Consider the following 120778-nt stretch of genomic DNA (forward strand, 5'->3'; position numbering starts at 1 on the left):
CAATAACTATGTCATATTTAATCATGTAATTGTCTTTACTACTATTCTGAGGTAGCAAATCATGTTAAGAAACTAGCCACACTAGTGGCCACTAGTAGGCGTAATGCTAGTAGCAACAGCCTACACAGGGTTTGCCACTCATGGGGCTTCTCACTGTCAAGGAAGGTAAGCAGCAGCTAAGCATCCCTCAGATGGACATGACACATAATCATCCTATGCACCACCTCGTTCTCTCATGAATACTTGTAGGTCCCATTTGGCTGCTTCTTTTGAAAATACTAAGATGTTCCCACAAGTAGCCAGTCTCCAGTGCTCTTCAGGGACCTAACAACGAGGTCTGCCTCTATTCATGCAGCTCTGAAAACATTAGAAAAATATATTTAAAAACAATAGTACTTTAACTGCTCAGTAAAGCATGTAGAGCACACAATAAATAGTAACAGCTACATTACATCAAAGTCAAAAACACATTATAATGTGTACCAAAGACATCAGAACATAGTTTTCTAGGGACTTTAAACTCTGCATAATTACAAACTCAGATGCAAAAGAAGTGTTAACTTTTCTATACAGAAAAACATTCCTGCTTTTACCACTTTCTGTCATATTTTCCTAGGTCACATCTTATCCTAGTAATCCACAGCCGTGCATAGCCACTGCAGTGAGAGTTTGAGCAGGGATCAAGGTCTGGCAGGTACCTCCAGAGGAAGGCTGCAAAAACACTGTGAAAAATATTGGTTCAAGTTGTGAAATCAGCAGGGAATACACCACTCATTTTGCACTTTTGTTCTTTTACTTGGAAGGAAAATAGATGTGTGCATCTTTCCAGATTTCTTGGAGAAAGATCTAAACACAAAGACAACCAGGAAAGGAAAGGCTGAGAAGTTGACAAGTGTAAGGAAAGGTTGAGAAGCTGACAAGTGTAAAAGCAACAGTAACCTGAAGGGAAAAAGCAAAAATTGGGGAAAAAAAACCCCACAAACAAACAAAAACATAGAGGGAAATAGATTTTGTATCATACCTAATCTACTTGAAAAAAATCTACTAAAATGAAAGATACAGTGAAACTGAGAATTTAACAGTAAAATCTTCCATGGAAACACCCCTGGCATTTGCCAGGACTCTTTTCTGGAGGTTTTCAAGGCCCATGTGGAAGCGTTCCTGAGTGATCTGATCTAGGTGAACCTGCTTCTGCAGGGGGGTTGGACTAGATGATCTTTTAAGGTCCCTTCCAACCCCTACCATTCTATGATTCTATGATTCTCTCCTGTTTACATATAAAACTATGGAAATCTACCTAAAGTTCCACAAACGTCTCTTTTCTGTAGCCTACTTGTAGCTTACACTCCTCAGAATCCTTCACTAAGTATGCACAAAGGTGTACTTTAAGAGTAAGCACACCAAATCCAAAATGGCCCATAGAAACTGTGAATTGCTGCTGTTCTCCCTCTAGGCACAATCACATAAACACTCGAGGTCTCTTAAGTACCAGACAGCAAAAGCTGTTTCAATAAAATCAGCAATTTTTGGCAGGCAATGCAGAAACAATAGCAGATGGTGCAAATAACCTGTGCAGCAAGGAGAAGAAGAGCCATTCTGTCACTGCACATCTTTACTTCTTTAACTCTAATGTAAAATGTGGAGTCAAAATGATCATGAGCTGTAGGCTGGATTAAACTTCATTAAGATAGGCTGGAATAACACTAGCCTTTCACTCAAGATAATTTCATAGTCATTAAAGCTGCTTCATAGAGGCAAACAGACAAAACATTACACATGCTTTCACGTGAAGCAAAACTCCATGAGGCCACCTCCAAACCTCAGCTACATAGATAGAGGTGGTTTTTTTGGATATTTTTCAGAAGAACTGTGTATATGTACATCTGAAATGAGAAGGCAAAACAGCACAGACAAGAGAGGAAAACCAAAGTCAGGCAGGAAGTCAGAGCAGAATCATGCACATAAGTTTTGCTGGAAGGAAATAACTTTATACTGACCACTACCAAGAAATTCTTGGAATTGTACTCACAGTCTTTTAGATCTTTTAATTTTTTTTTTACCTTTTTTTTCAACATTTGGAAAAACAAAGTTTTGTACCTTCCTTATAAGCAAGTAAGATTTTATTTAAGAGCTTCTTTACGTTGTCATCAATTTCCTCTTACTGGAAATTCCCTGCAAGGCTCCTCATTTTGACTATTTCTGCTAGAGAAGAATAACATTCTTGCAGCCTGTTGCTAGCACTTTCTCACTAGTTTTTCTAGCAACAGCACTGCAGTATCAAAGCAACAAGAATGACGTCTGGAAAAAATTCAGCCTCTAAAGAGGTTAAAAAAGCAAAAAAGTCCAAACACAAAAATAAAAATCTGTTGCTCAGTCATCAATGCCTACAGAACTTTGAAACTCAGGAGAGAAGATTAAAAAAAGGAAACAAAAACAGGAAAAAATGTCACAAACTGAAAAAAAGAAGAAAAAATTAAAAAGGCAAAAAGCAGGAGTTAGAGATTTCACAAAAGGAAATAAAGCATTACTTAGAGTGTTTCCAGAAGAGATGTCTGGACAATGAGTTGCATGGAAAAATAAAGCATAGTTCATTCAGTTTTATGCTTGTATGATACAATGCATGCTAAAAGACCTGTTGTCTTTACAATGCTCTTTGCTGCTCTGAAGCTAAACCCAGAAAAGTTGAAGTGTGTCCAAAAGAGATCATCTAACTTTGATATACCATCAGCAAGACAGCAATTACAAGTGAAAAACTCCTTCAACAATGCATTGAACAAACCACTTCCATTGGCACTCCCAGACATGCAACTCTGTACATTGCTGCTTTAACTACAGCTTTATCCATGGGTATGGCAATACTATAAGCTCACTATTCATCTGGAAGATTTAAGATTTTCAAGACTGAAAAAGGCCCCTGTGACTGTTCCTTTCTTGGCACACCCATGCTTCAAAGCCATTCAGACTGGACCCAGAATGATGCTACTTACAGATTGATGGTGGTGTCAGGACAAAATCATAGAATCACAGAATGGTAGGAAGGGACCTACAGAAATCTAGTCCAAACAGCTGCATAAGCAGGTCCACCTAGATCAAGTCGCACAGCAACGCATCCAGGCGGGTCTTGAAGACCTCCAAAGAAGGAGACTCCACAACCCCTCTGGGCAGCTGTGCCAGGGCTCCCTCACTCTCACAGTAAAATAGTTTTTTCTTATGTTTAAATGGAACCTTTTGTGTTTCAGCTTCATCCCATTACCCCTTGCCCTGTTGCTAAATAGAATCATAGAATCACAAAAGGGTAGGGTTTGGAAGGGACCTTTAGAGATCATCCAGTCCAATCCCCCTGCAGAAGCAGGTTCACCTAGATCAGGTCATACGGGAACGTGTCCAGACCAGTCTTGAAGACCTCCAAGGAAGGAGACTCCACAACCCCTCTGGGCAACCTGTGCCAGGGCTCCATCATCCTCACAGTGAAACAGTTTTTTCTTATATTTAAGTGGAACTTTTTGTGTTCCAGCTTCATCCCATTACCCCTTGGCCTGTTGCTAGATACCATTGAAAAAAGGGATGTCCCAACCTCCTGACACCCACCCTTTAGATATTTATAAATATTAATAAGATCTCCCCTCAGTCTCCTCTTCTCTAGACTAAACAGCCCCAGTTCCCGCAGCCTTTCCTCATAAGGAAGATGTTCCAATCCCCTGATCATCTTGGTGGCCCTGCGCTGGACTCTCTCCAGCAGTTCCCTGTCCCTCTTGAGCTGAGGAGCCCAGAACTGGACACAGGACTCCAGATGAGGCCTCACCACGGCAGAGTAGGGAGGGAGAAGAACCTCCCTTGACCTGCTGGCCACACTCTTCTTGATGCATCCCAGGAAGCCATTGGCCTTCTTGGCCACGAGGGCACATTGCTGGCTCGTGGTTAGTTTATTATCAACCAGGACTCCCAGGTCTCTCTCTGCAGAGTGGCTCTCCAGCAGGTCAATCCCCAGCCTGGCCTGGTTAATGGGGCTGTTCCTTCTGAGATACAGGACTCTGCACTTGTCCTTGTTGAACCTCATGAGGTTCCTCTCTGCCCAACTCTCAAGCCGGCTGAGATCCCGCTGAATGGCAGCACAGCCTCTGGGGAATCAGCCAGTCCTCCCAGTTTGGTGTCATCAGGGAACTTGCTGAGGGTACGCTCTGTCCCCTCATCCAGGTCACTGATGAAGATGTTGAGCAAGACTGGCCCCAGAACCCATCCCTGTGGAACCCCTCTGGCCACAGACCTCCAACTCAATTCTATGCCATTGATCATCACCCTCTGGGTTCTGTCATTCAGCCAGCTCTCGATTCACCTCACTGTTCACTCATCCAACCCACACTGCCTGAGCTTTCTGATGAGGACATTATGGGAGACTGTCAAAAGTTTTGCTGAAGTCAAGGAACATGATATCCGCTGCTCTCCCCTCATATAGCCACCTGGTTATGCACTCATAGAAGGCTATCAGGTTGGTCAAACAGGATTTCCCTTTGGTGAATCCATCTTCACTCCCCCTGATAACCATCTTTTCCTCCAGATGGTTAGTGACAACATTCAGGATGAGTTGTTCCATCACCTTTCCAGGGATGGACGTGAGGCTGACCGGCCTGTAGTTTCCTGTGTTGTCCTTCCTGCCCTTTTTGAAGACTGGAGCGACATTGGCCTTTCCCCAGTCCTCAGGCACCTTACTTGTCCTCTCTGTTCAAAAATTATGGAGAGAGGCTTAGCAATCACATCAGCCAGCTTCCTCAGCACTGTAGGATGCATCCCATCAGGATCCATTAACCTATGAGCCTTAAGCTTGGCCAACAAGTCTTTAACCTCTTCCTCATCCACCCAGGGCAAGTCCTCTGCTGTCCTGGACATCCTACGCTCCTTGCTGCACTAGGAATCCTAAGGGCTGGCCTTGGCCATAAAGACTGAAGCAAAGAAAGCATTCAGTAGTTCAGCCTTCTCTGCGTCCTCTGTCACCAGGGACACTGTCACTCTGTGCTCAGCAGTAGGCCCACATTCCCCCTCATCTTCCTTTTGCTGCCGATGTACCTGAAAAACATCTTCTTATTTTCCTTTACTTTCCTGGCCAAGTTTAATTCTAGAAGGGCTTTAGCCTTCATCGTTGCATCCCTGCAGTCTCTGGCAATGTTCCTATACTCTTCCCATGAAATCAGGCCTTGTTTCCACCTCTCATAGGTGGCTGCTTTCTCCCTGAGTTATCCCAACAGATATCCCAATTCATCCATGGAGGCCTCCTGCCTTGTTTTCCTGCTTTCCTACACGTGGGGACACACTGATCCTGGGCTTGGAGGAAGTGGCACTTGAAGATTCACCAGCTCTCTGGTCAATCATTTTAAGTAATCATGAAGCATTTGAAGTAATGGACATCAAGTGCTGATGTCCTTACTCCACAAAACCAGAATGGTACCTCACCCAGAAAGAACCTAAGGAAACAGTTGAATACTAGTTTCACTGATATGAACAACTTCCCAAGTGTCAAAAAAATATCACTGTGCTGTGATTTCAGTATCTCTGAGGCTTGGCCACAAATTCGGTAACCAGGATGCAAAATGGTCATATTAGCATAGGCAACCTGTCCACGCATGGTCATTTATACTTGTGGGAAACGTGTTATCCTCTGATGTGTTGCAGGGCTCTGGAGAACTACACTGAAGGTAGATGCAATCCCTCTGACAACATGGGGGCTGCATTTGCTCCCAGGTCACTTCACATGCAGGTGACTACATCTATACTTCTCAGTCCTTTGCAGCATTTTGACTTCTCTCCAGCTCTTGATATCTGTCATTTCTAGCCACAAAGGAACTTCAGCACTTAGCTAAGATCTAAACTGCCAGTGCCACTGCAAGGAATTTTAGTGTAAGGAAACACATGATGCATTAGCAGTTTTTCTCTTCCCCCTGCTCTCCCCATCAATACCTAGACTTCCATTCTATTCTGTTGCTGAATCACTAGAGGTAACTTACTTGGTTCACAGAGGTCTTAAGTTTCTGCAGCTCTTGTTCCAGTCAGTGTAAAATGTTTGGACTATCAGCAAATTGAGCAATTAACTTCCTTCTGCTTCAGTTCCCACATCCATAAAATGGGAGCAATTATTGCTTCTTTCCTACACGAAAACTGCTGAAAACCTCCTTTTTCCTATAGACCACAGTACTCTGTCATTATCCTAGGTCCGTTTTATCCAGTGTTACCACTGCTCTTCTGTTTCATTAAGCAATCAGATCAGTGAGCTGTAAGTCCTCAGAACTCTTCCTACTCACCCACCTTCCCACACAGCTGTTTATGCCACAAGCTGAGGACACCTGTTCTGCTGCAGCAGAAGAGAGGTAAGACAGTGAAAAAGGAAACTCTGAAGAGAGCTTATTCAGGAGTAATAGGGATGTAAAAACTATCTTAACCAGCATGATAATTACAAGGAAATAGCAGGAAGATCTACACCACGATTAGGTAGGAGGTGGCCCTGCCAGTAAATATGATAGTCCAAACAGGCTCTGCTCAGCAGCTCTTTTGCTGTAAAAATATTATTGCACTGAAGTGAAATTTTTTGGCCTCACTCCAGTGACAACTGAGGCAGGCTGTTGTTGCTTGGGAAAAAAATTTTCCTCAATGCAATGGAAGCAGCTACTTCCTACTGGAGAGAAAATTCAGCAGAAGTATCTCTTTGTTCTTGTAGTCTGGAGTGAACCTTGATTTCTCTCCCTGCTGTCAAAAAAAGGAACACTCTGCAAATGAGATCTTAGCAGCAGACAGTGGTTTGACTATATGCTGCTTTGGTCTGGCATACTGCTTATGAAACAGTAGACCTTTTCTTACAGCTATAAGACCTTCTGGCTTTACTCTGAGTCAGATAAGTTCACCTAAAACAACTAGTCAGAGTGTATAGATTTTATTGCTAGAATCTACTGGGCATCTCAGAAATCCTGACACTACAGGCTAAGAGTACAAGATGAAAATCAATAATGAAAACATTTTGATAATTAGACTGCCAAGCAGAAATCCTAACAGAACATATGTAGATATTCAAATATACTTTTGATGTGTAATGCATCAGCCCTTTGGCACCCAATATACTGGAAAGAAAACATCTATAGTTTGCAGAAACAGAATACAGACTAGCCTTAGGCAGATAGTGCTCCAACTGCTAGACTCTTCCTGCCTTGTCGCTGACACTGTTACCTTATAAAGCAACACTGGGCAGCAATCAAGTAGGGCTGTTATTCACCACTAATTCAGCAAAGGAAAAGAAATGAATGAGCTTTCCCAGGTTGCAGTACTTCCAGATTGTCTCTCAAAGGGCTGCATCAATTACTGTCACTTATTTGTCAGCAGTATGCCATGATTAATTGGTGAGATCCACATTTTTGCGTGCCTTACGTCACACATGGCTCTGCTCCCCCATCTGTTTTTATTGGTGTTATAGACCAAAACGTTCCACACCATGTACCTTGTCAAAGATATATTGATGTCTCACAATGGGCCCAAGCTAAAACAACTTCAAACCCTACAGATTACCTAAATGTGCTGAAAATAAAGACATCGAGAAGTGACTGAAAGATTTAGTAGGGCTGAAAGTTGAGACGCAAAAAAGAGCAACAGACTTAAAGCTTTCTTAAGCAAAACGAGAATGTTATGTTGGCAGAATAAGGGAATTTGTTGTCATTACTAAAGTATGTGGCAAATTCAGAAGTAGCTCTTTACAAAAAAACCCTAAACATTTACAAAGTGAAGTGTTACTTAGTAAGAACAAGTATGTCAAAAACAGACTTAAGTTTCAGTTCCCGACATCCTTACTTTCCTGTTTCGGATGGTGTTTGATTGCCTTTTCCTTATTTTCTAAAAAACATATGCATCTCGTGGATTTTCACAAGTCCAACATACATTTAAATGTTTCCTTGGAGAATGTATGTACATACCCATGCATCTGTTAGGTAGTGAGTAAAAAACCATATATATAAATGTACTAAAGAGCAGCACAGTAGGATCACATATGCCAACACACAAACTTATGGTTATGACTATAATAAAGGCTTAATCATCAAAACAGCATTCAATATTTATGTGGTTGTTTTTATTTGTAGAGATGAACGTGCTTTAAAAAAGAAGTAATTAAACAAATATTATTTCCATTCTTGCCTTGACAGACATCAGGACTTTTTATACATCTTGTGATCCCTGTCATCTCTCTGAGAGCTGCTACTTAGAAATCATGACATTTTCAGATTCCGAGTTTTGATCTTTTAAAATATATTTTCTCTCTCCTGGCTGAAGAAAAAGGTAAAATATCCAAAATCTTCATGTTCAGCCTGTGGAATCCACACATTTTTAGAATTAATTTCCTTAGAGACACAAGATCCATTTCAGAAGATACTGTGAGGGACTCTGTTGCACTATTCCCACTGGGAGAGCTATTACTGGGATCAATAAATTATAACAATTACCCTCTCAACATGTAAGTGCTTTTATAGAAACAGAGCCTTCTGATAAGCTTTTTCTCCTTCAGCTCAGAATTCTGGTGTTAAACAGAGAAGAAATAAAAGCACAGAAAAGAGAACCACCAGCCTTACTTGTCAAAACCAAGTTTTCAGTTCCAAGAGATGTAAATGAACTGTCAAATACAAATAGTACTAAATAAAACTAATGAAATTTTACTGCCATTTCCATACATGTCACAGTATGATAACAGCATCTTGCTGGGTCCAGCAGTTGTGGTCTATGTGATCTCTGCCAAAGAATTAGCATAAGCTTACTTCAATGCCTCTGTCTTTCAGTTTATATCTGTTGTTTTGCTACTCGTAATAGCAAGGTACTAAAGTGATCTCTGAAGCCTCTGCCATAATACTGCAGGTGTGAAAATAACAACAGACACCATGAAAAGAAAAAAAAAAAAAGCAACAAAACCAAATATTGATCTGAGAAATAACTAAGATTAGGAACCAGGTCTACTGGAGGCAGCAACACCACACAATAAAAGCTTAGATAGCAACAACAAATGAATTTTCATAGTCTTTGAATATTTTTGCTACTTTCTCAAACATAAACAGAAAAATTCTTCACTGACTTCACACAAATAATGCAAACAAACACAGAGGAATAAGATTAAGAAGATGGCCATGCTTTTGCGATGGCTATACACCATGACTGCATAGAGGTTATCACAATATTGACACTGTCTATACTCATCCTGTGCTGCTCTGCAGAACAGAACAATGCCTGTCTCCGAGAGATCTGTGCTTCACCTAAAGGTCTACTGGTCCCAGCAGGCAGGTCCCAAGTCTTGCGGCGTAGAGGTTGCCATCTCGCAGGTGCCATCAGCACCTTGGACAGTGAGAACCTGAGCCGAATACATGGCACATGCCATTGCGTAGCCTCAGGTACCTCTGTCTGCCATGCTTGTTGAGCTCTTGACAGCAGCAGTGGTAGAAAAGTGAAGTAGGGCACATCCAGACTTTTGTCTTTACCTCCATTTTGTTATGAAGCCCTTCAGTCTGCTCCTCCAGAGTGCCTCCTCCTCCTTGGAAACCTGCAACCTCCAAGAATTCACTTTTCACACTCATTTTTTAATTTCCAACTTTGACCCCATGCTATTTATTCCACCTTTATTGTCCTTTGACTATTATAATTTACAAGACAAAAGAGGTGATCTAAATTATTTTGCATTGACCACTATATTGCCACAACAATACAGTCTGACAGGTCATTTTACATTAGCTGAGCTTTTCTGACTCCAGCTGCACACTATGAACTAACGCACATTTTCCTCTTAACTCTAGAGCAAAACTGAAAAATGCATTGGCTTAAATAGTAGAAACACAACGAAAGTGAAGTAGAACTTGAATGACTCAGAAAACCACAAAGTGTATACATAATGCTTTTAATATCTGGGCCCTGGATTTCATTTTTAATGCATTATACTACCTTGCAGGCTTACGCATACTAATCCTCCTGGATGCATTCAGCACAGGTAGTGATCCCTGGCCTCCAGCTTTGAAGCAATCTACTACTACTGCATGCCCCGCAATATTTTAGACAGAAATCACAGGTCATATTGGCAAAGTGTTATGCTGTAGAAGGCTCTGATGTGTTCGCCTTACGACCTTAGTAAAAGTTCCCAAAGCTTTGAATAAATCAGTAGCATTTCATATGCCTTGTCATTATCTTTCAATTCATGGTTTCCTGAGACAATCAAATTTGGAGAGCAATTGCGTGGCAGTAGGGATATGAGAAATGAGAACAACATGTAGAAGCTGTTAGTTATGGCTGTTTGACAAATATGGTATTAAAACAGTGCAAAAGAACTACCCAAACCATAAGGTAGGTAGAACAATTCTTAGTCAAACACCACACTCAGAAGAAATGCAGCAGAATCCCCGAACATGTACTCCCATGTGCTTTTTTTCTAGATAATGCAAATTATTTGTAAGATCATTTGAAAGACTTGTACTCTTAAAACCCTGATGAATCTACAGTATTTACCACATTTAAAATCCACAAGAGGGCAGAAGCATGGGTAAACTGGTGAATGTAAAAGGAGACACACATATAGACAGTAGAGAAAAAGACGCACACATATGTGTGTTTTAATTTTTAAGTTTTAAGGTAGAGGAAACTAGATTTGTAGTTGCATTTAGATTCCTGACTGCATTAACTTAAACAAATAACCTTGCGATACCGTGAAAATATGAACCCTATTGACCAGGTTCAGGCAATTACTTATTTGTTCTGAATTCAGCCTGCTTTGGTTCCACAGATAGTCAAAATTACTACAATTTAGTAATTCATATTTGTTCACTGATTTCAGCTGGAAAGACATTAATCGCTGCCAATGACATAATGGCTTAAAAATACACAGAGGAAGTCTGCATCCCCAGCTTGGCAGAGCTACAATCGGTTTGTACAACAGCTAACTTAACTCAGATAGAGTTGCAACTGGAGAGTTGGGTTTCTCACATACAGTATCTCATGCCGTTTGCTGACAGGACAAAATCATCCTGACTGACTTGGAAGTCTAAAACTAATCTTCGGAAGACATTCATGTATTTCGGGTTACAGCCATAATTAGACTTACTCCCAGACATTCTTTCACCCAACAGAACTTACAGTCTCACTGTAGATGCCAAGATCCATCTTGTAAAACATATGGCAAGTGTAGAAAAACAAAGTGCAAGGAGGCAGTTGACTCACGTAATCAGTATAAAGTCAGAAGAATGATTAGGCACTTCATTTCAAAGCAGGTAAGCACCTACCTGATTAGGTATTCTCTAAATCCTGTTCTCTGTGGTCCCCAAGTAAGGACACAATTAGCCATGAGAGAAACCTCCCAACTGCAGTTTCTCTATTAATGTAATCATTATCTAGAAGATGAAAAAATTGTTTCCAGTTTTCACTCTTTTCTATTAAAGTAAGCACTGTAATGTTGCTATTTTGGGAATTCAAGTCACAGGGCCAATATGTGTTAGACATATAACTCACACTTTGGATAAGTATTTTCATAGACAGGCATGCTTCTGTTAGCCTGCAGACATGGAAGCATGTGTTGTTCAATGAACCTCATCAAGGAAAGCCATTCTTAAGACTGTCAGGTTTTCCTCATAGATGCAAGACAGAGACAAACTCTTTTCAGACTAACATGCAGAGCAGGTTTTCATCCTTTCCAATATAAAGGTGGAGCTGATTTGTCTTGTTCAGTCATTATGTAAAACTCATCATATTCATAACATCTCTTTCCTACTGTGTATGGACACGCATGCATATATATGTGAACAATTTAACTTAAATATATTGCCTGTGTCTACTGCAAACAGTGAACTGCACAACCACACACTTGCATGGGTATTGACTAGAGTAATTATTTTTTCTTACATCAATATAAGCGAATTTCCCAAAGCAAAATTAAAGAAGTATGAGAAGAACAAAACATTTTCCTTTTTTTTTTTTTCAGGCTACATATTGACAAAATCTACAGCAGCTGTGGATTTACCTAAGGTAAATCCAAAACGGACACAGACCCAAGGACTCATCTGTGATCTATTTTGCTCAGTTTCTAGAAAATGTTTTTCTTTATGTCTCAGTTTTCTCAAAGCATGGTATGAGGGATATCAACTAGAAAAAAAGAGATAGTAAAAACAGTCACTTTATCCAACAGACACCTGCTTTTAGAAAAAGCAAAGGCAAATGCCACAGTTACTTTGAGTGCACAGCAAATATGTAGCTCTAATTTCATTTCGAATAAGTGACTTTTTAAGTTGTTTTTAACAACTTTTTCTGAAAATATCTTTTGAAGCAAAACACTGAAGTATTTATCCCCTATTGATACAGAGATGAACTACAGATAAAATGAACAACAGTCTTGTGGATGTGACAGTAGCCCATATCTTGCTGGACTCTAATTTAAGAAACAGCAGAGTCAATCACAGGAAACTTACAATCACAGAATTAACTGCTGCGTGGGCTTTCATATACATAATGGAAGCTACCAGCATTTTTGAAAGAAGTCTGCTAGGAAACACACATACATTAAGTCTTCTTTGGTCTAATAAATTTATTCACCTTACCAATAACTTGATACAATGATTAGTACTATGCTCAGCAATAACAATTCACAATCATGACTGATTCGGGAATCTGACTATTAATTTCCTATTTCTGGAAAAATCTTGCCTTGTAAAATTTAACTGGAAACTGGTTGTTTTACTGGCTAAGAACTGTATTTCTGCCTATTAATGGCATTTTAATTTTGATGAATGGGACACGATTGAATGGGAGAACACTGTCTCCTACTGTCAGTCTTTTAAAAAGAAATTAGATCAAGAGTTAATCCTAAAAAATAAAGATATACCAGTATATACATAATAAAGTCCTTATGCTAATATGACTCAAAAATCGCACCCTATCCACTATTCATACTGAGCAATCACATGGCTTGCAGCTGACAGAATGAAATCTAAGTAGGATGACTCTTTGTAAGACTTGTTGATTTAGAAAGCTTCAGCTGAAAGGGCTAATACTTTATATTGTCACCAAAATATACAGCAGAAATGTACCTCTCTGGTACAAAGCAAAGGCACGAAGTTATACCAGTGAAAACAGTAAAGGCACTAAGTTATACCAGAGGAAATCAACAGGCAGCACCTCTGCCATGTCTCCAGTGATTAGCTGTGTAATGTTCAGTTTTGGGGTATCATGGAAGGCCTGCTTTCTACACACTGATTTTTAGAATCGGGATTAAAAAAAGTCCAAATCTTTAATTTCATAGCTTTTTTCCCATTCCAATCCTCATTTGAATTCTGAAGTCACATCGAAACCTTACTTATCTTACTATAATTGCTAAGCTAAGGAAAAGTAACAAAGCAATGAGAAATCACCACTTCCAGCCATCCTTGCTGCACTGTAAAGAAGTGGACAGAAGAATTTATAGAAGGTTTGTTTTGTAGGTCAGTACAGCTGGCCTCATTCAGAGATCTAATATAGGGCTTGTTGATTTTACAGTCCTTTTCTATATTGAAGAGCTCAGTCTAGCCTTGTCACCCCACATAAACGTTTTGAACATGAGCAAGGAAATAGTTTAGAAAGAGATAACCTCACCTGCCTAGCTAACCAGTAACTACCCTTAAGGAAGAAGAAATTTTCCATAGCACTCATTTAAGCAAGAGTCTTAGGCCAGATCACTAAAAACTGTAGGACTTTTCTCTGAGACACACAGAGCGAGTTTAGAAAACAAAAGTATAGGAAAAAAATTAATGGAAGGTGTTCTTACGCGATTCGAGGCTGTTAAAATCACAAGAAAGGATATGAAAGCTCAGGCCTCGGCAGCTTTTGCCCAGAATAACTAAGTAATTCAATAACTTTTCTTTCTGTAAATGCAAAACAGTAGAAAATGTCCACTACATAAGCTGTCAGTGTCATCTGACAAGATTTAGTTAGCATAAACTAAATACTGTTGTTAGAGCCTGATGGAAAGACAGCAACTAACCCTAGTTAGAAAGAGCAAGCTCCACTAAACAAACACAAAAAAGGTGCATCTTGTTTATTTGTAAAGATTAGAATAGTTTTAATTAAATAAGTTTTCAGTAATTTAGTTCTAAGCAATAAGGGAAGAAACCAAAGCAAAAGTGAGATCTGTAATCACAAACCTTTTCTTCTGCGGGCAAAGGGCTTTTATTATTTCATCTCACCAGTTTCCATCCCCAGTCTTCCAACTATGAAACTGAACGAATTGTATACAGATGTAGAAGACAATGTACAGAAGATTCCTTCTGTTTTTTCTCACAGCATAAATGACCTATATTAAGAAAGTCGGCATATACTAGACAAATGGACTTCCATAGAATCATACTTCCATGTTTCAAAACATTTAGAAAAAAAGATAGCATTTTGTGAAATAACTGTCATGTTTCTGAACTTGCAAAGTAGATTTATGACCTACCTCGAATTTGGCAGAAAAGTTTGTTAAAGAACATTTTAAAGTCTGAGGTATGACACAGAAAATGACCAAAATATTCATACCAAAGAGTTAAACTGGATAATACTGCAGTGAAAGTCTCTTATCCAGGAGCAACATTACCTGTTGTAAGCACTTCCAGGTTTGTTTGAACAGCTGTTAAACTGGACATGAACTTACTGATTTAAGGGTTTACAGTCTTTTCCTTGTAGAATTATAACCAAAAAAACAGTCATCCTGCAAACACAAACCAACTTTTATTAATGGTTCCTTCTTGCTGAATGCCCGTCTTGAAAAAGAACCCAGCAATGAAAACAATCACTCTTCAATACTGTTCAGTGAACAACATGTTGCTTCCCTGAGCAACAGCAAATGGAACAAGAAGATTGTGGACCTGTTATTCACAGTTTATTACTTGTTAGATTTACCTGATGCTAGCTGTTGTACAAACATACTGGGAGACAGTTTCATTACTTCAGTGATTTTATAGCTAAAGGGTATGAACATATGATCAATGATATTTAAGTAAAGCTGTTTAAGTTAACACCAGAGCTAGCCATGTATTTGCTTGTGAAGCAAGATATGTATGTCTCAAGAAACTGACACAATGTAATAATAAAAGGCTACAGTTTTGTCCAATTGTTCTATTTTTCTTTAAAATACAAGAAATATCTAATTCCAACTGGGACATTTTCTGGTTATTCGTAGCCACATTAAATTCACAGGCTTCAAATACTGGTTTCCTCATCAGGTCTTACTACTCTCTAAGTAATTATCAAGCAATGCTCCTATTATTATTACTACATTCAAAACAATAGCTAAGCAATGGTAAGTGCAAGTGGCTATATAAGCAGAAGAGAGATATTTTGTCTTGAAGAGCTCAGAGGATAATGAGGGGAGAAACAGTGATGCAAGGGAAAGAGGAAAACAGTGGTGTAGCAGTTTGTACAAGAGGCAGTCAGTCAACAAGCAGATCCCAGAATACAGTATTTGCATGCTTCAGAGTTCCTGAGACATCTTCTATCCTGGGCCTCACTCTTGTTCCGAAGAACGAAAATGTTAATAGAGATGTGGCTTCTAAGACGACTCTCAGCTAAACATAACTTGTTTTATTTTTAAAGATGAAGGTTGCAATTCTCTTCTCAATTGCACTCAATTGACTCTATTGACTCAAATAGCAACTGTTTTCCATCTGTGCTAAGATCTGTACAGAACTGAGTTACCAGGACTCCTTACCACTACATTGTTCAGAAAAATCTTAGGAATGTAATCAAATTTCCAAATTTACTCAAATTCCACTGGTTTCCAGGAGCAAACAGAATCAGACTTAAAAGCTCTACAAAGTGTGATCTCACCTTTTCAGGCTAGGCTGTCTTTTATATATCTGACCTACATAACACATTATGCATATGCATGCATACCTCTCTGTGAAATGCTTTCAGATCACATAATTTCAAAAACCTAGGTGGCAACTCTTACTAACTTTCTCTTTCTTAAATTGAAGAATATTGCATTACTGTAGACTTTCTTCAGGTTAGTTGCTGGATGGACCTCACAGTCTTACAGATTAAGACCAAGATGTTTTGTTTTCTTTCTTTGGAAACATCCTATCTGAGATTTCAGCTTTATATAGTAGAAAGGTGGTAGGTATCTACATTATTTACTTGAATTAAACAGCTTCAGTTTGTATGTACAATGCACCTCAAATACTTTTCAAAAATGCACTGTTTAAATAATTTCTCAAAATTCTATTCTACTCAATGTCACAAAGAGACTGAGCAGTGAGAATCCTCTTAGGACTTGACTCCAGTTACAACCAATCATTGTAAGTGCACAATGACTGTGTTAACCAAAATTACAGTAAGAGCGGTGAAAAGTTCCACTTGAAAATGAACACAGGTCTCAATAACACATTTCTTGCCCACTCCTGCTTCACACTCAAATCAAAGGGGTGTTGGTTTTGTTTAACCTACAAAGCACTTACCACCACTTTCAAGGTGGACATCAAAACACATTACCACATACATTCCTACCACTATCTTACTATCCTTACATCTTACTATCTAGATTTTTCTGAGGTGAAAATCTAGATTTTTCTGAGGCCTGGGACATACCCAGTGATGGAGATGCAAGAGTATTTTCTCATCTACCTCAGTTGAAGCCCACAGAGACTAACAGACTATCAAGCCTCTCCTCCACTTGTGACATAGGTGATTGTTTCCCCTGGTTTCTCCTTTTGTAACATGAGAGGTAGCTGAGGTTAGCAAACTCAGAGAAACATGCTACTTGAACATAACAAATAATAGGGCTCATGAAGTGACAGCATAGCAGCAAATGCTTTGCACACACTGAGTTAGTCGGTATACTGTCTGCGCTTGTTCATAGGATATTATGGGTTCAGCACCAGCTTACAAGGGAACAAGGATGGGAGACAAAACAGACTAAAAAAATAGATAGTATTAGAAAAGAATTAGGACTAGCAGTCCTAGGTTGACATGTTCAACGAATCATCTTTCAGGTCAAGGAAACTGTTTATCAGTGACAACTTTTCAGCTGTTATTGCACATCCCTAAACTGCTCCATATTCTTCATGTGCCACAGTAACTGCTCTCATATTTTGAGCTAGCACTAGCCTAAAAACCCAGATAGGGAGATTTAAAATCTCACTGTGAATGGAATCCCCATACTGTGTGAAGAGTATTTATGTAACTGAACTCAAAACATTGTATTACACTCTGGTCATACGTCAACAATAACATACTGAGCTCCTCCACCTCTAGAAGTGATCCTTCAGAGGGATTATTATGCTAAGTCTTTTAAACTGAAAAATTAAAATAAACTACAGTCAGAGGTCTTTGAAGAATAATGGTATTGGTACATATTGACACAAATGCAGAGCATTAAAGGTTCCAATTTAAAACATAGACTAGAAACATCTCCTCATAACAACATCACAAATGAGATAACAGAACATACTAATTGCTTTGACTACAGTATGTCTGGACATTCAAATATAACGATAGAAAAAATGTCTGGCATATATGTTAACTTACACTGTATCCTCCTTTGTCTGACTTCTAATTATAACTTGCTAACTTAAACTAAAGAATGCATCAAATTCTTACCCAATCATATAAGACTAACCAGAATTATAAATATTCTTTTCACTTTTTAATGTTGTCAAATTAATTATTTGCATCAGCTTTTGGCCATACATCTGTTCTGAATGGAATGTAAAAGAACAAGCGAGTTTGCTGCTGTTCCTAACATCAGAGATGGAGTTCTCACCAAGAGGATTTAACTGTAACGGAAAAAGAAACAGAACAAACTGAATGCTATGACCTGCAGAAAATTATACAGCATAGAGGGGGAAAAAATAGCAACCTTCTGAAGTTTCAGTGACTACATATTATTTCAAGAGTATCTCTAGCTTTTCATGTAGTGCTGCATGGCACAACATTCCATGGAAAAGTCAGTATTTTAACCAGTGATGAATTTTTCCAGTCTGTCACAGTAGACATTAAAACAAAAAAAACCCATACAAACACACACAAAGACCTTTAAACTAACAGGTTTTGATTCCTTATTTCTCATAATCAGATGAAGGGGAATTTCTCTATCTTTTCCAATGTCAAACCAATTGGAAAATTGACAGTGGAAATTTTTACTCAAAGAAGAAGCCTTTGCCAGTTTAGGCTTTTTTTCATTGGTTTAGGTTTTTTGCAGGGGAGTTATTAAAAAAGTTATTACCAAATAGAAACATATTGCATAATGGTAAATCTGTATAGTATATAAACTCAATTATACAGTTCATCAACATGAATTCAGTAATCTGAATCATATTACCTCCAACTGTAAGAAACTCAAGCACCTTGTGGAACAAGCAGGCTAGTTCCTTGCTTGTTCCCTGTGCTGTTGAAACACCTGCAGCTGCTGAGCCAGGTGCGGGCTCTGCTAGGAACTCAAGCAAATCTGCAGCAGCTTTCACCCACAAGGAAAGTTCCAGGAGGACAATATCCAACAGTCATCACCTGGAGTTGGGCTTCAACCTCCTGCACCTACTTCTTGTGTTTCCCATCAAAATCTTTTACTTGCATATTGACCCTGTCTATCCCTTGTTCTACAAAAGCCACTAACAAGATCAAAGCTTCAGTTAGTTAACTGTTGCTACTGTTTACATACAGCATGATTGGTCTTAATATGCAACTGTAATTTATCCAGAAATAATTATAGAATCATAGAATTGTTACGGTTGAAAAAGACCTTTAAGATCAAAAAAGTGCATCTTCCTCTTCATGTACTGACCTTCCACAATTAGCTATTTTTCTGGAATATAGTTATTAATCCTAATCATGTAACATAACTTAACAGCAAAGTTCTCTGGCAAAAATCCTATGTAAGATATGTAAAATGTATTAAATTTTCCTTTGAGTTTTTTCCCCCCAAAATGATTTTCTGCTCTGTGTTTTAATAGTATTATCCTTTAAAGACTGCTTAGAAAATTTGAACTCTATTCTTTTTGGGGGGAGGTCTTTCTGCTGTTCTCTGTGCCTTAGTTTGATTTGACCAAATGAAAGAAGGAAAAATACAAAGGAAAATACATTAAGAATTGCAATATCAATTTTGCTAGGACTAAATTCTTTGGCTTTATTCATGTAAAAAAGGCAAGCAAAAAAACCTTTGCGATGTTTCCCAGACACGAAAAGTCACCAACCTAATTCTCTTTGCAGATAATTAATAACATATAGTTAAAATGCCATCAGATACCTCAGTATATGTTACTGCTTGATTTTGCTATTAATTTTTATAATAGCTGTAGCAATAAGTTAAAATTCTCTGGACCTAGAAATTTACTAGTCTGATAAACTCTCTAAAAAAAAATCTCTCACTGGAAATGTGACAGTTCCTGTTTGTCCCTGACCAACTTTGATAAGATTGCTAGCAGTAATTGATCTGGTTTCATTAAGAATAGGAATCTGTAAACTTGAGTGTACAACTTCCTTGTAAATGAGAACATTTCTAAACTTCTTAATTTGTTGTCACAAAGCATTACAGGCTTCCAGAAGAAAAGAAAGTTGGAAGACGATCTCATACCAAAACCAAGATCCTCTGATATAGACCCTGCAATTTTCATTACCCATAATTAGTGGCAAGTCTTCTTCAGCTTCTGAGAAAAACATGGTGTCTTCTGCTTATTTTCTGGAGAAAAGTAATAGCTTAGGGAAAGATTACAATTGGGATCCAGTGTTGGGTCTTAGAACTGAACATGTAATGTACAGATGTCCATGCAGAAGAACAGGATCCAAACTACCAGCAGAGAAAGGAGATATTAATGACTAAATGTCTCAGTGTCTCCTATTGCACCTCTTTCATTTGCTAGAAATAATACTGTGGCTATTTCTTTTTTTACTCTTCTGAGTAGAAAATCTACTGTGTGACAAACAGAATTGAATAGAGACTACCATGAGATAAAGAATTGTGCTGTTCATTTCAGTATAATTGTCCCCATTGCAGTTTAGAATAAAGGTGAATTCTTTTCCCCTGAGAACTAGAAGCAAGATCTCCCAAGATAAGTTAATTTTACAAAACATTGACAAGTTCAAAACGAATATTAACAGTTTATTAATAAAAGAGCCTTAATATTAACTTCTGATAAGTCAGGAATTTCACATGCAATCACCCTCTGAAGTTACAGTTTTACTGTCTCTGCAGAGAAAAATTTCTTTGTTATCTAGCTGTGGTACAAGAAGGCCTGTGGGAGCTCTGCTGGAGTTTTACTGCAGTGAACAACTCTGATAATGTCAAGAATTTGTTATGTAGTTGTAACACAGGGGTTTTTTTTCCAGTACTCATTCACAAAACTAAAAAAAACCATAAGTAGTTAAGTGAAATGAAGAAATCCAGGGCATCTGATTCAGCAGGAAGAAACATTCTGGGAAACAGTTGTTCATCAGGCAATCAAACACATGTTAACTTGGCAGCTGTAGCTTCTGAAGCCACTGTTAAGGTGTCTTTCCTTTTACCTTGCCAGTCACAGTGATCAGTATGAATACAGTACTTAAACTACATTGCACAAAGTTCTCACTTCAGTCTTGTTTCATGTAACCTGAAGAAATACATTCTCCTCAATCCTCACTTAGAAACAATGTGACAGATTTCCACAGTTTCTATATCCATACATTTTGGCATCTCAAGAACCACCTAGCAATTTCACCTAGCAATGAGAAAGCTATAAAATGAGACAAAATTATGTTGCAACAAAATGTAGAATTAAGATCAGAATATGCCTGAATGCAATTAGCAGTAAATTAGAATGACAAATTCTGCATGCTTTGAAATTAAAGAACTTTAATGGAGTCTTGAAGCTTAGATACGGAAAAATGGTTGCAGACAGCCAAGGGTTCAGCTTCAAACGTCCAGGACTTCCAGGTGACACTACCAATATCTAATTAAGAAGGTACATTTGCTTAAAGCTTTTTTTTTCCCCACTTTTCTGGTGGTTTTTTTTAAATGAAGATAAAATTTTCCCAATAAAATTTTCAATTTTCTCTTTTCAAGCTATGTTTTACTTCAGATGAATGTCTGTCTTAGGTTTTTATCTTACTAGCATATTTTTAAAAAGCAGGAAAAATAACATGTGAACACATTACAGTTTTCTCTCCTGACTACTCTTACTAATCAGGTGAGAAGTCTGGAGTCTGTACACGTACAAATGGAGCACTTTGGACCTTGAGATCCATTCCTCTCACACACTCTATAATTAGCTGTCAGTTTCACCATGGACATTTTCCATGTGCACTTTGAGGTAGTCATTTCTTGTAAACTTCTTGTGGCAAAGCTGGCATTCTGCCATCGGTCGATTGGGGTTGTGAGTCAGCTTGTGCCGGATCAGCATTTTCTTCAGGCTGAAGGACAAATCACAAACCTAAAGACACGAGGACAAGACAAAGACAGAAGAAGTCTTAAAACTTCAAGCATGCATAATGCTTCTTATGTTACAACACTGAGGTCACAGCCACACATACCTGCAATACTTTATAAATGAGGCAGTCTTTGAAAGAGTAAGTCCTTCAGAGAGCACTTTAAAGACTATTATTCTGTCTGGTATCTTTAAATGTCATACATTAACAGTTGTACCACATGGAAAAAAGAGACAGTCTTTGAAATATCACTGAGGTGATATCAGTTACATTGTAGGTTTTTTTTAAAACTCATTACTCTATCTGGGATACAGCAAAAACTATGACAAAACGTCACAAGCCTCTGTCAGTTCAACCTCAAATGAAATATTTGGTTTTTGACCTCCACAATGACATGTGTAGGTTCCTAAAAATCTCAGTTCTAATTGCTAAGTTAAAATGAGGGAGGAGTGAGAAGTGAGAAAAAAGATGCTCTGAAGACTGCAAGCAAGGTTAATAATCAATATAGAAAGGAAAACTCATTGTTCTAGTCTTCTGCCTGGCCAAGAAAACAGAAGACACCCTGTGAATGAAGGTGTAATTACTTCACTACATTATCTGGTGTGCTGCTTCCCTTCTTCTACTGTACTCCAAGCAGTTCATTTCATTCTGTCCTTTGAACAAGTGAATAGAAGGATGAGGGACTCTGCCATGATAAAACCATCACTTAAACAAAATTCAAAATGAAAGGCTAACAACAAGTTCAGCCATGAGAAGTTAGAATGAAAAGTTACATCTATAAGCAAGATATCAAGTAAACTGAAATCATGCAGTTATATTGTCACATTCACCTTCCATCTAGATACATATTGTAGGCATGACTGAAGACAAAAAACCCGGTAAGTTAGAAAGCATGCTCCTGATTTAACAAATAAAACAGGCAAGAGTCATGTTATAAAATAAGAACGAACACCCAACAGGCTTACAATCTTGGAATTCCAGGCTCATTCCAGAAAAAATGTCTTCCATGCAGATGAAACTAAGAGAACCCAGCACAATTCCTCTTCAGGAAAATTCAGTTTAAAATGCATATTACTGTCAAACTAGTAATGAAAATGCTGAATGTCCACTGATCGCCTTTGAAACCAAGTCAGATAAATAAAGTAGACTATCCAAGTAGATAATCTTGACCTGCAGTATATGTCTTTTACACCAATTAAGGCAAAACCATACAATGACCATCAAAAGGGCAATTGTTAAGATGCAAGTTTGTATCCAAAATTTTTCCCAGTCAAGAACACTGTATGTGCTGTTGCAATGAAACACTTTTGGATTTATGACATGACGTAATACCGAGGACTTTTATACAGCAGTTCTAACTCTCCAACTTTTTTTTCCCTCAATGTATAATTACCTCTTTCAGACCAAGCAACAGTCACCCTTTTGTTATGTGGCAGTGAACGGCACTTACAGTATCTGCTGGTCAGGTCATAGTGGTAGTTTTGCCACATACCATTTTCTATCCCTCTTCCACAGAACACACAAAGTAAACTCATTACATTTACCTAATCATAACCATCATTCTTGCTCACAACGTTAAAAGTATCATATACCTGTGAATATATTTCCTGGAAACCAGGAAGCTGTCCAAGGTTATACACACATACAAGATACGTATGTGTTCCGTATGTCCTACATATGCCTCTTCCATTTTTAAAGTAAATAGTTCATAATACAGTCTCCTTCAAGGCTCTAATATTTTCTACTACTCAAGTTGTTCAAAAACAACATGAAATGCATAGGACCATTAAAGATACGATACATCTTATGCTGTGCTTATCCATAAAAGGTTCTGGGGTATTTTACTTTAACACTTTGCTTGATATTTTAATTTTATAAGCAAGACTGACATTTTATAGATTTACAGACATGTTTGCAAATGTGCACTTGAACTCCAATCAATCTTTTCAACATGATCAAAGTTTTGACTGAGTAGGGAGGATGGAAGAGACTGACATTTGAAAGTAAGTGTAGGGTCAACTGAAGGCAGAGTGGAGAGAAATACTGTACTGGAAAGAAACCAGGACAGGCAGTACCTGACCCTTCTGCCCCCAAAGAATAATCTGTTGTCTCTGAGGCAACTGAAGTTCAATTGGCCTCCCAGCAAAAACACAGGCTGGTTTTCAGAAGGCAGAAATATAACACACTAAGAAAAAATAATTTCTGAAAAAGCTTTTGGGTACAGATAAAACACAAAAAAAGACACAAAAACTGTAGCACTTTGATCAAACAGAGTCCGAGAAGTACTTTTACGTGTAGTACAATCCTATACTGTAATGTCTGTTCCCTATTTCTGAGAGAGGAGAGCAAGAGAGGACAAGAAGATATGGCTTTTATTTCTGATTCGGGAAGAAAAATATAATTAAAGCAAAAAGGCAGTGTAAAAAAAATGTAATTGTTTATGTTGTGTGGGGTGAGGTGCATTGTTAAGTGCAGCCTGTTCTTAAGCCTATTTTTTTTTTCCCCCACAGCCAAAAGGTTTCTTCCTTCAGTTGTCACTGAAGGCAATTCCTGTTTGTAAATGCTAATGGTACTAAGAAACAAAGAAAATTCTGTCAGCAAATATTAATGCTATTTGCATGAAACAGCTGAATTGTTACTATGAGTGCTTCTAACGACAGGTAGGAAACAAGACCTTCAATCCTTTTAAGACATTTAGCAATATGCTAATCATTGAAAACTAAGCCTGTTTTTCACCTTTAAAGGATTCTTAGTAAGGTCTGGGAATTAGACTTACAGACTTTTCCAATTACTTTCACGAGTAAGGGTATGTCAGTAGTATGCCTTTGCCCCTTAAAACATGCAAAGAAAATGGGGAAAAAAGATCCAGAAAATAGTAACAAAAATTATTATGAACACGGGAAATTGTCATGCAAAGTGTTGGAAAGAGAAACAACTTCAGAGGAGTTGACTAAGAAGGAACATGGCATACGTACAGAAAACGATGAATGGAATAACTATTAACCCTTTCTGTTAACCAAAGAACTAAAAGACAGTTATTGAAATTCCATTGCAGTAACCTGACACCTCTCACCTCTGCAAAGTCCCTTTTCACAGTTAAGAATTTGTGGAAGCTGTTGCCATAAATTACCACTCAAGTCATTGTAAGAAAAATAATGAGAACATCTACAGCTATCTTTAGTGGGATAAAAAAAATGTAGGTGAGAATATTTGAGTGTAAAAAGCAATCTTTAGTATTGGACAGACAACAATAAATGTCTCCCATGGGTACATTTTTCTGTAACCATCCACTACTCGTTTTCCTGTAACTTCTGCTGAAACACCTGGTAACATGTAACATGCAAGACAGCTCTAGAGGAATGGTCTGCTTTAGGTGACATTTAACTGTGTCTCCAGCATCTGTAGCTCAGATGAAATAAGGACTCACTGTTCAAAACAAAACTTTCAACACTCTCCAAGTGCATTAAGCAGCAGATTGTGGTAGGCACCTCGGCAACTGAAGTGTATGAATGAATAGTAAAGTGCTGTTTATGTCCAAACCCCAAAACACCAGCAATCTCTGCAATGTGAAGCTGGCAAAAGACTAGCGCTGAAGAATAATCTGATGGAACATGGCAGTAATTTAAAGTATAAAAAAAATCTGCAGTAAATGAAGGTATGTTAAAAATTCTCAAAGAACAAAGACCACAAACAAATTACAGCTGTTTCTAGAAATACTATGATTTGGGAAAATATAGTTCTAATTAACGAGGAACGCTGAAGAAATAGTTGACACAGAAAAATATGTTTTCATATAGTCCCCATTTTCTATTAAAGAAAAAAAAAATAATGAAATATAACCACCACCCCAAACTGGGGTGAAAAAGGCACACTGTGAATTCAAGACCAGTTAATCTCGGATCCACAATGTGGGAAAGCTTGCATTTACAATGCAAGGCAGCCAACAGCTGATAACCAGTACAGCAATCTGAAAGCTTAAAGGCTATTGATGACGATTTGAAATTAGAGAGATCCTCATGGCACAATCTAGAGCCAGGCTGAGATGATCCCAAAAGAATAAATCAAATAACCTGACTTGAAGACATCATCAAAACATTGTAGCTGAAATTTTTCATTAAATTAATAAATTCTATTCTCACTGAAGTCACCAGTTTATTTGTTATAAGACAGATGAAATAACAGACCCTTGTGAACTTTTGTGCGAAGTGGTTATTCTAATTTTGCATCTAATTTAAAAATTTGTGAACAAATTCACAACTGTTCAGACTGATTCATCTAGGATATAAGTGAAACTGGGTGGTTCCCTTGTAACAAGTTAACTAAGAGTTGGTACGACAAAACAAAGCACTTTTGTGATATACATATACTAGTATATATAAAACATACTAATTCTACACCCTATTCTGATGCCTTTCTCTAAATTCTCAAGCAACAACATAAATTCTGGCATTTTATAATTCTGAAAGATAGTCCTTTCCAATAGTTTCTGCCCACTCAGCCTCCCTATCTACCTTTCAAAAGCTTTGAGATACGTTGTATACAGGATGGGGTATACTGAATGAAAGATACCTGACAGTGACCTCTGAACTGTGATTTAATACGCTGCATTTCAGCACTGCAAGCATACACAGCATCCACAGCTACCTCATTGAGCAATAAAAACCCCCCATCTATGAGCAGATGAAAATATCTGACCAGATTTCACTAAACAGAAATTGGAAACTGTGAGTTTATATTTTCGTCACACAGCAACATCATGAGAATACAGATTCCATGTAATAAATTAAATACCTTTTCCTCTATAAGCTAATCTCCAACTACTAACTTGTCATACGATTTATACAGGAATCCAACCAACATGAATTTGTAACTTGTAACATCCAAATTGCATTAATAATGGTGAAAATAACTCTTACGGGATCCAAACCCATAAAATAAAAGGGTGTGCAATGTTCTTGGCAACTGAAGAGGGTACATAACATTCCCTTACTGGTCTTTCATTAGTTAGGCAATCAAAGACCATATGAAGTGTAACTTTATGCTACAGCCAAAAGGCACATGGCTGTAGTCTCACTGCACTGAAGACCTGCTGCTGCACTGAAGTCAAGAGAAAGGGACAGATCAACTCACATCACACTGAAACGGCTTCTCTCCGGTGTGGGTTCTCATGTGCTCATCCAGGCCTCGCTTTTGACTGAAGGCCTTGTTACACTCTGAACATTGGTATGGCTTTTCCTGTATGAAGTGACAACAGTAAGTAAAAGTGAGTGAAAGTGAGTCAACACAGAGCCCAAGTCATTAAAGGAGTAGAATTCCATGCTGCATGGTGCAAGTTTTACATTTTCTCTAAGGGATTAAATTCAGTGAAAACAACAGAAAACGACTTTCAAATGATTAAGTGAAAGCTGGGAAAGCTGTGGCCTGACAGTTTCCACTTCAACACCCACTTACGAATTAATTATCTGTTCCAGTCTTTCAAATCCAGCCATTTTGGAAGTCTGTTTTTTGTAATGTGAAAGGTACATAAACATAAAATTCCAATGTACTTTCTTTTATCCTCCACAAAAGCTTCAAGCATAAAGACAAGCAAGATGTCCATAAAAAACCTCAGGGTTTTTAGCAGGTTTCCAAGCATGGAAAGAGGTGAGGAGAGAAAGAGTTGGGTACAACAAAAGCTTGTGGTAGAGAAAAAACTTATATTGAAAAGTGGTGACAGAAGGTTAATCACGTATTCATTGCAGAATCTCAAAAGAAATGCAGATTGTAAACAAGCCATCTGTATTTTCATTAGAACTATTGGTTAGCAGCTACTGTAACACACAATGTTCTAAAAGTTGCAAGCTTGCTGACTTCAAACTAATTATTAGAGATGCATATGGAAGACCACTTACATAAAGATTTTCTTCTGTGAAATTCTTCCTTAATAGAGAAACTTATATATAAGGTGTAATTCTTCCTTTAGTCCACTAAAGTTACAAAAGAACCACGTGGAAAACAACATTTAAATAAAACAATTAAATGCAAAAGTTAGTATTATGGCACTGCACACTGCCTCATTAAAATGTTGGTGCTTTATTTTTTAATCAAACGATTACACATCTTTTGCTCTCATTCTACTTTTCTGTGGTCCCTAATTCTGCATTGCTTAAGGTCTAAAGATGGGTATTTTAGGCAAGAAAGTAAACATTTTTTACTAAATTAAATTGAAAACAAAGAGTGTAAATCAGTAGGCAATAAAAATGCTAAGTTTATGAATTAACAAACAATTGTCAGTAATCTTAGTAGCCTTTTGGGAGATAATGTGAGATCCAAGGATAAATGAGAAGGAACAATACAGCTTAGGTGTTGAAGCTACAAAGTGAAGAAATTTTCTAGCTTTTGTATTCCTGTTCCCAGCATGCAGGGGACAACTGGGTCTCCACAGATTGCTAAATCCTGTCAAGTAGTCAGTATAAACCATAAACATAATACAATGGACTGTAAGTTAGTGTCATTATATGTATGTCCCAAGCTCTTGCTTTTCAGGTCCAGAGATCTCAGTGGAGGTGAAGACTGAGTTCTTCATTTTGGAGTACCTTTCCATGAAGGTACCTTTCCTAGAAAAGGCAGTGTCACAGTCAGAAACGTCTCAACTTGTAGTGGCAAGAATCCTCTAGGACACCAAAACGGGTCATAAATTGTATATGTAGGGAAAAACATCTCTCTGGCAATTTCAAGTTCAGATATGAGGATATCATGAGATAAATAAAGGGCATTTCAGTATGATGCAGGACAAATCTTTCTACTGATAAGGCGGAGTACACAGTGCCCAGTTGCATCTAATCAACGGGCCTAAAGGAAAGCCACTACTGAGCTTTTCTGTGCAAGGTTCTCCTTACACATTTATCATCTTTGTGTGTTTCACCATTATCCTAATTTTCTAATTTCCATGATTCTTCAGTATAGAGTAAAATATAAATTACCTAAAAAGAATCTGAGTTGATCTTAAAAAATAATCACCCAGACCAAAAGCTTCATGTCACAGAGAATTTTGCTAGACTTGACTAAGACTTTGTGAAACAAGTCTGTCATTTTTAAGGAACTATACAAATAAGCCACATGAAAAGCAGGTCTCCACGACACCCTCTTAATTGGTTTTGCATTGTGGTTAACGTAAACCACATCTTCCACAAGTTCTCTGAAAACAACCTTTCTCTGTTTAAGTTATTCCACACAAACTGCAAAGTATATGATATGTACATCTTAAACACCTAAGAAAACAAACATTATTTCAAACTGTACCAGGTGGACTTGCTCCAATTTTATCATCTTGTTCTTCAGGTATCTGAAGAGCTACCTCGATTATGATTAACATTTCAGAGATACATGGACTTCGGGATTCCATTTTGGAGAAAGAGCCATTATAAAGTCTGGGAAGTTGAAGTCACAAGCCTGGGCTGTAATATCTTCCCCGAGGTTATGTTTGTCTCTTTGTATTATTTTCTATGGGAAAAAAAAAGGATCTATCTAACCATCCCTTTGGCATTTATATTCGAATTCACATATGTAGTGCATGAAACACATTCAAAGCTGTCTTTGATCTAATTTTAGATTCCTTACATCTGTATATTCCAGTGACTTCAGCAGACAATTGTTATTCACACAAAGCCCCTCTCCCCTAAGCTAAGCCACCCTTCATTCACATCTGTGTTCGTTTCAGTAAAATCGTTAGTGTTGTCCAGAACAAAACTTGGTCCTAAGTATCTCTCTGAAGAAAACAGACTTTTTTGACAGTTTCGAAGAAGACATCATTCTCAGAGACTAATTTATTCAAAACAAAACATTCTATGCTTTTCTTTTTCTCTCTCCTCCTTCTTCCCTTCATGTCAGACTTCCACAGCACAATACTTGGAGAAGGCAATATTTCTAACATGGAAAAGATGATACTGACTTGGCATAACCATCACTGCTCTAAAGATGAACTGAAAAAAACTCCCATAAAAACCACAGCGTAAGTTTGAGAGAAAGATAATGCCACCACAAAAGGATAACAGGGATCAATGATGAGATAAGAAATAAGTTGGAGAAATTCAAAACATCAAGCAAAGGGAAAAACCTGCTATCAACAAACCAGGACATCATTGGGAAGTCTGCCTTCAGAGAAGCTAGCAACTGCTAGTACTATAAATCTACCCTCTGTTCAAAAAGCATCTGCCAAGCCATGGCTATAGCACCAGCAAACCTAAAGGATTACATGTGTTTTCTTTTATTGATGATACAAATGAAGAAGAGAGCAGGGAGAGTGAGTGACACCCGATGTAGGTGGTATTGCAGTGATTTAATATTACAATTTTAAGTATACTAGGTATAAACAGAAATATGGATATCGAGATTTAGAATCTTCCTGCCTCTAAACAAAGAAAGGTCAAGGAGAGGACTTAGTATTCTGGAAGGTGTTTCACTGTAAGACTGATATGCTAACTTAGAAGCTCTTGTCCCAGACAATTTTCACATCACTACATTAAAACTGAGAGTAATTCAACATTTTAACAACTATGAAAAATAAAACAGTGTCTGCAATACACACATCATCTGTCTGTGGATAGCTGAATCATAAATGACTACCTTGGATTCTGTGCAAATTGTGCTTTGCATTAGAAAGACATCAAAACACAACAATCTCTCAAGGTCCTTTGACACCACCTTGAATGGATTGATAGAACATGTGTACAGAATATCCTGCAACCACGGCAGATGGAAATACTTAAATGTAGACTATTTGAACTGCTAACTGATGTATTTCCCTTAAGAAATATAAATACATTATGTATATTAGCTTAGCACTAGTGCATGTGGTTGTTTCTGTAAACCTGGTAAAACTGATTACACACATAAAACATGAATGACTTCAGTAAGAGTACCTCCAAATAACTTTATAAATTTAGAACTATGTCATGAGCTCAACAGCAACAGCAAGAAAAACATATTCTGGACATTACTACACCCAAATAAATCACAGCTCAAGATTCAAATAAATGAGAATTAAGAACCATTCTAGTAACTCTTTTGAAGGTGGCAGGAGCAAGTTAAAACTGAGCTGAACCCACACATAGAAGACCTTATTCTTTACTTTTTTGGTTAAATTAATTTACTACAGTGACTGCAGATTTACATTACTCGGAAAGTGAACTTGATGACTACACAAATGTTACTCAAGAATCCTTTTTAACAGTTTACTAGTTAGGCTTGGAGCTACAAGAAGTTGACCTTTGAAACAGAATCCTAGAAATCCTTTAGCTTTGTCAACCTGAAAATCAGAAAAGGCAGTGTGGTGTTACCTGCATGCAAATCAGGACAGTGACAATTACAGAGTTCAGGAAGCACTGTCTAAAGGGTAACTTATGCATTGAGGGAATGAGGTGAAGCTTGAATCATCTGCATATTTCACGTAAAACCTTTGCTTTGTGTGTTTTAAACCTTTTCATAATAGCAGTAACACTTTGTTTTAATTATTATTAATGTTCATGGGTCACTCAAACCACCCTCAGGAGCTCTTCAGCCAGATGTACACAGCACATACCAAAGATAGTGAGCCAGGACAGGTTCTCATCCTTTCAAAAAACACACCTGAACAGGGAAGGTTTGTAGCTACAACAGCCTGAAAAGCATGATCTCAAGGGCCTGAAAAAGACTCCAACCAGATGCAGCCCAACACAGTGTTCGCGATGCATACTTATAGGCAACCTGTAACCTACCTTGCAGCCTCACTAACAGCAAACTTCTACCCAAAGTTAAGCAAAATAGTGATGAATGAGTAACAGAAGCCCTAGAAAATCAGATGGATCTTTCTGCTTGGTCTAGAAATTCTCCAAAGTGTCAGAACATGCTGAGCACCAGGCCAAGCAAGTCATTCTTCACAAGGAAACCTGTTAGCAGCTGTGGTAACAGACCTTTGAGCCTCAGCAAATACCAGTGTCAAGGCACAGGTTTCTTCTACATTTAAGAAGAGTGATGGGTAGTTTCACTATCAATGAAGTGGTGACATGCAGTGTATTACTCAAGCCCAGCTTTCATCTTAACTAAAAGGCTGGGAATTGAGGTGTAGTACAGTAGAAAAGACAGTAAAATGCCTACTGAAACAGGAGTGGCTATGTAGCTGATGCTTAGTTACATTTCAGCCCTAAAAAAAAAAAAAAAAAGACTAAGCTGATTAATGTTAGGAAAAAACATCAGGGATACTTTCTGCTAGGTCATCACCACTAGCAATACATCCCCTGTTGAGAAGAGAGGCTAAGTGACTTCAGATCACAGATGGTGTAAGTTAATGGAGCCCAGTTTGGTATTTAAGTGTGAAAAATGTGGAAGAACTAAAAAAATGATCTTGTAGTAATTGGAAGGGTTTTGGAAGTTATACCAAGTGGTATAACTGTCTGCCCACAGACAGAGATCTACTTAAACTATCAGACTTATATTAAATTACTAATTTTGACACAGGAAGACAAAGGCTGATAAGAATTTACAACTCTACAGAACTGACAGGGATTTGAATCTTATAATGATCAAAATTCATTAAAAAAAAATCACTTTACAAGTACATATTTCCTCAGTTGAGGAGTAAAATCCTTTAAAAAAACACTTCCATTAACTTGCTCGGGCACTGAAAGTTTCTTGTTGAAACAACGATGAAAGGATTTTGACAAATTGAAAAGTCACTTTTATTAAAAGAGAGTGATGTTTTTGTCTAAAAAGTTCTCAATGCATTGTTTTAAGGGGTTTTTTTTTTCAAAACTTGAAAAAAAAAAATCTGAAATTCTTGTAATAAAATTTGTAATGAAAATAAAATCACGCATCTTCACAGAAATGTCTGCTGGAAGAAAAAAAAAAGATATATTTCTCCAAAAGCTCTGGTATACGCAATTAGTTGAACTTTGCTATACCATTAACTTCCCTTTTTTCCACAGTGGTTCTGCCTATTTGCTATCTACAATCTGTAAATTTTTGTTTCTTTGGGTTTTTTAAACCATTAAAGTAATTTCTGCCTCTAAGATTTAGTGAAGGAGGCTTTATTTAATTAGCCATGATGAAAGTTCAATAGATGTTGATCTTGGAAAAAGAACAGTATCAATACCAAAAAACCCAAACACCTTCACTCTTTGAGGAAATGATGACCCTCAGTCAACATTACATAAAAAATGAGTGTGACAATATAGGTATGTTGGGATTCAAACCTTCTATGTTCTGTTTACAAACACAGATTCCACAAGCAAGGAAACTACAGCACTGGCAAAGTCATCATACTTAGATGGATGTTTGGGAACTCAATCATGTCTTACCAATAGGGAAATATAGAGAAAATCTAATATTGAAGGAACAAAAAAATCTGAATTCGATCAACACCTCATATTATTTCATTACAAATTGTCATGTATATAGACAATGATATTTAGTACCCAATGTAATTTTTTCTTTTGAGCAATAGCGCCGTATGGTGTTTCTAGAACACATGACATTTAAAAAAAAATTCTTAAGCCCACATATTTCCTGGGAAATACAGAACAGGTGAAATTATGTCACAATTGTCCATATTGTTCTTGTATTTAATTTTTTAATAATTATTCTCTAATTTTCTTCTGGGTTAAAAAAAAAAATAGAGAAGCTGGCATAAAGTTCCAAATGAGTGCCTTGGAAAGACTGTTTAACTCAGGACCTGGATGAAGACAGCAGCAAGCTGAAGCACTGATTTGAAGAACTTTGACAGGAGACTGCCTAGCTTCCATATTTCCATGACTTAAACCTATTCCTATGAAATTCATAAATAAAACTCAAAATTAACTCCAGGTTGGCTAACTCACATATACCATGTCAGGCTTTGTCTTTAACTTCTAAGAATATCTTCACACTGAAGTCATTTATGTGACTGCAGCCCATGCACTCATATTCATAAAAGCTTCAGACTAAATACACTCAATCACCAATAACAAATCAACTGTGTGATTAAGGAGTTCAAGCGTTGACTTCAAAACGTATCTAATAGGCCAGTTAATCACACCAGTCCTTGTGATTTTGAGGCTGCACTGCTAACAGAATCAAGTTGCCCAGCTTCAAATGAACAAAAAAGGAGACAAAGCTTCCTAAACTATTGTGAGTACTAATAGATTGTGTCTAGAAGCTACATAACATCAAATGCAATCTATCTACCAGTTCCATGCAACAGATATATATACATATATATATATAAATACACACACTAGCCGAGCATTTCAAGTGTGGAGAAATTAGTTGAGAAGTTACAAAAGAATGCTTATCACTTTATTTGCTTTAAACTTTACAGTATAATCTCTAAACATTAGGTGCTTTTTTGAACATACTTAAAAATCTGTGCATTTGTAAATAGAAGGCACTTATGCATGAAACAGAGGAATGTTCCTACTAATATGCTGTAATTTCTCTAATTTTTAAATATTACCTCAGAAACATACCATCTGAGCATTAAAGCCAGCAGCCTTCCAACCACCAGAAAGCAGATTTCTAAACAAGCTATAAAAATTACACCTATCTTTTATACTTTCAAAGTATATATATGAAATATTCAAACCAAGTGTTGAAAAATCATTTGCAAATGGCTTCTACTGTGTTCTATCAACCTGTATTTAACTGAAACAAATTGTAATAAAACTACCATTTTCAGAAGTAACAAAAACCTCAATTTGATATGACAATAACGCTGGGCACCTACCAATAATCATATTTCCAAACATTAACTATTACTTTGCAGTAACATACAATGATTTCTCTACATATTTAATGTCAAACTATGTAATATTATTTCAAACACTGAACAAAGCCTTAGGAAAGAACTGAAGTTTACTGCACTGTATGCAAGTATTTCCTCAAAGCTGATATGGTCTGTAAATTCATTTCATCAAGACATGGAGTGAGTTCCTCACTTATGTTTTCTTAGGCTGTTATACATCTTAAAAAAAAAAAAAAAACACACACCAAAAACCCAAACCATAAACCAAATACATCAACTTTCATAGAAATAAATCAATACTCACGCGACATTTTAATATTAGGTGGTTGGTATTTTCTTCTCCATGCATTGTCAGTGGGGGTTTTGGCTTACCTTCTCTGTTTACTCCAGAGTTTGAGCTGACACCTGTGGCCACCCAGGTTGTACTCAGTTTAGCAGCTGCCAGACCTTAATCAACTTTCTACAATGATTTTTCCAGCAGCCTTCCCTGACCTGCAGGATCAGGTTTGGCATTTATTCCCACTAGTAAAATACATCTAGCTTTAATCTCTACAATGACATTTTCCTTGTTGAATGTCATATTATTACTTTTAAGCTACTTTCTGGCCAAAAGATCAGCTTCTTTTTCCAAGATATTTACAAGAATAGCCCTAGAGTAAGGCTGCTGTGATTTTATTCATTTGCACACTGATATCTAATATAAAAATACTTTCTGGATTTATACATCTTGTTACTTATTCTTTGAATAATTATTTTGCTTGAAAGAATAAACCTCAAAACAAAACGTATGTGCGGGAAAGGGTAAGAACAACAATATCCAGCATCCTTACAATCTTTTGAAAAGTCAACATGTCAGATGCCTGAAGAGAGAAATTTCAAGTGTGACGTCCTAGTTTTTCTTTTTCTTACAAAAATAAATACTGTCAAACACACCACTTTTTTATTTCCTAATCTTTAGTTTTATCTTCGGTTAAATTGCCCAGGATAGATTCATACCGTGCTGAGGAGTTTCAAGTAATCTCTGCACATGTACAACCTTTCTTCACTAGAAAAGATCTTATATAATACAGTTAGAATACATCACTTTTCTGAAGTACACTTCCCAAATGTTCTCTGTTATTGTGCTTTGGTTCAAGCTTCCAAAATGTTTTAGTTTGCACAACTTGGATTCCTTTTGGAAAAAAGTTAGACCAGGATGTTTAATTCATTCCAGGAAGTGCTATTGAGCAGTGAGTCCATAGGACCAGACTACACATAATCTGCAGTAAGATCCTTGAAAAAACATGCAAGATAAACACCAGGACCTCAGCACCAATTGTTTCACTTTACATACCTACTATCGCATTGTACTACTTGTTAACACACACATAGTCTCCAATTTCCATGATGAAGAATTGAAGCAAGGCTATCCTGAGCACAAAATCACTTCAAAAAAGACTTAAGTGAATAATTCAGAAATTTCAGTTCAGCTTATGTTGTTCTTGGTTAAAGACTTGAAATGCTCAAAGTTGGAAATTCAGCTATCAGTACTACATACAAAAATGTCAGGCTATCAACCTCATAAACCATCTTAATATCCATAACTCAATCACCTCTACAAAACAGAGTAAAGAGAAAATTTCACCAAAGGAGCAAGACTACTGGAGAACTCCCACCTTTTTCTCCAGCAAGTAGAATGTACTAGCTTGAGAACATTAGGAACAAGAAACAGAGAGAAAATCTCAGACAGTAAAGACAGACACGCCTGGTGTTAATACATCGGGCAGAAACTGACATGAGACTGTGCACAGAAGTCATCCCTGTGTTTGGAGCAACATCTGCCTCAAGGCAGGTGATCTTGACATTACAGAACTATTCCATAACCTGCATACTGAACAGTTGTTTACTAAAAGAGGAAGTTTTGTTTGTTACCTGGATATTATTTTTCTAAGGTTTTTTTCTTCCAACACACTAAAGTCAAAAATCACACATAGACAACATACAAGTATCAATTAGTTCAGCTTCCCCATGTCTCTTAATGAGATCCTGAATGTCAACCACTATGTTCCTGACAGGCATCAACCTACTAAAAAACATTAAATAAGTCTTCCTATTCTTGCTAAGCACACAAGTACTCTTATAAATAATGGCCTCCATTAAATAGAATTCTATTTTCTCTTTCTCTCTCTTCCTTCTTATTTCTTCCAAATACCCAAACTCCCTTTGGCACTCTATACTCTTTCACTTATGCCTGAATCAGCAACACGTAAAATATATGTTCATTCTCCAATACCTGTAGTAATATTTACTAATCTGAACAATTAAACTACAGCTGATTTCCTTACAGTACTGTATTAATAATGCTCTGCAAAGAACAGACTCAGTATTATCACTCCTTCTGACTTTAAAATCTGTGAAAGTTCATAACAAGCTTTGCTTTCTGTTCTACTGTATTTATTAGACCTATTAATAGTCCTATTCTTATTCTCTTTTTTCCTCTATTTTTTTTTTCTACAGAGGCTGGTTGGTTTGTTTGCATTCAAGCTGTATGACAAATCAGGAAAAAATTAAAATTGGCACTATTTCAGACCTGGTCCTGTTTACCACTCCTCCCATTCACTGCCACAGTAGAACATATATGGTAATAAAATTTCTCTTGGTACAAAACCAACAATATGCGAGAGTAACAACAGAAAAGACTTTATAGCACTTTTTAAAGTGATTTAACAGCTGGAAAAGAGAAACAATTAACATCGGACTAACCTGCTCCCTGTAAGTCCCTCCGAACCATTGCACAAACTACACATAACTTCTTAAGTTTGTCAAACACAAGCTTAACCTCCGGTTAATACCCTCAAGATCTAGGTAGAGTGGTAGAAAACTAAGGTTTTTTACCTTATCTTTACCTATTTAGAAAGCTATTCAGTGTGCAGATTTGCATATGGAGACTACTAATTTAACTATTACTCTCTTTTCCTAATAAAAAACTTTCTTTCTTTGACCTCAAGGCTGCCTCAACTTCTCTAAACAGTAACAGCTCCCAAGGGATTACTACTAACTGCTACAGTTTACTTCTAACTTTTTATTTGTTTTCTTATGGTAGATGGGAAGGACAGACTTAGGTAGTATATGGAATGCTAGACCAGTTTAACTTCACCTGGAGATCTTCTTTACAAAGTAAATTCACATCTGTCTATCTGAATACAGCTCTTCATCTCTTTGCCAACTGAGTGGAGTCAAGATTTGCCTTCTTCCTCTAGTAAATATATATATATTATTTTTCCCTAAAATGGAGAACCTTTGTGCTGAGACTGAAGATTCAAAGTTAATCTTGGAGATATTTGCAATTTCTCTTTTACTTTGCCTTCAGATACATAAAAGTTAAATAAGAATATTAATCTGCTGAACAATTATCATCAGTACAGTCTCTACAAAAGTCCACAGTGACTGAATTTTTAAGGAGACAGAAAAAAATCAAAGCACTGGATATTGGAGTCTCAAGAAAAGTGAAGTCTACAGAATTGTTTACTCAATAAACAATCATAAACATTTAAATATATATATAACTAACCATGGGTTAAAAGAAGTCAGTACTGCTATTATTTCAACATAAAAGAAATTGAGCGTAGAAAAACAGAAGGTCAGTAAGGGAGTTCTTAGTAGAATTTAACAGTTAATGACTTAAATCATTGTCTCTTATTTTGATAAGTATAAAACACCTTAGTTGGTATAGTCTAATCTCTACACAAACTCATAATTTACTCTTCTCCATATGTGATTCATACACATTTCTCAAGTAACCATAAGAACTAGGCTACACTTACCCTTGTGTGGGTGCGAATATGCATCTTCAGTCCATCATTCTTGCTGAAAGCTTTGTCACAGTAAGGACACTGGTAAGGACGTTCACCTGAAAACAAGAAAAGCACTAGAATCCATAAATATGGTCTCAGCATATGAAGGTTTTGCAGCACAGTGATCTATCAAACAGAAGGGCTTTTTTTTTCCCGGTCTTTTCCCCACATTGAGATAAAACAAAAGATCTAAAGCATCAGGAAAATTACAAATAAAGGTACATCTAAGCAGGATGCCGGGCTAAATAAAAATATTTGCTGCTTTTTTTTGTTCCAGCAGTATATCACATAGACAATTTGGGGGGGGGGGGGGGGGGGGGAGGAGGAAGAAGGGAAAAAAAAAAAAAGAAAACACCTACTGCCCTTGCTCAAACCACATTCTACAGTAACTTGCACATGGTCACTTCCATGGTTACGCATTAACTGCTCCCAAACATTTCTTCTGTTTCACACTTGGTCATTTTTAGAGCCCTCTAGATGTCAGAATCCCAGTGAAATATAAAATCTACTCTTTAAAGCTGTATCTGAACTAACTGTCAGAAGATAGTTAATCAAAGATTTCTGTAATGTTTGTGTTGAAATTTATGATTGAAATGAAGCAAAAGGATCTTAGCATCTCCCATGCAGTATCCCATATCTTAAAGTCATGTAGTTTAATGTTCCATTAAAATGACATAATTTAACAAACAAACAAACAATTAAAACAACATCCAAAACCACTGATTTTCCCAAACTCACAACTCACACTAGTGTAACATGGATACCAAGCTATTTGAAATCAAAGAGTGAAGAGTTTCTAAGCTAGCTCCCTAATTTGGAAGAAACAATAAAGCTTTATCATTCCCAAGGGCATTTTAAACTAAACTCTTCAGGTAATGTACTGGAATCTGGGTGGATTGCCTTCTCTTTCTGTACAGAACCCTTTATGAGCAAATAATCAGTTTTTTTCTATTACAAAAAGCACAGTTCAAAAACACAGAGCAAATTAAGATACAATAACTATTTTTCTATTAACAAAATCTAATTTTTTGTACACAGTCATAATGTTGAAAATGTAACAAATCTTTACTTGAAAAGCAATGCCTATTCTGAGTCAATGCATGGCTTGCTTTCCACTCATGAATCAATCTTTGGATGTATACAGAGATATAACATGGTCCAAATGTCAAATACTTACTAATATTCATGCTGAATCCAGGAAAATAGGTAAGCTTAGCTATATTTTACAGTTTAAAAAGAAAAAAAAAATATCAGACCTATTTCACCAATATGCCAAACAGTAGTGTAAGACAGTGGCAAGAACACGGACGAGCATTTAAAGCTCTACGATCCCTGATAATGGAGATACTCATTTTGACTTGGAGAAAGAAAGCCTCAACCTTCTTCTCATCTGCACATTAAGTGTTCCTCCATGACTGCTCAGAGGGAAGATACTGAATGTTTTCTTTCTTGGCAACAGGATGCCTAAGGACCACAAAAAATATATAATGGAGACAACTTATAGAAACAGCTCTTCAGAAGGACTGTGACTGCAGTACAGCTGATCAACTGATAGTCACTGTTGTATATAAAATCTCCAGATAGAGAAAGGTTGTGTAGAGATTTGAGGGCAGTTGAGATTAGATGACTATTTAAGTAAGGGGATTAAAAGATCTGCTATTTATTAGACAGACTGTTCTGTTCTTTTCTGTCTTTTCTTACTGTTTAGATAACTGTGTTAATTACAGCAGCAAAAAAATGCATAGCAAAGTACTTGAGAAATACAAATATTTTTCTCTCTTGTATTCTGCCATCTCTCAGAAAAGGTAATTGTGGAAATTTGGCTTTTTTTTTTTTTTTTTTTTAGGATGACTACAATAACTGTGCTATAGCTGTGTTTTCGCTGAGCAATTTGAAATATGATACTCTCTCTCATGACCCTCAATGTCTTTAATTCATGCCTTCGAAATTCAAACACTCCAACAGTTGTCAGTACTCAAATATTTAATTAATTCAGATGACATTTTTATGTTCTAGGGCTTTTGAATGTAGAAGTTAAAGCTTTCAACAGTTTGTAAGCAGATGAGCGTTGACAGGTAGGAGTTGTACCCCTCCTCCCTCTCTTCCTCCATCCCCCAGTCTCTTTAAAAGGAAAGGAGGACTTTTGCTTTCCAAGGATGTTTTGAGTTTGTCAGAAGGATTAACAGTGTCCTTTAGAAATTAACCATGGAGACCACAGTACCCAATGTGTAAGACCTTAAGAGCTTTCAGTAGATGCCAGTAGAGGGTAATAGTATGACTTTACGTCAACATGTTACGCTAAAAAAGACTGACTTTGAGCAGCTGTTATGTACTCTAAGCTTTCAAAGCCCTCTGCTGTTCGAAAATTTGAGTTTGCTATGTAACACAGACCACAAGCTTTGACTTGACATTGATGCTTGGTGATGTCGTATTTTTCTAAATTATACACGCAACTTCTCATGCATTTGTGTCACTAGTAATTGTCAAGAAAAAAAAATCTTAAGAGATGAACCCAAGTAATTTTACTGTTGCTCTCACTCTTTATGTTTTTTCTTTTGCCTGATTTTTGTAGCTTGCATGCTCAAAATATACATGTGCCTTTGAGCTTATATAAGCAACTCTTTCCACTATGTATACACATTTTAAAAGTGCAACTTACTTTCTACCTCAAAGATTTTGGGGATTTTGCAAAGCTAACTGTGAGTCACTTAAAATAAATCTGCATTTGGAACAGCCAAGTTTCTTAGAATAAATGTCTTAGTCCCTCTGTAACCAGTCCAAAGATGAGTTTGTGCCACCATGTAAAAAATATGTGGATATTTGTAATTGTTCCGAGTAAAAAATAATTTGTACTTTAAAATTATTTGATTTGTGAACAAGAGAAAGATTCCCCTCATTTGTCATCAGCTATGTGAAACTATGTCTAAGTTTATCTATTTGCTCTGAATTCCAGTGAAATTAAAGATAAAAGTTAGGACGAACTACTCTCTGGAAAGGGCCTAACAGTTCTGATCTTGCCCATCAGAACTGAATTAATTGCCCTTGGTTAATGCATCTTTTTTATCTCTTTACTGTATCAAGAGCCTAGGCAAGTAAATATGTCTGAATTTACAGACAGCAGATTTTGGCAAGATTATTACAATGCTGCTTGCTAGCTTCTTTATCTCTGGTATAAATTAACTTCCCTCTTTGCTTCATAACTAGACTAGACAAACACAATTCATGTTACCAGTCAGTTTCTCATAAGACTTACTTCAATACCAGATTTGTCAACGAATATTTGGGAAATAAGTGTTCCTCAAGTCTTACATAGTCTATTCTACTTTAAGTTCTGTGAAATAAATGGGAATAATGGATCTTTTCTCCAATACTGTGTGATGTAAATGGCATAAGTTGAAAACAGAGAATCAACAGGTCTGAAATTACTAATGCTAAATGTACATATCCCACACACGGAGGTTGTGATAAAAGCTCCTGGGAAGATGATATTATCTATCAGAGCTTTCACATTTGTCTGCAATCAAGCAAAGATCACCAAAAAATCAATTATAAGCCTTGGAATGTTAAATTTCTCATCAACTCATGCACAATAAATACTCGAAAATTTCCAGACATAAAACTTGTCATGAGTAAAGAAATGGATCTGTTACAAGGAGATTAAAAGTAAGAATAATTAAGAAATTAAATGCTGTTGCAAGTCATATATTTCTATCTGAAAGAAAAGTATTTCTCTTCTAACAAATCACAATTTCTTCTTGCATTTACTGCTAGAAGCAAGCTTATAATATAGGGAGTCAATAAGGAGTCAATGTGTGATAACATGATAACAAGAGAGGGCACACATTAGGTAAAGTTGTTGATGTCGATTAAACAGCTATGCCATTTGCACTCTGCATTTTTATATAAATACAGACAGAAATATCTTGTTTGGAGACAATGACACCAGGGGTAACATACTTAAGTAAATCGGTGCACTGTTTTTTTAATATAGTGCCTTTTCATTGCAGTCACTAGTAGAGTAAGTTTCTGAACATATTATTTCCCAAAGTGAGGGTTAATTTGTTTGGGATTTTTTTTAATGATTTATATTTAAAAATATGGATAATACAAAGGGAAAAAAATCCTGTAATTTCCAAATACACTATGAAGCTTCAAGCCTAACACTTTGCATTTGGAAAATATCTGAAAAAAGGTCTGACCTTCCACGTTATTGTTTGCAACTCTCACTACACCGTAACTGAGACTAGGATCTGTACTTTTTACTTAAACATTTCACCCAGCTTTCTCCTTTAGCATAGTATCAAAATCCAGTAGACATGTTAAATACATTTTAATTCAACAGCTTGTCCAGTCAATATGCCCAGAAGTAATGCTGTGAATGCAAAAATAACTTAAGAACAACGGCTATCGTTAAAAAAGCAAAACATTCAATGCAAATGTAATTAATGCTATGTTTACCCTCAAGTTACAGCTGGCTGCCACATCCCTGCTGTCCAAGAAGAAACTGATCAACACATTAATGGCACTTTTGTACAAATAACCCCAAATAAATAATCCTTGGATAAATTGCAATGGATTTAATATAATTCAAAGTCTAGACATTCTACTTCCAGATTTTATATGAGCAAAAGCAAAGCTTTTAACATAATAAAAATAAATTTAACCCCAATACAAGGATTACAAAAAACAATTCCATGATTGAAAACCATATGGGATTTTGATCTGACAACATACTATAATAGAATTGGTATCTTTTTTTTTCCTCAAGTATGAACATCTCTAGCTTGAAATTACAATACCTACTGGACCTTAATGTAGCATAAACAGTTAAACACCAGGTTCAACTCAGGATGGAGTTTCCTATGAGACATTTGCAATCAAAGGTCTTGTAAGTTACTATTTACAGCAAGTTTAGCACTCAGATCTCCCAAATCCATATATCCCTGGCAGCAAAAAAACTAACAAACAAAACCAAATACATATTAGTTCTTCAAGGTTTTGGTGGCTACATCTAGACATTTAATAAAGACTTTGAAACACATTGAAATTAGCCATTTGTATTTCTAGTTGCACACTGTATTTTGCATTTCCTGTAGTGTCTTTAGCTATAAAAAGAGCTAATTACAAAATAAGGTTGAAACCTGATATAAACAACAATGTTAGTGATTACCTTGAAACAATGACCTCAAGTAACACCAATCAAATATGCATTTTAAAGGTGAGAAATATATTTCAATCAAATGAGACAAATGAAACATGCAACAGACAAACAGTCATAATCTGAAAAGACACTATGGAGTATCTGAAGACACCAGCAAATCAAAAAAAAAAGAGGCACAGAGAAGATGGTCAACAGTATGCTCAAGTATGCATTTGATGAACTACTACCCTTAGTTTTGGAAGGAGTCTCAGAGCTCTCTCAAACTATATATGAGTATTACTACCAATTATTTCTGTTAAATTTGCAATCATATTTATTGCCCTCATTCCCATGTAGCTTGTTTAGTCACATGCATAGAATTATCAGGTATGTATGTTTGCCTTCATATACAAATTCCCTGGCTTTACAGCTTAATTGGAATTCAAGTGCTGTATTAAGGAATGAAGAACTTGAATTATGCAGCAAAATTATCAAGGTGGGTTTTAATACTCTTTAATATGTCCATGCTTGGTCAGTTGGGGGTATTGAGCACCAGTGGTCTAGATCAACACTCACATCAGAAGAGGACAGTACAGATGGCACTGAACACCTCACATCATGTGTATGTATGTAAATTACAAGGAATTGTTTTCTTTGGTTTTCTTCAAAAATTAACAAATATAGCAATGTGTTCCCTCATAATCTTCTACTGACTATTTATCATCTTCTAAATACAGCTTCTTGTCAGGTGCTGAACTACTTATAAATAAGGAATAGATTATTTCTTTTTAAAAAATAAATAAATAAATATACAAGCGTATTATTTCAAACTGTCAATTTTGAGAACAGTTCTGGTGAAGTATATTCCTTTTAAAAGGCCAAAATTAAGACTGGGGCAAGGTATCATCCAACTGTGGTGGAAAGAAGGCAGCTCACCTGAGGAGGAATTTGGAGGCAAGGGGCCATCTGGATCACACATGCAACATTCTACACCAGATAACCAACAGGACAGCCCAGAATGGGAATTGCAAGAAAGCTTTTTAGTCGAGAGATAATCTGGGGTGATTACAGCATTCAACAGCATGTAAAGATGGGCAAAAGGTTAACGGATATAACAAAATTATAATCTGTGACATATGCTTTAGAACATTATCTGTTCATATAGAACACTTCATAGCTTTACACATATATCCTCAGCTGCTGCTGCTCTGCACACGGTGTTCCCACTCTGTACAGAATTTAGTTTATGCACTATACAAATATGAATACACAAACACACCATAGATACACAGAACTGAATTTCTTCCACGTGCAAAGAACTTCATTGGGAATTAAAATAGAAGTTAAATAGGAACTCAAAGAATAAAGTGATTTCAACAGAAATTAAACTAGAAAATGCTATAAAGCCAAGTATTGAATGAAGATCAAATAGTCACACTTTAAGAAAAAATTCAGTAAATTTCACAACCTCAGTGTTCTACAGCATGTCAAATGGCCCTTGAGAAGACAAACATTTCTTTGAAATATGAAATTTCCTCTTGTGTAGAAACAGTAGTTTTCTAGATATCAAGTAGCATTTTCAAAAGCATTTAGAACCATAGGTGTCTTAAATATTTTTATAATTTTGACTAGAGATTCTAGGAAGGGAAAATAAAGAGAGAGTAACGAAGAAGCTTGGCCAACTGTAGCAGCTAGCTTCTCTCTTTACGACACCTGGACTAGTCTTAATCTGGATCAGACAATAAAAACAGTTATCTGGCCCATATAAAATTCTGGCCTGCCTAATCTTCAACCATGAAACACTCAAAATGTAGCACTTTAGAAAGTATAGAAGTACCCACACCAAGAACCAAACAATTTTGTGATGTGAAAGATAAAATACTTGTGGACATCAGGTGAGACAAGATTCAGAAACATCAAATACACATGTATTTCTACACTCATAGTCAGGTAGATAAAGAAAGGTATAGCTCTTTGACTGCTCTGAGGAGAATAGTCCTGTTGCTTGAGAGAAATGGAAAAACAGTACTCAGGTATGGGTCAGTTAGAGATGTTTCTTCCTTGAACTTGCCAGACTCTGAAGACAAGAGATTAAACATTTCTGCTTTTTTTTTCTTCACTGCCGATAAACAACATTAAGCTTGTGTTGCTGTGTAGGCTTTCTAACCAAGCTCCAATATCTGTGTATTTTCCAGGCACAAGGGAAAATTAGAATTGCTTTTGTGTAAGACAAGGAAATGCATTTCCCTTTCACTAAAAATGGTCACATATTTAAGAAAAAAAACAAACATTGAATGCTTTTCTTTTCAAAGTCAGAGTAAACCAGATTGCTTTAACCACATTTTTCTATTAATACTCTTTCTTGTAAGCACTTAGCCATCTCTTCAAGGTATAGTTGTTTTCATTGCTGAGACAGTTTGTTGTCTGAAAATTTTGGACTTTATTCAGAAAATTTAGATTACTGATAATTAAAGCCAATACTCAAAATGATTGGCCTATCTGTTTGATAAAAAAAATCGTGATATAATTAAAGTTTTAGCTATTTGTAATGAAATTAACTACAAGGACTAGCAAAGGGCACTACAAAATAAGACAGCTATCTGAATCTGTAAAGCATTAAAAAAAACTACTGTTATTACTTACTTAAGAGACTCATATTAGTCCTGCAGTGGTATTAAGAATTTAGTCACAGAAAAAAACAACCCTAACATACTTACTCTAAAGAATAAACCAGTTCAGTGGAAGTAAGCAATTTGGTTTCCCTATGAATGGAGCATTAACATCTATGACTTCAGTGAACCCAATGGTTGACCTAATCTTTTAAAGCATATACATTAATCAATAATTCATTCGATCTAAAGAAGTCACTAGCATTCAAATAATCTCTCTTATAAGAACATTTCTCCATTCATGCAAGCAAACAAGAAGAAGCTGACAGCTGCATGAAACTTTACAGGTACTTTTAAAGATTGAACTGTTGTCTGAAGATAAATAGGACAATGATATATAAACTGAAAGGTTTAGAAATGCAGAATCCTTACCTTTGAGGCCTTCTGCAAGCTCCTTTGTAAATTCAGTAGATAAAAGAGAGATCATTTAAAAGTTATTGAACAGAAACAACCTATCTTTAGACATTTGCAAGCTGTTCACTGACTAGATACAGAGACATTTTTTCACATACTCCATTGTGATGAGAGGAAGCTCCTTCAAGCTTCCTTCCCTTTTATCCTCTTTTTCTAGTGTAAGAAAATATAAACTATTTATAAGCTAATTTGCTAGAATAAGGATCCTGACTGTATGTTATTTTCTAGTATACTCGAATAAACAGTTGCCTGTTTTAAGAACTTTGGAGATGTTTTTACATTATAATAAATAAGTTATACTGTCATTCAACTAATTGCTTCCTTCAGCTACTTTGAAGACTTTTATGTCACTAGATGACTGAATTACTGCTAATAAGCAATGATTTTTATTGTAATGACCACTAAAATTTTGTTTGGTTGCTCAGGAATTTTTACATGAAAATTTGCAAAATTTGCACCTAGATTTTTATACAGTTGGACCTTAAATATCATTTTAAAGAGCCTCAAATGCCTAGTTAACAAAATTGTAGAAATGTGACTACAATGCCAAAATTAGGATCATAATGACAAGCTTTCAATGCGGAGGATGACAGGTACCTTAATAAGGCAATCGGCACCTAAGCTATAGAGGACAAGTGTGATGAAATGTATTCACAAACTTACAAAACAATTTTTCATTATGAATATAGAAATTGAAAAGGTAACCTTGTGTTGACACAAAGGATTTGGAAGTCCACAGTCTGAATGTTTTTTTACTGTTTTAATGTAATCTCTAGGTATTATTTCTTATTCATGTATATGGATGCAAATTTACAAAGAACCTTCTCAACTCGTGCTTACAAAATAAAGCCACTTTTTCCCCATAGCAGAGAATGTAAGGATGACACATTAAGTCATGGCTTTTAAATGGTATAGAATAGACACATGACTCTTCAGAAAACACTTCAGGCAGATGTAAATTCATAGATATCTTACTGGCTTTTTATCAAGTTTCTAACTAAATGTGTTGGAAAATGTAAAACAAGGTTACATTTTAACCCACATTTGCACATGCAAGCATTTTGTGGAATAAATGTATGGTACTAGAGATACTAGAAAGGACATAATTATAGTTAAAACATTCAATTATCTTAACTTAAAAATAAATTAACCTGCAAATAAATACCCTCCACCGATGGAAAGGATTGAGATGTAAGTAGTTAGGAAAGCAACATTATCAATACCAGACAGATAACATGCTTACATACATTACATAGACACAGACAAATCCATACACATGACACAGCAATTAGCATATTTACATATCTATCTATAAGGCAACTGCGAAGCTGCATAAACCACAGTCAGTAACTGTTAACACTGAAAGTTGCTTCAAAACTTTAGGGAAGTAATTAACCTCCTGGCCTCCAGTTTTCAAGCACAAGGAGCAGACCATAGAATTTCTTTTACGATTTATGAACAAGCCAAGGAATTTATACCACAGTCAGAGGATTCTTTTGCTGAATTAACCCAAGTTCCCTCTGACCCTAAGAAGTCATAAACCCACAGGATACAGCAGAGGGAGAATGTACTATAGTGTTTCAGCTGACCTACAGAGAGCTGTCTCTGTCATGCCAAGGCTGGAATCCCAGATGATGAATTACAGAGCAATATGCTAAGTTCAGATGCAAACATCAACCCCTTCCCTCTATACAAGCACATGCAGACATGTTCACTCACCCTAAGCAGCTCAGTTTCTGCAAAAGGCCAAGTACTGTTATGGCTCATTTATAGAGTCTTACTCCAAGATAAAAGAGGGAAAAACCCTGCTTATCAAAGAAGCATGCATACATTTGTGAGTAACAAAATTTAAGAACACATGCTGCATGTTAAATTAAATCCAAAACCCCATTGAGCTTCTCTATTTGTATATGGAGTATTAACCATATCAAAAATACAATTCCAAAGTAGAATCAGGAGGTTACACAAGAACCACAACTGTTATGAAGAACAGCTTTATGAATAAAAAAAGGATAAAAAATTGATACACAACTAATCTTTAAAAAAACTCTGCCTGGCTTTACTTTGTAAATAGAGAACCAAGTCTCTTATACAAAGTAGCTAAGAAAACAAAGTCTAGTTAGCCACCTCCACAGAAAACAGGATAACACAAACCTCTGCACCGATACCACAAACCTAATCAGCTGTAACCACTAAGACATAAAGGTCTTGGCAATATTTACAGTTCCAATGTACTGCTTAGTTGCACCAAAAGCTTAGCCTCAGCTGAAGGCTTATTCACAAAGATGAATCATCAGACAGTGGCTGCTTGGTTCACTTCTAGTTGAGAAAGAAAAGTGATACTTTGAAGTTTGACCAGAAAAAAAAAAAAGGCATAGTTTTGAATTGATTAGTTCAAAACCACAGAATTTAACAGATACCAAGAGCATGAAGTATTCAACACTGCATCATTTAGAAACAAAACATCCACCACTGAATTAAGTAAGCTTGTGGCTCCACTCTTTGATTAAGTGAAAATTTCTTACTACTTGGAAAATCCTTGAAAAACTGCCAAGGGTTTTCACAATGCAGTGAACTTTATTAATAAAAGCCACCAAATGAGTCCTCAATTTCCCAGACCCACTGAATATTGGACTAAAATTCCCTCTGGTGATTAGTTTGCTTATATTATGATCTTGAACAACTTGGCTGAAGTCTTCAGGTCCAGCACAGGTCAAAGCCACCTCTCCAGAAGTAAGTGAATCTAAACATTGCATTTTCACACTGAACACTGCATAAGGCATTTTGCCATATAACTTCCAGATTTTTTTTTTCTTAACCACTAGTCATATTTTAGAAGCAATTCCCCTCCCCATCTTTTCTTTTTTTTCTCCAAATTTATCAGGATAATAAAAAAAATGGTCAGGAATCACAATAGAATGTCAAAAACAACCACAAAAATGTATTTCAGTTGATTCTCACAGGGATGGATGTGAATCCCCAAATTCTCCACCAAAAATGTGACTGACATCACAATAGCAGCTAGATTAGAAGAGAAAGGATAGGAGATTATCATGGGTCATTATGAATGAATTCAGCAAGTCTGAATTAGTAACTCCCTTTAAAATGAGAGCTTCTATCTGTTCAGGTCAAGAAAGAGGCCTTGAAGGTTTCCATCCTTCTGTAATGTTCTTCTTTCATGAATTGCTTTCACACTGTGTATTCTAACCTGTATCATCTCCTGGCAAGGCAGTATTTAATTTAAAAGTGTACAAGTGTTTACAAGTGTACTTTCTACATTAAGTAAGTTCAAAATGTCACAGTTTACTGCTTCTCATATAATAGTGGCAACAAACTTTGCAAGGCTCTGTGGTTAAGGCTAGAGGTCTCTGGTGTGCGGTTTCATCAAATTCACCTTAGCCTAAATTTAGGAAAGCCTGCTTGAGGGAGCTGAAAACTTAAATGTAACTGGTAGCAGCATACGTGTGAAAAGTATTTTCACTCATATATCTATAAAGCACTTTCCAAAAAACTATCTACACTACCAACTTGAAAATCTAGGGCTTTTTTCCTCTGTGCAATATGATGTGCAACATAGATAGTACACAGAAAACATACATAAAAGTTTAAGAAAAGGTCCTGTGAAATAAGAAGAAACGAAAACATCAAACTAGTAAAAACAATAAAGTAGATTTGCCTGCAAAAAGCACTGGAATGTGAAACCAGATATTTTAATAAGAATTGAAGTAACATTTTGATATTCATTTAAGCATTGGAAAAAAATTTCTAGAAGTCCTAATTTTCATTAAAGTCTAGAATGACAAAATATCAGAAAATTAAAGGATAATATAGTTCCTCACGGGATGGTAAGCTGAAGGTAAAGAAATATCCATAATTAAAACTGCAAAATAACTTCATGAAAAAAAGTTACTGCAGATTATAAATGCAAAGAGTAATTTTCATAGAATCCTAGACTGATGTGCTGAGTGACTAGTAATACTACTGAATTGCTTCCTTTCACTCCTCTCTACCTGAAGAAGTATAGTTCAGATGGGTAAATTGTTGACCCCTCAAAAAGGCACAGTCCCCAAGGGCTCTCTAAATCCTTATACTATATGCTCCATGAGTGTTGGGAGGATTTTTTTTCTTCCTCTTCTCTGCATCTTCAGTGTCTTCTGTGTCTATGATCATACAGTATACACAAACTACTTAAGCTGAATGCATATACAAAAGCTTATATGTGTATGTTTTTATACAGCTGCTATGAAGGATAAACGTTCCAAGCATGGAATTAAGTAAAGAATAAGAGCATAAGATAAAAGTAGTTCTAGCCTTTTAACCTAACTGCAGGACCAGGCTAAAAATTTGCTAGTGTCTATAGCAGTCACATTCAAAAACCACAATATATCAAAAACCAGTAAAACCTATAACATTAAGAGGTTGTCTTGATAGACTGAAGTGATTAAGACTTTCCAAAACATAGTAGAAAGCCAAATGATTAAAAACACCAATTCTGTCATCTCTCTGCAAACCAAATTTGCTTATGTGAAGTGAATGGAATGTCACAGGAAGGCTATTTGTTAACTGATGCTTTGACTGCCAAAGGCAAATCTGTACCACTTTATGTCAGAAACAAAGAAACCTCTTTTAGTTGCCTACTCACAAAAGAAACCTATCAACATGACAATATGATTAATGTATTTTCAGTGTGTTTACAGAAGCATATACACAACAGATAGGGGAAACGGTAACACAATGAGTGGCACTATAAAATAAGTTGCAGAACTCAGACCCAGGAACAGCAGGAGACCAGCAGAATGAGTCAGATGCTGCAACAGAAAATAAATTTTGAGTTGAACCACAGCCAAGGTAGAATTTTCTCATTTGGATAACACATAGGTTGTGACAAGGTCAAAACACCTTAGCAACCACAGAGGTGAATGAACTCATATGTATACAGATATATTCTTATTGACATATATAGATATTCATTTAGCATTACAGTTGAGAATAGAATCTGGTTTTGGACATTAATCATAGACTCATATAATCGTAGAATGGTAGGGGTTGGAAGGGACCTTTAGAGATCATCTAGTCCAACCCCCCTGCAGAAGCAGGTTCACCTAGATCAGGTTGCAGTATGTAAAATGTCTGAAAAAGATGCTGTGTTAGGTCTACCTGTAAATCTGCATTTATGCTTGTAGACAGATAAATTGTGGACATTATTCATGTCTTGTTCATTACAACAAATGCCACAGTACCTGTATGGCTTCGAATATGAACTCTCAGTGTTCCATTACTTGCGAACTTCTGTCCACAGTATGGGCATATCTTCTCTTTTTCTCCTGTGTGAGTCTACATGGGGTGGGAAAGACAAGAATGAAAGCTTCAGCACAGCTATACAAGAACAGAAATACAAGGCAGAATTTATTCACTATGAGAGTGATGGAGCACCACAACAGGCTGCCCAGAGGGGTTGTTGACTCTCCTTCACTGGAGATGTACAAAACCCACCTGGAGGAGTTCTTGTGTAACCTACTCTAGATGGTCCTGCTCTGGCAGGGGAGTTGGACTAGAAGATCTTTTGAGGTTCCTTCCAGCTCTTGAGATTCTGTGATTTTGTGTAATTTTTAACTGTACTCACATTGAACACTGTTATCTCCATTATATATTTTCTACCGCCACATCAGGCAGAGATTCAAAGGAATTAGCTATAGGTGTTCTTTCAAAGTTTCTAAACTTTTGTCTTTTAAAGTTTATAAACAAATCTTATTATTAATAGTAAAATATTAAGATTTTAAGTTTCTAAGTTTACTGTTTCCTAAGTAGCTACTATTTAAAATGGCCAGCTCACCTGTGTGTAATTTCATGATTCAAGAACAAGACACCTACTTTTCAGTTTGATATCTGTGATCATAGTTTCTAAACAAGCAAACAATAATTTGGCTAGCATTAAATTACCCTTATAAACAGCAGCTGTTTTCCATTTCAAAGTTAAATATTAAGCCATAGTTAATTTTTTAGAAAGGAAACTGAGAAAAAGTTTACAAAATAATGCAGAGCCCATCAATCAATCCAGGTAATATTTTTTATTTTTGGATCTTAAGATCCATCTTAGCAAGATCCTTCACAAAAAGTTAATTTGAAATCAATGTATCAGTATGATAGGCTAGATCTGTTACTCGAGTGATTAAAACAAGTAAGTACGGATGAAAAGGATTGTGTGTCTGAAGAATAGTCTTTTTCCCAAACAACGGTTTGTCTAATGAAAGACACTATGCCTTTGTAAAGTCTTGCTCCCCAAGAACATAATCAGAAACAAAACACAGGTTTATTTTATATACTCTTTATTTTTTTAGTTCCTTAGATCAATATACTCAGGCTTGAAAAACAAATTTGCTTTAATAGTCGTTAGTCTAAAAGTAAAATATGAGAGGATGGCTATCCTATAATATATGGTTCTCTCTCTATTACAGCAAAACTCAGCTGAATTCGCAGGCTGAACAACAACTGATGAACCAGGTTTGCTGAATCTCAGTCATCTTATAGTACATGTACTGATCTACAAACAAGGCAACTACATGTCACTCTACTTCTGAAATCACAAGTGAAAATTTCCCACTAAGTGTATCTGGGAGAAATACATCTTAGTTACCGTTTATGTCACTCAATCACAATACACTTCACTTTACACTTGACACTGGAGTACTTAGACTGCATTTATACATATGCACCCACTGCAGACTGCACACCAACAATCTTACTATCACAGCAAGCATTTTAGGATATTAAGCGCTGTGCCAGCTTTGAACTAAAAAGCCAGAAATGCAGAAGCATCTGGGGATTTTATGTTTAGTCACAATGTTAAAGCCACAGAAGGAATTAATATGACAGAACTGATTCTACTCACTTTTTTATGACTCTTCAAGACTGAGGGTGTCACAAAAGCTTTGTCACAGAGATCACACTTGTATTTCTTATGTCCATCATGTACTACTTGAATATGAACATTTAATGTGTCCTTTCTTTTGAAAGTCGCATCACAGTGATCACACTTGAAAGTCCTCTCACCTTATAAAGATAAATAAAAGGTTTAGAGACATCAGATTTGTGTGCAGATGCATTAATGCTTATTGTTTCAGAAAAATTAATAGGAGTAGCAAAGACAAATGAAAACTGTGTCCTGAGAACAGAAAGAAAAGGAACATCACACCAGATACAAACCTCACTGAGAAATTAAGAAAGTAGTCACAACAAGAACGTAGCCAGAAATGTGAGATTAAACTCAATAGCCAAAGTGAAATAGTAACTAGTGGAAATGGCTTCCAGTGAAATAGAGCACAGGTTCTATCAGTACCTCCAGTGACAGATTCTTCTTATGGTAACACAAGTAAAACATGAAATAGACTCCATCTTTTGAAACTTGAATGGTAAGAGACAAGTTCCTAAATTTAAAAGAATTCCCAAACACTAAATACCTGCTTTGAGTAATCTCTCTTATTCACATCAGCAGAGGCAAACTCATATGAGAAAGATGAAATAACTTTTGTTATAGCAGTATTACTATTCCAACGGTGGCAATGTCATTGAAGGTTATGGCAGAAGCCAGATTAATATTGCCAATAGTTTTTAAATTTAATCAATTACCTAAGAGATGGGAAGAGACATTGTATTCTGAAAATCTGCATACATCTTTTGAGAGAGGAAAAGACACATGACTCTTCAGAGAAATCATTACCATGAACCTTCTCTTTAACATTGCTGTGTATGCAGAAGAGAATATTATCTTCTATTTGTTAATTTCCTAATTAAAATTACAACTTAAACATCTGCAACATGGCATTCATTCTGAAACGCACATTCTAAAGCGCCAATCAGGTGCCCAAAAATATTTTCCAGGCAGTTACATCACAAAGAAAGATCACCTCAATCTAAGGACTACTCTCTACTTCTGATTTTTCACAACAGAGGTCTGATCTGCAGCCTCCACATCCATATGAATAAGATACAGACTTGTGTAATCATAAGCTATTTTTTCCAGTAGCAATGATGCACACGTATATATATGAGGTATACTGACTTCCCCCCTACGTCTCACTAAAGGATAAAATAATCCCAGTGTAAAAGGCAGTATGAATGGAAATTTATTTCAGAATGCTGCATAAAAAAAGCATATTTGATACTCTATGGTGAAGCATCAAAATCTTTTTTATTATATATTACGCATGTAACACATAAAAGTGAAGCTTATCAATACAGTGTTGCCTCAAATACCTACAGACGTTCCAAAGCCAAGATAATCTGTTTCTCTCCCCCACCAATCAACAACAAATGTTCCCCACACAGCTCCCAAAACTCTCATTCTTTGTTGGTTTGGAAACAGAAGAGATTTTGTTTTGGATTACACAAGAAGAATATGCTACAAGATTTTAGAGTCTAAGTCATCTTATCCTAAAATACTGTCAGTGCAGATACTCAGAAAAACTTTCAAGGTCAAGCAGGACGCAACTTAATATGCTGTTATGTGAAGATTTGACACTGATCCTGGATCTAACTGTTCAGTCCATCCCTTTAGTACTCATCTTGGGAACATGAAATTACCCTGCTAAGAAAGTGAAGACATTGCTATTTTTAATAAGATAACGTGAATATTGTTCCTTTGTTGAAGCAGTAAAAATTTCAAGTAACTTATTTTAAAAGTAACTTCTTACATGAACTTCTAGGCTTTGGGCATTTAAATTTTTTTTTTACATAGTCAAGGAAGTTGGGGCATCCCTTTTTTCAATGGTATCTAGCAACAGGACAAGGGGTAATGGGATGAAGCTGGAACACAAAAAGTTCCATTTAAACATAAGAAAAAACTCTTTCACTGTAAGGGTGAGGGAGCCCTGGCACAGGCTGCCCAGGGAGGGTCTGGAGTCTCCTTCCTTGGAGGTGTAGAAGACCTATCTGGACATGTTTCTATGCAACCTGATCTAGGTGGAACTGCTTCTGGAGGGGGGTTGGACTAGACGATTTCTAAGGTCCCTTCCAATCCCTACCATTCCATGATTCTATGATCTGTTTCTTTCCATCTCTTAACAACTTAACTCCAAGTCTAAAAATATATTGAAAAGGATGGAGCAATATTAAATGAAGAAATATTCTATATTTCTATATTTTCCATAATTTTACGTGACATCATGACAGTTTAAGACACAATTTGACATTTGTTGTCAGGAGGACTTATTCCTTTTATCCTTAAGTTTTGTTTGCAATCATTTCTACAATTTTCAGTACTGCACTTCTATTATGACTAACAACAAGGTAGTAAAAGATTAACTAGGTTTCACACAAAAGACCTACCAAGTCAGGAAATTTCAGAACTAACATACCGTTCAATCGTATATCTTCTGTGTGTACAAATTACAATAATTGCAATGCCAAGTATGTATTTAGCCAAGTCCTGGCTTCAATTTAGCAACAATTTTCAACAGTCAAAGTAATGGGAAGCCTAGACTTGGATACTTTTTCAAATGTTATCCTCGGTGAAGGCAAATAGTTGGTGTTTCTTCTCAGCATCCTTATTCAGCAGAAACCCTATATCTCACTACAGAATAGCCATCAGCACTCACAGCTGCCTCATTGAACAGTTGCCACTTCTGTTTTTTTTTTTTTTTTTTTTTTTAAGCCATAGACAAAGATACATTAAAACTTCTTTGAAAAAAATAGCAATAGGCAACTATGGAAGGAGTTTCAGAAGTTTCCTCAACTGGCATAAAGCAGAAGTGTAAACCACTTGCAGCAAAATATGAGCACAAAAACTCCATGAGCAGCTCTGGAAATCCTCATGTAGAAGACTGAAATAAAAAACAGAGCTATGCAACCTATTTCATGATACCTCATTGTTGTAATAAAGAATAGATTTCATATGGTAAATAAAGGAACATATCTCTTGCATAAGAACTATCACTGCCAAAAAGCAAACTCTTTCCACGGTCTTTGGCAGAGTAATATTAAAATTACCAAATAAATTTCTCATACAAATGTATAAGAAATAAAAATATAATTTCCATTATGTATTTTCAGTCAAAAGTTTGCACTGTGCTAGATTAAGAGGTTTGCTACAAGATAAAATAGCTTAGATAAAATAGCTGTACATGGATTCTCTTCAGGCCTAGGCACTCTGGAGAATGGAAGCAAACAAGAAAGTTTATCAATGGCTTTAGCTCTTGAAACCATTGAAGGAGAGAAACTTTTTTAGAGTACTTGACATGAAACTACAATATCAATATCCATATCAATATGCCTCCAAAGACGGAAACAGCACTGACGTAATATATCCTATGATGCTTTCTCCCAGAAACACACAACATCATGTGTCTTTCCTGGAACTGGCTATCTACTCCACTCTCCCTATGATCAAAGAAGATAATGAAAATCAGGGCTTCTTGTTCTTTACTTAAAACGAGCAAACCTCAAATGCTCACTTCTGTTGACCCCTGTAGAAAGAGATAATTAGCATTCTTCTTATTAACAAACATTATGCATATAGATTTTTACTCTGGAAAGCAAATATATAAAAAGGACTAGGCCCTTCTCAACAAATCCAGTCCTGTTCATGCCATGTCTCCATAACCCTAGACAACTGACTGACCCAAGCAAAAATGCTCTGGGTTACTCATTCTTGTTAGCCAGGTCTCTTCAGGCCTCGTGAGCTAATATTAGCCAAATATAAGCTACCATAGACTTACCATGTATCATTTATCCTTCCTAAACACTACAGCTCATAATAAAGGGTTAGCCCCATTATTGCCAACAACATACTGAGAAACCAGTTCCTAAAAGTATTATCAACAGTATGCCTAAGAGAAAAAGCATCTGACTCTCAGAAGACAAGTTACATTTACACAGCTAGAACTTAGGAGAAAAAATAGAGTTTGGTTTTTTTTTTTTTATTTATTTTGGAGGAGTTTTTTTCAATTATTTGTTAGACATATTCAATCTTAACATTTATATCCATGACATCTTTTCCAATTTCAAGACAAATACCTGAAAAGTGAGTTTATTAAATATTTTTTCCAGTACTTTAAGGATGTAAAATAAAATTTAAATTGCTCCACGTCAACCTGAAAAGTGCCTGCTTCTGAAAAATGATAATACCAAACTTTAAAAAATACATATTATGTAGGCTAAACTTAGTGTTCTAAAAGTTTCAAGATTCGCAAACTATTTTTTTTCTTTCCCACAGCACAGATCAGTAAAGACAACTAAAGATTTTGGTTTATTTCTCTCCTTTCTTTATAGAACAGGTATATTTCTGCTATGAGAGGGACTAACATTAAGCTATAGGAGTTATTTCGAATATAAGAAACTCATCATGGCAGCATAACTTGTCAGTCTTGGAGTTAGGTCATGACAGGAAGAGTTATACATTTCTTCACTGGGAACACAAAGTCTTCTCAGACAACAGCAGATAATCTTTTCTTAATCACAGCCTTGCACTGACAACTGTTTATTCTTCTAGTTCATCCTAGTAATGACTTTCACTTTGCTACTGGTCTGTCAACACTTCTTTTATAGGATTCTACAGACAAGAGAGATGCAGTATGACTACAAAAACTTTGCTTATATTCTGCTGTTTTAAGGCATTCTTGTTAAATTAGTGTTGGTTTTTTTATTTTCCAAAGTAAGGAAAAAAGGTTTAAAAAATCTTCCCTCAGATTAACAAGAAACACAAAGTATTATTGGTCTAAGGCTTTGACTCATTTTGGAGACAGTTTTAGCTAAGACAGCAGAAGTTACCCCCTTCAAACACCTACTCTGTCCTTCAGCAAGACATGTCTCCTTTTGCATCAAGAAAGACTAGACAATGTCTGTGGCATTGCAGTTCACAGCCTGATATATTTCATATTTGCTTAAATAGCAATGATCCAGGAACAGCTAAACACCACAAATCCCAACTCCAGCTCAAAGACCTCAAATTTCCTGAGCTCCCATCTTCTTGTAAAAAAAAATAACAAAGTGTATTTTTAGAAAGTCCTTTACCAAGGCCAACCATTCTGCATATTGTGAACTGGGTTTTATTTATATTCTGCAAATTCCTGGTTCATTAGAATACATATCATTGAACAAGTTTTTTAATTTTCCTCCCCATCCTTTTTAAGATTTAGTATCAGAAAAAAATTTAAAATGCCATGCTTTATGAAATTGCAGAAGCTTTGAGAAATTGAAAAAGAACAAACAATATGCCAGTCAAGCAATTTATCTAACAGAAATAGTGTTATATCGGATTAATAAAAGAAAGGTATACCAATGTAAATATTTCCCACATCAAAGTACTGTCTTCTAAGCTACATATATTTTAGTACTGTAAATGTTTTCTAAAATCTAAATTGCTGACATTGATGGGGTTGAATGGTCTCCATAGTCTAGGGCTCTGTAAATATTGAAAACAGAAAATTCCACCAAAAATAAATCTTTACACAGTCAGTTAAAAACCAGTACAGAATGCCAAGAACAAGTCAGTCATGAGCAAAAATGGCCACAAGGTTTCTCTGGGCTAATAGTTCTATAGCAGAGGCAGGAAACATTAGCCTGGGCTGGCAAGGGAGAGAAAAAAATCACAGAATGGCAGGAGTTGGAAGGGCCTTCCAGAGATCATCTAGTCCAATCCCCCTGCTAAAGCAGGTTCACCTAGATCAGATTACACATCTCAGTTTCAAGATCTAAACTAGATCATCTAAAAAAGCTGCGTAAGCCACTAAGTTACTTCTGTTTCTGTTTCTCCTTTCTTAAAATGGAGGTTAACACTATCACATGTTATGTAGAAAAAAATCTCTTGTCATCAGACTTCAAATCATTGCTAGATTTTCTACAGCATACTTGGATTTGCATTTCAGTGCATTTAAAAACAAGGTTTGAATTTGGCTCTGAATTTTCTAACTCCCTGGGGTTAGAGATGAATCTTAATACTAATTCAATACAGCAAGTTGCATATTGAAGAAAGGTGCCATATGTCTGTTTTTCTCAGCCCAATGTGAGAACTGAGGAAGTTCTTTTTCCTCTCTGACTTAGCACTTACTGTTATGGATTAACAGATGTCTTTGTAGAGAGAATGGAGTTCGGAACAAAGCTTTGCATTCCTCACACTGGAATGGTCTCTCTTCAGAATGTGTCTGCAGATGAAAGACAACATGTCAGAGGAAAGGCTCAGGGAAATCAGTTAGCTACCATTACAGCAGTCGCAGTTAAGTTTCTAGACTGCATTCAAGAGGGGATATCATAGCAATCTGAAACATCAGTGTATGAAGACATTAAAAAAGTCATTCTGCCATTAACCACAAAACCAGTACAGCAGCTACCAAATAAGTGTACCTTCCCAGTCCTCAGAAGTGTTACATGAGCAGTGTACGTACACCAACCAGGAAAAGAACCTCTAAGCTCAGTTGCATTGCTTCATTAGTACTAACATTGGCCAAAACAACTAATATGAATAAATGCTTTAAATTTATACACATGTACACAACACTTTTTTTTTTTTCTGATCTAAGTTCAAAGGTAAAACTGGTTTGATTGTCTCAAGATAGTATCTCAAATTTGGCAAAGAAAATTTAACAAACCATGACACTAGTCTTACACATCCTTGTTTCAGTCTCTTGTATTAAAAGAAAAAGAAACAAAATAGAAGCATCAGTACAGAGATTTTTGTTTCATAGAATCATACAACGGTAGGGGTTGGGAGTGACCTTTAAAGATCATCTGATCCAACCCCCCTGCTCAAGCAGGTCCACCTAGATCAGGTCACACAGGAACATTTACAGGTAAGTTTTGAAGAAGGAGACTCCACACCCTCCCTGGACAGCCTGTGCCAAGGCTCCCTCACCCTCACAGTAAAATCGGTTTTTCTTATGTTTATGTAGAAACATTATGTTTCTTACGCTTGCTGGAGAAAAATTCGGCATATCTGAGAAACAGTCTCAAAGCCATAAAGAAAAGAAAATAAAAGGATCGCTGAAACTGCAGACTTGCTGAAGCAGATTTCTTTTCTAAAGCTTGGGATACTTCTCATTCTACTTTTGTACATTTAAAAGCACTTTCCCTGTTTTCTAGTGTTAAGCACTATCCTGCTATAGGCAGTAAATTAATCAGTAGAATTTATTATCTACCCAATTTCCTACTGTTTTCACAAAGGAAAGCAAGTTTTTAAAGCATGTGTCTAAACACTCTATTAGCTCACAAGGACTTTAAGTTGAAGCTGCAGTGCCAAGAGAAAAAGAGGCTGTACAGGAAGTGTTTTACAGTAAGCATAAAATTAGTTAAGTGAGTTAATTTTGTAGAATAAGGTTAAATATTAGCACAGTACATGCTTACATAATCTACTTCTGCTATTCATAATGTCATATAACATTTATAGCTGCCCCTTAAAGTATACAGAAGAAAGGGACTATAGGGGGTCAACATAATTATTTAGATGTAGACTGAGGGCCTTGAACCTAGATCGATTTTAACATAAATGTCCTCTTACATACAAAACAGTAACAAAACAGGCTTCAGATTCAAAGTCAACTCCTTGACCTCAGCCTACGTCACTTAAAGCTAAAAAGGCAACTGAAGCACCATCAAATGTGTGGAATATATCACGTTACATAAAATCTGGTGAATGTTTCAGTCCAGCTTCTACAGGTTTACATCATAGTGTGCATGAGTAGACACCCTGCTTTGCAGTCTCAGCCGTCAGGCCAAGGATTGACAGGACATGAAGAGACTGAACTACCTTCTCACCTCAATAGGTGGTTCCTCCAGAACAGGGCTGAGACATATTGACGAGACACTGTGGGGAAGCTCGCAGTGCTGCTGTCTGTGCTGTACCTGTTCTGTGGATAAATAGAAGGGTTCAGTCTCTAGGGCTGTCAATCTGGCACCTTTCACGAGCGCAAAATTCATGTTGTTTATTTTTTAAAATGCCCTGTTTTAGAATACCCATCACTTGAGTGATAGTTCCGAAAGGCACAGCGATTTGTACAGAATTTCTACTTAATATCTCCTTGTCAGTTCTCCTAGGATTTAATTGAAATGAGTATTCTTCTGCACATCTTCACTATAAAGTAAAGCATCTAACTAGGCATATCCACATGCAAGGGTATACAGACCATTTGCCTCTTCTGTGAATGGTCTGGAAAGAAGCTAGGTCTATTACAAAAAGCCATGCAAATATTAATGAGGAGAGGTATTCCCCCAAATAACCATATTAGTTCTAACGCTACATTTTTTGTTGTTTTACTAATAGGTTCCAGATCAGAAATGCCTTCCATTCAGAGTAGGGGACAGTCATATGATCAAAGCAACTGAATATGGACTCTTATGGAGTATTTGATGTCAACCTTTCCTACCATAGCATTTCAGAGGCTTATATCCAGCCTAAGGGTACTTAGTCCCAATAGAGAAACTGAGGTTTCAATTCATGATGCTCCTCAGGACCAGATAACCCTGGATTAACCATAAAACCTTTAAAATCCTGTGTCTGATGACCTATTTCTGCTCACTGTCATATCCTCGTAATTTATTCTCTGAATTCATTCTCTGTGCACAGCAACAAATGTTTAGATGAAACAAAAACTTTGCTTTCTCCCTTCACTATATGCCACAGAACATATACCTTCATCCATTCTAACCTGGATGGAAGGTGACTATTTTTACCTGTAGTACAATCCAATACTGCATTTGCCTCTTATTTTCAGATGCTGTTCTCTTTCCCCGACACAAAAATGGAACCATATTCTTCATATAATCACCCAGTCCTTTTGTCTGAGCTTTTTCAAGACATCTGAGCTAGTTCTATATTGCATTATACTTCCCAATGTTGACTTCTCCAAGCAAGTGACAAAGCAAGCCTGCACATGCACCTGCACAGAGCGGTGTAGTGTTTGTAGGCAGAAGCAGCACATCAGAGACATACCACAGGAAGACTAACAGTTTCTGATTCTCAGATCTGTAGCTATAAGATGTAATGACTGCTAAGTTAGGGTTCACATTCCAATGCTGCACTGAAAAGAGCAACTCCACTGTCTATATCCCAGTGAAATCCTGTGAAATATGAGAAACCGATCTCCCTCTGCACCTTTGAAATGACCCAACATTCACCCACAACTGAAAGTTGTTTAAAAGCACATTTGTGCAAGACATTTTTATTCTGATACTCCCAACACAAAATCAGATTCAATAACTTCCATAAAGCAATCACAGAAACAATAGTAACAAGTTCCCATCTAAAACACAAAACAAGAATTCAAAAGGTGCAAAATACATCTATATCCTATTTCTTATTATAAATAAAATGTACATAGTTGTGCTGTAAAATCTAAAGTGTTTTTTCAAGCATGCCATCCTCAAACTTAAAAGCATATTTCCTGTTAAATGCTGTTGATCAAAGCGTTTTTAACTACCGCAAGTTTCTAAGCTCCCTGCCACTAGCACAGTAACTGTACCCTGAACACTTAACACTGTGAAACTAGTCACTCAAACTTTTCTTCTTCTAATAGAAAATGAAATCTAGGAGGACATCTTAAAGAAATACACACCTAAAGAACCATTAAAAATCCAAGCTTAAGAAACTCGTAAAAGATGACACACAATAATGAATTCCACTGTTACTGGATTGACATTCCTGTGAACGTGCAAAAGGATTATTGTCCTTTTCTTCTAGCAGTAGTGCAGTCCTCTTAAAACCATGGCATTCAAAACTATTCTGGCATCCCAAACTACCACACTCTTGATTTACATCTTACAATTGGTTTTGTGTATACACATCTATACTCCCCTCTGTTATCTACCATCTCTCCTTGTTTACATTGTTTACTCAATGGAGAGAGGCTTGTCTAAAAAAGCAATTCAGAACATCTATGTCAGTCTCCTGTGTCTCACACTCATCTCTTCATTTAGCAAGTGAAATTAGAGACCTAAATGTGAATGGGTGAATATGCACAGATGTTTTGGTAAACTTTATGCAAACATATACGTAAGTTTCTTTCATTACAGGACAGCATTGATTTACAGCCAGTACTATGTGCAAACAGGTTCAGGAAATAAGTATTCCAACGTGTTTTAAGGAATTCTGTAAAAATTAGGTACTCTCTAAATCTGTCTAAATGTTAGTATTATTCCCATTAAGTGAGGCCTCTAATCCTTGCCTATGCTAGTGGTGCTGCTGTTTTAAACATAGAATTGGGTCAAAGTGTTTACTCATTCATACTTAATCCTGAAGTCTGTTTTCGGTCCAAACTCCCTACCAGTCATCAACTGCAAATTAACATAAGGAAATATGTGAAAAGTATTCATTTAAGATACACAAGTATCTTTCCAGATGGTATTTTATACATTTTTCCTTACAATATACCCAATTTGTGAGATTCTGTCCCATTTTCTTAATAAAATCTAAACTAAAAAATGCAATCACAGCATATACAGGAACTAATCTTGTCCTTCAGCAGGCTTCTGCATGCTTTCTGTTTTAGACAGTCAACGCCATTTCATCCTGCAAGAGGCATTATTATTTCTCTTACATGATTTATGGCTGAAAATGCAAAAGATGGTGCAAAGATCCTGTGCCAAATTCCCAGATGGCATATATCATGAGCCAAACCACAAAAGACTTGTAAGTATGAGTATATTAGTTTCATCAAAAGGCAGAAAAAAAGGGGTAGTATTTAAAAAATGTAAAGGAAAAAAAAAATAGCAAAGGGTTCCAAACCCTGCGCACAAAACCAGACAGGTTTTTTTGGTTAAGGTTGGTTTTTTTTTTTTTCCTTTCCTTTTTACAGACTTGTAGTTCTGAAACAAGAGTCATGGATGTAGCCTTGCCATTAAAAATGCAATCCCGGGTTAAAAATAATGACAGGCATTATAGAAATTAGGCCAAGCAGATTGGAGCTTAAATAAACAGTAGCAGACCATCCCTTCATAAATCTATTTTGCAGCTAATGTTTCTTCTGATGCTGTTTTAACGTGTAAGCACTACCCAGCACAAACCTAGTGTGAAAGGATCTGCTGTTAAGTCTAACAAGAACTGCAACAGGACTATACTTATTTTTATTAAAATATGGTATTTTTTACAAAAACTCTGAAGACATTTTAGACCTATTACATTTTTTAACTTTATAACCTAATACTAAAAAACTACAATAAAACCAAAACTACAGAAAAGTCAAAACATGGATTTATTTGATACTTTTAACCAAACAACTGTGATTTCCTTCTGCTTATTTCATTCCTTTTTGTTTGTTTGTTTTACTAGAATTCATTTAGTATTTTGAGATGTTGGATATAACAAAGAATACTAAAAAAAAAAAATACATTCTCAAATATTTGAATCCCATGTTTAAAGCACGTCAGAGCTTAATGATGAATCATTTAAAAGAAATTTTTTAAAAAATCTGAAAATCTGAGGCTGGCAGACCTGTAAACAACAATGGCAGAGTGCTTTACCTTCTTGTGATTCTTGTAAACATTTCTGTGGGCAAATCCCTTTCCACAAAGCTTGCATTTATAAGGTTTATCTTCACTGTGTATTATTTTGTGTGCAGTCACTTGATCAAGTCGTTTGAAGGACTTATTGCAAACCTCGCAGGTGTAGGGGCGTTTTTCTGCAGAAAATGAGTGGGGGACATTTAATCTCCTGTTTATACAGGGGGAGAAGATGAAAGGCAGAGACAGTCATCTCCTCAGAGAGATTTTTGCCATTAAGTCAACCCAATTAAGATTAAACCAATTAGAAAGACATCTAATGCCCTTTATGTTAGACAGTTAAAGTCATTTCACAAAAGATGAGCCATGGTGTATCTCAAGAAATTGGCACATTCTTTGCAATAATCATTTCTAAAACTAAATTCTGACTAATTAGCTTAAATCAAAAGAGAATGACTTCAAAGAGGAAAACTCTGTTTCCAGATTACAAATGTGAAAGAGGGCATGACAGTTTAAATGTTTTAAAACTTAATTAACAATATATATATTAGCTTCCAAAACCAAAAGTTCCTATGCAAAAAACCTTTATGCTTCAACTGGTGACTGCAACTTAACTACATTGACGCTCATTCAAAAGTGTCAAAAGAAAGCTAGGAGCCTCAGAGATATAGATTATGTCACAAGAAATGAGCTTTCGGTGTGGACTGATACAAAAAAAATAGTTCAATTATAAGTCTGTGCAGCTGTAAAAATCTGCATTTTGTAAAATGCTAATATATTTGACAGAACAATGTTCGTATTCTCATTGTGTTGGCTAATGTTTCTAATCACTGGTGAAAGACACAGAAATGCTAGATTGCAGTGATCAGAAATCCTGGCTGAGCCAATTGTCACATCAACAAAACCAGGGACAGGCCACTCCCTGCTCACATAGACCTGCTCTGGCAGAGGACAGGCACAAATGAAACATCCCTGTGTAGTCTATGAAATGGTGTGGAGTGTGAGATGCTTTCCTCTGACTGGAAACTATGGACACGTGAGTCTACTAATGAATATATTAAACAATCCTTCCCTTTTTCATCACAGATCTCTGACAACATACCTCAGCTTCCATCCTGTTCAACAAGAAATTTCAACCACCAGCTCTTCACCTCCTCTATAAGCCAAGCAGCAATCTTTTGCTTCATTCTAGCTAACCGACATCATATACCCCAGCTAACATGAAAAAACTGCTTGACAAAGCAGCAATAGGAACACAACTGCAGCACTACACTTGATTTTTGAAAGGTTTAGAAAGGATAGGTTAGACTTATTGGAACCTGAGATTTGTTTGAACAGCTCAGGACAACACAGTATTCAATAAGCCTTCTATCAGAAACGAATTCAGGTAAAATTCATTACATGCTAAGTACATATATGCATATACAGGTTTGTGTTGTTTTTGCACATTACCTGAATGTGTTATCATATGGCGTTTTAGCTGGTTAGCCGAAATAAATTTCTTGTCACATTCCTGACATTCAAAGATCTCATGGACCTGCAAAATGAATGTTTAATGACAGTTAAATGTGTTTCAAACAAGATCACACATCTTACACGTATAGACATTCTCCAACAACTATAACTGTTTCTTAGCCAGTAGCTATTCTCATGAATATTCTGATATTTCTCCCTTGCTAGTCCCTTGGTGAACAACAGTTATCTATGCAAAAATAAATGTTCAGACTTGCAAACAAGAAATTAACACTAAAACTATATTTAGAAACACAGTCTATGCGAATCTGCAATACCGGATCCATTTAAAATACCATTACTATAAAAGCATTAAGAAAACACATGCGGAATACCTTTTCAGAAAATTTGCTTCTAGTCAGTAAGACATAAGTAAAAATCATACAGCAACTACTTCATAATAGATGTAAGATTTTTTTTAAAGAAAGTACTATCCAACTCTTTCAGGACTGTTTCTCTTAAAAGCTTTTAGAGGGAAGACAGCGGAGAGGTAGCAGTGTCTCAGTGTCTAGTGCAGCAAGCATTAGCAGGATTTTTAACATCACAGCACATATCATCAAGGACTAAATGTCGGAAAAATGGAAGCAGAGGTTGAGAGCTGCAACTTTTGATAATTAATAAAAAACATTCACCTTCTGCTCTATATTACATTTGCCATCAGCAGCCTCTCCTCAACTTAATTACAGTGCAACTGAACATACATCTCAGGTTTTTGAAACTGCAGTGATCACATTTCATAAAGTTTTTTTGGCAAATTCTATAGAACTTCTGTAGGAGAATCTAGTAGCTAAAAATAACAATTATCAAAGGTTCAACACAATACTCTAATGAAAAATATTTTCAGACAGCAGCATAAAGAAGCTTAACAAAGACATCCGCTTTAACAAAAAAAACATGAAGAGATTCTCCATAAGTATTCTGCCTCACCATGTTTTTATACTGCTACTCACAAACTAACTTTACAGCAAATCAAACATTTTAATAAACTAAAAAGTAGTTGTGCCATTTCCTACAGTCTCTGCAAGCTTGGACACATTGGACACTCATGCTTAACAAAACACTCAAAAATAATCAGGTGGTAAGCACAAACGAAGATCATTCATTCTAAATATTCTGTTTACCCAGACACATTTCAAACAGGAATACAAAATCTATCAATCCACCCTTTCCCAAAAGATCTAAATTTTTAATTAGATTGTCGAATGAAGTTTAAATACATAAATCTGCAACCAAGTGCTATCAGAATCCTGTCAACACAATTATTTGAACTAACTCATAAGGTATCATTACACATATTTAATACATCAGAACCCAGATTGCGCTCTAATATTGCACAAGACTGCTCCAATGTTATACAAGTTTCTGATTTCAACTTATGAACATTAATAAACAGTCTCATTGAACACATTTGCATCAAAACAGAGACTTCAATGTGTGTGCATTAAAAAGCTACAGCTATCAAATATGCATTCTATAGCTGACACTCTTTAATCAACTCTTTATAAAAGAATCAGACACAGGCTTGGGTGCATGTGTTTTAAATAGCTGTAGCTATCAGTTCTTTAAAACGTAGCAAATAATTTTATGGATAGTGATATCCAAACAGATTTTCATTGTAATAAAACTTGTCAAGCAATATGGTCTGTGAGTACATAGGCTGTAATACCACAGACAAGTGCTCTTGCAAGCATTTGTTTGTATAATAAAATCAGCCTCATTAGGAGACAGTAACAGCTATCAACATAAACCTCTGTTAACATTAAGGTCAGAACATAGTTAAAATTGTTTCACAGCCACTTGAAGAGCTATGCCTTCAGATAACACTTGCTAAGTGCTATACAAAACACACTCCAAATAAAGCACCAAAACACTCAACATTTAGAAAGGAGAAATTAAATGCACAAATGCAACATGATGACCAACAGTTTATGTAACACCACTACAGAAAACATTAATGAATTCCAAACAAAATACGAATAACAAGATTGATGCTGCCATTAGAAATCACTGTCACACATCTATGAATAGATACATTTTCTGTATTAATAAACTCAGGGTGATCATTCCACTACTTGGCATTACCAAAGGCTCAACTAAGTATCACTGCTCTTCTTCTTGGGGTAGCTGACTTCAAGAAGTATATAGGAGAAAAAACAGAGTCCATATGAAGTGAATGCTTACTACAGGAAAAAGCAGTTCAGAAAAACAGGTGCCAGAAGAAAGATTGAGATAATTGTCTTTGTACAGTGTAGGAATTGCAAATGGAGTTCATAACAACTTTGCAATATGCTAATTGTTATCAAGAAGACAATGGTGAATTCTTCTTGGCATTCAGACAAGGCAAAGAGCAATTGACTCAATATGTTCAATCTAAAGAAGAAGATCTAAGTAGGACATCAGAAAAAACACGTGCTGGACTAATGAACACATTCAAAAAGGTTGACAGCATCGAGATGAAAATCAGCATATTATGAGACATCTACGGAGATGGTATAATTTTGTTTCCTGGAACTTTTCAGAAGATTCAGATAGTGCATATATAGGATAATTTAGGTACACACTTACTACCCTCTGCAAAATAGTTTAGGCTAGAAAATCTCCTGAGGTCTCTTCCAGCCCTACATTTCCTTGAATTTATTGAAATAAATTGAGAAAAAAAAGAAGAAAGAAAAAAACCAAAAAACATGCCACCAAAAAAGTCTCATAGTACAAGCAAGAGCCTGGAAAACAAGAAGGTAGAACTAAGGGATGGAAGATGATGACAAGAAGGTTTAATTCTGTGAATTAAAGAAGAAAGTGCTTATCTATAGATGTTTGAGGCACAAACAATTAATACAACATACAAAGCTAAAAATGGATTTAAATCAAGATGACATGAAACCTAAAGATCTGAATAAGCATGTCCGCAGAGAGTAAACAGACCTCCATCTCCTCTACAGTCATTTCTTTCACTTCTCTGTGCTTGTCAGATTTTTCTTCCTGTTGTCTTCATTTTTTTCATCTCCCATACTTTTATATTATCTATTTCTTATCATTGACAGGAAATGGGTGGGGGAAAAAAAATCTTTTCCTCCCTGTTTCACTTAGTATTTTCTTTACTGCTTTTATTGCCTGTCTAAATATTTTTGGTAATGTTGGTGATAGATCCCATTACGCTTCCTATGAAGACAAGTAATTCAAGCAAACAAGGCACAAGTCCTACATGCAATCTCCTTCACTATCTGGTGTAGGCATATGAATCTAGAGCAGTATCTATTTTCTGGGTATATTAGAAAAAGAATCAATCAAGAAGAGGAAATGAATTTTTATGCACAAAATCTTCATAGTCATTCTTAAGACGAATAAGTGCTCAACTGACCTACCATCAACGCTATTTGAAACGCTTGTTAGTGTATGTCATGGTGTCTGCACAGAATTACAACTACTGAAAGAAAACAAACATTTTCATGAAATGGATATACTGACAACAATATTTTCTGTTTTCAGGACCAACATAAGATCTGTAAAAATTCTAATTACATGTGGCGAGGAATATAATCATTTTGTTTGAGAAGTAACAAAGTATAGCCTTGTTTGACAAGAAATGCAGGGCATATTAATACAAGGAAGGAGAAAAACAAATAAAAAAGGAGGGGCCTCACCATTTCCTTTGCAACAACATATTTTAATTGATATAATCTATATCCTCATTGGATTCAGGTTATAGCCAGGGCATTATTAAAGACTTACAGTTAATCTGATAAACAGTACAATGTAGCATTTTGTAAAAATAGAATCTCCTGGGTTTTACTGATTTACCAAATTAATCTTGCAGAGACTTCCCTTGGGTATAATGGATCCAGAATCTCACATTTATAGCCCATTTGTATTTCTATATGAATCACTTTATTTGCAATAGGTGCTTTTCAAACTGTTAACCCCCCTCCTGTTGTGGTTATAGATCACGTGCACAAAGAAAAAGATATTAAAAATTTGGTTTTGAGTAAGAAATTTTTTACTGTTGCATTACTAAATTACAAGTAACACTCTTACTGACACGTCATAAAGTAATAAGAAAGACTTCTTGTATCTTGTACAAAAAAAACAAAGGCTCGTTAATCTATTTTATGGTTCAGATGTATCCTATCATTATATAACATGCTTTTACATTTAGCTTAGTGTTTAAGAAAGCTAAAGAGAAGCAGACAACTTTGACTTAATGCTGGAATACATAAACAAAATTAGCACAAACTTATTTGCATTTGGTTAAAGATGCATTAAAACTTTGGGAAGATTTCTGTTTTATCAGTTGTGATTACAAAAATAAATATCCACAATAAAATACATTGGGTTTGTAACCATTAAAAAGATTACCCAAAGGTTTGCATTACAGCAGCTTTCAAGAGATCTAAGTACCACAGTTTCAAATCTTAGTGAAGTCAAAGCCTGCTGTGAGTTAGCCTTCATCTTACTGACCTTTCGATGATCTTGAAGATTTGTTGCTGAGGAACATTTCTTATTGCACACTGAACACATCAGCCTCTTCCTAGAATTTCCTGAAACAGAAACAAAATACCACCAACATCTTAAAAAGGAAGTGCTAGGAAAGAATCAAAATATTTCCACTGAGTCTGTGACTTTTCACAGATCATTTGACTGACATAAGATTTTTACATTTGTATCCCATCTTCAAAGTGTTCCATATCAAGAGTTCTCTGTGGGTGTTCAAAAAACCAGTTACTGATGGAATGTAAATCAAGATAACTAGAACAATAAAGAAGAAAACCCTTCAGATAGACGTTATCACACATCACCAAGCCATTATGAAGAGCACAATTCACAAGAATAATTCACTTTATAACTCAACAGTTGATTTCTTCCAGAAGTCAATATAGGAGTTAGGGCAGCAATGACAAAAAAGATCACAAAGTGAAGTCAAAACCACTATTTTCCATTTTTCTTTATTCAGAAAGTATTTAGCATTCTACTATATAAAATAACATATCATTAATGGTCTTTAACCAAACAAGACAGGAAAATTTTATTTGTACCAGATTGTGAATACAAATCTCATCCAAAGTGTAAATCACAAAACAAGCTACAGGTCAGTTACTAAATGTATTTTCCTCCCATTTTCACAGTTGCTTTAAAAAGTGACAGAGCATTTTATTTGGTTTATGGATTATTTACCTTTTGAAATTCATTTCAATAACTCACAAAGCTATTTTATTACAAGGCAAAGCCACCACAAACCTAATTCTTTGTTTATAATTACATGCCCATGCAAGATATTTCCTAGCTTATGTGAAAAATGCTGATATTACATTTAACAGTTAAATAAAAAGACAAAATATGATGCAGAGGTAAGTACTACTTAATCAAACACAGAGAAAGTATGTCTCATAAATTAACTCATTTGATAGCTTCCAGCTCATCCGGTATCTTTCCTGATCCTGCTGTCCTAAAGAATTCGTATTATGTTGATCCTTACTACAGTGTACTCTGTCACTCAACTGGTTCAATACTTGAATTTGTACTGTAAAAAAAGTACATATCACATATGCATTTGCTGTTATAAAACTTAAAAGTATTTATACATACTGATAAACACATAAAAACAGGACTACACTTAGTACTTCAACTTACAAGAACATTAATGATACTTTTCCAGAAGAGAATATCATGATAGTGAATATGTGTCTATATCATTGCATAATGGGCATGACATACTACAATCCTTTCTACTTTATCTTGCCTCCAGGTAGCAAGGCAGTAGAATTCTAGAAGTGTCTTTCAACAGTAGTAGGTTATTTTCCTTCCTGCACTGACACCAGTGATTTCTGACTCCCAAGTGATAAAATAGAAGCTTTGCTCATTGTGCAGGTAGAAAATATCCTCCAGGTGTCTGCTCTCAGTCTTGTCTAGAGCAATCATTGAATAGAATTGTGGCGTTTCTATCCCCCTACCTAACTGACCAAAGCTAAGCCTAAACATAACAATGCTCAAGGATTAAAAAAATTCTTACTGAAAAAAGGAGATAAGGGATCTTTTCTAAGACTGATTATGGAAGGGTTTCTGAACTCCCTAACAGTTTGTCAGAAAAAAAAAAATTCCATGTAATGAAAAGGTCTTATAAAGCATCTCAGTGCTGTCATCAACTAAAGACTGTTTTCTTCACACTCCCGTATTCTGCTGTCCCCACACGTACTGATCTTCCATTGACATTGAGAGGACATGCAGAGAGAGCAGAATGCCAGAACTGAGATCTGTATTGTGGACTTGAGAGCAGTATTTTGCCCTTTCATGAAAACAGAATGAAGTTTGATTGAAAACTATTGATTCATGGTGCATAGATATAAAAACGTCAGGGTCTGACTGGACTAGTGGATTGTCTGGTCTGGCTTCCTGCACAACAGAGGCTATAGAATTTTATGCAACATCCTCATCAAGCCTAATCATTTGTGAAGCAGTTATTCTTGCAAGTAGTTACTCCTTAATTTTCCTTTTGCTACAAATGAATCAATTAAAAAAGAAACTGAGGACAATGTTTACTCTGATTTGCAAATTTAAAGCTAGGAACATATTAGAGGGTTTTTTTTCCCAAAGAAACATTAGACTTTTTCTTACCGTTGTGGACATTTTCCTTGTGTTTTTTCAGGGCATCCTTACTCTTAAACCTCTTCCCGCAGCTATCTGCCTTGCATATGAATCTGGCATCTCCTCTGCATGCCTCCTTGTGCTGCTCATAACTATATAGGATAACCAGTAAAATAAAAACAAACAAACAAACAAAAAAGCAACACATAAAGCAGTATTTACAGAAACCAGACACATAGTAAGTACTCTGAGCTTAACGCATGCGGCACTGCAGAGTTCCAAGGCCACTTCATGCATTACTTACAGCAAGTAGAAATGAAAGCATTTGACTTCTTTCACTGTTAGGATTCACATAAACTAAAAAGCTTCAAAGCTAACATGCAAAGGGAGGCCAGCAATGATATGACAGCGGTCCAGTAACTCAGACACAAAACCTCGATTCTGAGCTGAAGGAAGTATTGCAAACAGAGCACTGAAAACTTCTTGAAGAGTCTCCTGGGCTGATATTCTCTGTGCACTGAAGTACACTAAAGAAACGAAAAAAAAAAAAAAGAACCCACAAAATAAAAACAAAATAAGAGGAACATTCTACAACTTACATAGGCCAAAAATACATATACAGTTCTACAAATCTTTATGTAGGTGACTAATCTATTTTATATGTAAAGTCTCCAGAAATTTAGTGGGACTAACCAAACACCTAAACAGCAAGAGTCAGGATCATACTGCTATATCCTCACAGATTCATCTTACTTTGTATAATGTAAAAATTTACTTAATTACTTATGTATTATCACAAACACAACTTCCAATTTAGATTAGAAGGAAAAAAAACTAAGCTCAAGAGAAAATGTTTCATGTCCTCCAGAAAATATTTCTCTGCTACATAATTATTTCTTTTTTATTTATTTCCAAGAAGAAAACACAGAGCTCATGTAGAGCTGCCAGCTCTAGGAATGTTCACACGTAAGAAAGATCAATTTATTACAAAATCAAGGGAATGCTATGCAATATGAGTCTGCTTCTTTCCATTACGAAAGTTCAATTAAATGTAATTAAATGTATAAATATATAATAAAAAGATGTAGATTAAATTGCAAGAAAAATATCAACAAGACAAAAATCTCATGATTTTATAGAATCATGGACTCATAGAATGGTAGGGGTTAGAAGGGTTCTACAGAGATTACCTAGTTCAATCCCCCTGCAGAAGCAGGTTCACCTAGATAAGGTTGCATAGGAACGTGTCCAGGCTGGTCTTGAAGACCTCCAAGGAAGGAGACACCACATCCTCCCTGGGCAGCCTGTGCCAGGGCTCCCTCATCTGCACAGTAAAATAGTTTTTTCCGATGTATAATTGTAAGGTATGTGAGTTTAGTGAAAAATCTGTGTATTTACACTATGAAGGACACTAAAGATGTGCTCTTAAATCTCAGGTCTTTCATCACCTAAATATTTAATTAAGGAAACGTGAAGCACTGGCTTTTTTTTCTTTTTTTATTTTTGTACATCTAGATCACCATTTACCTTCTTTTAAATCTTACTTCAATCCTTTAATGATATCCACAGCTAAAAATCACATCTCCTAAACTACTAAATAGTTGACTCATGGAGACCGATAGTTTTGCACCAAAAAGCACCTCTGATCTGGTCTACAGTGTATGATTTTAAAACAATTCAAATTGAAGTCTCCAACAAATATAAGAAATTAACATATTAAAAGACTAATGTAAAAGACAAGGATACAAATATATAAGCATAAAAACTAAAGCTTAAGTTATAATTAAGCCAAGAAAAATAAATGATTGAAAAAAAATTATTCAAGTGATCCCTGAAAAACTCTCATGTTTGTACTCACTGTCTTTGCAGAGCTTGTTTAACGGGGAATTTCTTTCCACAATTTCGGCACTTAAATTCCTTTTCCTCACTGGGCTTTTGGTGCAAAGTTTGAAGATGTTCAGCTAGAATCTCCTGACTGGCAAAACTAGATTCACAGTTTGGGCATGCATGGTCCTCTTTACAGATGAGGGGATCTGTTGGCAGCAAAATCAGTGAAGGAATAGTTTACAGGGAATATTTTGGTTACATTAAAAGAGACTATCTGCCAGAAACAGATTATGCAAAATGGCATCACAAAATTCACAAAAGACATCATCTCTGAATGGATTATGATCAGCATTATTGAAAATAAAGGCAAAGTATTATGTTAGGTGTGACTTAGGCTGTTATCCTAAATGAATCATCCAGCTTGTCTGTACTTTGATGACGACACTGAGAATTCACCATACAGTTCAGGACACTTAACCTTTTCTTAAACATCTTAACTTAGGAAAAGGTTTCTTTCTCTCCCACCTAAGGAAGAGGGAAACTACACTCCTTAGAGAAAAAACTATCTCTCGTAAAACTGTCAGGTGAAATCAACCCTATTTTAGTTCAAACATTAACAGTAATTTCTCATGACATTTAGGTTCATTCATTTGCTCAGTAATTCACAGGACTGGCTGCCTTTTACTAGGCAAAGAAAAGAACCTGAACTCAAATCAAAATGATGAGATAAAAATCATACAAGAGCACAAACTAAACCTGGGGAATCTTCCAGCCTCCAAGTCCTACACACTTAGTGTTCTCTTTCTTACTACTTTTAAGGTCTCCAAAGTTACCTTATTTTTACCTATTGCTCACCTGCAATTTTTTCACCAACTGGTTGCACTTCCTTATTGTTGCCACTATCTTCATCTTCCTGGATAACAGTTACTTCTTCTTCCTCCTCCTCTTCTTCCATATCACTGTCCAAGTACCCAATCAGAAGTTCTGTGTCTGTTTCAATATCTTCCACAGCCAGATAGAAAATATTTTCCCCTTCCTATTGCAAACAGTAAGTAGGAGCAATGAGTAGTTATGTCAGAAAAAGTAAAATCTGGAGACATGTATAAGACCATGAACTAATTTTAGGTATGGAACTAGGGAAAGGCTGGCTCCATTCCTCAGAGAGTACAACACTGGAACGGCCTTTCTAAGATTTCTTTCCCAGGGTAGCTACATGGATAGAGTGCCCTGGTATTCTGCAATATTCCACGTGAAGGTGGTACTAAAGTCCACCTCGCCTGCCACATTCTACCTGACAAGGACTTCAGAGTTTGAAGATTAAACATTTGAGTATCATAAAAATAACAAAATTTAAATATCCAACACAGCATTAGCTCAGGTTCCTGTTGGCTGCATTAACTACAAACCACCATGTTTAGACAATGTAGCATGTTTAGATAATTATATTCTCTCTCTCTTCCCCCTTAAGATTCCAGGCCTCCTCAGTGAACAGCTTTTCAATCCTGCTCAGTCACTTGCAGTACCAAGTTAGCAGGCACATCTGTAAAAGGCACTTTAAACCACTAGATCAAAACCCATCCTGGTTTAAATCAGTATAGATGAGCAGATAAACAGAAGGCCAAAGATCCAGCCCAGATTCTGTATGAGAGGACACATTACACAACAACAGGCTCCAAAATCTCTACAATAAATAAACAATTCTCCAAATAGATAAATAAGCTAACAACTTTGGTCCTTGACAATATTTAATTAAACTGAGGCTGGCACAGGTGACAGTGAGGTAGAAAACTACAGCAAAACCAGCTGTCTCCTAAAGTGATAGAGTTGCCTTTTTTTTTCTTTTGCCACATATCAACCAATCACTTTAGATATTACGCAAAGCACCAAAGGAGACTCATTTTTATGCAATGAAGACTTAAAAGTTCTATCATAAATCTTAAAGCTTAGTTAATTGAAAGTTATCCAGAAAAGTTAATTGAAGCTTCTTTACACTACAGCTAGTCATGTATCTTGAAACAAGCTTCCTAGCACAAGGACAAGATAATGATTTTTAATTCTTTTAATATACTAAGATTAATTTAAACTGTCAACAGGGATGTAGTATTCCTCAAGCTTTAGAAGGTCTGTTATATATTACACAATATAATTACACAAGAGCAAAACCTATTTAATTCAATAGACCCGATATAGCCACTGCTTTCAAGGACGCACAACTTTCCTGTCCTTATCTCAACAACAGCATTTGAAAACAAAACAAATTATGCATTCTTTTTTTGCAAGACATAATCTGCAGTCCAGATATTTATCAGTATGAGAGCCTAACCTTTGCATATATCTAGAAGTTGTGCTTTTTTCATTTGCCTCTCTCAAGTTGCAGAGATCTTTAATTTACTACAGTCTAAACTCAAAACAAATCATGCACTGAGACACTTGACATGAAGGAAAGTAGAAGGTCTTTTTACACTCAGTCTCCAGTTAGGATAAAAACACTGGGATAAACCTCCAATAAAACACTCTTTAGGATAATCTTGTTCTAAAAGCAAGGCAATCTTACAAATAGAAACGCATACCTATAACTGGCTTGCCAAAAAAAAAAACTTTAAAAAAAATAAGGAAAAGCTGTGTGTCCCAGGCAAAAACAAAGTTTCAAACTCACTAATGAAAAAACAAAGAGTAAACCTTTCAATTAGATCACATGACACTTCTTACACCACACAGTAAATCTGGAAGAACAACAACCAGAACTAATTATTCAGGTTAGCTATAATATATAACCTAGACCAAGTACATTAATCTCAGCAACCAAGCTGTTATCAATACTGCTGCATCTTCTCCATCTCTTCACTTCCTTTATGTACATCTGGGGATTAATTTATAGCTCTGTATCTAAAACCATCCTTATTCTTTCCCATTTGTGTACTTTTGGTTAGTATAAAGGTTCACAGAAGTACTAAGGACTCTCAATGATTCAGTGCTCTTGGTTGCATTTGTATTGAAAATAAATTAGCTTGGGTAACAGCCCAAACTCATTTCTCCTCCAAGGCTAATTTTCTTGGCTTTTCCAGCCAAACAAATGTTAACAGTCAGGTATTCAGAGTGCTAATTAATCCAGATATACCCACACCATGGTAGCTCCTCCAGGCAGCATTTTCAGTGAAACCAATGGAAGTTATCCAGAAACCACAAAGTACTTTAAGTATCTCTCTCCACTGACAGCACCTGCATGAAGCACGTTTATCTACATGCATGCAGACACAGACACAGTGAATGTAGTAAGAAAACTTTTGTCTCATTTTAATATTCCTCGCGTTTCTAAGAATATATCTGCAGTTGTTCTACCTGCTCATCATCTTAGGCTATGCTGGCTGTTTTGCAAAAAACCTCACCTGCAGGCCACAATGATCTTTGAGAGAAAACTGCATGTGATGGTCTTGATGGCATCACAATCTCCTTTCACATTCTTCCTGGCTTATTATTCCACTTAGCTTCTTTCATCCCTTGCCTTGACTGTCCTCTTTTAAGCTATGAGCCACACTGACCTGCCCAGCAAATAGTTTTCTTTTGCTCCACTACAGTCACCTCTCCCACTCAGATTTTTGGCTTTCTATAGTTACACACCTTCACGCATGCATAAGGGGAGGCCGAGAGGGAAGAAGCACTGAGATCCCTTACACTCAAAAATCTAAGTCAGATACATCATCCCTCCTGAAAGCTGAGAACACAGGAGACGATAGTCTTGTGTTATGTGAGAGAGAGAGAGTACAGCTTTCCCAGCTTTGTATTATGAGGTTTCTATGGCAAAATTAAACAATGTAACAGATATAGTTTAAGGAATCTCATGGAGACAAAACACTTTTTTCACTCTTCAGAAACTTCTCATTTTGAATTCTTCAATATCAGAATTCCTGAAGACCACTACTATGTATTCAACACAATTGTATATGACACATGAACAAAAAATTCTTCTTTTTCCTAAAAAAAAAAAAAAATCAAGAATCAAGCAGATTTCTAGTTCTCCCCTTCGGACAAGCAGGAAACCCAAAACTATGTTCGCATTCCTTCTTGCATTGCATAACAAATTAACATTTTCTTTGCAATACTCAAGCCACCAGTAAGTTTCAGGTAGTCCTAAAATCTGTCCTATAATATGTATATTTATTAAGCAGCCTAACATGGTTTGGACTTGATTTCCTTGTGTTTTGTCCTCTTGCTTTCGAGATAGTCCAATTTTACTACACTTCTTGTAGCAATGTCTCTCATATACCAATCTTCCTCCAAAGTCATTTACTGCTACTGCAAAGGGGCATTCTATCTTAAAATCAATCAGGATTATGTCACACTAACAAACACACATTTGTGAAATGACTTTAAACCACTCCCCCACCTCACAGTAAATATCCTCCTTCACAATAGTTTTTGTTATTCATTATTCTAACTCACTGTTTTCTAAGCTACACCAGACTGTTTCAGATAATTCAGACCTTCTACTTTCCTTCATGTCAAGAGTCTCAGTGCATGATTTGTTTCGGTGTCTGTTTGCTAATGAAAAAAACATTTGAATTTAAAGCTCTATCTGGCTGTAATTCTATTTATAAAACAGTTCTGATGTAAACACTAGAATCTGTTTTGCATGGTAATCTCCAGCTACATTTACAACTGACAGATAAACATCTGGATAAAGGAATACTAAAAATATAATTATCAAAACTGAAAACTGAAAAAACAAAACTGTGGTATTTTTTATAGAAGCCATTTCCTTTTGATTAAGATAATTACAATGCATTTTTGCTACATATCAGAAGTCATATTTAGAAGTAAAAAGTTAAGAATAGCTCAGGGCAAAAGAGAGCACAATTCATACCATTTCTGTTAATTAAAAAGTTGGAATTCTAAAGCTACTTTAAATATGAGAAGACTAACTCGTTCAATTACTACTTGAATTAGAGAGCCTCCAGCAACTGAGTTGTGTGAAATGCTCAGAAAAGCAATTGGTACACATGCAGGTACCCTCCAACATTTCCACCCTTTTCCAGCGCCACTTAGTGTTATTAGTCACCTCACAGCTGTTATCTCTACCTCCGCCCCACTCTATGGCTCAGGGGGGCAGAGAGTGGGGGATGTGGTCAGTCTCTCACAGATGGGCTCTGCTGCTTCTCTCTTCTCAGTGGATGACTCTTGGCATTCTTCTCCTGTTCCGATACCAAGTCCCTCCCACGGGACACAGTCCTTAACAAACTTCTCTGGTGTGGGTTGTTCCCAGCAGCTGCAGCTTCTGCTGATGCAGGTTCCCTCACATGGGACGCAGTCCTTGGTGAATATCTCTGGCATGGATTTTTCACCACGGTTGCAGTTTCTGCAGATACAGAGTCACTCCCACAGGACATAGCCTCTTCTGTGTGTAATTTTAATGAGTTTCTTTGGTATGGATTCTTCCCTACAGTTACAGTTTCTGTAAATACTGGGTCCCTCCCATGGGACACGGCATCCTCTGGCCATAACCACTAGCCCTAGCACAGGGTCTTTCATGAATAGAATCACTGCCCATGGTGCAGAGTCTTTAGCAAAATGAGTCTCTGTCCCTGATATGGGATCTTTGACGAAATGCAAACAAATCTCAGCTTCACCAGTCCTCTCCGTAGAATGCAGGGGAGTCTCTGCTCCAGTACACCTCTTCCTCTCTTTCATCACTCACTTTGGAGGCCACATGGTTGTTTCTCACTCTTCGCACACCTTGCACCACCACCAGCCAGAAAAGAAGAGGGGACAGAAGAAGGAAGAAACAGGAAGAAGCCTCCTCTTCCAGCTTCTTCTTAAAAAGTGATCGTGGAGGCGTCTAACTGGCTCAGCATCAGAAGTGGGTTTGGCTCAGAGCTGGAGAGAGTTTCGAGCAGCTTCTTACAGGAGCAATCTTTACAGTCCTTTCCCCCTTAGCAGAAATGGCTGTCATGTCAAACCATGACACTTAAACCTCCAATTCTGTGCCATCTAAGTTGCTTTTTCACCACAGGAAGCACTTTGGATGGAATCTACACATGACCATTGGGTACAACTAAGCTATGATGATAAGCTCTACAGGGAGATATTCACTTGATCTTCTTTTCAACTGAATACTGAATACACTAGGCAGCAAACAGTAAACTGATTATGAATCACTGTATTCACATATGAGATTGTAACATTTGCCATTACTAGAGTGAAGCTACCAGGGTTGGAAACATTTCCAGAGTAGATCAAAAAGCTCCAGTTGTACTATTTGGACACTGTAAAAAAAAAAACTAGTGGGAAAGATAATTAGTGGAAATTAGCATTAGTGGATATGAAGAAGGAAATAATTATTTTTCATTCACATTTTTGTTAGTTCATGCAAAGTCTCCTAGAAAATTGCAGAAGGGCAGCTGCGAAACACACAACCAGTGTTAAGTTCTTAAGGATTCATTAAACAGACTTAGGACAAGCGAGACAAACTCCTGTTAGAACAGGAGCTGTTGTTTTACTTGATTTTCACATTTGATAGGCTAGTATCACTAACTGTAGTAAAATATTCTCAAGGAATCAATTTTAACTTGTGAGATTCACTGCTAAAGATTCACTTTGAGGAGTAAGCATTAGAATTGAGAACGAGTATCAAAGACTTGTTTAAAAATTCAGACAACCCCACAAAAATCTCATGAAATACAAATGTCTGGAGAAAATTTACATTTCACAAGGATAATTATAATGTGCTGGTTAGAACACAAAGTGTCTAATCATCTCTAAATATTGTATTTCCTCCTTTTAGCAAATTAGCCCTTTCTATAACTATGCAGTCATATTCTACTGTATCATATAATATGTAATCACTTGGTTTAAGATTAGAAATTTATTTTGTTTGATGTCATAATCTGTATTAAAAATTCTTTGCTTTTCACAATTATTTTAGGTGCTTGATCAAGCAATGCAACTTTTTTTTTTCCTGCAGTCATGTTAGCTTGAGTGATAACGAGTGATAACAAAGCTAAAACAACTTCACTGATGTGAAGTGGTGAGTCACCACTTCTTCCTCTTTGTAAAACATAATTTTATCATCTTGGTGGCAAGCAGGCAACTCTCAATTCAAATTAAAGGGTATAGTTAGTGGGAACATGCCACCAACGTTTTGCCCACTGATTTCATAAAATAAAGTGCTACTGCACCAAATGGCCTTAAATCTGCTTTTCATTAAAGGCACAGATTGTGGAATTAAAGTATTGAAGGATTTATGGGCTGTATTGCAGTAAGTGTTTTTTCTAAAGGAACAGCAGAGCTTTGGGATTTGCATCTCCATCCACTAAAGCAAGACCAAACCCTGCAAAGAAATAGACACACATTCGGCTTTTTTCCAACACAAGTAGTACCTATTTATGTTACACGCAATTAAATACTTAGACATATACACATATCTACACAGCTTCAAGATCACTCACACAGAGTAAACAAGTTACTTGGCAGCTGATTATTGACGGTACTAAAAAAAAACACCAGGTCATTTGGTAAATTTTTGTTTTCCCTTTACTTTTGCCTTCTTTATATTTTCCTCCTTTTGTACATACTGATCACATTTATTCTATTTTTCCCTGTACTTTTTCCAAATGTTTTTTTGCAGAAGCTCTTTTAGGACTAACATTCCTAATTTTTTTTTGAGTTATCCCTTAACTCCTGTACAACCATTTAAAAATGCATGCAAAAATCACCAAGCATACTCTAAGCAAGGTGTAACACTACGCAATACAGTATGACAGTTTCTTGACATTTCTTCATTTAAATTATCTTTTTCATTATAAAAAAAACTTAGTGGTATGCACTGGATATTTCAATAAAACCTCTATTCAGAAGTTCAGGTCATTTTACCAAGTGTTTACTTCAAATATAATAATGAACATTAATAGCTCACACTATTCCCTCTTTTTTCTTTGCTAGCACACTACCTATGCACCCATGATATCCTAACCACTGACTAATGCCTAGGACTCCTCATGTATGAGGAATGGTACTATCTCTGTGATATTATGAACAGGAGAACATTTTTTTCTATAGAGCTTGGTATAACTAAGAGACAGACAGAAGGAAAACATACAGAAATAATTCCATAGGTAGTAGCCATGCTAAATTAACCACTGACTTGTTACAGAAATCAGAAAAAGCATAATAAAGCAGTCATTCAGTCAGTGCTGACAAGAGTTTTTGCTGAATGAACAGTGAGTGCTTTCTCTTATCCCTTACTCAAAATTCAATTGTAGTCTGAATGTTAAGATACAAAAAGACTAGAACCTAGAGTACACACACAGAAGAAAATTTGTTGAAGATGTCCAGTGACCTAAAACAGAAAAAATGACAACATCTAAGGAAATAACAGTGGCAGCAAAACCAGAGCCATGTTCAGCCAGCAGTACACAATGGAGTATTACAGGTTGATATTCAGTAAAACAAGAGCTTTGGAAAGTAGATGTAAATTGAATGTAGGCTAGCAGACAACCAGTTAGGTTCCCCAATGCAGTCCACCACTAGTAGCAGCATTCAACTACTGCGATAAAGGAAGCAAAGCCACGCTGAAGATATATGGTAGGAGATACAGTAACAGATGGAAATCACAGAAAAGCTCACAACTAGGATAGGAAGAGGGAGGCTGATACCAGGTTTGCAGGCCAACTGGCAGCAGCAAACTCACCAGGTAGTGCTGTCTTAAGATCCAAACAAGCAGCCTCTCTGGTGAGCAGGAGATTTAAGATGTTGGATGGGTCAAGACAGAAACTGAAATTACTAGTGTGCCACTGAGTACGAATAGAGGGGAAGGAGTGGGAACACAGCAGCAATGCATCTTTCACAGAACTACAGGCTAGAGCTTTACTGGTATTCTTTCTCTACTTAGTAGATTCAAAATAACTTTTTTTTTCCTGTTCTGTTTCATCAGACAAGAAATTTGCTTTCCTGGCAAGGAAGGATTTTTTTTTTTTTATTTGGCCTCAAAATAAACTATGTTTATAAATTCTTTGGTCAAGGATCTCCAGCAAATCCCAGAAAAAAAGCCATTTCACGATGAAGATTTTTTTTTAATATTGATAAATAATTCTCCTTTTCCTTTTTTTTTTTGGCAAATTTGTATTACATCAGCAAATATCTTGACTTAGTCTGAAATAGCATTTTGGAAAGCAGACATTTCAAGAAAAAAATTTAACATGGCTATGTAATTCTTACTTATGTGGGATTAGAAATTTTTTTACTGTAAAACTGAGCTGTTGAAAAAAAAATGCAGGTAGTTCCTTTCTTTCATAATCTCCAAAAGGACAACAGCTGAAACTAGAAAAGTATTGCTTTGTTGCACTCTGCAAAATCATAGAATGCTTCCAAAAAATGAGAGATTACACAGGCTAAGACTCTTGAACTTGAGAAAACACTTGTCAAGTAAAGGTTCTGTAAAATCAAGGATGACATAGACAAATGAACGTAACTATTCACTGTTATACAGTGACCAGGGAATCAAGTAAAAATAAGAAGTTTCTAAATGAAAACCAGAAGCATGTTTCAACATAATATGTAATTAAAACAGTGGAACTCATTACCACATAATGCTGCAAATGAATAATACAAAAATGTAAAAATAAGCCAGATAAATTCAGATCCATGGCCAAGACCAGAAAAACAATTTTTTTTTTTTTTAATTAATTTATCCTCAAGCATTGCTTAATCATCCCATCAGGTAATTAGATCCTTCAACTCTCTATTTTCTACTGGAATATTTTACGCATCATGCTTATCTTCAAACCTGTCACACTACAATATTAAAATTCAAACTATAAAACAAATGCATGAATCTGCTTTTCACGCACCTCAGCCCATCCCTGAATTCGGCATGAAAAACAACTATGTCTCTAAATCATTAGTCCTTATTCAGACAGGTATTTAGTTACCTAGCTATCTTTTTAATTTCCACAATGACAAGAAAACAACTGCATTCAGGCAAAAGCTTAATTTGATCGAATAAAGCTGTAGTAAGAAAATTAAACTGTTCTTAAAGCAATGAGTTAACTACTCCCAAATTTATGTTTTTCTAAACATAAACTGTTCACTTCAAGCCAGGAGAAACAGTTCATGTAAGTGATTCAGTGTAATTCTATAATAGTAGATTAACATAGACCTTTCAAAGAACATCAGACTATGGACTTCTTTGGTCTTTTATCCTCAGTCTTATTTATGGTATTACATTTAAACACAATAGTTCAATTCTAAAAAGAAAGGTAGGAAAAGGAAAGCAGTTTTCTACTTGTCTCATGTCTTGCAATTTTACTGCAACAGATAAGGACCAAAGAGGAGATCAAATTATTAATTCTACGACAGGAAGCAAATGGTAGGAATCCACCAAATCTACCTGGATGGCTGCCAGGTTTTTCTGTTCCTGTGATGGTGCCTCATGGACAAAACGCAGCCAATTAGAATGGCGTGGATTGCTTGCATCCAGGATATAAAGGACCTCACCTTTACTCCCACGAACCTGAAACATGAAAAAAAAATCAAGCAAAAGTAGAATTATTTACCAAACACACACAAACACAGAAAAAAACACCAAGGCGTGCTTATGCTCAGCAAGTGAATCTTACATTCAGCTGCTGTGGTGCACATTCACCTGTAGTGCACGTTCAGTTCAGAATAGGGGGGCAATTCAAATACAGCAACTGGTGTCACCTTCCTTTACTGAGCTCTCCGTCTCTTTTCCCAGCCTTTCTTTTACCAAAAACTATTATGACTGACTCCTGGGTTTCCCTAATCTGATAGTGTGGCCACTGGCGCTCATGTTTTTTCCTCTCTCATTGTTCCATCTCGTCCTCTTTTTCTTTATGATCTTGCCAGAAACTGACATGAACTGAGAGGTCTTTTCCCATTCCAATCCTATATCCTTTTTCCAGTTTTCCTTTCCAAGTTCTCCTCCTTCACATGTTCCAATACCTTTCTGTCTTTTGACATTTAGTTTCTCACAATTTTCTCTAAATTCAGGTTGTAAACTCTCATCACCAGTTCCTTTTCCTTTCCTCACAACTCACCATTATTGTCCTAACTCCATTCCCCAGTGCACTGTTCAGGAGTAGACTATTTTCTTCTGCAACCTATACAAGTCTTCAAATTTACTCAACTCACTTTGCAGCATTTCTGTTCTGCTGACACTACAGACAAGGCCAACAGTACCTTTCTTCTGGACAAAAGGGTCAAGGTATTCTCTAATTTTGTGTTGTTCCAATCACCATTTGGTTCATGGCCATTCAGTGATCTTTGTCTTGATGGTCCTTCACTCTTTACTTTCTTTTTTCATACTTGATATTTTTCTTGACTCACTTATTTCCTCATTGTGTTCTAGCAGATTCTATTTGCCCTCTCTATCTAATGCCTAAATTCATGGTTTTCTCCCTATTTTCACTTTTCCAGAAGCATCTCAACCTTATCTGACTATTACAAACAGAATGTGCCCTCATTTGAATTCAGCTTTTCCACTGTCTTTGCCGCCGCCCTCTTCCATAATCATATTGGCAATTGGTTAACCAACTCATAGGAATTATCAGTTATGTCTCCATTCCCATCTCACTACTCCACCACTGAATTCTCTTTTTGCTTTTCAACAAATATAACTTTTCTTCTTCATATGAATACCAAATCCAGTAGATAGGCTTTCAATACTGTTAACTCTTACTGCCCCACACCAGTCCTAAATATTCCAGAAACTTATAAAACACTTACTGAAAACCATATTCCCCATTTCCTTTTCAACTCTTCTATGGGTTTGGTTTCTTGAGGCTTTTTTTTTTCCCTTTAAAAAGGGCAAAATCCATCTTGCCCTTAGATCGAGATCTATCTTCAGATCAAGGACAAATACAATTGCATTTACTCATTCTACGTTTCCTATTTTACAGTTCACTTGAACATCTTTCATATATGCCTCTCTAAAGGAAATTTAAATATGTAGCCTCACTGAGTGGCAGTCAGCCTTAAATCATGATTGGCTGAAATCAGAATAGGAGATTATTTCAGTAAACAAGTTAGTATACTATGTAAGTGAAGGGCTGCAAACTATTCAGTAACAAAAACAAAGATGTTTAGGTTTTCTCCACTAGGTAAAGAAGCTGCTGTTAAAAAAAGGATTGTGCACACAATATACGTCATTTCCCTAATGGGAGCTTTTGGCTATCATGACATATCCATAGAACTTCTATGATTGTGACAAAATTCTAGCTTACTTTTAAAATAATGCAAAAAATTGAAATAGAAACTTAATAGTAATCAAATTATTCTTTCCCCTCAAAACACAAAGACATACTGCTGAAAAAAATACAGCTGCCACCGCCATATAAAAAATGTCTTTTGTTTCAAATAATAGATCATTTGACTCTCCACTGATACATAAGACAGAAAGCCATACAAAAAGGTCACACAGCCAGACTACTATTCCATGTGATTTATTTTTATACTGAATATATTCTTTTTCATCTGTCAACAAAATGTATCCAGAGCAGGTATTTCCTAAGAGCTAAGGATTTCAGTTATATAAGATGAAAATTAGATTGTCTTCATGGCTTTGTATTTCACATTCTTGCTATATTTGTTTCTCATAGATGCAGTATTGTATTTCTTCAGTATGACTGCTTAAATTACCTAAACACTTAGGATACCGTTAGAAAGAAAAAAAAACTGTATTCCATTACAATAATAGCTGGTGACAGCATGCTGTTCTCAGATTTATAAAAACAAAAAAAACCCAAAAAACCTACCGTAGTTCTGCAGACAAATAAAAGTCTTTAAAATGTATTACTGTTTTACCTAAGGAAGACATCCTGTCTCAACAAGGACACATCATGAAAAAGTGCCAGTACTTTACATTTTAAAAGTTGTTTTACTTTTATATACACAAATTAACCACAGTTAAAAGAGTCAAACCTACACTTTAAATGCACCTGGAAACAATATTGTCTAGCACTGCAACGGGTTTCACAGAGATTGTCTAGTCTTCATCCTCTAAGATGTGCATACTCAAAGGCTGTCTTGGGCAGCTGGCACTAGGTGGCCCTGGCTAAGCAGGAGGGTTGGACCAGATGAACTCCAGAGCTCCTTTCCAACCTCAGCCATTCTGTCCTTCTGTGACTATCACCTCAGGATGTAATGCCTGCTTGTTATTGTAGACATTGCTTTCATTCACGACATGGACAGAATTAGTGCAATCAAACCATAAAGGCACATGTAAAATTTATAGAAAAATACGTTCTATTGGTGTATTCGTCTCCTGAAAAACCACTTGCCAAGCAGAAGCACTGCACTGATTATACTGTAAGAATCATCCAGTTTTAAACAGGTAATCCACAGAGCAGAACCTTCTTTTGAGTGAAAATGGTTAACATTGCAGATTAGCATCTTTGAGTAATTAAAGTCAAGCTAATGGCTTTGTGATTTAGCTACCAAAGAATGGGTAATAGAAGCCCCTCACATAGGTTCTATAAAGGTTTCCATCAGATCTTGAATTGAGTTGGGAAGAGAAGCAATCAAGATTCTATTATAAAACCCATGTTACTATATTTTCTATCTTGGTTTAGGGTCATCAGGGAACAAAAGACCATGATTAGCCTCAAGTACTAAAGACCTGAAGAGTGCCAAAGGGAAGGGAGAGCTTAATTGCCACTTAAGGTCCAGGACAAAACAGACCAGGCTACTGGGCTTGGGGAAGAAAGCTGAAAATAATTTAATGCAACACCAACTAAAGCATAACCGTAAAACCCCAAAACATATCAAACATAAAACAACACAAAGTGGTACAATGATGAAGAGTCCAACCAGCCCTTTAAGACCACCGTCTCCCCACCCCTCCCTTCTTCTTGGGCTCAAGAGTCCTGATCCCAGTGTTTTTACCTCCTACCCCCCGAACAGCTCAGTGGAGCAGGGAATAGGAGTTTCAGTCAGTCTATTCCTGATAGCTTCTGCTGTTTGTCTCTCCTCAGAGCAGGCTGACTCCGCACCAGTCCTCCCTGTAAGTCCGTGGGGTACCTCACACACATGGGCAGCCCTGCACGGGCTGCTCCAACACACATTTATCTCAAAGGCTGCAGCTCCTTTCTGCCTCTCGTGTGGATATGCTCTGCGGTGCACAGGCTCTGCAGCACAGCCTGCGCCATGGCTGCCTCCTCACACTGTCTCTTGTCAGTCTGAGTGCACTCACATGGAGCTGCTGGTGGCTCTCAGTCCAGTCATTGCCCTACATGTGTTGCAGGGGTACAGCCTGTGTTCTCATCACGGCTTGCAGAGTAGTCTCTGGTCTGGTGCTCCTCCTTCTCTGTGGGGTCCGCGTGGTCGCCTCCATCTTGTACCACTCTTACATCTCCTCCTAAGCACTTCAAATTCCCGCTCCCTAAATAGTGCTGGCAGAGGCACCGGATTGGCCCAGCCGGGCTGGAGGTGGGTCTGAACCCAAGAGCCGGGGGAGAGTCCAAAAACTCTTTACCGGGTCTTCACTGCAACGCACTCCCTCTGTTACCAAGCAAAAGCAGCTCCTTGCTAAACCATGAAAATCCATTATTCTTCTTCATTTACTTGATCATGCTGATGCTGATCACCTCAGTTGTGCTTTCCCAGTCTCTGCCAATCCATAAGGAGATACCAAACACAAGGCAAAGACTTAACACATAAGGATACTATTGATAAAAGAATATGATACATTTCTTTAAGACATGATATTTTCTATTGCTATTTTCACCTCGTAAAGAAATAACACTGCACCAGATATAGAGATATGTGGAAGAAAAGTCAAAGAAAACAGTCAAAGCTACTTAACACAGACTAGATTGGTGGCATTTACTACTCCTTTTCTCATTGGTTGCATGGATAGATGAGTTTCCTAAATGAATAACTAATTTTTGAGCACCATAGGAGTGAATCCCAAACATAACATTGAAAACAAAGAAACAAAAATATCATCTCTTGCTTTACAAACACATTTCTCAAACTCAAAGCCGATACAAGCTAACTGTGATAGTTAAATTAAAGAGCTAGATTCTACATTTTCAGTTTAAAGTAAGTGCACTGAAATATCATATATATTGAATTATTAACGAACCGAAATGAAGTTTGGAATATGTCCCAAAGGGTGCCTCCTCCAGTAACAGTCCACTAAAGTTCTCAGTCATTCTCAAGAAACTTAAAAGTTACTGTAAGTTACCTCTCTACACTACAGAACCAGGACTCAGCATATATATTCATGGAGCATGACAAAAAACCTCCCCATATTGAATAAGGTTTCTTGGCTTTATTTATCTCTGAGAACCCTCTTTTACATATATTCCCACACATATCCTTACAACTTACTCTGTACGAGACCTGGAGAACTAAATAGGATTAATTCTTCCATAAAGTTTCCAGTCCACTCCTACAGGACTTCTTTCTAAACACTCAACTACTCCAAGAATGCTCAGGACAACCTGCCTACCACCACTATTGCTGGCAGGAAATTTTTTGAAAAGTGTGTATGTCTTTCAGGGAGAGAAAATGAAAAGTACTTTTGTATAGCACAAACTCAAGTAAAAAATTCTTTAAGGAATAATTTCTTAATATATTTGCAAGGAAATTCCTATATTTACCCCACATATCTAACTGTTACAATCTTTTTATAGTTATGAGGTACTTGAAATAAAAGTAAGATTTTTACAGGACTGAGGTTCCCTGATAATTTTATGAAATAGTATCAACTTCACAATGCTAGTGAACATATCTGCATTTAAAAATCGTGACACTTGAAACTCTCACCTGTCTATATGACCAATTCCATGTCTGAATGTTATTTTCTCAGTTTCTATACAGTTGGGATTACCTAAACTATGCAAAATAATCCAGTTAACTTGAGGTGTTCCTTAAGATTCTCAAGCTACATTGGCTAATCAAGACAGAATTTTTAAAATTATTTTAACTGGACCTGAACTCAAGTATAAAAGTATTTCTAATTGATTTTCTAAGGTCACTAAAATAAAAATGCTCTTAAGTCTTGAGACTCCTGCTAAATAATGAAGTATTCAGTCATCATTGTAGATTCAAAGGATTGTATGATAAGCCTATAGTTAATACAGAGAAACAGTGAAAAAGCTGGAAATAGACCTCAAAAGTCTAGTCACCAGTAGATGACATCATACTAGAATGTTTTGTTTTGCTTATGAACAGGAAACAGGACTTTTTCCCTGTTTCCTGTAAATTAGTTGAGAGTGTCTGCTGTAGTTCAATAGACCATCTTGGTTTAGGACCCATTTATTGATAAGGCCCTTTTGACCACTGAGACCAAAATGTCCTTTTACTTTCTGTAATCAATGGAGGTAACTTGTAGTTTCTATTATCAGCAAGTGATGTGACCAGACATGCAGTCACCTTTCATTTCCCAGACTAACTAATGAAGTAGCAATTCATTTCATATTTAAGTATAGGCAGACTTTGGCACAAGCCTAGAACAAGGCTCATTCAATTTCATTCCTGATAACCCACGGCAAGGTACCTATTTTACTACAATACCCTGAATATTTGGTTACTCCCTACTGTCAAACACATAAAATGCATACACATATCTAAAGCATGCATCAGACACAAGATCACCTCAAATTGAGGTGTCTAAGAAGTATCTTCTTGAGAATATGCAAAAGTGGTGTCAGCAAACTAATTTAGCCAAATCTCTTCACAGTAGGATGAAATACTTGATATTCACTGTGACAACAAAAGGGGGTTTTATCTCAAGATCAGTCAAGACATAACCAAATTATGTTGCATTAACAAACACCATGTCGCTACACAAGTATTCTGAAAAAAGTGCCCTTGGTCAATTTATAAGCTACCATATGAAACCTTACACAGGACTCAATGTCTAAGCTGCTTGTAATGCCCATCAACAACATGCAGACTCCATCTGCTAGCCTTTTATGCTGCAATGAAATTACCTCCAGGTTTTCAAAACACATCCAAGTTGTCATGTACACTATGTCAAAATGCTCATGAGTGCAATTGCAAACACTGTCCCATACACACCTGGCAAGAGAAGAAAAAAAACTTCACTGAAAATAAACAGTGAAATAAACCATTTTCTAAACATTTATAAAACTAAAAATCTATGTTCATTCAAAAAAACCATGTAAAGAAAACTACTGATTTCTGCACTGCATTTTCTTCGATTAGCTGAAAACATGACTTTTATTGTTAATAATAAAACAGATAGATCCAATGTATTTCTGCATCTTCAGCCACAGATCTCCATCACAGAGCTCACTGTAGAGTAAAAGCTTGCATTTTAAGATTTTTTGTAGCAAGTATTAAAGTAACACCTACAAAAGAAACCTGAGGCAGCACAGACATAGGGGACAGTATGTGACATTTTCCTTCATACAAAATATACAGCAAGGTTTTCACATTAATGAAGTTCCTTCTAGTGCAGGACATTACTTGACAGAATGATTCAGAAAACTTTCCGCTAACATTTTGTGGAGCTTTCACAAGAATTTCATGTTCACTGGAAGGATATCCAAATCTCCTCCAGGAAATTGTGTGTGATCTTCTGTAACAATTTCAGTTGAGAATACGAGCACCTCAGCCTATCAAAATGTGCTTTCTAACATCTTAAATAAATAATGTAATGGAAGATGTAAGGCTAACATTCTCAGGCACTTTCTGGAGTAGATTCTTCATGTCACCAAACCAGAAGAACATTAAGGTGCCTGTTCCAAAAGTCATTAAAATCAGTACAAAGTCCTACACTTAACATAAATAAAGATGAGTAAATCAAGCATTAAAATAGTTGATTAATGAAATTTAGCTAAATAAAGTGATCAAAATATTAATAGCTACTTTGGGCACTTATCTATCCCAGTGGGGATAAATTTAATAAAGCTGAAAATATTTAGGACACAAACTTTGAACTGAGATAGGGAATCAATATGTGACTGTGAGGTGTGGCAAAATTTATTTTAAATGTAACTTGCACAAAAATGCATCCAGATGTGTTTATCCAATAACTGAGGAAAACAAAAACATTTTTGAAAATGAAACAAAGGTTTGCACAAAAACATTAAATGCAAACAATTTTAAACATAAACACAGTCTGAGGAATAATGACTGGGAAGGTAGTCTTCCTAAAGAAAAAAATAAAGACTGCATTGCTAAGAACCAGATTTCAAATATTACATTCATCTTGAGAGCAAATATGGAATTCCTCAAATTAAGATTTATTTTATCATGAAGGTCAGGACATAATTCAACTTAACACCTTGTGTGTAAGCCCTGCTATGTGAGAACCACATTTTACAGTAAAAATATTAAAAAAAAAAACCAAACCAAAAACCACACCACCATTAGCTTAGCATGCCTGACTCTTAAACATTACAGCTCTGATCTAAAGTTGGTTGTAGGCAAGAGCAGATTTTCTGTTGCATTCACTAGGTATCAGGTAGGCTTATTTAACTGAAAACAATTCTCACTGCAAAAGTGATGAAAATTAAGTAGAAGAAACATAAGTTAATTTCATTTGCTCATATAAATAAACAGGAACATTAACTTCCATTTAAAGACTGATTTCCATCATGTTTCTGTTCTTCTCAGTTTTAATATAACAATGAAGAAAACATAAGCTTGGCAGATAGACAGAAACCAAATCTGAAATATGTAACATTCAGCATTACACAGCGTACAGTCTGCCATTTGATCCTGACCAACATTTCTTCATGGCATGTGAGAGTATTTGAAGAAGCACTAAATCTTTCCAGCTCTCCCTGTTTCGACATTGGCCAAAGACATCACCAAAAGCATATGCTTGCCACAATCCAAAAGTAGTGAAATGAATGCTACTTTCTTGGTTAGCTACAGTAACAAAAATAAACCAAACAGGCATCTTCCCTTTGCAAAGGGACATTTGAGCCTCCAGAGGCAAAAAATCTGTGAACTTAATACTTAAAGATTATTTTGTTCTTGCCTTGAAGTACTTCTACTTCTGACAGCCTTCTACAAGAGCATAACTGGCAGGCTGAATGAGGGGAGAGCATGGGATGTTATCTACCTTGACTTCAGCAAGGTTTTTGACACTGTCTCTCATAAGAAAGGTCAGGCAGTGTGGCTTGGATGAGTGGACAGTAAGGTGAATCGAGAACTGGCTGAATTACAGAACCCAGAGGGTGGTGATCAATGGTACAGAATCAAGTTGGAGGCCTGTGGCCAGTGGAGTTCCACAGGGATGGCTCCTGGGGTCAGTTTTGTTCACCATCTTCATCAGTGACCTGGATGAGTGGACAGTGTACCCTCAGCAAGTTCCCTGAGGACACCAAACTGGGAGGACTGGCTGATTCCCCAGAAGGCTGCGCTGCCATTCAGCAGGTTCTCAACTGGCCTGAGGGTTGGGCAGAGAGGAAACTCCTGAGGTTCAACAAGGACAAGTGCAGAGTCCTGTATCTGGGGAGGAGCAACCCCATGCACCAATACAGGCTGGGGTCTGACCTGCAGGAGAGCAGCTCTGCAGAGAGAGACCTGGGAGTCCTGGTCAACAATAAACTAACCATGAGCCAGCAATGTGCCCTTGTGGCCCAGAAGGCCAATCCCATCCTGAGGTGCATCAAGAAGAGTGTGGCCAGCAGGTCGAGGGAGGTTCTGCTCCTCCTCTACTCTGCCCTGGTGAGGCCTCATCTCGAGTCCTGTATCCAGCTCTGGGCTCCCCAGCTCAAGAAGGACAGAGACCCTCTGCAGAGAGTCCAGTGCAAGGCCACCAAGATGATAAGGGCAGTGGAGCACCTTCCTTATGAGGAAAGGCTGTGGGAACTGGGTCTGTTTAGTCTTGAGAAGAGGATACTGAGGGGGAATCTCAATACTTACAAGTATATAAATGGTAGATGTCAGGAGGTTAGGACATCCCTTTTTTCTACAGTAGCTACCAACACGTCAAGGGGTAATGGGATGAAGCTGGAACACAAAAAGTTCCTTTTAAACACAAGTGAAAACTATTTCCCTGTGAGGGTGAGGGAGCCCTGGCACAGGCTGCCCAGGGAGGGTGTGGAGTGTCCTTCCTTGGAGCTCTTCAAGACCAGCCTGGACACGTTCCTGAGCAACCTGATCTAGGTGAACCTGCTTCTGGAGGAGGGTTGGACTAGATGATCTCTAAAGATTCCTTCCAACCCCTACCATTCTATGATTCTGTGATACCTCCTCTTTTAGCAAAAATACACATAATTTGAAATTGCTATGCCAAATACACTAATGCAGATCAACTAAGTGGTATTTAATCAAGGTGTTGGGATTCTCAGAATAAGAACAAAACTCTCAATTCATCACCAGCCACTAGCTGCATGCTTAACTGGAACAGGCAACATAGTCTGAGAGACAATGTCATGAAGATGGAGGGATAAGGTGGGTTTTTGACAGAAACAAAGCAAGCCATTTGGACATTTTCTTGGCTTTTTATTACTACTTACAACTATACGGTTACCACATTTGAGTTTTTTCCTTTTCACATCACTTGTAAACAAAACACTTCAGCATGTAGCTCTTTACAAAGATAGGTGCAAAACAGAGGATGCTTCCCCCGCACACCCCCCAGTTCTCTAGAATCTGTTGAACAAGCAAGTGTAAACCTTTGATTTCTTCAAAATTATGCAAGTTACAGGCAGATGAATAGCATACTGCTATATTAAATTTAAACACAGACTTCAACATCCTCAGAACTTTACATAACAAAATCACTGGATCAAATAAATTTTTTGGGTTCCACGTTTTTCCAAAGACCAAAAGAAAACATAACATGGTACAATTCTCTCTCAACATGACATCTTAAAAGATGCCAGCTCACAACGCTGGTCTCAGAGAAAAAGAAACAGCTTGATCAAAACAGGCCACATCACAGACCATGACTCTACACACTAGAAATGCATGTGAAACTCTGAGAACTATTCCACAAAATTGAAGCTCAGATCCCAGACATCACATACCAACGAAATGTTCCATTAATGTTCATTTTTACTTGACATTTTAAAAGCCTCTAGTACTCAATCTTCTTTCTAAAGGTATCCTCTCTGAAAACACATATTTTTGACTGCCATCAGACTGTGAGGTCAGGATTCAGTGTGCCTTCATCCGATAAGTCTGCAGATTCATTCTTTTTAAAATTTTTGGTACAGCTGACTACACAGAAACTTGGCCAACTGCTGTGACTGCCTCCCAGAGTATCTGGAATAACCATCAACTTGGACTGTTCAGCTTTTTACTTTCTGCATTCCTGGTCTGTATTTGCAACTTAAGACTATGCTCCCCATGATTTAAATCATATTATAAGGCTCACGTTCAGATCAACTGCAGTAAACATGAAGAACTTGGGTTCAAACATTCAGGAAGTCATAAAATTTGGTATGCAGGAATCCTTTCAAGGCTAGGTTACTGCAAACTGGGTTACAATATTATGAAATGGTTTTAGAACAGTTCATAAAAAACTCATTTTCTGATTTGCTGTCAATGGGGTCATATTAGTGTCATCAGTAAACACATGTATTTGCCTTTTAGCTTCTGTCTTACAGAAACAGATAAATCTAATTTAATAATCACCAATAAGGAACATGGAAAATCATATGGTTTCCCAATAAACTTAAAGACCATCTCGTTTCACCCCTTCTGAAAAACCGTGTTCTAGCTCAAGTATTTTACTGACTTAAAATAACAGCGCACATGAACGTGTAACGTATTCAGCAAACATCTATATTAAAAGCACATTGTATTGTTTTGTTTTCAGTTGAGAACAAAGAAGATGAAACCAGTTGCTCTGAATACATAACCAAAGGAGAGTGGGGAAAAAAACTGTCCATATATTCTCTCTGGGAAAGGATATTTTAGGCACATCCCTAGATTAATTTAAAAGAAAGAGGTGGGGGGAATAAAGGCACAGGGATTCACAGACTTGAGTTAACACTCAGCTCCACTTGCTGTAATTATATTGAGTTTGGATTTAATGAGATGGACTTTTAGCATTCTCTCATTCATTGTTCCAGTGTGCTGAATCTATTTATAGCTCTAAGACTGTATCAATATTATGCTCTCTTTATAAGCCGCTCAGGGATGCTCATGCTAGGGCTTTTTTCAAACAAACATTTATTTTGTAATAAATGTACAGATAGATCACTTTAAACCAAATGTCAAACACAAGCTTTTTTTGTACAGTGCCACACAACATAAAAATAACAGGCATCCTTCCACCTCTAACCATAAAAAAGGTGAAAAAGTAGAGAATGAGTTCCCTTCTCAGTGTAAAACACAACTAAATATGCATTCAATAGAAACTGCTTGTCTGGGGGAAAAAGTGAGAAAGAAAATGTGCTCCAAGAACTACAACAAAAAGAGAAAGATTATGAAGAGGGAACAGAAGCACCAAAAAGCCCATTCTCATAACAATGTTATGAAACATTATTCCAAGTATTTTACAGTTACTGTAATCGCCTCTACTGGTAAATCAGATAGACTTTGCTACAGGCAAACATAGCTATGGTAATAGGATGGGTTAAGGACCTAATTATAAGACTCAGTGTATAAACTTCTGCTGCTCCCTAATACATATAAAAAGGTTTAAAAGAGCCCTGCAACTTATTATGCCTTCATCTGCCCATAGCACCAGGATTTTATTTTGCTAAAGATCAAACAACTACATATTGCATTACAAAACTTCAGTTATTATACAATTGCCAAACCCTAGCATAAGTGTCACAGAGGGAAATATTTTATAATACAGTTGGAGAAAGCTATGAGCTGACACCTGTTGGTCAGCATAATCAGTATCTCCATAACTTTTCCCATATTTAAATTACTTTAATATCTTTTTTTATTTTCACATTTTTCAATATTTTTTCACAACTTTGTTACATTTTTTGTGTTTTGTTTGACTTGATATTTTTCACATTTGATTGATTATAAACTATTACTGCTATTTCTTTATTGGTTTAAAGAAGTCAATGTCCTTATGCCCAAAAAGCAAAATCTCACAACGTACCTTTAAGTTAGGGAAGAAAAACAAAAAGAAGGATTTGGTACCATAAAAACCTAATTTTGAGGACTTCTTTTCCTAGGTGTGATGATGTCACTCTAGAGTACTTACTTCCCACATGAGCCTGCAGTCTGTTGTCTCATCCAGTTCCTGTGGCATTCGCTTCTCCCCTGCAAACGGACCAAATTTTTCACCCTAAGGAATAATTAGAAAAGAAAAACAATTAGTCAATTAAAAAAAAGTAAGTAGTTTTAAAAAGGCAAGTGAATTATAAAACTTGAGCAGAGGTATCATTTTTAGCTTCAAACGGAAAAGAATACTTTTGCTTTATCATCCTACTAAACACCAAGAAGTTGGATATCCCCAAGGGTTCAACTTCAAGGACATTCCCATTATTTTCATAGCTTAGAGAATCTCTTAAAACCATATCATTCCTCTACATTTTCTTTATTTTCAATAAATTTACAAGTCAAATTTCTTCCCTTTAAAAGATTTTCCCAAAGCACCTTGCAATAGACATCCAACTAAAATGTAAAGTATTTGGCAAGCACAAAGTCTGCATTACATTTATTTACAAGATTATTTGTAGTACTAATTTTTAAAGTGCCACAAACGAAAACACTAAGCAACTAGGGTTTTAATCATACAGAGAGATTTGTTTAAAAACACAGGAGTATGCACTAGTCTATGAATTAATTCAAGCCTTCGTGAACAAAATGAAAATGTTTTATCACCTGCTAGTCATAACACGTGCTGTGAAAGCACCCATTGATATGTTCTTCCAAAAGTATTAGGTATTCAGGCTTTTTTCTTTCAGAGACATCACGCTAGCAGCAGAGGAAATTGTTTAAATGGGATTTTCTTCTCATACAAGTCCAACTTCTCCCCCAGCCTTGTCCTGATTTGCAGTGACAAGCCCTACAAACTGGAATGCAGAATGCTGTGTTCCTTTAGGCAGTACTCGGATCGAAAAGCTCTGTATACTTTCATGAATTAGAGATTGCAACTATACAATGAAAAGTGTTTCTTCAAAAATAACAGTATTCTGGGTAATAAAAGTGTTGATCTTGTCCACATGTCTCTTTCCCCAGGCACATTCCATGACCCCAGAAACAGATTGGTACATGTTTTCCCTCTTGCTTAGTTTTTACAGATTGCCTACAGGTAGAGTGGAAAGGAAAACATGGAAAGGAAAACTTCTGAATCATTCCTCTTAGAAACAAGCAAACTAATTAAAAATAAATCTCACACTTAAAATTAAATCTGAAGAGGTATAAACCAAGGTAAAGAAAATTGGCATTGCGTTAACATGGCCTCAGAACTGAGGAGCTGTATTTTTAAATGTGCACAAAGATTTCACTAGAAAGAACAGTAAAGCAAAAGGTAATAAGAACAGAAGAAGACAACAACTGGGACCCAGAGCAGTAATGAAGACACGGATATGGGCAATGATAGCAAAAACTGGAACTACAGGGCTTCATATCCTTCATTTCTCACTCATCTCTACACTACCCTTCATCATCTTGCTAATCAAATGAGGGCAGTTTCTCCCCTGACAGCTTTAGAAATACTGGGATTTTATACTCAAACTGAAATTTCTTTCTTTTACTTCATCAGCAATGAAGGTGAAAATAGGTCAATGCAGTTACATGTGTACAGCCATTAACATTCTCAGCTGACACCAAGTGCAACCCCAGCAAACTCATTGAATCACAGAATCACAGAATCATTATGGTTGGAAAAGACCTTTAAGATCGAGTTCAACCACTAACCTCACACTGCCAGGCCCATCACTAAACCATATCACTCAGCACCTCATCTGTGCATCTTTTTATCTCCGGGAACAGGGACTCCACCACCTCCCTGGGAATTCCAATGCTTAATATCTCTCTTGGTAAAAATGTTCTTCCTAATGTTCAATCTAAACCTTCCCTGGTGCAACTTGAGCCCATTTCCTCATGTTCTATCATTCATTACTGGAGGGAAGAGATCGACACTCACTTCCCTACAACTCCCATTCAGGTAGTTGTAGAGAGTGATCATATCTCCCCTCAGCCTCCTCTTCTCTAGGCTAAACATCCCCAGTTCCCTCAGCCACTCCTCGTAAGACTTGTTCTCTAGACTCTTCACCAGCTTCATTGCCCATTTGTGGACACAGCCAAGCACCTCGATGTCCTTTTGTAGTGAGGGGTCTAGAACTGGACACAATATTCAGAGTGTGGCCTCACCAGCACCGAGTACAGGGGAACAATCATTGCCTTGGTCCTGCTGGCCACACTAATCTGTTCAGATTGCGTTGCTTGCTTAGAGTAAGGAGGAAGAGTCAAGACGGTGGCAGAGCAAATCTGCTTTGGAAATGTATGGTCCCATCTAGCTCAGCAAAGATAAGGTAGGCCCTTTCTGAAGCAGATGCCTCCTCCCAGGCTGAACTGGCTCTTGGAACACAAACGTCCATGGAGATCACTGAATCATAGAATGGTAGGGGTTGGAAGGGACCTTTAGAGATCATCTAGTCCAACCCTCCTGCAGAAGCAGGTTCGCCTAGATCAGGTTGCACAGGAATGTGTCCAGGCTGGTCTTGAAGACCTCCAAGGAAGAAGACTCCACACCCTTTCTGGGCAGCCTATGCCAGGGATCCCTCACCCTCACAGTCAAATAGTCTTCCCTTATGTTTAAATATAACTTTTTGTGTTCCAGCTTCATCCCATTACTCCTTGTCCTGTTGCTAGATACCATAGAAAAAAGAGATGTAAATGTTCATGTAAATGTTCAACGGAAATATTCATTTAGCCTTTCAGGACATTTTCTTTATATATATATATATATAAAATATATATATATATTAGTCCTAGTTAATAAACATGCTGTCATATGCCCATATGTATTGATCAAAAACATACTAAGACTTCAACTTCCTCTCTGATGAATAAAAGTGAGGCATACAACAAAGTCTGAAGTCAACCATAGAAATTATTTAATATATGAAAGGTACATTAATCAAAGGTCAAAAAAAATCTACTTTCAACAGTTGCTTTCAAGAAAGCAGCTGTCACAGCTAAACACAGGTAAATGTCATGGCACTCTGATGATAATAACATATACTCTTATGATACTGGTGTTGTAACCAAATGACAGCTGTTGGAGAAATTACAAGAGAATCACAGCTTTTGTTAAGGTAACAAAATCAAACAAAAAGTTCCCACCTTTTATGATTACAAATAAAAGCATGAAAGCACAGCATAATGCCTGAAGGCATATAAGCAGATGGCAGACAACAGCAGTTAAACAGGTATTATCACCCAAACTTTGCTAATAGCAGAATTTTCAGAGGCTTACTTCATGATTACTTAGCATTTGCAGAGTTGTTACTGTAATTTCTGATTGCAAGATCATCTAAAACATGGCTTACTTTCAGTTAAGACAACTGCAGTTGTGCGATAGCAAGAGAGTAAATGCTGCAATAATCCCTACTCACCAACACAAGATCTTATTTCACAATTAAATATCATGTTCAAGACCTCCTTCCAATCCCAAAGCTCCAAGGAATCAATTTTAACAGCTATTAGGTACAGTGATAGCCATGAAGTTCTCAGAGCTATGAAGTGCAGCACTGCTGCCTCATTACTGGACCAGAGAACATGTTGACAGCACTTCAAATTTAATTTTTATTTCCATGGAAAAGAGTAATAGTCTGTTTATATCCAAGTTATCATCTGTGTTAGTTATTATCCACTGTTCTCTCAACAGCCTTGGCAATACACAGTCCTTAAGTCACCAACCATTTTTAGAGATATTCATTTCAATCACTGTGACCAGTTTCAAATAGAGCAACCGAAGAGCAGGTTCCTCAGCCCATCAAAGGCCAAAGTCTGTCAGACACACACTTCTGATTAGGACTTTGCATATCACAATTGTCTGTGCTACCAGCACAGAGGATTCACTGCCAAATAAAGGACAAGCTAACAAACACTGTCACCAGATGCTCCTAATACAAACAGATCTTACTACAGTTGCCTCTGCTTTTACCTTCTGCATTCCACATGCAATACATGTCACACTTGCCACATTTCCGTTTTGCAAGGATGTCCTGCATGACCTGCTCACATTGTGCAAGCAGAGCTCTGAGAGTCTACATTTGCCTGTATAAAGAGAGTTCTTCAGGCAAGAAAATGCTGTTTTTTCCTAGCATGAAGCTTTAATTGTTCAATTGACAACAGTTTAGAGGAAGGGGGCTCAGACCCTGAACTGATGTTCAGAATTGATATGATGATTTCCACGAGCTTCACTCTAGTGCTCACTCTATTTCAGATTCTAGGGGTTAATACATACTAATGTACAATCTTCCTTACTCTGTGAACTCCCAAAGTTTTCAAATGAAAGTTCAGAACCTCAGTGGAAAAAATTTAAGCCAAGTGACATCAATTTTTTCCAGTCCTCCATTCTTACTCAGAGATACCTTAAAAATGAGACATCCTTATCCCATGGTGTCTTAGTCTGGTTGATGAAACCACTGAAAAAACAGGCAGCTCTCCCAGTCCACTCAAGAGCCAAAACTAGGAGAAAGATGGAAAGCAAAGCATACAAAATACAGAGTGTATACATTAGTGTAGGGGTTCGTAACTTTAGGTATGCCTTTATCTGTTCTAACAAACCACATAGTTAAAACCAGGACTTCAGATAATCAATAGACTTTGAATTCAGATACAAGGTGTCGAGGGACACGATCTGGTTGAGGTTTAAGAGATCTGCAGTTCAACTGAATCACATTTTTCACGGTCGACTTTATTATCCCAAAACGGTGAATAAAATCAAACGTAACACCACGCTCCAAGAGATGACAGGAGCTTGTGACCGACGGGCAGGTACCCCTTACTTCAGAGGCTCACCGCGGTCTGAAGTCAGACGACAATCAAACAGGGCAACTCTGTAGCCCTGGAGGAGCTCTGCCCTCAGAACAGCGCCAAAAACACAGACGAAGTTAAAAGAAACGAAGAAATAAAAAAATCCACTGAGAAAACCCTCCTTCGGCCCCTCAGGGCAGTCAGCGGCTCAGCCCGGCCCGGCAGGCTCCCGTGCCCCTTTTCCGCCCAAGCGCCAGCGCCTCACTTTCTTGCGGGACGAGGAGGGCGGGCGGTACCTCTCCTGAGGAGTCCGAGCGGACGGAAGTGGAGGCAGAGCCGACAAAACGGGGCTGAGGCAAAGTTTGCGCGCCAGAGAGCAGCCGGCTGCGGCGAGGGGCGGAGGGGCCGTCCCGCTCCTCTGTGATACGTGGCAGCCGCTCCCCGCCCGGCCGGGCCGGACCAGGCCGTTATTCCGCTCGCCCGGCCATCACCCACCTTTTTGACTCTGCGGGCCGTGTAGAGCCCCATCCCATCCTGCACTTTTGACGACTTGAGTGCAAACCTATCCGGCACGTACATGCCCAGCATTTTGCACCGACTCGGGCCGCCGCCAGCTACGGGGAGAAGAGTTACCGGGGACTTCAGTCCCACCGGGAAGGAGGAGATGGAGAGAGACAGAGAAGAGACGGGGGGAGGGGGCAGGAAGAAGGGCCGGTGGCGGAGCTTTCCCGGCTCCTGAGGGAAAGGGGAGGAGCCAAGGCGGCGGCGTGGGACGGGGCGGGGCGGCTGCAGGGGGCGCGCGCGCCCGGTGGGGCAGCGGGAGGGGCGGGGAGGGGCAGGACGAGGCCGGTCGTGCGGGGGGCGCTTCCCGCCGTCGCGCGGGCTTGTTTAACAGGGTTGCTTGGCCGTGACAGAAAGGACGGAGCCTTTGGGCTTGTAGCTGCCCTGGATGCCTGATTCCAAACACTCGCTTCAGTGCAGGGCATGGTGCTGGTGGCCTCCTAACGTGCAGCCATAAGCCAACACACGAGTAGCGTGCTCTGCAAAGACGCGTGCAGGCATGATCCTCATCCATAGATTGGCTTTTGTTCCCAGAGCAAATGTCTCTGTATCATCCAGCCAGCGGCCTATGGTCCACTGCCGTTCTGAGGATCACCCTTTGGCTTTTCACTGAGATTTCTGCAGCCATCTAACCTGAAAGCATGTGTGAGAGGAGAGAGGTGAGGAAAGAGCAATGGGACTCACATTGACCAAGTTGATTATGAAGCCTGTCAGAGGTATTGTCACAGCAAAACCCCTCTTAACTGCTTTCCAGTGCCCTTATATATTGTGCACAATGATACAATTTTGTGATTAGTATCTACAGAATCATATGGCAGATATCATAAAGCTTTTTTAAAAATGTAATAAAGATAATGCATATTCTTGCCAACACACATGTATATATGCAAATGTGTATATAGTGATGCATGATATCGTTCAATATATGAGAAACTACTCCAGTAAATTAGATGAGGCACCCACTTGAACAAGAAAAACAAAAGGAACAGAGAATCCAGCAACATGGTTGGAACAATGACTTTGGGAATGAAAATAATCAGACACATTGTACACCTAGATTGACAGCCTGGACACTGTCAATTTAGCAAAACACAAAAAGAATAAAAATGGAGGATCTAAATCTATGTAAGAAAGCTTTAACACCTCAATGACAAATACATTCAATAAAGAGGAATTAAGTTGCCTGGGGTAACTACTCCGCTTTAAGAACAAAAGTTAATTATTCTTTTAAATAAGATCAAGCTCTAAAGCTTCCCTATGCATACTTTAATGTGCTTAATATTTTTGTAGCCTAGAATACTTTCTTCAATAGAAGCCAATCTGCCTTAATAGATTAAAATTTTGACAACATTTACCTTGTCTCTGACCATTTCCAAGGGCTATGAATATTTTAAAATAATTTTCCTCTTTACAAAGGATACAGTACTTTTCTCTTAAAAAATAAGAACTTGGGAGTCCTTCTTTTTGAACCTTAAAAGATTTAACTTCACATAAAGAAATAGTACAGCATAACCTGCAAGACATTTACATGTTTTAGTTTTAAGCTCTTGAAGTATGAAAGGCTAGTTATTTTCACTTATTAACTACATCCCTTATTATTCCATCATGAAGTGCATTACCTGTATCTCATTGTGTAAGCAAAATAAGAAAGCTGCTATAGCCTTGGACAAAACAGATACCAGTTTTTCCTTTTGTAGTGTAATCAGTGTTGTGACATTAATTGGATATTCACAGCTGCCTGGCCACCTGTGCCAGCGTTTATTTTCTTTGAATGTAAGGTAGTCAGCCATTGACTATAAGGGTTTATAAATGGGCTTCATGAGCTGTTGTTGTTGGTATTTTTCCTTCCTGGTTCATACAAGGGCCACTGCAGGGAGTAAAGTCAGCTTGTCGATCTGCTCAACAACTACTGCTTGAGCAGACCTGTACATTACAGCTCTGTTCTGTTTTGTCCTAGCTGCAGTTGTGAGGAGGGTGAGGTCTGAAAGGTCCAAATGAATCAAATTGGAGACAAAAAGATGCAAGACACCACGGTAAATGTATGTTGATCACTGGTCAATGGCAGTAAAGTGGAGCCTTGTTTCAACATAACTCATTTTGTATTTGGTACATACATAGCATAGGTGCATATAACCTGTAGCCCTCTGTTAGGAACAAAATTGATTGCAGAATGCAATGCATTCTGTGCACTTACCCAGTGCCTTCTGCTCCAGCATACACCAGTGAACTTCCAACCCCTACCATTCTATGATTCTATGAAAGGAATTTTCTTGCCAATATAGCTAAGTGATGTCTAAATTGACCAACTGAACCAGTGAATACACACTTGTTACAAATCACTGCAGATACACCAGGGTTTGCTGGCATAGCTAGCAGCAACTTGGAAGCATGAAAAAGTCAACCTTGTGACACAGCTACATTGACAGAATTTCTCAGTGCTGACCGGGTCTCACACTAGTGAACCACAAAATCCAGGCTCAAAGAAGTGCTTCCAAGGCTCCCTCCACACACCCAAGCAGTCACCAGATAGCATAGAATTGGTACCTGATAGCACAGAATTAGTGAATAGCTTTCTACTTTCTTAACAGAGGTACTGTTGAACTAAGTACAGGCCCTTTCCAGCTCATTTTTCCAGAGACTGAGAAGTATGCCTTGGTGTTCACCTTTTAAAAATTCTCCTATAAAGAAGTTTTTTCTCTCTGTATTATGACCCATGTTCACCCATTGATTGCTTTTTACAAGGTCACTACCAAACAAAAGACCTTTTTGCACTAAGTATTTCAGTAAGTAGTATCTATCCTGTACAATTAAATCACCACCCTTAATGGGTTTGTTGTTATCGAGTTCCTCACTCCTAAGAAATAGAAACACCTGCCCAGGCAACTTTCTTGACTCTGTTTTCAAGTATTCTTTTCTTGGCACTTGTACTGAAACTGTTCGATTTTGGGAAGGGTAACAATGAGTCCAGGAATGTTTGTGCTCACAGAAACCAGCACCTTAGTTGCCAAAATGCTATCTAGGTGACTTAACGGAACTCACGGGTGGCACTCAGGCATAAATACAATGTCTGAGAAACTGGGTTGTGCACACAACTTGGACAAAAGATTCCATGCAGAAACCACTTACCCCGAGAAAACAAAAATTACTTGTCCGAGAGAGTCTTTAGCCCAGATTAATGACAACACTGTTATTATTCAATAGAGTTGATCTACTATAGCTAGGCTAAAGCAGAAGATATTGGATCAAAGTAGCTTTGCTGTGTACGCAAGATAAAGTTATTAGTTCCTATGATTAAGAAGGATCCTGCGTGATTTCAAATACCCATTTTCTCTTTGGCCAGAGTCCTGGAATGTGACATTTAAAGAGGATCCAGTGTGGAACAGATTTGGGTATGAAAACACACAGGTTTTACCTTGTGTTGCAAACTGGAATTAATCCAGAGTACTAAAAACCACTGTTGAAATTACAGTACAAAATTATATGGAAATAGTGAAAAATGTTACTTTCATTGCAAAATCCTAAACTGACCCAAATGTGTGAAGCTCCCTCTTTCAGAGAGAACATTTACTTTGTAAGGAAACATGAAAGTGAACAAGATTCATGTTTTCAGTTCTACTGCATATAATGCACATGATTCTAGTAAAAAGCACACCAGCACGTACATGAGCATATTCAGTCTGAGATACATAAAATACATTTCAATTAATTAACACAACTAGGAAGCCTAAAGGTTAAATAAAGGACTTGTCAAACTTGACCCCAGTCACTGAACAACCCTCAAACAGGTTATTGTCTTTTGTCACGGAGTAGGGATGTTTGGTTTGGAGTTTAGTTAAAAAGGGGAATCAAAAAGTTTCTTGTTTCCAAAACCCAGCATAAGGCTTTTGGAAAAGTCTTAAGAAGTAGGTTTCATCCTTCTTTCCCAGTTACTGTAATTTGAAGGGTTTCTGCTTCATTATAGTTTTAATTTTCATGTACACAATTGTAACATTTTTGTTTCAGAGTGTTAATATGGTAACCACATCACTTTTGCTTTGCATATTTCAGTTGCTATATACAAAACAGTGAAAAATATGAAAAGAAATACATGGGGACAGCTGGGTTCTATTTTTTTTTTCTAATTCTTTTAAGATAAGAGCTTTGATAGTTTTAACATTCATTTCAACTGAACCAGTCAGATGAATTGTTTGTGATCAAAAAAATCTGAGGAATCAAGTAAAATAACTTCTTCTGTAATAATGCACAAGTAACAAAGAAAAATAAGGCATGAGGTACAAATCAAACTAAATTTAACACAGGAATACTAATTCTTCTATGTTTGATACTCATAATTCCTTTAATTTGCTTAAATAAAGGTACCTTTAATATTTATATAGCAGGTCATTTACATGTTATCTTGCTGACTACTTCAAACAGACTTAACAGAGGATGCCCTTTGTACATCTTGCTTTCTTGTAGTTCTGCTTTTTTCTTTAATTTTACTTTTATTGCTTCCTCGTACACTGAGTTAGTTATGCTCAGGTTCACATGGAGCTCTGACACTTTCTACAGCCTATTTTAGGGCATATCCACAGCCTGCATAAAGCTGAGCAGTTGAAAAATCTCACCTCTCAAAGAGCAAACATTGAGCTGTAACTCACTTGTAGTCTGGCACAGAGAAGCTGAACATGTTGATCAACTGTTTCTACGTTAGTCCTATGCAAGTACTATGGAGCAAGTGGAACGCTAAGGAGAAACACAAGGGCATCCAGCAGCCTTTAGATTTGAAGACTAATGATCTTGGGAACCATGTATATAGTTTCCTTGGAAAGTGGAAGGTATGTTCAGAAGGAAGCTCTTTGGTAGTCATGGAAGCTGCTGTGCCCCAAATGACATTCCATAGCAGGAATCCACATGTGATGACAACATAACTACAAGAGTTGCTTGTCTGGAGTTACAATACTTGATGCAACATTATACCAGAAGCATAGTGTGTTTATCCCTCTACCCAAGGAATAGTTAAATGGGATCATATTTAATATGTCACATTGTAAGAAACAAAAAGTTAAGATAAAAGTCATCTTTAAGACTCCAGAAGTAAACATGCCAGCCACTGAAGTATACAGCAGCTTTGAAGGAAAATGTGTTCTCCAGAAAAAAAAAAAAAAAAAAAAAAATCAGTTCTCCAGAAGAAAGGATGGCTTTTCATAGTTAATCCCTTTTTTAGATGGTGTCGTATCTTCCCTAAAGGTTTTCAGGGACTTCACATTTCTCTCCTCCCTCCTCTTGACCCTCAGGCAGTTGGACTGAAATCACAGAGGCAAATGGGTTTTTTATCCTTTTAAGAGTTCCTTGCATGCTCAAGTATTAGAATATTCAGCTTTTGCAACATCTATAGCAATACCAGAAATTGATTCTGACAGCTGACAGATGTGAGAAAGGGTGTTGTTTATGATAATGGCTCCCCCTTCCCAGTCTGTACATTCACTCGTCCACAAAACATTCCTGCACTGCAGATGAATCAACTGTGCAGCTACCATTTCATAAACTTCCTTCCCAGATCTACACATCTCTTCCAACGCCATCTACTTCTTCATAGTCTGATAAGGTCAGGAGCAGCAATTTATGAGCAATCTTTGGTTTACCTGGATTGTATCCCATTTGCAGGACACTTAGTATCGTCAGACCACTTCCTCTTTGTTCATGTATCTCTGCACATTTCCAGTATGCAAATAACATTTAGCTTTGACCAGGTATGCGAATGTTTCAGTGATATTTCCCTGGAATTTGCCAAGCCTATTTCTCTGCTAGGTGCAAGGTCGTTAACTTTGTAGGGGACCGTTGTTCTTTTTTCATTGTACGTGACTTTCCAGACCTTCTGTAGTTCAGTATCTGGACCAGGATGGAAAATGGCTTTGCCCTTTCTCATTTTGTATTGAAATTTTCAGGAAGAAAAGGTTTCAGCTTGACTAATGACAGAATCTGAAGGGAAGATGGGAAAAAGAATAGCATACAGACCTCCCAGGGTTTGTTCTTTTCTCAGTTATACATTTCAGTTTAAATTAAAAAAAAAAAAAAAAAAATCTTTATGACTTCTCCATTCCCCAAAGATACAAACTAACGTATATGGGGGGAAATACTCCCCTTCTTTAAAGCCAATAGCAGCAATTATGGTATACAATGCTGACAGGCTGAATATGAAACCCATATTGCTTTAGTCCATGCAACATGCCAGTATATGCAAACACGACTCTTCTATTGTTTCTGAAATCAAATCCAAGAAGTGTAATACTCTCAAATGAAGGATTTAGACAGATAAACAGCAAGTTAACTAGCAGAACTTACCAAGAGCTGTGTATACCTTCATCTGCCCTGCTTTGGGGACAATAGCACCCTTGCTACTAGTAATCACGAGGCACAGTGACTCTAAGTACCTGGAACAAATTGTGTTGACATGGAGTCAACTTAAACCATATGTTATACTACCAACTGAAAACTCAATCTCTTCTGAGACAATCTACTTTCCTAAACAATTAAACATTCCTTCTGTAAATATGACAATAAATCTCATCTACTCAGTGTCTGTTTGTTTCAGTTCTAACCCTTTTTGTTTTGTCTGTATTTTCTGGTGATCTGAAAAACTTTATTCTTTCTCTAATGCACTTTGATTTGCTGAGGAAAATTCCTGTTCAGAGCTCTTTTTAAAGGACTGCTTTCTTTTTTTGTGGTTTGTTTTTTCTACATCAATTCTTTCAGAGCTTTTTGAATCCAGTAAACATTCCAACCTAAAATACTATTTCCCCACTGTAAGTCCCCCCTCTTTTAATCAACGTGCAGTTGGCTCTTTGGTTTTTCTGTAAACCTATACAGATGATTTGTGTTGCAACATTCAAGGTCATGCAAAGCATTACATGGTAAGATTAGGTTTTGGTTATGCCTCATTCTTTACTGACATGTACAGTGTAGTTACTGTCAACATCTCTCAAAAGTCCTGGAAGTTATCTCCAGGATTTCAGAATTATGAATTTTCTACTTCCCCATTGCAAAAATATCAAATATGCATACATGTGTTTGTATTTCCATTCCTCAGCCGAAAACATATTAAGCATTCACTCCTATTGTTTCTGAGTTTTTCAGACTAGGGTTTAAAAAGACTAAGACAAATTTTTCAGTGAATAAGTACTAGATTAAGCTAGTCATTCAGGTTTCATAGTGATGTTTTAAGTAATGACCATTTAATTAATACACATCATGTAGACCTGAAGGAAGCACAATATAATATGACTATTAGATTTTTGCTGCTATCTCACATGACAACTTCACATAAGCAATATAGGAAAGAAATTTTAAGAGCTAGTAGAAAATGGTTAAAAATAACAAGTAGCAGTATTTTATTTTTAGAATAGAAGGCTTTGCCCCAAGCCCTGTAGTTTTTATCTTGACAAATTGAAGGTGTGATCTGATAAAACACTGCAGTTCAATAGTAAGAAGATCTTTTATCTCTTAAACAAAAAGAATAGAGGATACAACTGCATAGGTAGCAACTCTTTAGAAATAGTACTGAAAGCAATAGTGGGTACTAAGCTGAACTGGACTCAAAGTTACTATGTTGGTGTGAAAATAAAATACTTTCTCTTATTTATACACTCCAGCATGAAAAACAAGATTCATTGGACATCACTGACAACAGCCTAGCTCCACCATCCTGACACCCACCTTGTACATATTTGTAAACATTAATGAGGTCACCCCTCAGTCTCCTCGAAGCTAAAGAGCTCCAGCTCTCTCAGCCTTTCACTAGAAGGGAGGTGCTCCACTCTCTTCAGCATCTTTGTGGCCCTGCACTGAACTCTTTCCAGCAGCTCCCCGTCCTTCTTGAACTGAGGGACCCAGAACTGGACACAAGATTCCAGATGTGGTCTCACAAGGGCAGAGTAGAGGGGAAGGAGAACCTCTCTTGACCTACTGCCCACAGCCCTTCTAATAAACCCCAGGATGCCATTGGCCTTCTTAGCCACGAGGGCACATTGCTGGCTCATGCTCTTCTTGCTGTCCACCAAGACCCCCAGGTCCCTTTCCCTTACACTACTCTCTAACAGTTAATTCCCCAACCTGTACTGGTACATGGGGTTATTCTTTCCCAGATGCAAGACTCTACGCTTGCCCTTGTTCAATTTTATTAGATGTCTCCCTGTCCAACTCTCCAGCCTGTCCAGGTCTCGTTGAATGGCAGCACAGCCTTCTGGTGTGTCAGTCAACTCCCCCCCCCCGCCCCTCCAGTTTAGTATCGTCAGCAAACTTGCTGGCAGTGCCCTCTGTACCTTCAAAAGGTCATTAATGAATACATTGAACAGTACCAGTCCAAGCACCGATCCCTGAGGGACACCACTAGATACAGGCCTCCAACTAGACCCTGCCCCATTGATCACAACTCTCTGCCTTCTGCCCTTCAACCAGTTAACAAGCCTCCTCACTACCTCATCATCCAGCCCACACCTTCTCAGTTTTGCTGTGAGGATGCTGTGGGAGACAGTGTCAAATGCTTAACTGAAATCAAGAAACTTGACTGAAACCACATCCACTGCACTACCACCATCTATTTCCCTTCATAAAAGGCTCTCAGGTTAGTCCAACGTGACTTCCCTTTGGTAAAACCATGTTGATTGATCCTAATGACCCTCTTGTCATTTAAATGCCTGGAGACAGTACCCAGTTGTTCCATCACCTTTCAAGGGATGGAGGTGAGGCTGACTGATCTGTAGTTACCCAGCTCCTCTTTCGTGCCCTTTTTGAAGGCTGGAGTGACATTTGCTCTCCTCCAGTCCTCAGGCACCCCTCCTGTTCTCCATGACTTACTGGAGATGATGGAGAGTGGTTTACCAATGACTTCCACCAGCTCCCTCAGTACCTGCGGGTGCATCCCATCAGGACCCATGGATTTATGTACATCCAGATTGCTCTGCTGGTCCTTAACCCAGTCCTCATCAACTAAAGAAAACTCCTCCTTTAACCTGTCTTCCTCTGGAGTCTGGGGCTCCTGAGGATAGTCTCCAGCAGTATAGACAGAGGCAAAGAAGGCATTCAGTAACTCTGCCTTCTCTGTATCCTCTGTCACCAGGGCACCTGCCTCCTTCAACAGTGGGCTGACATTGTCTCTAGGGTTAGTTTTATCTGCAATGAATTTGAGGAAGCCCTTCTTGTTGTCCTTTATCTCCCTTGCAAAGCATAACTCCAACAAGGCTTTAGCTTTCCTTGTTGCCTCCCTACATCCTCTGATGACAGTTATTCATCCCAAGTGGCCATCCCTTCCTTCCATAATCTATAGACTCTCTTCTTCCACTTGAGTTTGGCTAACGGTTTCCTGTTAAACCATGAGGGACTCCTGGCTCCCTTTCTTGATTTCTTACATACTGGGATGGTCTGATCCTGAGCCTGGAAAAAGTGATCTTTGAACAGAGACCAACTACCTTGAGCCTCTTTATCCAATATCCTGTCCCACAAGATGTCCCCTAGCAATTGCTTGAAAAGGCCAAAGTTGGCCCTGCTAAAATCCAGGGTTGTGATCCTGCTTGGTATTCTGTTCCTACCACATAAGATCTTGAACTCCACCATCTCATAGTTGCTGCAGCCAAGTCTGCCCTCAATCTTAACCGCTTCAAGTAGGGTCTGGTTGCTCGTAAGTGTAAAATCCAGTAGTTCTCCTCTCCTAGTTGGCACATCCACCATTTGCATCAAGAAGTTATCATCAATGCACTGAAGGAACCTCCTGGACTGTAAGCAACTAGCCATGTAGATCTTCCAGCAGATGTCTAGGTAGTTGAAACCCCCTATGAGAACCAGGGCCTGTGATTTTGAGGCTGCTCCCAGCTGTCTGTAGAAGGCCTCATCAACTCCCCCATCCTGATCAGGTGGCCTGTAATAGACACCCACAAGTGTCACACATGCTAGCCTGCCCCTTAATTCTAACCTGTAAACTCTCAGCTTGCCCCTCATCCTCACCTGGACAGAATTCAGTACTTTGCAATTGCTCTTTCACATAAAGAGCAACTTCATCACCTCACCTGGCTGGCCTGTCTCCTAAAAAGAGCATAGCCATCCATGACTACATTCCAGTTGTGTGAGCTGTCCCACCATGTCTCTGCAATAGCCACTAGATCATAACTCCTTGCCTATACACACATTTCCAGCTCCTCCTGTTTATTCCTCATGCTGTGTGCATTGGTGTACAGGCATTTCAAGAAAGAAGCTACTCATGTATGATTCTCGCCTAGAGAATCCACCCTTAGGCCCACCTCTAGTGAGCCTGGTTTTATCCCTTTCCCCCTTCAAAATTAGTTTAAAGCCCTTTCTATGAGCCCTGCTGTGAGTAGAGGTCAGTGGAAAAGGAGGTGGAGGAGAGTGCTTAGACCCTGGAAGAAAGATTCCCCTGGGAACTGAGGTGAAGATCATGGTGAGGCAGGTTGTCCTCCTGCAGTCCATTGAGGACCATCAGGAAGCAGAGATCCACTCACAGCCTGTGGAGGACCCCACACCAGAGCAGGTGGATGCCCAAAGGAAGCTGTGACTCTGGAAAGCCCACACTAGAGCACGCTCCTGGCAGGACTTGGGAGCTCATGGTGAGAGAGGAGCCCACACCAGAGCAGGTTTGCTGTCAGCACTTGTGATCCTGTGAGGGACTCAGGCTGGAGCAGACAGTACTTGAAGGATTGTTTTCCCAGTCGATGACCCGTGTTGGGGCAGGGTGTTAGGAGCTGCCCCTGTGGGAAGGACCCATGCTTGAGCAGTTCCAGAAGAATGGTAGCCTTTGGGAAGGACCCACATTGGAGAAATTCATGGAGAACTATCTCCCGTGGGAGGGATCCCACACTGTAGCAGTGGGAAGTGTGATAAGGCCTTCCCCTGAGAAAAAGTAGCAGCAAAGTCCATCTGTAATGAACTGACCAGAACCCCTATCTCCTGCACCACTGAGGGGAAAAGGCGGCAAGTCCTGGGAAGAGTGAAGGGTGGGGGAAAGTTGTTTTACAATTTCGTTTCCTCATTTCCCTGCCCTGTTCTGATTGTTCATTAATAAATCAAACCTTTTCTCCCCTAGTTGACTCTGTTTTGCTCATGACACTAATTGCTGAGCAATTTCCTTGGCCCTATCTTGACTTGCAAACCCAGCACCCAGCCAGGGCTAAACCACCATAGCCTCAAATTACTTGGAGGCTAGACCAGGGGCAACACTATGCACATCTGACCCTATCATATAGTTTCTCCTGCTGTTGGACACTGCCATGAAGTGACCTCTGGTATACTCACATTATCATAGAATCACAGGATGGTAGGGGTTTGAAGGGACCTGTAGAGATCATCTAGTTCAACTCCCCACTAAAGCAGATTCACTTAGATAAGGTCACACAGGAACATATCCAGTCAGCTCTTTAAAGTCTCCAGAGAGATTATGCTCCAATATATATAGAACCCAGGTCTTAGAAATTCAAAAATGATGTTACAGTACTTCAAAATGGTTATTTTTAAACAGTTACTGTAAGTCATCTCCATTATTTCTTTCTTCAGTGACAGGAAGTGACAGAATCACTTTATGCAGTAGCCAATGAACTCCTGGGCCACATCCTTAACACATTCTAAAAGTGTCTTACTTAGCCTGATGATATCCTATTTCAGCTCAAGGGTGACTCCCTAAACTCATCTCACTCTGTTTTTCCTGTCACTCCCTTCAGGATCAGCTCACCGGTTTTCGCTCATCATTAATGGAAAGTGACTTTCCAGATCCTTCTTTTCCCCAGTGTGCTGGTTCCTTCAATCCTAACCATTTACATACATGTCCCATTGCATAAAGGTCATACCTTCTCAGGCCTCATTTCCTATTAGGTCTTCCATTGAGTTGATCACATGCTCCTTCAGGGAGCAGTAAGTCTTAAACTTACCTACTTCCTCTCCTACTCACAACCTAATCTTGAGAGGGATCTTTATATAACACAGTCTTTGTCGTCAAGTTGACTCATTCTCTGTGAAACTGTCCTTATTTGCTGTAAAAGCATGGAAGTTAAGCTGCCTCTCACTACTTGCTTTTTGCCTATCACTTAACTTACCATATTTGGCAATCCAAACACGATAAATTCTTTCTATAACCCTGAAAGAGCTTTAAAGCTGAAGTATTTTTTCCACCATTCCTGAGCAAGACATGGAAGCTGGAACACTGTGTTAGGTTTTCCAATAGCAGGAAGGTGGCTGACTGCCGTACTATGAACTTACTGTGGTTTGTTAATATTATTATAGCAGATGGGTAACAACTCTCAATGATCTCTACCTTTCAAATCTGCCACATGGTGTTGGCTATTTCTATTTTCACTTGTCCGTGAATCTTTAGCACACCACTCCATAGGATATCATAAAGCTGCTACGCAAAATGTTTAAGTCTTTGGAGAACAGCTACATATGTGCAGAAGATATTTCTCAGAACTACCAGCTATGGAAAAGTCATTTTGGCATTCTAAGCTCGTTTTTGTAATCTGTTGTGTCCTTTACTCAGAGAATTATCTCAAGTCATCTTTCACATAACGTTCTTTGGCATGAGTGTCTTATTCTCAAAAAAACAGCACTTGAGTTACTCTTTTCAAATGGCATAAATGTCCAGTACCTTCTACCTTTCAATATTTTGTTCATATGTATATATTTAGCCATGTCTGAACCACTAGTGGAGGGCTTAAACCCCCTGATCATCCACATAAACTTGTATCAGTTCCTTTCTGAACTGTGAGCTGGAACAATGTAATTCCCCTGGTCAAAGAACAGTTTGCCCTGAGACCTACAGGAAACAGGAACACAAACAAATCTACAACACTTAGTTGGGAAGCTAAGCTTAATTCCTGGGTCCACCTAAGAGGCAGTACTTACACAGCTTTAATTATCTTAGACCAGATCCCATGTTTAAGTATTATCTTCTTTGCACTGCAGCCTGCATACCTACTACTTTCTGTTCCGACTCCTTTCCAGTCTTTTTACTCACATCTTGTCTCCATTTCTGCTTCATTTTGTTATTTCTAGTACTCAGTTCTGCTGGAAAAACACCCTAAACGTCTAGCCATCAAATATTTCCCTAAGCCCCAAGAATTTAAACCCCATTTTCCTTGAATCCTACCCAGTGCACCACTAATCTCATTATCAGCACCACTTTTGTCTATCTTGTAGACTCAATTCAAAGAGATCACATATTTCAAGGACCAGTACATGCCTCCAGTGTTTACAGACCTTGATATTTTTACTCCCCCACACCCCTCTTATGAAGTGTTACATTCACAGCTATCATTGGTATTTGACCTGAGATATTAGACAAAAACCCAGGTGGCCAAACCATTGAGGGTGGAGGCAGTAGATCTGAGATGCAAGGAGAATTCTCATTGACTTCAGGTAGTAGTATCCAGAAGTATTATTTAGAAGGCTGTTGGATTTTTCTCCTGCCTTTTGGTTATTTTTAGAACAGTTGAAATCAGCAAACTGTGTAATTTAATATATATCTTGTAAGAGGCAATGCAACATTCAGTCCCATAAATGGAATGTTATTTCTTTTGGGGTTTGAGTCCCATGCACAGTACAATGTTGCAAGGAGACCTGTTACAACTTCTGTGAGGTGGAATTATTTTATGCTGAGCTCTGCTTTAACTCCAGACTGAAATGTATTCCTATACCATTCCTTAGTTATTCTGTAATTCTTAGCATTTTAAATTTTGTTTTGGCAATTCTGTGCCATCTATAAATTGCAAGGTTGTATTAAGAGATTTGGGCAAGTTGCATCAATGTGATTATCTTCTAGTCAATTTTAAGAAATTTTTTTTCTTGACAAAAAAAAAAAGCTATGCAGGAGTTCCAAAATAAACTATAAAAAAAATAAATCTTGTTCTGAACCTTCTTGCAAGTGTTATGTGAACCCTTCAAAGGGCTTTTTCTTCAAGCACACACAAAAGTGAGAGCTACTGACTTAAAAATGGACAAGAACCACCCTAAATGCATCTTAGATCTTTCCTTGGTTTTCAGTCTCCTACCTTCCCGTTGTCAGTTGACTATATATTGTCCCAGGAAATACTTCTCAGTGCTGTAACAAATTCCTCTGGAACAATGGGAAAGTCTTACTGCTTTAACACAGGCTTAGAGGACGGAAGCTTGTATTCTTCTATGGGTTTTTGCTTCCCAACTACACACTACATTCTACTGAGAAGCCAGAAGCTCATCTTGCATATAAAAATTTAAAACAAAGCTGAGAGCTTTCCACCTGCCGGTCTCAGCAGAACCAGCTTCACCAACAGTCAAGGTCAAGGCCTGCTTTATAGGGCATAAAGATGTGCATAATCATGGGTACTATATGCATCTATGTTTAGAATTAACTAAGTCTAACAAAACACAAACAAACTAGACAGAAAACTCAAACTACCAACATTTGTCATTAATTAGATTTTCATTAAACCATGCAGGATAAATATTTTTAAACAGCTTTTCTGTTGAATGTTTGCATTTGAAAATTCTAATCCTCATTATACTCCATGTGACACCATGAATACTCATAACTGTGTCCTAAACATTCATAATTCAAAGCCAAGTCAGCTGAAAATGTAGGATCAAACAGAGCTACAAGCTACCCATTGTTATATGCTGTATATGCTTGTGGGGTTTGTTTTGTTTTCAAAGCAGTACATCCAGCCACATAGCCTGTAGTTTTTCAGAACTTCAAATAAACAGAGAATAATCATCTTTCTAACTGTATATTGAAAATATTACATTCTGGAAAATTTATTTGAGCAACAGTCTCATTTATGACCACCTAATGAATAAAATTAATTTGTGCCCTTTTAGGTCTTCTATTAATCTTTGGAAACAACAGTAGATTTTAGATTGCAGCTATCTACAATTTCATTGCCCATCAGACAAATAATAATATTTTTAATGCCATAACAAGCAAGTTTCTGGCTACTACACTTCTCTGGGCACTGTATTTCTTGTTAAGATTATTCAACTAGGGTACTCTGAGGTAGATACAAGATTGTGAAATGCAATGTTTTGGAAATTGTATTAAAACCCTGGAGACTGCCTAATTCCACTCTCCCCACCTCCCCTCCCACCCCAGATACAGTCACAATATGAAATAAGAAAGCTACAAACACAGTACTTCTGCTATTACAAAGAAAAGTTACACAATATTGTCTTTTGCAATACTTGGTAGGATAATTTAACTGGAGGAGTCTTATTTCTAAGTCTGTATTATACAAAATGTCAGACGACTGAAAAAAAACACAAGCAGCAGCAATTACCAAGTATTCAACTCTGGCTCAAATAATTTTCAGATATTATTGCCAATGTCTATAAGGTCAACTGTAAAATGATTTATGTACATTAGAAAAGAAAGCACACAATAAAAGAAAAATGAAGAAAAAATTAGCTATTTCAAGGATTAACTCGGGTTACTACAAATATTTTGTGCAGCTTAGCATTGCTTAGTGAAGTTAGTTTTGAAAGCACTAAAAGGATTAAAGACAATAATTTTTCTTTTTATTCACTTTGTTATTTTTGTTTTCAAAGTTGAGTCAGAAATAAGAAATATGTTCTCCCTTACAAGCTATGATTCACACAAGTTCACTCTTTCACCCAAAGCCTTCTATTTAAACTTTACAGCTCTACTTAGCTTCACAAAAAGAGAAGTTTGGAGACATCAAAATAATTGGGAGAAAGAATCTTGCATGGCACCCTCTCAGGAACTACTTTCACAATTCACCAAGAACAAAAGCTGATACAATGGCTTGATACAAGCCTGTTAAAACACCACTTTTGGGCAGAAGTTGAAGCGAATTGAAGTCAGCAAGTTCTGTAACTAACTGAAATGGGTAGGTTAATCTGTACAGTCTGTCTTATCTAACAATTAATAAGACAAATGTACTTTGAAAAATATGGCTTTTGATGAAAAGTCATAGCTCTAGATGGGCATTTGAAATGTCTGTCACTGTGCTGCTTCCTGAGGTATTTGCCTTTATTTAACTTAACAAGACTAACAAATCCCACTGCGCAGTCTAAAGCTGGAACTGGTTCTGTTTTAGCATGTGTGAAGCCTGCCTATATAAATGCTTTCTCTTAGCTCAAGTGTGTACTCCTCTGACATTTCAGAAGAAACAATGGCACCCCTCTGGGTCAGGCTGCAAAGAGTTTGGGTTTGATATTGTTTGTGCGACGCTGTTCTATTTATCACACAACAGGGTTTCCGTGTCTCCATCCATTCTATTGTGCTAAATCACATTGCCTTTTTTTTTTTTCCAAGTTATGTTTTAAGTTATAGCCTGTCAGGCACCCCGAGGCATCTAGACACTGGTTGCCCCATAAATTTAAAGTTACTACTGCACAGTATTGCCGTAAATGAGTTAGTCATCTTTGCTCATAAAGCAGCAAGGGAACAGACTGAAAATACAATGCAGCTGCATCTTATTTAAAGATGTGTCATTCAAGAGGTGCAAGACATTAACATGCCCTTTTTGAAACCATATGAAAGTCTACCCAAACTATAATAATTTGTCACAGAAAGGCTGAATGAAGCCCTGTCTACACTCAAGAAGTAGCCATAGCTAGCCCTTTTTGTACAATATGGCCATGGCCAACCTGCATGCTGAACACACTTCCTTGTTCCGTTCACGTGGATGAGAAGTGTAAACAGTCACATGATACAACAAATAACATGCTTTTGACGGATCTGTGCCTAAATGACATTTCTTACAGCATGAAAGGTGCCTAACAGAGACATGGGAGAGAAGGAAACACAGTGGCTGTAGAACACTTAATATGCAGCTGCTGCTACACTCCTGCCTGTCTAACCAGTGGATTTTTATATCACTGAAACTACTCCTCATGTAGGCACAGACACATCTATAGATACAGAGCCCTAGCAAACAACAATAGAAGCAGAGTCTCCATTTACATTCTCATGCTTTCTTAGAAAGATATCTTCTTTCTATTTGTCATTGCTGAATTTTATCATTGTACAACAGTTCTTGACACTGCATTACTTCCATTTAGTTTACAAAGTTCAGTATGACTTACTAGGTTATACAAGTTTTATTTCTGATAAAACATCATCAAATAAGAAAGGTAGTTGTTAATTTTCCTCTGTGTTTTGTATCTTTACAGACTTGTAGGCAGTAGTCATACCCATTATTTGCAATGAAATTGTTAAGGTTGAAAATAATGTTAGTTATAACTACTAACATTGAACTGGGATAAAAGACAGAGAAAAACTAAAATAATCCAAAAGGTTGGGAGCAAAATATTAGACATAGGTGAAAAATTTGTCCATTGTAGGGATTTTAGCTGTTAATAGTCAACACTTAGCGGAACATAATTAATCTTTAATGCTAAAAGTTGGCTTTTGAAAATTTGGTATTAATATTGTTATGACAAGTTACATAATAACCCCCTGATGTAAGTACCATATGGTTACTTCATAGGATCCCATCAATGAAAGTTGTTGTCTAGAAGTGAGAATTAAGAAGTTTTCAATAAAGTAAAAAAAATAACATTTAAAAAATCAAGTGAGTAAAACTCAAATGGAGAGAGGAGTAGTCAGGAGCAGGGATTCTATACAGGTTTGCATAACCTGAAACCTTCCACTTCTTCGTTCAGCCATCCAGGAGCATATACCCACAGGCCTTGTCCCAAGGATAGACATTTGGACTGCATTAAGCTTCCAGGGAGTATGTGTGCAAAACTATGTATGAAACCATTATTAAAGAGGCTGCATGCTTGCTGTTTCTGTGGTTTGTCAGAAAGGTCATTGGTTAAGATGTTTTCATTTAATGAAAATGTGACTCTATTCTTGTTATTGTTCATTTCTTTCATGTATGTT

The 120778-nt window shown here is 37.2% G+C and overlaps 1 protein-coding gene across 1 annotated transcript; it reads right to left on the reverse strand.

Moving 5' to 3' along the window:
• Positions 1-20192: 20192 nt before the first annotated feature.
• PRDM5 (PR/SET domain 5) lies at positions 20193-103035 on the reverse strand. Its single transcript, XM_061993343.1, has 16 exons — positions 102856-103035; positions 97631-97714; positions 84893-85015; positions 75367-75547; positions 74543-74717; positions 73119-73211; positions 72715-72836; positions 70564-70643; positions 66049-66133; positions 64618-64775; positions 59219-59312; positions 53066-53226; positions 51417-51510; positions 37924-38009; positions 26518-26622; positions 20193-21392 (listed from the first exon to the last, which is right to left on the reverse strand). Exons 1-16 carry the CDS (start codon positions 102946-102948, stop codon positions 21228-21230), a joined length of 1899 nt encoding a protein of 632 aa, XP_061849327.1. The 5' UTR covers positions 102949-103035; the 3' UTR covers positions 20193-21227.
• Between the last annotated feature and the right edge of the window lie 17743 nt (positions 103036-120778).

Source organism: Colius striatus, chromosome 3 (assembly GCF_028858725.1).
Source record: "Colius striatus isolate bColStr4 chromosome 3, bColStr4.1.hap1, whole genome shotgun sequence".
Classification (NCBI taxonomy): domain Eukaryota; kingdom Metazoa; phylum Chordata; class Aves; order Coliiformes; family Coliidae; genus Colius; species Colius striatus.

Excerpts from the sequence above, each read along its gene's own strand:
- PRDM5 (XM_061993343.1), bottom strand. The coding sequence starts at position 102,948 with ATGCTGGGCATGTACGTGCCGGATAGGTTTGCACTCAAGTCGTCAAAA. Across the intron at positions 85,016-97,630 it reads ACTGCAGGCTCATGTGGGAA|GTTCGTGGGAGTAAAGGTGA; the intron begins GTAAGTACTCTA and ends TTCATGTTTCAG. Across the intron at positions 66,134-70,563 it reads ATCTTCAAGATCATCGAAAG|GTCCATGAGATCTTTGAATG; the intron begins GTCAGTAAGATG and ends TTCATTTTGCAG.